This window comes from Poromitra crassiceps (genome assembly GCF_964638095.1).
Source record: "Poromitra crassiceps genome assembly, chromosome: 10".
Classification (NCBI taxonomy): domain Eukaryota; kingdom Metazoa; phylum Chordata; class Actinopteri; order Beryciformes; family Melamphaidae; genus Poromitra; species Poromitra crassiceps.
This window is the reverse complement of record NC_139631.1, coordinates 9,663,619-9,801,073: the sequence shown is the minus strand read 5'-3', so window position 1 is coordinate 9,801,073 and position 137,455 is coordinate 9,663,619. Positions and strand designations below refer to the sequence as shown.

The 137,455-nt window shown below is 45.1% G+C and overlaps 3 protein-coding genes across 6 annotated transcripts in view; all 3 read right to left on the bottom strand.

Annotated features, from left to right (window-relative positions):
- LOC310784242 (proprotein convertase subtilisin/kexin type 5-like) overlaps positions 1 to 1,228 on the bottom strand; it is a gene marked incomplete at both ends in the record, with an annotated part of 20,057 nt that extends 18,829 nt beyond the window's left edge. Inside the window, one exon of the mRNA XM_083645261.1 lies at positions 1,149 to 1,228. Within this exon, the coding sequence (XP_083501387.1) occupies positions 1,149 to 1,228 (80 nt within the window). The remainder of the gene's footprint in view (positions 1 to 1,148) is intronic.
- An 18,599-nt stretch (positions 1,229 to 19,827) lies between these two features.
- Positions 19,828 to 118,553, bottom strand: pcsk5b (proprotein convertase subtilisin/kexin type 5b). 2 transcript variants are annotated; one of them, XM_083644821.1, is made up of 21 exons: positions 118,111 to 118,553; positions 109,622 to 109,726; positions 89,273 to 89,425; positions 82,068 to 82,211; positions 80,253 to 80,329; positions 72,960 to 73,048; positions 71,990 to 72,162; positions 62,646 to 62,858; positions 60,703 to 60,803; positions 54,321 to 54,424; positions 50,223 to 50,340; positions 45,370 to 45,558; positions 44,579 to 44,715; positions 43,080 to 43,211; positions 42,745 to 42,847; positions 38,174 to 38,367; positions 33,856 to 33,940; positions 30,904 to 31,007; positions 30,156 to 30,294; positions 26,740 to 26,855; positions 19,828 to 22,553 (listed from the first exon to the last, which is right to left on the bottom strand). In XM_083644821.1, exons 1-21 carry the CDS (start codon positions 118,390 to 118,392, stop codon positions 22,438 to 22,440), a joined length of 2,874 nt encoding a protein of 957 aa, XP_083500947.1. In that variant the 5' UTR covers positions 118,393 to 118,553; the 3' UTR covers positions 19,828 to 22,437. The 2 variants fall into 2 exon arrangements, with proteins under 2 accessions (XP_083500947.1, XP_083500948.1); XM_083644822.1 differs by having other exon boundaries at positions 19,828 to 22,544.
- Positions 118,554 to 127,119: 8,566 nt separating this feature from the next.
- LOC310783496 (ubiquitin-associated protein 2-like) overlaps positions 127,120 to 137,455 on the bottom strand; it is a 34,825-nt gene continuing 24,489 nt past the window's right edge. For 2 of the 3 annotated variants that reach the window (XM_083644363.1, XM_083644364.1), the window contains exons 25-29: positions 134,813 to 134,983; positions 130,042 to 130,146; positions 129,479 to 129,552; positions 128,629 to 128,820; positions 127,120 to 128,021 (exon numbers count right to left, since the gene is read on the bottom strand). In XM_083644363.1, the coding sequence (XP_083500489.1) occupies positions 127,926 to 128,021; positions 128,629 to 128,820; positions 129,479 to 129,552; positions 130,042 to 130,146; positions 134,813 to 134,983 (638 nt within the window). In that variant the 3' untranslated portion in view covers positions 127,120 to 127,925. The remainder of the gene's footprint in view (positions 128,022 to 128,628; positions 128,821 to 129,478; positions 129,553 to 130,041; positions 130,147 to 134,812; positions 134,984 to 137,455) is intronic. The other variant, XM_083644365.1, reaches the window with a different exon arrangement.

Sequence of the window (137,455 nt, the reverse complement as noted above, 5' to 3'; positions counted from 1 at the left end):
GTCTCATTATCAGTTATCTGTTTATAGAGATGAGCTGAAATGTCACCTGGACCTAAAACACCTCCAAAAAGTATCCATTGATCAACTCCAACTCCATTCTTGTGTCAATCGGACTGTAAACGATGACCGCAGCACACGGAAGCGGAAGTCTTGGCGTGAGCGTCCGCTCTCCACCAGAAAACCCAAAATATCATCATCCGTCTGTCCCAGAGTCTTATTGGTCATCACTCATCAGACTGACAGACTGGGTTCCCACATTGCAACTAGAGAAGCTGAGGTGGCTGCAAGGATCAATTTCCACCTAACAGCAGTGAACTGCAATAACCTGTAGTGAGCTGGACCTCCCATCCTGCTGCAGCTGGAAGGTACCGGTCCAGACGACACCTGAGACGCAGCTGAACAGTGTGCTGCTGTCATGGGAAATGTGCTCAACCTTTGAGCGTTACGTTTGATTGGCTGTTGTTATTGTGTCACTCAAACTCAAGAGTAGTCAGCCAGTTGAGAAGCAGCCGGAATTGACCTGATGTAAGTCAACACGAATGTAAAATGCTGATGCCGGTCGTTTCAAGCTCCAGCTGGATGGGAGGGCCAGCTTGTTCTCTTGTTCACAGGAAAGCTTCCCCACCCCCCCACCGGCAGGACGTTCCCCCCAGTTCCCCTCCCCCCCCCGAAAATGCACCCGGACCGACCAGAGGGGGCACTAGTGCAGTGACCAGGACACATACCCTTAAATGGACACTCCACTGAAAAACAATGCTAATTTATTTTGCACATAATCTCACACACACAGGAAATCTGTAAACAGTTTTGCAGACATTCAGTTATCGAGAGATGATTTGAGTTAAGTTGTGGACCAGTGATGTGAGATGCATGCACAAATGACATCACTGGTCCACAACTTAACCCAAATCAACTCTCAATAACTGTCAAACTAAATGAATGTCTGCAAAACTGTTTACAGTTTTCGTATTTTGTGTGAGATTATGTGCAACATAAATCAGCATTGAAAATCGGCGGAGTGTCCCTTTAAGCTTCCCACCCGCAGCTGCAGCCATGGCCAATTGTGCCTGTATGGATGCAGGCGGTAACACGGGGGCTTGAACCCGCGACCCTCGTGTTGGTAGGCAGCGGATGTACCCCTGCAATACCCGGACTCCCATTTTGACACGTTGGCAGGAAAGCTGTCTTGTTCCGTGAGCTGATCGATGCCCCCACAGGACAGACGCATTCTGAGGGATCGGATGACTTCCTCCTCAATAGTGACACTATCGCCGTAGGCAACATCAAACAAATGAACAGACACAAAGAGCCTCTGTAGGACCAGGCAAAGCGCTGCAATGTGCTGTCAGGTGAAACCGCACAAAGTCATTGGCTGGGATCCGGCTTGGTGCTGACTTGACAAACTTTTTGCTAAAGTTCAGATCATTTTGACAGGTGTGAACATGCCATGTGGACTCGGGTGTGGCTGAGAAAATAGCAAAGCAAAACTTGGATTTGGTTTGGATTTGCGGACCATTTCTACCGCGAAAACAATTTCATTTAAGTCTTCCGACCCCAAAATACTTGTATGAGTGCACCCTCTTCACTTCCTCTCTCTCCCTGGATGACAGCTGCAGGACAGGAGGCCTCCGGTTCCTCTGCTCCACCGTCCAAAACACAACACGCTCATTGCTTTTGCTGATATTGAGGATCAGGTGATTGTCGTTGCACTGTGTGACGAAGCTCCCTATCAGTACTCCTCTGTACAAATAGTCTCTGAGTGAAGACAACACGTTTCCTACTGGAAATGATTCACTGGAATGATACATGCCAATATAGTGACAACTTCCATTTAGTCTGATCTGCTGGCCACTGATCAGCTCCACTGGAGCAGTTGCGGTTAAGGGCCTTGCTCAAGGGCACCTCAGTGGTGGTAATGAGGGAGGGGCAAGCGCTGCCTTGTCACTTTCCCCACCCAGATTTATCCTGCCGGTGCCGGGGATTGAACCGACGACCTTCCGGTCACAAGCTCGCTTCTCTAACCTTTAGGCCACCACTGCCCACCGCTTTGAGACGTTCTTCTGTGATGAAGGCATTTCTAAATAAACACGACTTGACTGGTCACACCTGCAGGTTGATCAGGAGCCGATGGGCGAGTGTTGGCTTGGCCAGCCCACAGAGGAGCATGTGCCGTCTTTGCTGCCTTGAACGGTGTTCTGGAGGACCGTCTGTCTGTCTTCAGTCATCAACATGAAGACTGACTCCCACGAGATTGAAAACATGGACGTCCATGAGGTCAGCACTCCTCATTACAATGTGGGAAATAAACCTCTGAATATAAACTGCGCCAAAAATGTCTCGCTTGGAGCCGTGAATGAAAGGAATGAAGGGCAGGCGCAGCTGCTGGTAAGAGAGGAGCTGATGTAATGAAGAGATGTGCCAGCAGCGGTGCCCACTAACATGCCGGGGACACGGAGGGTGGAGAGCATGCAGACTACATGATGTATGAAGCCCGCTGAGCTACACAGAGCGTGCAGCCCTCCTTAACCCTGGCAGAGGTGGTGCAATGCTCTGCCCAGTGAGCAGAGGGAAGGTGGTGCAATGCTCTGCCCAGTGAGCAGAGGTGGTGCAATGCTCTGCCCAGTGAGCAGAGGGAAGGTGGTGCAATGCTCTGCCCAGTGAGCAGAGGGAAGGTGGTGCAATGCTCTGCCCAGTGAGCAGAGGAAAGGTGGTGCAATGCTCTGCCCAGTGAGCAGAGGGAAGGTGGTGCAATGCTCTGCCCAGTGAGCAGAGGGAAGGTGGTGCAATGCTCTGCCCAGTGAGCAGAGGTGGTGCAATGCTCTGCCCAGTGAGCAGAGGGAAGGTGGTGCAATGCTCTGCCCAGTGAGCAGAGGGAAGGTGGTGCAATGCTCTGCCCAGTGAGCAGAGGGAAGGTGGTGCAATGCTCTGCCCAGTGAGCAGAGGGAAGGTGGTGCAATGCTCTGCCCAGTGAGCAGAGGTGGTGCAATGCTCTGCCCAGTGAGCAGAGGGAAGGTGGTGCAATGCTCTGCCCAGTGAGCAGAGGGAAGGTGGTGCAATGCTCTGCCCAGTGAGCAGAGGTGGTGCAATGCTCTGCCCAGTGAGCAGAGGGAAGGTGGTGCAATGCTCTGCCCAGTGAGCAGAGGGAAGGTGGTGCAATGCTCTGCCCAGTGAGCAGAGGAAAGGTGGTGCAATGCTCTGCCCAGTGAGCAGAGGGAAGGTGGTGCAATGCTCTGCCCAGTGAGCAGAGGAAAGGTGGTGCAATGCTCTGCCCAGTGAGCAGAGGAAAGGTGGTGCAATGCTCTGCCCAGTGAGCAGAGGTGGTGCAATGCTCTGCCCAGTGAGCAGAGGGAAGGTGGTGCAATGCTCTGCCCAGTGAGCAGAGGAAAGGTGGTGCAATGCTCTGCCCAGTGAGCAGAGGGAAGGTGGTGCAATGCTCTGTCCAGTGAGCAGAGGGAAGGTGGTGCAATGCTCTGCCCAGTGAGCAGAGGGAAGGTGGTGCAATGCTCTGCCCAGTGAGCAGAGGGAAGGTGGTGCAATGCTCTGCCCAGTGAGCAGAGGGAAGGTGGTGCAATGCTCTGCCCAGTGAGCAGAGGGAAGGTGGTGCAATGCTCTGCCCAGTGAGCAGAGGGAAGGTGGTGCAATGCTCTGCCCAGTGAGCAGAGGGAAGCAACAAAGTCACTTCGCAAAAGAGCTGCGACCACATTATGTGAATTATTGAAATGCAGGATGGCAGGGGCAGCCCACCCTACTCTGCCTCTCTCACTGCATTTTGAAATTTGCCTCCCCACTGGCCCATTTTCAGCCAATTGGCATGAAGACAAACACACACCTTCACACACACACACACACACACACACACACACACACACACACACACACACACACACACACACACACACACCACACACACACACACACACACACACACACACACACACACTTGACACCCCTGCCAAATTTCAGCCTCCTATGGAGAAAACTGTGGCCGCCAAAGGTTGGTGAACTATTTGTGGAACAACGAACTGACCAACCAACCGACAAACAGAGTGACTTATAGAGAGCTGCTGGTCACAGCTAAAAATACTTACTGTACTGTACTTACTGTACTGTTACTGTAAAATATTCAAGTATCGGCATTTCTCTCATTTCTCTACTGAACTCACCACATTTCAAAAGAACAATCTATACTTTCTTCTCACTACATTTACAGACCTCAAAACAGACTTGTTACCCCCCCACCCCCCCACCGCAACAGCTTCCATCAGCTTTGATCAGGTGCCAAGTATGATTGGCTACAAAGCAACACCAGCAAAAAGGAGGAAAGAGACAGAGAGAGAACCAACAGGAAGGAGAGATAAAACCTATTAGCTTATATATATAATGCTCCACAGAGAAGCAGTTTATCTCGCTCCATCTGCCCGTGTTACCCTTGGAGAAGCTTTGTCTAACCACATTGCACTTGGGAATGTGGGTGTGTATGTGTGGATAATATAGTGTGTGGTGACGAAGATCAATGATAAAAGTTATTCATTCAACGACATCTCTTTGTCTCTTACTGGACATCCTGCAGCGTGTTTGAATTCGGCAACCAGCTATAGTCATAATAACGCGTGAGGGCTACATCAGCCAACCGTTCAAACGGGTGAGAGCTTCCAAGAGCTAACCGTATTATTTTTCAATAAATGGTTTGAAATGGGACATGAACTTTTTCCCGAGTATTTTAGATGAGTGTATGCATTCCTATTAGTGCTATTCTCTACACACTGAGCTTTACAGGTGATGGACCCTCTTTTTTTCTGGCAGTAGCCTAGTAGCGCTACACTCTTAGCTACACAGGATATATGAGCATTAGCGGCGTGCCTTAAACTACACAGAAGATTTGAGATGTGATACTAGAACTAGTCCAGTTAAAGTATCCTATGTGTGTCTATAAGTCTGAAAGCAGAGAAGATGAGAGTAGTATCAAGTGATGATGATGAGGAGAGGAGGATAAAGAAGTGATTTGATGGGAGAGATATCATAGGATGGAACTGCTGCATCTTCTTATCACATACTGTCAGGCTGGGGAGCGCCACGATGGAGCACGCACACACACACACACACACACACACACACACACACACACACACACACACACACACACACCCTGCTTTTTTGTCACCACACTGATAGCTCACTTCATCTCCACTTTAGCCCTTGGCTCGGCGTCGCGTCACCGGGCAATAATCTCAAAGTTTCCATCTAATCTGCTGACTGACTGGTTTAGCTGGCAGAATTATGATTGCTAAAGAGAGAGTGGGCGACAGGGTGACTGTGGTGGGGGTGGTGAGAGTGAAGAAAGATATTCCACCCAGAATGCATAATAACATAATAACAGCCTCAAACCGGCTCAGCACAATAACAATGTTCTACGACGCGGTGGTGGTAATCAACTCTGGGAGAAGGAAGCGCTCTCCCAATGATGTGGCTTCTCCTCCTGGCAGGGTGAGGTGTACGAGCACAGAGTATGAGAACTCTTTTAGAAATATTCATATTCACTCATGGCTGTTGAGAAAAACAATTCTCATACAAAATACCACCCTGCATAAAAGGCTTTTTAGAATCTTATTTGGCTCGGTAGCGCTGTGATGATTTATGGCAAGTGCTTTAAGTAGCCTATGGAGGCAATCAGCAGTGGAAAAAGAAATACTTGCTTGCGGCATTTAGACAGGAGTGGAAAATCAATTTTTTTAACCCTATGTGGAAACAGATTAGATAATGCTGCCTAAATTAAGGCTAAATCAAGAAAAATGGCTAAATTAAGAAGAAATTGGTTTTTCGAGGTGGGGGATGCCGTGAGAGATAATCACATCTGTGCCGCAAAGAGTTAAAAAATCAGATATGCTGTGCCTGTGTCAATCTAAATACTACTATGGCATCCTCTGACAGGGTGAGGGTGTCTGAGATCAAGGAGGTCGACACTTCTCAGAGGTGGTCTAAGGTTTTCCACAACAGTTAGACTCCTTTAGTTCAAACTTCAGACTTCCCAAATGTCCCAGGCACATTGTAATGAACACAATTTGCAGTGATTGCCGTATAATTGAATAATTGTGCACAGTTGTTGGGTTTCATTTGCTGATAAACTGAAAGTCTTCCATTGTAAATTGAAATCAAAGGGGCGTATCTGCAGTAAAAGAGATTAAACGATGGAAATTTATGACAGAATCCTTACAGACAAAGTCTCCAATAAAGCTAAATGGGAAGGTGAATTGAAGCACTGAATCGAGTACATTCTTCATCATCATCATCATCATCATCATGTGCTAGACTCAGTCTTATCCAATTTGAGGTTGTTCACAGAATGCACTTTAGTAAAGGTAGGCTGGCTGAAATATATTGTGATCTTGACCCGAAATGTAACCGCTGCGCTGATGAACAACCAGACCTACACACGTGCTTTGGGCTTGGAGACTTTTGGCTTTCTATTTGTGATGTTTTATCTAAGGTTCTAAATGTTCAAGTGCAGCCATGTCCGCTTCTGGCTGTTTTTGGAATACCAGCAGAACCTCTTCAATGTGGCGCTCAGGGGGCCGACATTATTGCATTCACTACTCTTCTTCTGTCTGGCTGAAAGATGTCGTGTCAAATTTGCACTTTGAGGATCTAACAATCATTTTATTCGGCAATGGGAACCGTTCATTTCATATTTCAACAAGCTGTCTGAATTTCCACCTGACTAGTGCCTGTCTTATGTATGGTAAACGTAATGCTGTACCACATCAGATACTATAACAGCAGGGGTGGGTTGTTGTGTGTGTTTACTATTGATGTTCAAATAGTACTTTGTCACATCATCTCATTTTTGCTCATGCTATTTTTTATTCAGTTCTTTTTTCTATATTTCACTCATAAAAAAAATATAAGTGAAAATGGAAAACACTGTGAAACTCAATTGCTGTACGTATTGCATTATTTCCAACAATACAAATGTGATTAAAAAAGAGAGATTGCACAATGAAGAGCGCTGGACAAACAAAGGCCAATGGCTGGGTTCAAAGCCACAATGTCACTTTTCCTGTATTCAAACGTCAGATTTCCAAGCTTTCCAGTAAATCACACAGGCATGCTGTGCTGCCTTTCAAATGACACGAGTCCATACCCAGGGATGCACGCGCCACAACTCAGCAGACTTGCCAAAAAATGCTCATAAACAGCTTAAATCATAAACAGCTTAAATCATAAACGACTTCATTTTGTGAAAATGGAAAAAACAGCTTCGTCAGTCTCTGCCTATGCCGATGTTCAATGCCCATGTGCAGTTTCAGATTGATTGGCCAACTCGTTGAGGAGAAAAATGGATGCAGACAGACAGAATGACAGAGTTTTCCTCATTTTATAGTAGGATTTCATAGGAAGTAGGATATGTGTAAACAAGTGTCATGTTTTGAACATGAGCTTCACCAACATCTCGACGTACAGTATCTTAATTATCTTTCGTACATATTCAGTCACTGTGACTTGTACATGCTGGGAGGGGTGCATCCATGGGCAAATGTTTGCTTATATTATGGACTTTTTATGTACGTCGACTAGTACAGCATGAAGTAATTAAAAATATACTGTTTTCCACTAGATAAAAATCAATTTGATTTATATAGTGTGTGTGTGTGTGTGTGTGTGTGTGTGTGTGTGTGTGTGTGTGTGTGTGTGTGTGTGTGCGTGTGTGCGTGCGCGTGCGTGCGTGCGTGCATGTGTGGTTAAATAAAAATGGCACTTCCTGGTTAAAAGGACCTCCAATCCCGAGGTTTGGAATTGTGAAAACATCCATATTAAGTCATTTTGACCATGGGGTCAAAGGTCAAGGTCTGCCAGCTGCTGCAGCTATAGTGCTCTCGCTTGTATTTCCACAATTTGATGACAGAGATACACAGAGGAAAAGAGTGAAAGAGAGAGAGAGAGAGATAGAGAGAGAGGGATGATAGATACAGTCGGTCTGTGTGGGAACGCCCACAAAATGTTATATGGCTGGTGCACGAGTGGGGTAAAAAAAAACCATCTCAATGGGCTGACTCACCAAAGGGACGGTGCTGCGGCTCTACACTACAGGATTGGGGATTCCAGAGCAGGTACATAGACGTCTGTTCAGATGTGCGTTTACTGACGTGGTTGAATTCCTGATCATGTCTGCCTGGGCTGGGCTAGCAGCTAAATGCTAACTATGCTGAATGGGGAGAACGGGGGGGATTTACCCCACCCTAACCACGCCCCCAGCCAGCTACCCCAGCATCTATTGACGAGACATTGACTGTATCTATGGAGCCTTTTCTAAAGAGTTGAATGCAAGAATGCGAGAGAGAGGTGGTCTACTCACTGTGTTTGCAGGTCCTACAGCCTTCGTCACACGGCAGACAGTCTTCATACTCCGGATCTGCCACCTCACCTGATGGACACGCAGAATGAAATGATGGATGAGACAAGTAAATGTAATGAGATGAGATGAAGAGAGTGATGACAGACAAGACAGACAGACAGACAGACAGACAGACAGACACACAGACAGACAGACTCCAGTGTTATCAGCCCATATCTATGTATATTTAAAAAAACAAATCACGTTTATTGCCCAATTCTATTTTAAAATGAAGCCGAGTGGGGAAGAAAGCTAATAAGTAGCCTAATATCACATTTTGCAAGTGGCATATATTTCATAACAATCTATGTCTCAAATGTACCGTAATAATGTTATTTTTGGGCCATCAATCATTTTGTATGTATAGGTGTAATTTTTTTCAATGATGAGTATCAAATTTCAAAATTAAACTCAATTTGTTTTCATTGTCCTCCCTTCTCTACCAGTTTTTATTATTGTTATATATTATTGCACTGTTTATTTGTGTCACATCATCAATCAATGCCATGTTGTTGCTTTAGTTTCCTTGTCATATAATACCAATAAAGGATGTTTCAACTGAACTGCACTGAACCAAACTGAGAGAGAGAGAGAGAGAGAGAGAGAGAGAGAGAGAGAGAGAGAGAGAGAGAGAGAGAGAGAGAGAGAGAGAGAGAGAGAGAGTGAGAGAGAGCAGACCAGGCCAGTGAGGTGTGAATATCGGTTCTCCTCAGTTCAAGCTGCTTTGTCTGGAGAACCTGTTGAGACCCGCCTGCCACATACCATAAGAATTTCCTCCCATGCTCCCCCTCACACATCTTACACGCTGACATACCGTACACACTCATCCCCCCCTCACACATCTTACACACTCACATAGACACTCAACCCCCCCTCACACATCTTACACACTCACATACACACTCAACCCCCCCCCCACACATCTTACACACTCATCCTCCCCGTCACACATCTTACACACTCATCCCCCCCTCACACATCTTACACACTCACATACACACTCATCCCCCCCTCACACATCTTACACACTCACATACACACTAATCCTCCCACTCACACATCTTACACACTCACATACACACTAATCCTCCCACTCACACATCTTACACACTCACATACACACTCATCCCCCCCTCACACATCTTACACACTCACATACACACTCATCCCCCCCTCACACATCTTACACACTCACATACACACTCAACCCCCCCTCACACATCTTACACACTCACATAGACACTCATCCCCCCCTCACACATCTTACACACTCACATACACACACACTATCTCTCACAATCTCTTCAAGGATTAAATGAAATTCAGCAAAATGTTCTTTCATTTAGCAGATTAAGAACAAAAGCAGAAACATCAGCAACAGAGACGCCGAATTTAAAGAGATAGAGAAAAAGTCAAGGACTATATTGAATAGCTAGAACAATAGGTATTGTTGCCGTTTTGTAACGTTGTTTCCATCATTTTATAATGTACAGTACTTTATATCTAAGGCAATAGGCTCCATGTACCACCCACGCAACAAACTGCTGGTCGGGTGCACACTGCTCTTCAACTTCATGAGCAGGATAGTAAATGACCTGAATCACCTCAGCAAACGCACAGCACACTGAAGTCAACTGTGATTTATTTTATTTTTTTGTTCAAAGCCTAAAATCATTCACGAAGCGAATACTAATGAGATTGTCAAAGGGCTCACAAGCTTTTAACACCTGGTACAAAAAAATCGTGGGGCAGGAAAATGAATCGTGATCATGATAGTAGCTACATTATATTCTGCTGTTGTCATCACAAATGAGATGGCTCGCACAATGTCACAAGCTCTCCATTAAAATGATATTTTATTTACACTTTATAATGACATTTTCAAAAAAAGGCGTTTACATTGTAGCAAGCTTATGGCATCGTGAGAAAGATCTGTGGCTCAAAAATTAACATAATTCTGCACCGTCATACTTTGTTGTCATTCAACTTTCATTTGTTACATCACACTGTGGTTGTATCAAATGGTGAACCTCATCTCGTTATCGCCATCGTATTGTGACATAAGCGTGATGACTGATGTCAAAATACTTGAATAAAGATTCTGAAGATAGATCAAATTCACAACAATGAGCATTGAAAGCCACTGAACATGTGGACCTGTCTCAGAATCTATGTGGACCGGTCTCACCTGCACCGCACTCCAGTGGGATGCAGCGTGCGTCTCTGAGCTGGTGTCCCGGGCCGCAGTGCAGGCAGCGGTCAGCCACCGTGCACACGCTGCAGTCGGCGGGACAGGGCTCGCACCGCCTCCTCCAAGAATGGAAGAACCCCTCTGGACAGACGTCCCGGCACTGGCCCTCAAACTGGTACCGCTCCACCCCAAACTTATCTAGACAGCATAGGGAGAGAAAGATGGAACACTCTGTGTAGATAAAAAAACAAAACATATAACAGATGCAGACATGTTACCCACATGCACGCACGTCCAGACACACACACACACACACACACACACACACACACACACACACACACACACACACACACACACACACACACACACACACACACACACACACACACACACACACACACACACACACACACACACACACACACACACACACTAGCAGCACATATTTACTCCGGACTCTTTCATCACATCTGAGCAACACATCAGTGTGTTGTTTCATCACTGCAACATTTTAATAAGAGGCTGGTAACAGTTGAGTAGTGCAGTCCGGGTAGTGCAGCGGTAGATTCCCTGCACACCAACACGACGGTCGCAGGTTCGAGTCCCTGTGTTACCTCCGGCTTGATCGGGTGTCCCTACAGGCACAATTGGTAGTGTGTCTGTGGGTGGGAAGCCGGTATGTGCCTTGGTCGCTGCAGCAGTGAACCCCCCCCCCCCACACACACACACACACACAAACACAATATGATATAACATCACCTTGCTGTATCGTTGCAATAACTTTCTGGAAAACACAGAACACTTATCTGGAGTAACCTAATGTAAAAACAGCAAGAGAACAAACAAATACTTGTGTGTTATTTGTAACCAGATTGTACTGCAAAAAAAAGACCATGCCACCGTTAGAGGAAACTGGCCCAGGGTCAGTGATTATCAGTTCCTTTTGAGGATTTCATTTCTGAACATCTAAAAGGCATGTGTGAGTGTGTGTGTGTGTGTGTGTGTGTGTGTGTGTGTGTGTGTGTGTGTGTGTGTGTGTGTGTGTGTGTGTGTGTGTCACGATCAGTAAAACAGCCTGTTTTTTTTACCACTCATACTCTGGTTAACCCCGTATCTCCCCGCGTCTCTTCCTCTTTCTCATCTCTTCCCTTGTCCTCTGCTACACCCCTCTGCCTCTTTCATCCCCCCCCCTTCCCTTGGGAGAGCGGTCATAGAAAAATCCCACATTAATCTTAAAGTGTCAAATTCAAAGGTCACGGATCCTAAAATGGCCTTCTCAGTAAGTACAAGTATGCGTAGTAGATGTGTGCGACCCGAGTCTCTGTGACTGGGCCGAGACGAGAGAGGAATGACAGAGAGAGAGACAGACAGATGGAGGGTCTCTTCATGTTATTATTGTTATGTCTCACTGAGCCTCAGACAGACCCCGAGTTAAATGTAACCACATTTTGCAAACAGTCTGACAAACCTACTGGCTAATTGAGAGTGTATGTGCACACGTGTGTCTGTGTGTGTGAGAGAGAGAGTGTGAGAGAGAGAGAGAGAGAGAGAGAGAGCGAGGGGGGGGGGGTGAGAGAGAGAGAAATTGAGAGAGCGAGTGAGAGTGTGAAGGGGAAATCTGGTGTTAATCACCTACTTGGCTGTCTGGTGCTTTTATCTGTGTGTGTGTGTGTGTGTGTGTGTGTGTGTGTGTGTGTGTGTGTGTGTGTGTGCTTGTGTGCGTGCGTGCGTGCGTGCGTAATAGAATCTCCTTAGTGTAAATACATTCATCCTGGCAGCGATAATACCGCCTGTGTCACTGTGATAAACACAGTTATTATGACCAACATCAGGTTGATATTTCTTCAACTGTGAGGCTCTCATAATGTTGGGGTTCTATATTGATATTTTGAATGGATTTTGGCTTGTCTGTATGATGGGAACTTGCCCAGAACATAATGATTCACTACACATTTCTCTCTGCCGTTTTCTCCCCAATTGTACTTGGCCAATTCCCCCTGCTGTCCCGGTCATTGCTCCGCCCCCTCTGCTGATCTGGGGAGAGTTGTAGTTGCACATGCTTCCTCCAATACATGTGCAGTCGCCAGCCGCTTCTTTTCAACCTGACAGTGAGGACTTTGACTGGTAGGACGTAGCGCGTGGGAGGATCACGCTATTGCCCCCAGGTCCCCTCCCCCGCGAACAGGCGCCCCGACCGACCAGCGGAGGCACTAGTGCAGTGACCAGGACACATACCGTTAATACGGTTTACCACCCGCAGACACGGCCAATTATTGTGCCTGTATGGCTCAGGCCGGAGGTAACACGGGGGGCTCGAACCTGCGACCCTCGTGTTGGTAGGCAGGGAATCTACTGCTGCACTACACGGACACCCACAGTTCTACGTAATTGCAGATTTGAATGTCTCCAACAGAGTCCGAATTGAATTGCCTTCATGTAGCGCGGTACCTTATTCATAAAACACGATTTCAGACGGCAGCCCGTCTTTATTGTCACACGAACGCACTACAACACATGCATGCGGCCACTACACACACTCATGCTGACGGTGGCCGGTGAAATATGTCCTCTGCATTTGACCCATCCAGGCTTGTCCTTTCCTCCAGGGGGCAGGCCAGGAGCAGTGGTCGCTATTTCTTTCCAGCGCCCGGGGACCTTCATTGGACCATCATTGGGCCAACTTCAGATGTTGTCGTCACTGGTCGGATGACGATCTTCTGCATGTTTTTAGTGGGGGGTTATGTACGAAGGAACCCCCTGGGGGGTACGGGGAGAACATGCAAACTCCACACAGAAAGGCCCTTTCGACGAGATAGCCCACCTGGGCAGTAGGCACTGAAGATATGGGGGGGGTCACAACTCCAGCGCCCACAGCGTCCCAGGTGGGAATCGAACCCAGGACCTTCGAGCTGTGAGGCGACAGCGCTTACCACTGCACCAAGAAGAACCAAATAGACTTTTTTGTGTTCTTTGGAGGCTGATTTCTTGGAGCCGTGCTGTGACCTCTGTGTGAGGACACGGCGAGGGAATGACTGATTCCCCTTTGAACACATCTGTCAGCAGACCCTGGTTGAATTACTGCTTTAATTAGATTAATTTACTTTTACAGGATTGATGTTGGTGTCGTCTGGCACAAATGAGCCTTGGCTCGGTCTATGCAATGTTAAAACAGTATAATTTCACTGACATTCCAGTAACAGCAAGGTTGAAGATTCCAACTTTGCACACTTTGCACGTGGGGAAAAGAAAGAGCTAATCTCCATAACAATTTTTTTGAATCCATCTTGTAACCAAGGGTGTTATCATGACTCACGCAAAGGACGGATTCTGGCCATTCCAATTCAATGGTGATTAATCGCTCTGCTCATTTTGTACTCCACTCCCGAGGAAACTGTATTTCTTCAATGATAATTCATGTGATGATGATTCATATTCATATTTCTGCTTTAAACAGGATGTTGGAGGCAGGAGCAGGACGTCTGCAGGGAGGAACTGTTCACAAGTGGGCGGGTTTAACCTCAACTATATGGTACCGCAGGGATGACGTATTTTTGTAGTCGGAAGAAACGTTTTCTGAAAATCGCTTAAAAAAACGCATTTACGTTTCAAACGTCATAAAAGTGATTTCACGTTTGTGAAGAATATCCTGCTGAACACAAATGATTACTCCCATAAACTTTTGTTAACCACAGACCTTATTTTATGCATTTAAGTGAAATGCCCATTCTAAAACCCCATTCACTTTTCCCCTGAGGCTCCAACATGCTACTTCCGGACGACACAGATTACATCACGGATGACATCAGTGACATCATCACTGAACTATAGCCTTGTGTGTGAGTGAATTTATGACATCACTGATGATGGGACAGAGAAACAGAGAAACAGACAGAGCCCAAGCTTCCTTTTATATACCGATGATTGGTCTGAACGATATGGTATGGTATTAAAAAAATCATACCATACATGTATTTGACATTTATGCAAAAGGCATGTCAACATTTATGTATTTATTTTTTATACTGTCATATCAAAATATTGTTAGTTTTACTTCCTGGAAAACAGACAATCTTAACTAGTGACTTTATTGTGACCAGGAAGCATTATATAAAAATTCCAACCAATAAATGAGTCAAAGATTTTGTGAATAATTTCAAATGTTGACCCATGTTTTTCTACCTTTGTCACAGCTGGTGCAGTTGTCAGGTCCGTCGTCGTTGCACTCCTGGCAGGTGTGGTGGCACAGGTGGCACTGCCTGGCCATGGCATAGCGCCCCCTCTGGCAACGAATGTCACAGCGCCCATCATCAAACAACCTGTCGGCGGTGGTGTGGTTGACAATGAACATACACGATTAGCCTCAGCTGCTGTACTGTACACAGGCACAATGCAACATTATGTGCTCTTGCCCATTTTGAGTAAAACAATGAATAACAAAATCAAAACCAAAAATTCCCAATCGACCAAGACAAGTCTACAAGTCTCTGTCTATGAGTGTCAGGTCACGAGTACAAAAGTTACTGTACTGTATATGTCCAGTCCAAAGCGTAAGCATTGGGAGAGTGACTGTGTTAGACTTTATTCAGCAGAGACTCCTCAACGATGTAATATGGATTTCACATCAGAAAATGGTATCATGCCGCCATGTGAAAGCATGGGAACAATTCAATTCCCCCTTCTTTGGTGATATAAGGAAGATGGGATGCAGTACTGGCGCCTCCTCTCAACAGTATACATACTTCCTGAAGTACAACCGCAGTACTCTTCTCCATTCAGGACCAGGAGTGGAAAGAGTAGAAGCATTGTTACCATCTTTTCCATACAGGTCCAAAAGGGTTCAAACCAGGTTCTTGTCATTGAAAAATAAAGTGAGCAAACAAATTACTCTTCTCTTTGACTGTGAAGGGCTCCCCAATTTGTAAATTTACATTGGTCGTGTCTGCAGCTTATAGAATGGGAGGCCACACTCCCACTGGAATGGATGTGATTTAAAAGGCAGCTACAATACTCCATTAAAAATGCATTGAAATAAAAGTCAAATGACTGACTTGCTTGTTCAGCACGAACACTCTCTTCGTGTCACTGACTGACCAAACATTTGCACCTATGACTCATGGTGCCAGAGACGCGTGTGTGTGCGTGCGTGCGTGCGTGTGTGTGTGTGTGTGTGTGGGGCGAGCTTTTCACCGTGTGGCAGGGCAGCTGGTGCAGTCCTCTCTCTCCGGGCCCATGCACTGCTGACACGTGGCGTCACACAGGTGACACAGGTTCGCGTGCGCACTCATATACTCTCCTGCAGACGGAGAGGGAGAGTGAACAACGCTTTACACCACCTTACACCACCTGCTAGCATGACCTTACATGCTGCTTCTCTGAATGCCAATACAATCACTATTACTACGACCACTATTAATATTACTTTGAAAAATGTATATATTTTAAACTAATTATACGTCGTTTTCACTTGGGTGTTCATTTTATTTTTATATACCGTACTGTACTTCATTGTATCACGTGTTTGATCTTACAGACTTGCACACATACTTTGTTATACGATTATGGCTTTATGAGGAGTAGTTGAATTGCATCAATTATTACCAATAATCCCATTATTATTGTTTAATTTTCAGGGGACATGCTGCCTCTCTTGCACAATAACAACTATATCTATTGTTTTCTTCTTTCCTTTGTACCATTTGTTATATGTGCAAATAAATAAAACAAAATCAACAACCTTTAATTGGTTACTTCTATAGGTTCAAAACCTGCTTGAAGTCACAGTGTTGAGTCTCAGGAATATTCTCCTTAATTGTTTGAGTGTTTTTTTATTATTATTTAAATTAATTTAATTAAAGACCCCCTTTAAATGGATAGTTTGGTTTGTTTATAGTGGGGTCCTCTGAGGTACTTGCATACAGTCAGTGTACTACATGCAGTAGAATGCAGCCGGCACGGTCCCAGTTGGGAGAAATTGAGACCGGCGTCAGGCAAGTAGAGCTGTCTGCTGAGTGTGAAGGGGGCCATGAGCAAATACATAAAAAACAGGAAAAAATACATAAAATGCTTCCATACTGCTCAACAGGCATAATCTAAGTCTCCACAAGCCCTGAGATGCCAAGTGGAATTGAAAATATGTAATTTACACCCTGTTTTTAGCTGAAATCTTCAATGTAGCCAGGTGTGGCAGCAGGTGGGGGGGCTGATGAGGCTGCTGCACCAGCAGTATAGAATCATTTTCTGTATTTCTTCTGGGTTTTTTAACGTTCTTGCTCATGACCCCCTATACACTCCGCAGACATCTCTACTTGCGTGACGTGGCCGGTCTCCATTTCTCCTAACTGGGACCGCGCCGGCTGCATTCTACTGCATGTAGCACACTGACTGTATGTAAGTCCCTCATACAACCCCACATAAAGAAAACTGAACTATCCCTTTAAGACTTTTTCAAGACCTCAATGCCACTTACATCACATCAGCGACAGAGGTGTAAATCACAAGGTTCATCACGATACAACATCATCTATATTCTTTGGACAACAATACGATATCTGCTGATATCACAAAGTCTGACATCATACAACTTCGACTCAATTCGGGGGTCTGGGATCGACATGGGATAATATCATATGCCCATTTAACACCATCAGCACAATAGCTACAAAATGTAATACCTCTCAAATGGCGATTAAGACTTTTTAATACTTTTAAGGGCCCCAGTTTTCCCTAAACAGATTTATCAACTTTTAATACCTTTCAAGACCCAGCGGTTACCCTGTAATAGATCTAAGAGGGAGACAGTCACAGATAAAATAAAGAAAATACAACAAAAATAGACAAATAAACAATATACATTAAAATATATATTGCTGAGTGTTTTTGCATAATTGAACGGAGATGAAAGAACCATTTGTATCTGCCTTTTTCTTTTATTCCATGAGGACAATCAGTAAAGCTTGAAGAGACTACCCCTTCCTCACACACACACACACACACACACACACACACACACACACACACACACACACACACACACACACACACACACACACACACACACACAAACAACTTACAACATAATACAACCTCCACATATAAGTGATTTCCCTATAGCACTAAAATGAAGTGTATACTGACCAACACAACAGAGACATTTCAGAGAAATAAAATCACTAATAATTAAAAGCATTGGGGAAAAGTGTTTTTCACATTTTATGAAACTGCCTCTAATAAAGTTAAGCCTTCTGCTGCATCAATGGGCCCCCAGCATATTAGAAATTCTGCTCACATTCACAGAGCCGCACAAACGGTGCATCTCCTTTTGTATCCAAACTTGCAAAGTGCATTGAAATAAAAAAAGAAGTTAAGAGAAATCCATCAACCTTCAGCTTCCCACTTGGCAGCAAAGAAAATAGCCGTTACAAAAGAGGCATAAACATTGTGTCCTATCTATCCCACCTTTGTATTAGACAAAGGTGAAAGACATTGGCTCAGGCATAAGGATGGGGTGGTGTGTGTGTGTGTGTGTGAGTGTGTGTGTGTGTGCACGCGCGCGCACACGCAGTGGCGAGGTTGTCTGTGGTCTCTGGCTTTTCTGTGAAAAGCTTCAATTGTTTCTTTCAAAACAAAAGAACCTCTTTGTGTACAAACACAACAGGCGGTGGCTTCCCATTCAGCTCAGCTCTGCTGCAACCGTTCAAACAACCCATCACTCTCCCTCAGTCAGTCTCTCACTCACACACACACACACACACACACACACACACACACACACACACACACACACACACACACACACACACACACACACACACACACACACACACACACACACACACACACACACACACACACACTCTCTCTCCCCCACTTACTCACACACACACAGAAAGAGAGGGAGCCAAGATCTCGAGGGATGGAAAGTCACACCCCTCTGAAACAGACACTTTGGACTCTGCCAGTGAGAAGAATGGATCTGAGAAGAAAGACAGCGTGTCACTCAGGGGAGTCAAACTTTTCCTCTGTTATGGACTGGACTGACCTTGCGAGGATATTGACAGTCTCTACCGTCAGGAAAGATGGCTCTCTGCTGTCAGATATCACACTGTCATCTACCACCTGAATCCCAATTCTAAATTGTAATCATTTTCCTCTGAAAGTATTGTAACATGGGCCTTGATCCTCTTCTACCAAGGCTAAGAGCAAGTCTATTACAGTATCTGTTACCGAAGCTTTTAAATCAACTAATTCTGGAACATTGTGGCTGATCTCTGGGTGTCTAATCCGTGCACAAAGTTGAGTTACTTGGACAGTGACTAAACTATCTTTAACCTAGTATGAGTGGCTGCTTTGCTGTGGTACCCAAAGCTTTTTCCATCTCGTAAAACGCTTATAAAAATGGTTTTACTTGGTCAAACCAAGTGATTCAGCTTTATTTGGAATCACGAGAGACCAGACCATTTCACTTGGACCAAAACTTAAAAACGAAACGTCTAACCTTTTTTATCCGCATTTTTTTTTTAAGTAGATGTAGATGGAAAAAAGAATGGTGGACGAATGGTTCTGGTGCTGCCTAAACCAGAAGTGGGTGTAACTTTGGCTCTCTATTAGTTTCATTTCATACTTCGGCACATCACAGCCTCCACTTTCCCAAATATAGCTCACAGTTCCATAGCAATTTCTCCTTAGGGAAAATGAATGGGGTTTCACATAATCGTCTCTTTCACAGTCTGCGTTTAATCCAGGATTCTCAAAGTGGGCCTGTTTTTTTTTGTACCTTTTTACATTTGTTTATTTAATTTGGTTTTATGCTGAAATGAAGAAAGTGTGCAATAGAGTTTCTATATTCATAGTCCTAATGCCACTCATCTTGAATTGAAAATGGATGAGACTATCTGGTTAAGACACTGAAGTTTATATATAGTAAGCAGCACTGGAAGACTTTTGTTCCCATTTGCATGACCTTTTTAAGTTTAAATTCTCGCTTTGCGTGAACTGGTGATGCCTCAAAGTGCACTGGCTGGGGCATGTGAAACTTTCCTTAAATAAATCATTGGATGCTTTCAGTGTGGGAAAAAAGTTAAAGTTTATGAAAGAATAGTCTTAACATCACTGTTATTCCTTGCATGAACTTGTAAAAAGAACTAGATAAAATAAAATAGAGAGCCTAATATTTTTGGTAAACCGATGAGAACGGATGATAAATGAGGCCAATGGTTGAAATAATACTGAGCCATACAGTGTCAATGTAATGAATGAGAACTAAAAAGAAAACAAAAGCATGAACAGATTAAACATTTTAATAAGAACACTTAAGTAAAAAAAATATTTTCAAAACTAGGCCTTTGAGTAACATTAATAATGCATTGTCACAGATATGTCACAGGTACACAATAAAAACAGCTTTTATACGAGGGGTGTGTGGGCGTCTACTAGCACACAATCTAAAGGCGATTCAAGTCATCTTAAACAATGACCAAGAATAAGTTTTTGTTAACCAAAAAGGGGGATTCACCAATCTTTATTACAAATCATCAAGAACCATAAACAGTTGACAGTACAACAATTCATCTAATACTGTAATTGCTCAAGCTGCAGGTGTGAAAACCCACACAAATAGAATAAGAATCTTAAACATTATTTTTGCTGTTCTTTATTAGAATCCAGCACCACTGGAAATAACCTTTTGAGTTCCATCTGGTTTAAGGTTGGGATACAGAGAGAGCATGGAGAGAAACAGCACATCTGAAGTCTGTCAGCACATGGCGGCGCACAGAGGAGAGCGCTGCTGACTGTCGTTATGTACAGTATCGGCTCAATACGTTGGACGTCTCGGAGAGAAAACACTTGTTGGACGAGCAACCGCACTGAACACACTCCCTGGCTCTGCACTTCCCTGCTTCTGATGCAGAAAGCAAGTCCCACTGAAACCAGGACTGGCCTCAGTTCACTTTCACTTCTGTCAGTTGAAATGGAAATAGACGCAGGTCATGGCCTATTTTCAATTGTTTCTTAGTCTGTTGGATGTGGCAAACATCTGCCGCTAAATGTATATCACAATTTGAAGTCTGGACAAAACCCCCTTTCTGGATCAATTGAAAGTAAACTGAACCCAGCTCTGATTTGCACCTAAATTGTCTGGACCATGGCATTTTGCTGTCTATCGACCTGTCAAAGACCATCACCAGCAGATGAAATGTGTTTAGGGCAGAATCTTTTCTGTGCCGATCATCGACCTTCCACGTTAAAAGTGTACAGCAATACTTCAAGTTGATATGCATTGCCTTTATAGTGGAATGACAGAGTATATACTCCTAAAAGTGTTTTGTCTGAGAATAGTAACATTATAACAGTATACAGTAGGGATGCACCGATACTGGGCTGGATATGATATATTTGTACTGATGCCAGGCTAAAATAAGGTACAGTATCGTGATTGGACCAAAATCCTGGAATACAAAAATCCCTTTTGCGAGGTCTAAATGTGGAAGGAAAAAACAAACAAACATGATCTTGGGTCTTTTTTCCCACACATGCAAGGATCTCCGTTGCCTCTAATGGAGAAAAATGGATTATATCTCAAATGTTTAATCCAAATTAATGGTCGAGATTCATACTGTTCAGTCACAATAATGGATGGTATTGATACTCAGTTTCTGGCGAGATTTCAAAGTTTAGTGCTCAGAATCTGCATCATCAGTGGAAAAGGGTAGCTAGGAAAAAGAGGCATCGGTGCATCCCGAGTACAAGAAATGCATTATGAGCCACTGCAGTGTCTCTTTCCCTACTGGAAGCTTCGGAAGCAATGACTATTGACTCATCTTCTAGTACCTCTGGAATGAATCAATGCTGTCTGGGCTTACATCACAAATTAATGGCATTTTCCAACACACACACACACACACACACACACACACACACACACACACACACACACACACACACACACACACACAACAAAACAAAAACACACATACACACACATTGTTCAGAGGGCAAGTTTATGCTTTTAAATAAAGGCAAACACAAAATGAGGTGGTTTTGGTCAGTAACGTGCATCAGTCTTGGGATATGGTGTCATTGTAGCACCTGCAACTTCAAGTGTTGGCTGATCTCCGTGTGAGTTCATGTTTATAGGTGTGCGAGTGTGTGTCGTGTTGTGTTTATGTGCCTGTATGCTGTGTGTGTGTACAGTATATACCCGTGTGTGTGTGTGTGTGTGTGTGTGTGTGTGTGTGTGTGTGTGTGAATTTGTCTTCACTCCCCTAGATGGCCAAAGTCAGCCCAGACAGACATTATTTTCACATTACTGAGTGAGCTTTTTTCTTCTTTTTTTTCGTTTGATGTTTATTTACAGGCAGACAAACCGGGGCCTTTCCTACTGTACGTTCATGAGTTTCCATCTGTTCATGGTTACCGTTGGAAAGAGGAGGAAGAGGAGCCAAAAATGAAAATGCACACAGATGTAATGAGAGATTCTACACTGGCAACAACAACAAAAAGAAGGTTCAATTATTTTGGCATCGATGCTTTGGTCACAAAATACCGACACTTTTTATTCATTAATGTTTGTTTTGTTTTCACTTTTGTTTTCATTTGCTTGTTTGTTCTTGAAGTAAAAGTCCCACCATTTGACACCTCATCACACACACCTGTGTCCCAGTACAGAAAAAAAGGTAGGTTTGTTGTAGTCCTGTCATCGCACCTCCGATGCAGTCCCTTAAAGAGGCACAGATTCTCTTATAAATTATGTGACTGTGAATGAGTGCGCCAGAGGGGGGTTTGAGAAGGAGGGGTGGCCCCCTGCGCCCCCGCGTCCCCCCGCCGCACTCCCTTTACGCCCAGTGAGCGCGTCCCGTCACCCCTTTTGCGAGCACGTTCTGCAGCACAGTTGCTGCAGCACTTTCCTCTGGCAAAGATTGTTCTTTTTAACGAGCACGCAGAAACTGCCTTCAGCCCAAGATTCTTCATTTGCTTTCCACAGACCAGGAAGAAGAGACACAAGGGATGGAAGAAGGGGAGGGGAAACACACACACACACACACGCAGACACACGCACAAACACACACACACGCAAACACACAGCCCCACACGGCAGAACCATCACAGAAATGGTTAAATGGCAGGTTCAGGTGACAGGGAGAGTTTTGTGATCCAATCACAGGTGATGTTCATCGAGGTGGGAAATGATTGTAGTCCAGTGGAGTGATTGGATCCACGTCAGCAGAAAGGGAAAAACAGATTTTGGAGAAAAAGAGAGAGAGAGAGAGAAAACAAAACGTCACACAATTAGCAAATGGACGATTTAAAAAGAAAATCTCATTTTGCATCAGTGAAAACGCAAAGTGGACCCCCAGTCTGCCGTGTGAATAAATTATAAGCTTTTGAGCCGGCAATCAGAATCAGCCATTACTATGAAATCAATTACCCTTGGTTGGTTGGTTGGTTGGTTGGTTGGAAACAGACTGAGGGTGCACTTTTTGCAAAATCATCCTCCTCATCAGAAAGGTGAGACAGGAGAGATTTTTCCCCCTCCTCAGAACTTGATCACATCACTGGCTGCTGAGGCTTTTATACTTCAAAGGTCTGTACGTTGTTATCCGTTGCCACAAGATTACACCGCCACCTTCGCCGGTTAATGAGAAACACCTCAACAAGGCTCGAGCATAAAGCACAGCAAAAAGATAAAGGAGAGTGCAAAAACAATAGAGAAAGCATAATGCAAGAGAATGCAGAAAATGCCTATTGTTGACTATTGTTATTGGGGGAAAGGGAAGAATAGAAAGATAAGCAAAAGAATAAAGAATCCAAGGATTATTTATGCAGTGTTACGGAATAGAAATAACGAGAAAAGGTGCGTTTGTGTTGAAACAGACTGAAGTGAAGGACTAAGAGAGACTCTTAGTGTGTGCGTGTGCGTTAATACCCAAGACGTTACATGTTAGTAAGATGCACTCTTAGTGTGTGTGCGCGTGTGCGTTAATACCCAAGACGTTACATGTTAGTAAGATGCACTCTTAGTGTGTGTGCGCGTGTGCGTTAATACCCAAGACGTTACATGTTAGTAAGATGCACTCTTAGTGTGTGCGCGTGTGTGCGTTAATAATACCCAAGACGTTACATGATGTTAGTAAGATGCACTCTTAGTGTGTGTGTGTGCGTGTGTGTTAATACCAAGACGTTACATGTTAGTAAGATGCACTCTTAGTGTGTGTGTGTGCGTGTGTGTTAATACCCAAGATGTTACATGTTAGTAAGATGAGTGTGTGCGTGTGCGTTAATACCCAAGACGTTACATGTTAGTAAGAAGAGTGTGTGCGTTAATACCCAAGACGTTACATGTTAGTAAGATGCACTCTTAGTGTGTGTGCGCGTGTGCGTTAATACCAAGATGTTACATGATGTTAGTAAGATGCACTCTTAGTGTGTGCGCGCGTGTGCGTTAATACCCAAGACGTTACATGATGTTAGTAAGATGCACTCTTACTGTGTGTGTGTGTGTGTGTGCGTTAATACCCAAGACGTTACATGATGTTAGTAAGATGCACTCTTACTGTGTGTGTGTGTGTGTGCGTTAATACCCAAGACGTTACATGATGTTAGTAAGATGCACTCTTACTGTGTGTGTGTGCGTGTGCGTTAATACCCAAGACGTTACATGATGTTAGTAAGATGCACTCTTAGTGTGTGTGCGTGTGCGTTAATACCCAAGACGTTACATGATGTTAGTAAGATGCACTCTTAGTGTGTGTGTGTGCGCGTGTGCGTTAATACACAAGATGTTACATGTTAGTAAGATGCACTCTTACTGTGTGTGTGTGCGTGTGCGTTAATACCCAAGACGTTACATGTTAGTAAGATGCACTCTTACTGTGTGTGTGTGCGTGTGCGTTAATACCCAAGACGTTACATGATGTTAGTAAGATGCACTCTTACTGTGTGTGTGTGTGTGTGTGTGTGTGTGTGCGTTAATACCCAAGACGTTACATGATGTTAGTAAGATGCACTCTTAGTGTGTGTGCGTGTGCGTTAATACCCAAGACGTTACATGATGTTAGTAAGATGCACTCTTAGTGTGTGTGTGTGCGCGTGTGCGTTAATACACAAGATGTTACATGTTAGTAAGATGCACTCTTACTGTGTGTGTGTGCGTGTGCGTTAATACCCAAGACGTTACATGTTAGTAAGATGCACTCTTACTGTGTGTGTGTGCGTGTGCGTTAATACCCAAGACGTTACATGATGTTAGTAAGATGCACTCTAATGCCTACCCCACACTACAGGATTTTCAAATCCTTGAAGATTATAAAAATCTTGAGAGCCCACACACTACAGGACAGAGAGAGCCGATTTTTTAACATTTCAATCTTGGGACACACACACAATCGCGTCTGTTCAAACGCAACCCCACACACTAGAAGATTATGCCGAAGATTCACCTTGAAGCAGGGCTCGACGTTAACTTTTAAAATGCCTATTCAGTGTGCGCACCGGGTGTAGTAGTGTCATTTCGTTTTCGATTTTTTTTTATTTTTTTTTTTTTTTTATAATGCATTTGCACTGAAAGGATTTGTTTAACTAATATTTGCGCGGACAGCCGCGTCCATTCGGGGTGTAGGCCTACTGTGCACGGCCAGGCGAAAACCGTCTGCACAGGTGTCTTGTGGAGGGGCGCGTCTGCTGATTTGACTCACTTTTCCGTGCGGACACTCGCGATGCGGGAAGCTGAGACCTAAGCGCTTGTTGTAGGCTACATGCTTTGCAGTATAGCATTAGTTTTCCGTCCCGTTCAAAGACGCACGGGTATTTCACCTCGATGACAATTTCCTCGTTCTTTGTTTCTGTTCGGGGCTGCGGGTGGACGCGGACCAGTTTATTTTGCGAAAAACTAATGGAAACGCAGCTACTACTGGCTCTCTGCTCAAGATGCAATCGCCTGTCGGGTTGTAAATATCTAACATGTTAGATATGGCCGATTCACAATCGGGAAGAGGCAGTCTTCCCGATTGTGAATCTTTGAACCCCACACACTACAGGATAATTTGGGAAGATTATCTGCCCGACGCGCTTCAAATCGGGAGCACCCCCGAGAAAATCGGGAGGGGGGAATCTTGGCCATAATCTTGCAAATTATCCTGTAGTGTGGGGTAGGCATTACTGTGTGTGTGTGTGTGTGTGTGTGTGCGTTAATACCCAAGACGTTACATGATGTTAGTAAGATGCACTCTTAGTGTGTGTGTGTGTGTGTGTGTGTGTGTGTGTGTGTGTGTGTGCGTTAATACCCAAGACGTTACATGATGTTAGTAAGATGCACGACTTGAATGAGACCTTGAAATAAAGAGCAACAAAGGCAAAAACAAGGAGAGGCCAGCTAGCCATCTTGCCACCACAACAGCGAGCATTTTGATTGGTTTGTGTGAAGTTAGTAAAAAGCTCCAGAATAAAAGACAGAGGCCTGAAGCGAATCCTTGGCATTGCCTTTAACAACATAGATCCCCTTTGCATCAATGATGTATCTCCCTGGGACATCATTCCCTTTAATTCAACTGGAGATGAAACATTGTGGGTCCACTAACCAAGTTCCCTGAACTGTCAACACATAGTGTGCCTGAAAGCCACAGACTCTCCTCCTCTCAGGCGTTTGTGCTTTGATTTACCAACATAGCTTAACTCCTTTGATTGGCCGGGACATTGGATGAGACAGACCACATGTTTGATTGGCCGGGACATTGGATGAGACAGACCACATGTTTGATTGGCTGGGACATTGGGTGAGACAGACCACATGTTTGATTGGCCGGGACATTGGGTGAGACAGACCACATCTTTGATTGGCCGGGAGCCCGGGACATTGGGTGAGACAGACCACATCTTGTGTATTACTTGGCATTTCATAATTGCAAGCATCCGGTAGAAAACACACAAATCAAACCAACTGAACGCAAATATTCAGTAGTGTATATCAGTTTGTACACACACAGCATTTCAAAGGATGTCTTTTGTTCTCTTCCCATGCTGTGACCACGTCTGATCCAATGTCTCAGTTGGTCTAAGCCGGAGAACTTTCTATGAAGACTTACTAAACATTTCTATAGAAATTTCCCACAGCATACATGAAACAAACAAGCCTATCTCATGGAAAAGAAAGCTGAAAACTCACCATCTTTGCAGATGGTGCTGACGACGCAGGCTCCTGCCTCCAGGTTGTAACCACTGATGCAGGTACTGCAGTTTCTTTCACCAGGGCCCGAGCAGTCGTAGCAGCTATGGTCACACCTGTGGGTAGCGTCAGGAGTTAAACACTAGTTAGCATACCTACTGCTATGAAAATCATACACATAAGAAGAGCAGGTAAAGATTAGAACACAACAACACATTTACCCAGAGGTGGGAAGGGTACTGACAAATCCTACTCAAGTATTGTTAGGAAGAAAAAAGGTCCAGAGTGCTCGGAAGTCCAAAACTGGTGTGGTGAAGGTGCTCTTTGGTAAGGATCACAAAGGTTCAAAAAGGAAGAAAGGTCCAAGGCACTCTTCTGGCAGAAAGTAAAAAGCCTTTATTTACTATAGATGGCTATATCATTTAGAAAGGTTTAAAAACATAGCGAGTGCATGTTAAAAGAGCTGGGAGACGACCCACGTGTAGCAGCACAAACAGCCTTCTTCAGGGTACAAGTATTGTTACTTTAGTGAAAATTAACTCAAGTACAAGTAAAAGTACTAGTCCAGGAAATTACTTGAAGGGATACGCCAACACTTTGAGAGTTTACCCATATTGCCGATATTAAAACTAGAACGTACATGGCTTTATTTTCAATCTGCCTGCAGTACAACAAACTGCTGTAGAGCCCTCACTGTTACTTAGCTTAGCTTGACAATGTCAGCTATGGTACTTTTGCCTACTCCCATTCAGCTGCCCAAAATACACGTTCCAACAGCGCCAGAAACACTCACATGTATATGTTGTGACTCGTGTACTCACCACGAGATTAAATAATAATCCAAAATTACGTGAAACGGTCATTTTCGTAGTAAATCCACACACCGAGAACTAAACAAAGAGTAACCGAACTAACAGAGTATAATCGAAGCTACTTCCTCATTTGCCATGTGGCGCAAGTGCTGTGTGCAGTGCGCATGCGCTGTACTGATGACTGATGGGGATCATCGTTTACACCTGTCTATTTCAATTGGCCAGTCTTGAGCTTGATTTAATTTAATTGACAAATTTAATTAACAAGCAACCAGTTTGGAGGCCCTAAATGCAGGAGTGATTCTGGACCTGTTCGCGAGCAGTCCCAATCATGGGTCCCAATGCTACCATGCTGTTTCATAGTGCGGTGTGCAAAACAAAAATCTGAATTTATTCATTTACTCAAGTAAGAGTAAAAGTATAGCATTATAAAAATACTTTAATAAGAACAAAACCTCAAAAGATGTACTTGAAAACATTCCACCTCTGCATTTACCAGCATCCGAATATTCTGTTGAGGCAAAAATGTATCTGAAATGATCATGTATACACTTCAAACGCACATAAATTGCTCATCTGGTTTAAACTGGCAAGTGGGTTCATCATACAAAATGATTCCAATGAAACAATCTTCCTCTAACCATTGACTATTTATACTAGACTGAATCCAACTGCAGCCTATATAAATGTGTCCAGTATTATGTTGATAGCTACTTTCTTTAAGGCAATTCCAACTCTATTTTATGTCTGTTTCATTATTCCATTGCTGCAACGATTGCTCAAAACAAGACGGGGGTAATGTTGTCTCCAGACTTGCTGAAGCAGCTCAATGAAATGATAAGGTGAATTTACAGTGTGATGTAAGTGTGTGTGAACAGGAAGGAGCTGACAGAAAATGTAGGATTTGAGTAAAGTCAAGAGTGAGGTGTATTAGCAAATGTGGATCGAATTTCTTCTTCCACGTTGCCCCATTCCATAAGGCTACGAGCAGTATGTATTGTAAGGTAGGAGGGAGGAGATGGTGATAGGTACAAGGAGACAAGGACAGATATTCTCCTGATCCAGGCTAAGATTAGTGCAGGGTGGGGTAATTGATCCAGGTTCAGATGAGTGCAGGGTGGGGTTAGGGGTAATTGGAGAGCCGTTTGAGAGACAACTCCACCCTGGATTAGGGAGTAGGAGCATCTACACCTGTCAGGAACTCAAAACACAGGAGGAACTGAGGGTGCAGCAGAACTCACAGCGCCCATAGCACCTTATATAGAGGAAAGGCTTGATATGTGACTGAATGTGATGCAGAGGTGTTTCCAGTGTTTCCAGTGTCAGCCTGCATGTCGCCCACAAGTTGTATCTTTGAACGTTGGAAAAGCCCCTGTAACACAGTTTAGACCATGTGACCCAGAACGTTCCGCTCACGCAGAAACAAATTGGCCGATTCTCAAACCATCCTCCTCCTGACGATTCAGTTGTTTGGGAAAACGCACTCCGTACCAATTTGGAGTTCATTAAGAACAGTCCTGTTTGACTATTTAGTTGAACTAAAACATGACATCACAGGCGTGCTGTTGTGTTTAAACATGACATCTAGGGCTGTGCCGATTCACTTATCTCCCGATTCGATACTATCACGATACTTTGGTGCCGATTCGATATATATTGCGATTCACGATTATTGCGATTCTACGATTATTGCGATTCGATATTACGATTTATTGCGATTTTTGTTTATTTTTTTCTTTTCTTTTTTCAGTTTGTTTGCTTTTTTACACTAGATTAGAACATGGGAAAAGTTGAATCATACACTAGAGACTGTATATTATATATCATGAGTAGGGCTGGGCGATATAGTTAAAAACAGGGGCGGACTGGGATCATAATTCAGGCCGGGCATTAGATACCAAGCAGGCCAGGCCGATATGGGCCAACGCGCGTGAAATTTGGGCCGTTTGAAGCCAGATTTGGGCCGTTTGAAGTCCAATTTTACAATGAGATGCACCCACTTTAACCCTGAAGTGTAATTATTACTTCAGACTAACTAATAAAGTAATAAAACCACTAGTAAACCAGTAGGCGGCGCCTAGCCTGCTGTTCAGTGAGTGGCCTGACTGCAAGCACCAAAAAAACAAAAAATTTTTTTTTTTTTTTTTTTTTAAATTTGCGATTATCGATTCTGGAATAAAAGATCGATCCAAAAAATCGTGACATTAAAAATCGCGATACTTAGGTGAATCGATTTTTTCTCCCACCCCTAATGACATCACAGATGAACAGTCGTGTTTCTCCTTACATTGTTCTCACAATAGTCATGTTCAACCATAGTGCAACAAAACTGCTGTTCATCTATAGAGGGAATGCTGCTGTGCCAATTGGACGGGATCCTTTTCCCTGAATGTTCCACTGCCCACGGCCATTATTTCAAAAAATGTGAAATCATAGCAACTGGAACATTGGGACGATTGTGCAGTGCAGAGAGAAAAGTGTTGTTATCAGAGGCTAAACTGCCAACTTACAACACAGCACTGTGTACATTTACAGTCCACGTTTTAAGGCTCTGGACCCGTCCTCATTTTGTTCCTACAGATTGGAGATTTGAAATGGACTCACTTCTTGCAGGACCTCAGCACCTGCCCGTTGTCTGAGGTCTGCTCTGACAGGTAGTAGCCAGCGCTGCATGTTGACACACACCGCCATTCCTCCAGCATGTAGCCGTCTGCACACTTGGTGCACGCCTCTATACCTGTGCCTGAGAAAGACACAAACACACACACAGATCCCAAAAATGTCAGCAAGAACAGGAACTTTTCCATAGCAATGAATGTCCACTGAAGACGCACGCGTGCACGCACACAAGTCAAGTTTGGACACAGCTGACTGAATGTACCATACTATGTTTTTCATTATCATAAAGCCATTTTGATCTACAGTAAAGGAATATGCTTAAATGCAAATATAACGATCAAATATACGGTATAGTGAAGTTGATGCCTAAGGTATGAATTTCTTTCCAAAGCCTTTGCCTTTCCATTAAGGCAAAGGGCTACTACCCAAGTATAAGGTAGTTTTCATTTAACTTTTTCTTTTAAAAAGGAAAAATGTGTACTACTAATATATCTGGTACTGTATATATCTGGTACTGTATATATATCTGGTATACTGTATGTATCTGGTACTGTATATATCTGGTACTATCTGGTACTGTATATATCTGGTACTATCTGGTACTGTATATATCTGGTACTATCTGGTACTGTATATATCTGGTACTGTATACATCAGTCCACACTGAATATACACTGAGAATGGATTCTCAACTCTGTTTGCACCACATATATAATGACTTGGGACTTCCTACCTGCGCAGGTGGCACATGCCCGATGGCAGGGCTCGCAGGTCCTTCTGTGACCGTTGTAATAAGTTCCCAGGTCACAGGTCATCTGACACCTGTTTCCTTGAAGACTGGACCCAGAGAGAGGTGTGTACAAATTATTAACACTCAAAGTAAATGACAGAAAATAAAAATAAAATAAATAATTTGGGTGGGTAGCAGGAAAGCAGGAATTCCCATTACAGATGGGACATGACTGTCCAAAAAGACAAAAAAGGAGAATCCCTAAAAATAATTTATATCATCTAACCAGCTACATAAAACCCATACAAGCAGACAAGCACACACAAACACAAGCAATATTGAGGGGGGGGGGGGGGGGGGAGAGAGAGAGAGAGAGAGAGAGAGAGAGAGAGAGAGAGAGAGAGAGAGAGAGAGAGAGAGAGAGAGAGAGACAGAGATTGCGGAATTCTAGTACTTTGACGTTTCGGTTAATGGGTTTAGATTCAAGATTCAAGATTCAAGATTCAAGATTTTTATTGTCACTCCATGGTACAAGTATCACGTGTGAAATTCTTGTGCTGTGGACTCCGTTTACGACATAGTACAAATAGGCAACAAGCAATGAGCAATAGGCAATAAGAAATAGGCATCAATAAGCAATACTAAGCAGCAATAGGCAATGAGGCAGAATAGCGATAAGACAAGTCAGTGGCATATTCATTGCACATAGGTGCACATGTTATGTGCATACGTTAGACATGTTCGGACATTTTAATTCGACGTATTTGACATACAGTGCAAATAGCATGTACCTTATTAAACATACAATTAAACATTAGGCATTGTGCATACGTTAGACGTGTTCAGACATTTTAAATTCGACGTAATTGACATACAGGTGCAAATAGCATGTACCTTGTTAGACATACAATTAAACATTAGGCATACATAATGGTAGCAGCTGCAGTACGGTACGGTACGACTACTACACTATTTGTGTATGTTAAGGAGTCTCGTGGCCTGCGGGAAGAAACTGTTCCTCAAGCGATTTGTGCGTGCTTTTGGAACCCTGTATCTCCTCCCTGAGGGTAGCAGGGAGAACAGGCTGTTGTGGGGATGGTTTGTGTCTTTGATGATCTTCAGGGACCTCCTGAGGCACCGCTGGTTATACAGTTCGTGCAGTTCTGGCAACTCGTCTCCTGTTACGTGCTGGGCCGCGCGCCTCACCCTCCGTAGCGCCCTGCGGTCCATGGTGGTACAGTTCCCGTACCAGGCGGTGAAGCAGCCAGTCAGCAGGCTTTCAATGGTGCCTCTGTAGAAGTCCCTGAGGATTTCTTACAAACTAGGTTTACTACAAATCAGTAGTGGTTTGCCTGGTAGCAGGAGCCAATCACTGCTGTACAATATTCCGTATAATTGGCGTTCTGGCTACGGATTGAGGGGAGAAAACATCGACTCCAGCAATAATGATACGGTTTCTTGTGTGGGTGAGCAAGACACTGACTGGCCATTTGACACTGATCTACAGGAATGTGTCCCGTCTTGCGGTTTAATTTAGAGCGTATGGGAAAATACACTTGACTTTTGTTTGGACCCGGTATATGCAGCAATCCAGACTCCTGTTGGTGGTGCCAGATGTAGGGGTAGAGGTCAGATGTAAGGGTAGAGGTCAATTAGAAGGCAGGGTTGGAGTTTAGAAAAGCCAGTTGTGCAAAGTCACAGTGGGGACAGGTTGGTGAGCTTGCTGTGCTGAGCTGAAAAACAGCTGGTCCGTGTTAGCTAACGTTTCCCAGAAAGGATCTTGTTAAAGGATCTTGTTTGGTCCGACCGATCATGAATGGTGAACTGAATGGGAGTGGGGAGATATTGTGTGTGTGTGTGTGTGTGTGTGTGTGTGTTTGTGTGTGTGTGTGTGTGTGTGTGTGCGCGTGTGCGTGCGTGTGCATGCGTGCGTGTGTGTACGTGCGAGCGAGCTAGCGAGCAGGCATGTGTCTTGCTGCGGTCTCGCCGGCGTTCAGAGGAAATTATGGCTTACAAGTGTCCCCACCTCCACCTCTGGCTACACTGAACGCTTGAAGCCGGGTTCAAGACCGCAATATTTCTTAAATGTTTCACAAGTGCTTTCTTCATGACCTATCGGGAATTCCAACACTTTGGAACGCCCTATCGTCCGTCAGGTCAAGTGCAGTCAGTGCGGTTGTGAAGAGGCTGCTGTGGAAGTGGCCAGAAAATGAACTGAAACACGTCAATAGGGATAATGAAATGGTTGAGATCAGCATAAAAAGCTGAGGGTCCAAACCCAAAAGTGGGCAACGGCCCTACGTCTTGCGGGTCCCCGCATGACAAGAGTACAAGTAGGTTTTAATGAGCCTGGGTCACAGGGTGAAACTTAATTGACTCAGTCGGGGTCCCAAGTGGAAAACGGTTAAGGAGTCCCGGGTTTCACTGGGTCATATTGCAAACCCAAACCACAATGTGACACAATGTCCTGGCTTATTTTGGCAGCGCTCTACTCCTGCTGCTTCAGAGTGGAAGAACACTACAAGCTCTTATCCGAGAGGCACACAACGTGGCCGTCTGACCCACATTTTACAAGCAAACAAACACAAGCTGAACTATTTCAGCCATGATTTCAACCACATTTCAAGCCTGTGCTCGTGTGAGAGAGGTCTAGTAGATATCTGTTAATGAGCGCATTTATAGGCCCATTGTAATGGCAGACAAACATGTGTGAAGAAGCTGTGAGAAGGTTCAAAAGGAGGATGTTGATCTTAGATGAGCATGTTAGGCTTTGCCGAGCTCAGAGCCATTCAGAGTCAGAGTAATGTCAACATAACATCGCCATGATGACACTTTAGATATTCTCGTTATCAGGCGTTTAAAAGATTGTGGAGCAGCCAACATGGCTGACACTGAAAATGGCAATTTTCCTAACTGTTTATCAGTCGCTTACCCCAGCTCACCCCCCCAGCTTACCTCATTCCAGGTTTACATTCTGTGCAGATATTGGACGTGGTGCACTTCTTACAGTTCTCCGGACATCTCCTGCACATGTTGGAATCTGGAAGACACAAGGTCAGCCGGTCTTACACACAGTGACTAATAGGAACCAGAAGCATGGTCACATTCAAAATGAAGAGGATGACAATGACAAAAGAGGTAGAGGGGCAAGGCAGGATCAAAACAACAAAAAGAGGGAGGAGGAGGAGGAAGAGAGGACAAAAGACAATGTGAAAAGGCTAAAGCGGTGGGGATGAGAAAGAAGAGCGTAGTGGTGGTGAGGGGAGGAGAGGAATGTAGATGAATATTTCAAAAGGCAGACAAACGGCAATGACACGCTTTGAGGTAATGCACATGGACGGCTAGGCCCTCAGTGGGGATTGGAAAATACATAACCTAGATAAACCTATGTGGATAAAATAGTTGTATTATTCCCGGATTATTGCCAAGGCACACATGACTACTAATCACAACTGTTTGGTGTAACTGCCATTAGACTTTTCCTAAAAAAAGGTTGTTTATGCTTTTGCTCGGGAAGTTACACTGAGCTGCTCACAAATGAGAAGCAGAGGAGAGAGGAAGTGTGGGATGGTTGGTAAGAAGCAGAGGAGAGAGTCAGTGACTACGTTTACATGCACACAATATTCCGCTTTTTGCCCATATTCGGAAAATGACAATATTCCGACTAAATGAATAATCCACTAATATTCCCGTTTACATGCAGCCGTAGCTCGCCCTCCCCGACACGTGAGGGAGGGGGGGGAGAGAGAGAGATGCAGGTAGGCGGAGCTGCAGAGTTTTTCTGTTGAGAATAAACAGAGCAGCACTATTCTTACCAGCATCACTTGGTCCATTTCAGGAGCTTGCTGCTGAAAAGTTTGGTGTTGCGCATCCAAGTCTTGAAAAGTAGGCTAGTAGCCTACGTTATTACCTCGCAGGCTCGCAAGCATTGTGGACTTCCGTGGGCACTGGGCACTATAGGCTACTCTCTCTCTCTCTTTAAATCGATGTTTCTCATTTCCTCCCGATCAGAAATGTCGGCTTTTCTTTTTGCATGCCAGAGATGATGGATTATATGATTATATCGCCTGTTCTAGAGCTTTCTAGCACATCAGTTGACCACAAACAGGCAACATGTGTCGCAAAAGAAGCAGAGGAGAGAGTCAGTGTGGGATGGTTGGTAAGAAGCGGAGGAAAGAGTCAGTGTGGGACGGTTGGTAAGAAGCAGAGGAAAGAGTCAGTGTGGGACGGTTGGTAAGAAGCAGAGGAAAGAGTCAGTGTGGGACGGTTGGTAAGAAGCGGAGGAGAGAGTCAGTGTGGGACGGTTGGTAAGAAGCAGAGGAGAGAGTCAGTGTGGGACGGTTGGTAAGAAGCAGAGGAGAGAGTCAGTGTGGGACGGTTGGTAAGAAGCAGAGGAGAGAGTCAGTGTGGGACGGTTGGTAAGAAGCAGAGGAGAGAGTCAGTGTGGGACGGTTGGTAAGAAGCAGAGGAGAGAGTCAGTGTGGGACGGTTGGTAAGAAGCGGAGGAGAGAGTCAGTGTGGGACGGTTGGTAAGAAGCAGAGGAAAGAGTCAGTGTGGGACGGTTGGTAAGAAGCGGAGGAGAGAGTCAGTGTGGGACGGTTGGTAAGAAGCAGAGGAGAGAGTCAGTGTGGGACGGTTGGTAAGAAGCAGAGGAAAGAGTCAGTGTGGGACGGTTGGTAAGAAGCGGAGGAGAGAGTCAGTGTGGGACGGTTAAGAAGCAGAGGAGAGAGTCAGTGTGGGACGGTTGGTAAGAAGCAGAGGAGAGAGTCAGTGTGGGACGGTTGGTAAGAAGCAGAGGAGAGAGTCAGTGTGGGACGGTTAAGAAGCAGAGGAGAGAGTCAGTGTGGGACGGTTGGTAAGAAGCAGAGGAGAGAGTCAGTGTGGGACGGTTGGTAAGAAGCAGAGGAAAGAGTCAGTGTGGGACGGTTGGTAAGAAGCGGAGGAGAGAGTCAGTGTGGGACGGTTGGTAAGAAGCAGAGGAGAGAGTCAGTGTGGGACGGTTGGTAAGAAGCAGAGGAGAGAGTCAGTGTGGGACGGTTGGTAAGAAGCAGAGGAGAGAGTCAGTGTGGGATGGTTGGTAAGAAGCAGAGGAAAGAGTCAGTGTGGGACGGTTGGTAAGAAGCAGAGGAGTCAGTGTGGGATGGTTGGTAAGAAGCAGAGGAAAGAGTCAGTGTGGGACGGTTGGTAAGAAGCAGAGGAAAGAGTCAGTGTGGGACGGTTGGTAAGAAGCAGAGGAGAGAGTCAGTGTGGGACGGTTGGTAAGAAGCAGAGGAAAGAGTCAGTGTGGGACGGTTGGTAAGAAGCAGAGGAGAGAGTCAGTGTGGGACGGTTGGTAAGAAGCGGAGGAAAGAGTCAGTGTGGGACGGTTGGTAAGAAGCAGAGGAGAGAGTCAGTGTGGGACGGTTGGTAAGAAGCGGAGGAAAGAGTCAGTGTGGGACGGTTGGTAAGAAGCAGAGGAGAGAGTCAGTGTGGGACGGTTGGTAAGAAGCAGAGGAGAGAGTCAGTGTGGGACGGTTGGTAAGAAGCAGAGGAGAGAGTCAGTGTGGGACGGTTGGTAAGAAGCAGAGGAAAGAGTCAGTGTGGGACGGTTGGTAAGAAGCAGAGGAGAGAGTCAGTGTGGGATGGTTGGTAAGAAGCAGAGGAGAGAGTCAGTGTGGGACGGTTGGTAAGAAGCAGAGGAAAGAGTCAGTGTGGGACGGTTGGTAAGAAGCAGAGGAGAGAGTCAGTGTGGGATGGTTGGTAAGAAGCAGAGGAGAGAGTCAGTGTGGGATGGTTGGTAAGAAGCAGAGGAGAGAGTCAGTGTGGGATGGTTGGTAAGAAGCAGAGGAGAGAGTCAGTGTGGGATGGTTGGTAAGAAGCAGAGGAGAGAGTCAGTGTGGTATGGTTGGTAAGAAGCAGAGGAGAGAGTCAGTGTGGGATGGTTGGTAAGAAGCAGAGGAGAGAGTCAGTGTGGGATGGTTGGTAAGAAGCAGAGGAGAGAGTCAGTGTGGGACGGTTGGTAAGAAGCAGAGGAGAGAGTCAGTGTGGGATGGTTGGTAAGAAGCAGAGGAGAGAGTCAGTGTGGGATGGTTGGTAAGAAGCAGAGGAGAGAGTCAGTGTGGGACGGTTGGTAAGAAGCGGAGGAAAGAGTCAGTGTGGGATGGTTGGTAAGATTTTCAGGAAGCTGAAAGTCATTAAAGGGTGGACAGAGCATATGGACAGGTATCAGTCGTGAGGACTCAAGGTCAGAATGTCCTTTATGGGTCAATGTGTTTTCAGAAAGGCCTCTCTATTGGGCCTGCATGATAGAGGGTTTACTTTAAGTTGAACAATGATCCAAACAATAATGACGAACAACAAATGTAGATGTGTAGGAGCATCTTCTAAACTTATTATTGGAAGTATACAAGCAATATATTATTCTTTTCTGATTTTCACCAAAGTATAAACAAAATAATTTTCCTTACGAGAACCAGACCTGAAATTCAAACATCAGAACTGATGCAATAATGTGTACTATTCAGGAAAGCATATATCTTTTAAAGAAAAACACACATCCTTATACTGACATAATATCACTTTGTCTAAAAATAGTTAGGCAGCAATAAAAGCATTATTCAGACAAATCATTGTCAAACAGTAAATAAACTTGAGTTCACCTCAGCTGACTGCCAGCCTGACAGAGAGAAAATACACTCCAGATTGAGTGCTTAGTACAGCACAACGCTCAGCGGTGGCAACTCTGAAAGGAAAAAAATCTCCACTACATTTTGGCCAGTTGAAACATTATGACTGAACTCACATCAGCTCTGCTGCCAGAGACTTGGAGGGCTGCTGAGGACTTCAACCAGCTTAGCTGCCAATCCATCTATAAACAGAGTCTCAGTCTGTCTCAGTCTGCTTATTACTTTGTCTGGTGCTGGCAGCCATCTTTTCTACATTGATATCCACGGAACACAACACCAACCAGTGAGTGTATATATAGAAAACTATTTCACAATTTCACAAACTCTCCGTCCAAATGATATCATTTTACAATTTGTACTGACATTTTCAAGTCGTTTACATTGAAGCAGGCCAATGCCATTGGTAGAAAGATGTGTGTCATACTTATATTTATTACATACATCATAGCATGGTTGTATCAAATTGCGAACCCCATATTGCGTATGGACTCATATCCCCAGATAAGCATAATTGTCACCATCCCTATATGAGTTGGATGTAGAGTTTGTATAATGTAGAGTCAATATGGCCGACAGTGAGAGATGCATTGTGGCACCTCCAACATACCGTGTTCGAGGTAGAAGCTGTCGCCACAGCTGGCGGCGCAGGTGTTGGAGCCCTCGTTGAGGTGGTACCCGGCCCGGCACGTGGTGCACTGGTCGGCACGGCTGCCCACGCACGTCTCGCACAGGGACGAGCACTTCTTGCAGCGCTTCCTGTCGTCGCGGAAAAAGCCGGTGGGGCACTCGGACACGCACATCCTGCAACAGATACAGACAGACAGACAGGGAGAGAGAGAGTGATGGAGATGCTCATCCTGCAACAGATACAGACAGACAGACAGACAGGGAGAGAGAGAGTGATGGAGGGAGGGAGAGGAAATGAAGGTGAGTTGGGTACGAGAGCGTCTAAAGAAGGTGAGGGGAGACGAGAAGTGAAGCGAAGAAGAGAGGCCACGCCGGCTCTGTGATAATGAAGCCCAAATCGGCATAATTCTTGCACAATAATGACCTCTCACACACTCAGCTCAGTATAAAACCCAAAGCTTCCAAATATGAAGCATATGTCTGACACGTGCACTCATGTGAGTATGAGTATAATGAGAGAGAGAGAGAGAGAGAGAGAGAGAGAGAGAATGTGTGCCTGCCTGTGCTATATTCGTCATGCCAATACAACAACTCTGAATGAGAAAAGTAGAGGGGGGGGGGTGCTCCACCTCACACACATGAATAAAAACATATATATGTTTTCAAGTTTTTTCTCCCCAGTTGTTCCACCTGCTGCCCTGGTTGCAGCTCCACGCCCTCTGCCCATCTGGGGAGAGTTGTAGACTAGCACATGCTTCCTCTGACACATGTGCAGTCGCTCGCTGCTTCTTTTCACTTAACAGCGAGGAGTGTCACCGGCAGGACGATGTAGCACATGCGAGTATCACACTATTCCCCCCAGTTCCCCTTCCGACTGAACAGTCGGCACGACCGACCAGAGGAGGCACTAGTGCATCAACCAGGACACATACACCACTGGCTTCCCACCACATATGCAAATTTACGAAATGCAGGATGGCAGGGGCAGCCCACCCTACTCACACACACACAAACACACTTGACCTTCATGACACATTTCAGCCCACGGCGCATCCTGCATTTCAAACCCACGTCCCCCCTTCCCCTTTTAGCCAATTGGTATGAACACAACACCTTTGCGTGCGCGCGCACACACACACACACACACACACACACACACACACACACACACACACACACCTTGACCTCCGTGCCAAATTTCAGCCTTCTAGGGCGAACACTGTGCCCGCTGAAGGGGGATGGACTTCTTGTGGACCGACCAACCAACAGAGTGACTTATAGAGATGCTGGTCCCATCTAATAAAATATAGGAGGAGTGGGGATACTTTTAATGGATTAAACAAATAATATTTTTTGGGGAAAACTGCCCATTGTAAAGTCACACTTTGGCCAAATGTATGATATACCAATATAAACCATATTGTGTGTGTGTGTGTGTGTGCGCGCGCGCGCGTGTGAGAGAGAGAGAGAGAGCGAGAGCCAGAGAGAGTGTGTGTGTGTGTGTGTGCGAGAGAGAGCAAGAGCCAGAGTGTGGGTGTGTGTGTGTGTGTGCGTGCCTGTGCTATATGGTGAACAGGTGTAACATCTGTTGGATAACTTCGTAGCCCTCCATCACCCCTTCATCTCACGCTGAGGCTCCCTCCTTAAGGTGAAAAGGAACTCCAAAATCCTCCAGACCACAAAATACACACACATGTACACACACCTTAAGCCTATTCACACACTCGACTTTTCCTCCAAGAAACACATACGGCACGTGTGAAACACAGAAGCCACGTGTCCGCACACACAAGTGTGTGTTTCACCACCACAATATGTCTCTACTATACTGAAATGATGAGTTTGATTTAACCTGCATTTAACCAGGCAAGTCATTTAATAACATGGTCTACCAATGGGGGATGCGGGATGGGGGGGGGGGGGGGGGGGGGGTTTGACCAGGGCTGCACAATTAATCGAATCAATATCGAAATCGCAATATGGCAGAGTTCAATATCTAAATTGCAGGAGCAGCTGCAATACGATGAAGGTAAAATGTGTCACAACCTACTGTAGCATTAAGCATTGTGGTGCTGCAGCGATGCCCTGGCACACAAATCATTTTCCAGACATAAGGGAACATGCTTATTTGGTACATACCACAGCAAAAATCCCATCCTCATTTTTACTGTATATATTTTTTTCAGTGAAAATGAAATGCAAAAATTTGCATTCCCACTAAAATCATGACTCATATCGCAATATATGTAAATATATTTCAATATGATTTTCTTTGCACATCTTGCAACCCTAGTTTTGATGCTATCGCTTTCGCTAAGTCTGTCCACAGACATAAACCTCTGACAAAGTACTCAAAACCGCTTCTGTGGTAGTTCCTGCTACAATAGGTGTCTCCAGGAGGACCACCTTTTCCATGACACACACACACACACACACACACACACGCACACACACACACACACAAGGTGAAAACAATACCAGCCAACGCTGTTGTGGCTGGTAAAAATCCACACTGGAACACCAAGGACACCACTAACAGCGTGCAGCAAAAACATGGCAGCATTGTCATGTTGTCAGGAAACATCTCTCTATACCTGATTAATCGGACAGGAGGTTTGCGTGGCGCACAATTGCTCAACTGCGCCAGTTGAGCTGGCGAGGCCGCGCGGCCGAACTGCGTTTGTGAGCCCATGTAGCAGGTGAGGCCGTGTTCGGCCCAATTCATGGTCACTCTAGCGAGCCAGCTCAGCCAGTCTACTTCGATATCGATCGATACCCAGGAAAATATCTATAATCGATACCATTTCCGATACCCTGGGAAGGGGGGATGACGTCACATCAAGAGGCATAAAAATAAAGTTAGACAGATGGATGGACAGATGCACACTTTTCTATAATCTAGGGCGGCCTTATAAAACTTTGAACTTAGACAGCAGATGACCCCTGCTCTAGCCATCAGACCATGTTTAGCTTGTTGAAGCAACACCTACCCACCAATGATAGGGAGGGAAGATCAGTGATTTTTCCACTTAAAGAAAGCACTGCTGGTATTGAAACTGTATTTTTTAGTATTGCTACTTATCGATACTATCAATACCTGTTGCAAAAGAGTATTGTATCCGTTAAAATTTTTCAGTATTGATACTTTTCGATACTATCGATACTTTTGACAACCCTAACACACGCGTGCCCACACACATACTGTACACACACCCACACACAACTGTAGAACACCTACAAACTGTTACACTCCCACACCGTTGGGTTAGTCAAGAGAGCATCAAACACATATGGAGGGATGTAATTATGTGAACATTAAACAGCAGCCCCGCCCCTTCCCCTTCCTCCCAGCTTCATTCATCATGGCTCCTCCCCCGTGGCAGCAGCAAAGGCCAGCGCACCTCTAAAGCCAGCTAATGATAAGGCAGCGCCTAAGCTTCCACACTCTCCCAGCTCGCCTGCATGCACCTGCAGCGCTCGTCTTTTATTAGTGCAGAGACCCACCGACACAAAGGCAATTACAACAGACTTTGATCCTGACCGACACACACACACACACACACACACACACACACACACACACACACACACACAGAGAGAGAGACACACACAGACACACAGACACACACACACACACAGACACACACACACACACACACACACACACACACACACACAGACACACACACACACACAGACACACACACACAGAGAGAGAGAGAGACACACACAGACACACACACACAGACACACACACACACACACACACACACACACACACACACACAGACACACACACAGACACATTGACATACACGCACACACCCCCAGACACATCGACACACGCACGCACACGCACACAACACACACACACACACACAGATAAGACGTCTCTGTTAACAGGATGACTCAGTAAAAATAATCAGGGCGCCACCTGCATTGTGTCTCCCCGTCATTCACACCAGTTAAAAGGGAGGAGCAGTGGCCAGTGACCTTAACACGATGGAAAGGGGGAAATGTGTAGAATTCCACACCAACCACAACATTCCCAGGTGCAGCGCTGATCGACCGCACCAATGTGGCTCGCTGCAAAAGCACAATGTCTGAAATCCTTCACAAAAAGAGTCTCGATTCACGGTCAGAAAATGCTAACAGGTGCAGTGCAGCTGAGTTTGAAATCATCATAACCCTATCCTAACCCTAACCCTAGCCGCCCAATCAAATTCCTCACAGTCTCTGGTCCTGCCTACACTCAACATTTAACTCAGACATACGTCACAAGAGGGACGTCCCGGGGGCTCACCTGGTAGAGCGCGGACCACCCAGGATTAGTGCTTTGTGCGGACGACCCGGGTTCAAATCTGACCAGTGGGCCTTTGCAACATATCATCCCCTCTCCTCCCCCCCCCCCACCACCTTTCCTGTCTATCTACTGTCCTATCCAATAAAGGCAAAAAAGCAGAAGAAGAAAAAAAGAAATGCGTCACAAGAAAGACGTGAATACTCTGGAAATGCCAATTCAGCTCGACTTTACATTTAAGCCATTCTGACCTGGTGTTGTTCTTGAACTTGAGGAAGTAGTGGAGGCAGTTGATGCAGTGGTGGGGTCCGGGACCCTCGCAGCCATTCTCATTGCACTCAGAGTCGCAGGGTCCTAGAGGGACACACAGTTTAAGGGTCAGTAGAATAAATAACCTCACGCATATTAATTAACAGACGTAATGGAATTGATAGTTTGGTATGCTTACTGTAGATTTAACGTGGCTATACCCTTCATCACCATAGTGACAGGACCAACATTCTAAAGATCAGCATTCCTTAGCAAAGGATGGCGAACGTGGTTGCTACTATGGTTAAAATGTGTGGCTCGGGCCTCATCCACTCACCGTTGTACTCCTCAGTGAACTCCTCATCGGTAGGCGCCAGCGTGTCTGTGGAGCGCGGCTTATCACTGCGCAGAGACGAGTACGGGTGCACAGAGGTGCCATAAAGCACCAGTGACCACTCCTTCAGCTTGCCTTCACACAAAACAGCATCGGAAAGTCATAGTCAGACATACAATTTCATGCCAATTTAATGAGTTCAGGCAATCATGTTGCAGTACTCATTCGTTTTCTATAAATTATGAATAGGATCTGTTATGATTCAAGTTGGCTCTGTAATGTATCCATCTATACTTAGTATCATCTGTTTTGTCTTGTATGTTTATCAAAGAAAAGATAAGCGGACTAACGACTGCACTGTCTGAGGAATAAGGCAGTCAAAGTCTGCAAAATCCTGTCTGCCTTCTAAAAAATAAACCCTTCTAAATCAAAGTCGTAGGCTCGTCCCAGGGGGCCCAAGGAGCATTAAAGTCGAGCTGAAATGGGTTTCCCATGGTCTCTGATTCCTTACGGTGACGTATTCCGACTGGAACAGGGTAGAGAGGCGGGACATAGCATGTGGAGGAGTTTGATTTGACCTTTGGAAAGTGGGCCTGTCTGGGATTAGGGGACTGGAGTTGACGTTGGCGCTTGAATGCTGCGTCGGGCGTGCTCTGCCCCCAAATCCAGTGGGATCCATAATAATGGCGGTGATCTGTGCATCAGGAGCAGTCAGCACTCCGCACCACAAAATAATGCCTCCGGGCAGATAGCCATTTCCAAGCGGAGGCAGAGTGCTGGCTGCCCGCCTTGAAGTGTCCGACGAGCCACATTAAATAACGATATTCCTGGAGTGCGAGTTTAACAAGCCAGTTACATGTCCTTGCATTGTACATTAAATGAAGACATTAGCGTTTGTTTTATTTTATGTTACATACTTATTGGCCAAGTATATTAACATTTATGGGCCAGAAAAGTCTGCCCATGTAGGCAACCATGTTGCCTGCTCAGAATTTTCTCCTAGCCTGAACATTGATTGACAGCTGTCATGTGATGATATTATTGGTTGAAATTGGGTTGACTTTTGATGTGGAAAAAGTGTGAAAAACCAAAGAAATTGGATTGTTGTGCTTTCCCCCCTTTAACAATTAACAACTTTAACAATGGAAAAGGTATGATGGTGGTTAGACACACAGAAAAACAAAGAGACATGACCAACCTAATTAGATTAGACTAATTAGGTTTTCCCGCTGAGAAAATTGGGCAGCACCGTAGGCACCTACATGGCATGGATCTGTTATTCTCTATTTGGGATTTTATTGTTTTGTTAAATTAGTAGCTAAATTAGTAGCCTCCGGAGCAGCATGTGTGCCCCTGCTGGCCTAGGATATTTAGATCCAGCCATAAGTGTCTCTTGTGTCTCCCCTACTCTGCCTCCCTTTCTACTTTAAATAAAATGTCAAGTAATGTGTGAATGGACTGTGCAATCTTCTTGGAAAAAGAAAATAGTGCCACTTTCATACCAGGAACTTTCTGGCTGCGGAGTTGAGACGGTGAGTCGTGGATCTCCAGGATCCAGTCTCCTGCTGCCTTCTCTCCCCAGCAGTGGGTCGTCATGAACTCCCAGTTCTTAAAACCCTCCATAGAGTGGTCAAACAACCTGAACACACACACACACGCACACGCACACACACAAACACGCACGCACACACACACACACACGCACACACACACACACACACACACACGCACACACACACACACGCACACACACAAACGCACACACACACAAACGCACACGCACACACACACACACAAACGCACACACCCACAAAGTATAAATATATCAGACAAGGAAACAACCCAAGTACTGCAAATAGCAGTAAAAACAATCACAATCACTCAACGAAGTACAATCTACAGTCCCTAATTAAATGTAGACACATATTGCACAAGACTGCAATTAGCATAAGATGAGCCTACCTACATACAGTGCCTGTATTCAACCCCCTTGACTTTTTCTGTATTCGGTTGTGTTGCAGGCAGCCTGAATTTAAAATGTATTCAATTAAAGCTCTATGCGATTACTTTTTGTGGTAAAACATCCACTTTTAATAGCTATTAGATGCTCTGGAACAGCCAATTCTGAATACTGGCTATTCTATGTAAATCAGTGACCAAAAGTAGTGTGTAATTTAATGTATGGATGGCACATCTGAGGGAGAGAAAAAAATCTTCCCTGTTCACATGTAGCTATTACTTAGTGATAGCTTAGTAAACGCAAACTGCAAAAGCTTGCACAGCCCTTCTGTACCTGTTGGCGAGCAGCTGAGACTTGGTGCCTGAGGGTGAGGTCAGGTTGATGGACAGGTCCCCGCGGCGAGGGTGTGTGATTGTAATGCGCACGACTACATGCTCCAGGTAGATCACATGGTGGTTGGAGTTGTCAGTACATCCTGTCGCCTTGTACACCGATCGTACCACATGCTCTGGACGGATGGTTCTGGAGCGCAGGGCGGCAACACATCAAAAAGGCAGAAATGAGACTTTTTGTGTATTTTCTACCATCTTCTATGCAATGGAGAGTTTGTAATGTTGTGAAAAGAGCAGGAAAACCAACGTTATGGACATTGTGACAATACCCAATGAAATATTCTAGCGGTATAGGTACATTTTGTTGGCCCGTACCGTTTAAAATCATGTAAATGAATAAGAGGTCAGATATTGGAGATGACAGTAAATCAGATTTAATAATGTACTCATATCATGAAGCAGATGCAGATGGACTGACCCAACGAAGGGAGAATTATCCATGAAAAGTTGGAGTCATTTGGAGGCTATTCGGCTACTAAATCTATTGTACCTTCCAGTACAATAGATTTTTTTGAAAGCAGAAACTGACAACCATGAGTATGATAACAAATAGAAAGAGCCTTTATTTGTTCTGTCTGTGGTGCATCGATCTAATGCCCCATTGAGTTGAACAGCTGTGGCATGATCTAATATAATAGCTATACAATAACAAAAAGAAAGAAAAAACGAAACAAAGAGTGGTCCAATACACGAGACACTGAACAGCGTCTTGCCAGCACAAGGCCTTGGAGAAAAAGTCTCATGCTGTAAGTTATGGCTGCACAGCAGTAGCAAGTGTGGCTTTGTGCTGGCTGGGCCAATTTGACAGATCAACTGTAGCACTGGATCACAAGCAGAAGAGTTTCTGTGCTGGAAACTAAGACGTAGTTGGCAACTTAACTCAGCTGGCAAAAACATTATAAAAAAACAATTATATATATATATATATATATATATATATATATATATATATATATATATATATATAAAAGAATCACTGTACCGTAATACTTTTTTTGGGGGAGGGGGGGGGGGAGGTTTAGAGGCATAAATAATAGCAATGACTTGCATTGTTTAGCGCTGTATTGGAAACCGTGTTATTAAAATCCCCGTTGTCAGGGTTACAATCAGGGGGAGACATACAGTAATTTAGGGGCTAAGTGATACAACACAGATGTTGATCATTGAAAGGAAAATGACCGCGAGTTAGCCAATGTATCTATTTAAGCACGGTCTCTGGTTGTTGTGTGGAAGATGAAGCTGTACTTGGCATTAGGGATGTTCATTTTGAAAATTTTCCAAAATCGATAATCGGTGAAAATTAACGATCAATTATCGATTATCGATCATATTAATACTTAGAAAATTTTCAATATTTTCAATATTTTTTTTTTTTTACAAAATGAATGCCTATGGCAGAAAATACGAAAGACAACGTGTTCTCCTCAATGAACTCTTTATTTCAATGTGTCTCCTCTCCAACACTGCTGTCCCCGGCGCATGCCGGTGTGAATTCCCCATGTTTAAAACAGTTTTGTTGGCACAAAGGCCCGTGCCCAGCCAGAAAACTAGAGACTGTATGAAGCTCCACCTCACGTTAGTCGGCTGTGCAATGGAGTGGGGCGAGGAGGAACGAATTCCACCCAAACCTAGTCCAATTTTTTTTTTTTTTTTTTTTAATCATTAAAAAATCGATCCAAATGCCACAGGATCGATTCCAATCCTTAACGATCGATTATCGATTTTCGATAATTGATGAACATCCCTACTTGGCATGAATTCCTGACTTTGCTCAAGGATTAATAGAGACAAAGAGCAACACAGTGGCTCATTTGACAGCTACAACTTGTTTCCTGCCCTTCAGACCATCCATCTATATACTGTCTCTAAACCCACAGGGAATTCAATTACACACGAATGTACTGGGTTACATCATTCAACTATTTATTGCAACGTTTAGCGTGAATTTGACTATCTTACAATTTAAGAATAAACGATGGTGTTGAAATTTGTGTTGTGTTGAAAAATTTGATAATTTCATTGGTAAATGATCGCTAAAATATATGCCATTTTATTTCTGAAAGGCCAATATTGGCTGATATTCTGATAAGATAAAGCTATAACTGTTTCCCCGCAGGGAAATTGATAACATTGGCGCAATGTATAATTGTCACACACACATCAATTAATCTGATTAGTATTAAAGGAATGAAAGTGTATGCATGTGAAGCATTGTGGCGTATTTCATTCCTGTGACAAAAATGTGTCTTTTAAAAATATGAATAGTTTTTAAGCAGGTTTAATAGCAGGCTATGCGTCATCTCCCAGGGAAGAGCTGGTTGAGAAAGCCAGCAGCACATGAAGTAAGAGACAGACAATCCAAACCCATTTCTCTCCTTGTCCTTGCTCCAGTCATTTACTTATTGGAGGGCTGATCATGACAACTGCTGGGGGACTAAGAGCCAATATAAATAACATGAATTCAAATTGAACTGTGAAAGTAGAGATGGATAACAGACAAAACAGAGATGTACAAACTACATGCGTACGCCACAGACTGACAGGAAGAAAAACAACAGGGGGAGAAAAGAAACACTGGCTGTCTCTTTTGGAAGGCTGACAGCAGTAATGGTCGGGGGAGACCGGGGGCTGACGTCACGGCTCTGGCTGCTCGGCAACACAGCACAGATAAGTGAACCATACGCATGGGACTGAGCAGAGCAGATGCAGGGCTGATTACCACCAGCCTGATTGCACACAGATCAGGCAGTTCTCCCGCTGCGTGCTCCAAGTGGAGTGAAGCGAGCGATTGCAGACAGACATTACCGAACGCTCTCAGAGGGGCCAGCCAGAGGGTGTGTGGGAACGCGGCGGTGATGTGATGGCTGCAGTTATGTAGCAAGTTAGAGGCACACGAATGGAATGGGAGAACCGTGAAACACCTGCGCAGGGGCGCGCGCGCACACACAGTCACACACACACACACACACACACACACACACAGTCACACACATGCACACACACACGCACACACACACACACACACACACACACACACACACACATGCACACACATCTATGGCAGACCAAAAGACATACACAGACACAGTTGATCACTCCCTTCTCTATCACTGCCTTTTTTGCCCTTTCTCTTTCTGTCTCATGCAAGTTCATAGACTCACAAGACTGCAGCAGCGAGCCAGACAAATATCCATAACTAATTCATTCTTTGTCTGGGGAGAAAATGTTGGGGCATCTTTTAAAGTACTGCGCCGCACACAAACTCTTCATAACGTAATCGCCTTCCTCCAGGGGGAAGGAGGGGTGATGGACACGCCTTTTGTTGCCAGTGATTGTCCACTTCACACTTACAATTGCCCAATGATTGGCCAATTCACACGTCTTGTGCACTATGCATAAATACACACTGTGGAAAAAAGAAGAAGGGGCGGGGCTAAAGCGTACCAAGACAGTGAATCATGTTGTTTTTTTCTTCTTCTTCTTCCAACCGACATCACTGGGAATGTCTCCACGGCGGATGCCTATTGCATCACAACACAGCGGCCTGAATTAACGCGCCTGCTTCTGATCTGACACAAGCCTGACTTTACATAAGCCTCAATATGGAGTCAGTGACGTGTGCAGCTGAGCAGAACAGACAGAAAGACGGTGATAATGCTGCAGACAGTCGCTGGTCACCCAGTCTCAGAGAGTGGGAGAACACCGGTCCGGGGCCCATGCTCACCCAGCTTAACACAGAACACTGCTCAAGCTCGCAGCTGCATCAAGAATAACAAGCTGTGAAGCCCTGGCTCTGTATCTGTGTGTGTCTGTGTGTGTGTGTGTGTGTGTGTGTGTGTGTGTGTGTGTGTGTGTGTGTGTGTGTGTGTGTGTGTGTGTGTATGTGTGTGTGTGACGTGTCTGTCTGTGTGTGTAGTAAAGGTCTTATGTGAGAACTACCCTGCCAGAACTAATGCTTGGCCCCTATCAAGGTACAGCTTGCACAACCACACTCTCACACACATGCCGGTGCATAAAACACCAGGGAGAGGGCGAGAGAGAAAATAGGAGAGAAAGTGGTGAGAGTAGGAGCGAGCGAAACAGATTGAGAGAGAGGGAGGGAGGAGGGGAAGGGGTGAGTGTGAGGGACAGAGGCGATGATGACCAAATGTTCTCACACCATTCTGCATACTACAGTGGAATCCGCTTATAGTGATCACGCTTATATAGTGATCAACTGCTTATATTGATCAAAAAGCTTTGTCCCGAATCATTCCTATATGGAGAGATCGCGGCATCTCTGTCTGTCTGTCTGTCTGTCTGTCTGTCTGTGGCGGCATCTCTGTCTGTCTGTCTGTCTGTCTGTCTGTGGCAGCATCTCTGTCTGTCTGTGGAGAGATGGCGGCGTCTGTCTACGCAAGACCGCTGTTTGAAACAGCAGCTGGAGGCCTCACTTACTGTATGTATTTTTAAAGTCAAGTCAAAGTTTCATTACTTTATTATGTACTGTATTCATGTAATAAATATACAAATGCCAATTAGACGGTAATCTACATGAGAAATAAAGGGGGGGAAACGGTTCTTTTTCAGTTTGTGATTGGAAATAGATTAAACCTAGGGAGTGCGGAAGAGTTCTGCTTATCAGGTAGCAGAGAGGATTAAGCTTAAGGTATGTGTGTTATTGCAAGCTGTTAGGATATCTGTGTGTGTGTGTGTGTGTGGCTGTATGTGTGTTAGGATATCTGTGTGTGTGTGTGTGTGTGTGTGTGTGTGTGTGTGTGTGTGTGTGTGAGTGTGTGCGTGCGTGCGCTCTACCTGATTTGTCGGTCTGCGCTCTCCACACAGATGTGTTGGGACGGGACTTGCTTCCAGCGTTCCGCCTCCCTCACCATGGCCTCGGCGTCCATCAGGCCAAAGCCGTACAGGTGGCTGACTGTAGGACACACAGTGAAGCTAATCAGACTACTCCACTGTTAAAGGCCCGCTCCTTTAAAACTGAGAACGAAGGATTTCACGGTTGAGTTGTCGATGTTCCATGTAAACAGTCAGGAAACCAGCCAGGGTTAGCTCTAGCCTAGCTAGCCATTGTTAGCAATAACAGTTGATAACAAGGCATTTTGCGGTGTTTTGCGTATACAAACACTGCAGCCACACAGATAGAAGTTAGACAGTGCTTTGTGTACAGCTGATTTAATGAGACACAAACAAGACAGAAGTGCTCATAAACAGTATTTACTGATTTTAACTACTGTTCTTGCGAGGAGCATCCATCTTGGATTTTTGAGGTCGGGGCTGCTGAGGCTCCTACGAGTTTGGGAGAGAAAATACGAGCACTGGTGACATCACTGTTCGAGCTCATGACCTTTGAAACCCTCAGATTCCCATTTCCCAATTTTAAAGGAATGCCCCATAAGTCTCGGCTCCCAGACAATTAGAGATCTCCCCCTACCAATCGTCTGGCAACTTCTTGCCAAAGATAGTACTTAGGCGGCGAGAACAGATGCGAACAAACCTACGCCTCTTTGTCAAGTTACCGGAAATGAGCTCCCCCTATTATCCTCCGTCATGAAACAAACTGGAGATACAGCGAATCACTTTGTATATACACATCCGCCAAAACACATGCCAGATCTGAGATCCGAGGTTAGCTGAGGCAGGATGCTAGTAGCCTGGTGACGCAAGGTTAGCTGAAGCAGGATGCAAGTAGCCTGGTGACGCGAGGTTAGTTGAAGCAGGATGCTAGTAGCCTGGTGACGCGAGGTTAGCTGAAGCAGGTTGCTAGTAGCCTGGTGACACAAGGTTAGCTGAAGCAGGATGCTAGTAGCCTGGTGACGCAAGGTTAGCTGAAGCAGGATGCTAGTAGCCTGGTGACGCGAGGTTAGCTGAAGCAGGTTGCTAGTAGCATGGTGACACAAGGTTAGCTGAGGCAGGATGCTAGTAGCCTGGTGACGCAAGGTTAGCTGAAGCAGGATGCAAGTAGCCTGGTGACGCGAGGTTAGCTGAAGCAGGATGCAAGTAGCCTGGTGATGCAAGGTTAGCTGAAGCAGGATGCAAGTAGCCTGGTGACGCGAGGTTAGCTGAAGCAGGATGCTAGTAGCCTGGTGACGCGAGGTTAGCTGAAGCAGGATGCAAGTAGCCTGGTGACGCAAGGTTAGCTGAAGCAGGATGATAGTAGCCTGGTGATGCGAGGTTAGCTGAAGCAGGATGCTAGTAGCCTGGTGACACAAGGTTAGCTGAAGCAGGATGCTAGTAGCCTGGTGACACAAGGTTAGCTGAAGCAGGATGATAGTAGCCTGGTGATGCGAGGTTAGCTGAAGCAGGATGATAGTAGCCTGGTGACACAAGGTTAGCTGAAGCAGGATGCTAGTAGCCTGGTGACACAAGGTTAGCTGAAGCAGGATGCTAGTAGCCTGGTGACACAAGGTTAGCTGAAGCAGGATGCTAGTAGCCTGGTGACGTGAGGTTAGCTGAAGCAGGATGCTAGTAGCCTGGTGACACAAGGTTAGCTGAAGCAGGATGCTAGTAGCCTGGTGACACGAGGTTAGCTGAAGCAGGATGGAAGCCTGGTTCCAGACTCCTGAGTCGCATCCCGCCCACTTTTCAGATGTTGTCGAGTGGCAACGAAATGCCCATTTAGTCTGAATATTAGACTAGTGTAGTAATCTAACACTTAAATTAACCGTTTGGAAACCACTGAACTCATAGATAGAGCTAATCAAATAAGAATTCCTTCCATATTTCTGTCCATTCCCCCCCACACACTCCACCCTGCTGCTGCTGCCGCTCTCCATGTAACGTGGACACACACACCCCTCCCCTTCTGCTTCTCCTTAGTTCCTCTTTGAAACAACAGCCGCTTGGAAAATCTCCAGGCACACCGGGCATGCAGCCTGGCTGACCCTTAGTTCTCGCTCTCTCTTGCTTTCACATACCACACACACACACAGAGGTCAGGTATGCGTATACACTCAAGCATCCACACTTTATGAAACAAAGACGACCACCTGGAATCTGACAGGTAGATGGAAACTGGTAGTGGGTTAGTTTTTGAAGAGTGCATAGTCTAGGAGGAACAATGGAGTTATATATATGTGTGTGTGTGTGTGTGTGTGTGTGTGTGTGTGTGTGTGTGTGTGTGTGTGTGTGCGTGAGATGTGTGCGTGTGTGTGCGTGAGATGTGTGCGTGTGTGAGACGTGTGCGTGTGTGTGTGCGTGACAAGTGCTATCAGATGTCTTATGATTGGGGGAAAACAATCCCAGATTCAAAATCATGAATATTTATTTCTCTGAGTGTCCTGGCCTGCCATGACGACTTAAATTGCATTTGATTCTATCGTTGCAATCTGTCACAATTACAAGTTTAACTGTCAAGTTTAGTTAGCCCTATCTTTTTCTTATCATTTCTTTTTTGGTGCGGTGGAATGGAAGATTTCAAGATTTATAGCAGTGGATCAAATGTTCCCTTTGCTGAAAGAATATAAAATATTGGGGAAACTGAGAAGTGTATTTACTTTATCATGCTCCAGAGAAATAAAAAACAAACGCATATTATGTATCAGTAAAATGTGCAATTGGTCAGAAATGTCAATTAGCCGTATAATGTTGATTACCATCTGATTTTAGGATGACGAGTCCCAACCAAATTCAATATAAGGACACCTTAAGAAGTAAGATTAAACTACACTCCATTTCATGGCACTGAATCAAACTGAACTTACATTCAGAAAGAACTTCAGCCATTCAACACATTTTTCAACTTCAGCGTGAAATTCACCTGATAGAGAAAAGTAAAAGCCAATCAGTGTTAAGCGGTAATCTATCCAGGCAGCTGTATTTACAGTGGGGGAAATGTCCATCGGGTATTTGTGGCCAACACTGACCAATGACATCTGCACAAAAGACATTGGTCATGGCTTGCACAAAAGGGCCAAAATACAAGCATGATAGAATAAACTAGAAATAGCTGCCTCACGGTTGCATGCCTCCGCCAACAAGTCAAGTTGCAGTCTACATCCATGTCTGTCCAGACATACAAGCACAAATACCTTGAAGGCCACGACACCGTGATGTGGCCATTCAGACTTATGGCACTTTAGGCAATGTTTGGGGGTGGGAGCTTCTAAGCCAACGCATGTCACCACAATACCCAGAGTGCCTTGCTGCACCGAAGATAGCCGAGCAGTCAGGAGTCATGGGGGAGGGAGGGGGTCTCTCTACAGCTCTGAAGTCTGAGTTGTAAAGATAACGTTAGGTGTTTGACTGTGTTTACGATGGAAAGTGAAGGGAAATATTTTATAATAGATATTTTCTTTAATCAATCACCTAAATGCGATAAAACTTTCAAACATTTCTTTGCAGGATGATGTTTTCTTTGGTGTGTTTGATGCTGCTCTCTGTAGTGTCAAGTGGTGCCATCAAACACATTCACATTTAATCATTCCAATTTCACTGCATATTTATTAAGGGATAACACTGGTGGAATTTCAGTTTTCACGCAACGCCAGACACTGATGTATTTTTGCCACATAGTCAGAAACTTCTACTGTCTGATCTACGTTTTAGGGAAAGATGCAAAACACATGTTGCTCAACATAATGTATTACATTGGTCAAGGCGGGAGTTTGTCTTTGAGCTGATTTTAGTAGATTTATGAAAACAATATAAGCCTGTGACTTCCAGGAGGTAGACAGACAGTAGAAGCTTCTGACATGGTTGGGGATGAGGATTTCCATGCTGCGAGTGTTATGGTTCAGATTTGTATAGGTGTGTGTGTGTGTGTGTGTGTGTGTGTGTGTGTGTGTGTGTGTGTGTGTGTGTGTGTGTGTGTGTGTGTGTGTGTGTGTGTGTGCGTGTGTGTGTGTGTGTGTGCGCACACGTGTGTGTGTGTGTGTGTGTGTGTGTGTGTGTGTGTACCATTGTATCCAGCAGCATTGGTCTTCCAGTCGGGGGCGTTGAGATGTCCGGCTCTAGATGTCTTCACAATGATGTGCTGGACGTCTCTCCATGATAGAAGAGGACTGGTGGAAGAAAACACACACAGCCAAATAAAATATATTTTTTTGTACATACACCTTAAAGACGAACCAAATCTGCAGGAACTAAATATATAACACTAAGCGGCCGTGCACATAGGTGCTGCCAGCGCCTTTCTGCAATTCATTCTCTATGATAAGGAGCGCTCCTCTTTCAAGGACCACACCTGGCGTTTAAGCGCTCTTGGCGGCTAGTCTTTTTGCTGGAGCGCTCTGGGCGTCTCAAGCTGAAAAAAGTTCAACATTTGGAGGAAAAACGCGCTGCTCGTCATTGTCACTCCTTCTACCTCTTCTCCTGTCAGGATTATCTTCAACCTCCGCTGCTGCCAGAATTGCCAATAATCTGGCTTTCATGTTTACAATGTGAACAATCTACGGTACTACAACATCAAACAAGAGTCGGCGGGTGAAGAGAAATAGAAACGTGAGCATCAAAAGATTGGGATCAAAACACAGGAATATACTGTAGGTGGCAGATCAGTGAGAGAAAATTACAGACAGGCCTAGACGGGGAGCAGAGATGCCCGTTCCTCCATCCATCCATCCATCCCTACTTTCTCAGATCTCACGTGAGATCGTTACGAGATGGCAGCCATGTGTCCCGACTCCTTTCATGTCCAAACGCTACATTAAAAAGGGAAAAACTGGGAAGAAGTGGGTCACCAAGTTTCCTGGGAATCCCTTCCATCTCATATGCCGGCCAGATGCTCCGCTCCCTCCCGTCCTGCCTGCCTGTCTGTCTGTCTGTCTGTCTGTCTGTCAGATGCTCTGCTCCCTCCCCTCCTGCCTGTCTGTCTGTCTGTCTGTCTGTCTGTCAGATGCTCTGCTCCCTCCCCTCCCCTCATGCCTGTCTGTCTGTCTGTCTGTCAGATGCTCTGCTCCCTCCCCTCCTGCCGGTCTGTCTGTCAGATGCTCCACCCCCTCCCCTCCTGCCTGTCTGTGCCTGTCTGTCTGTCTACCTACCTGTCTGTCTGTCAGATACTCCGCTTCCTCCCCTCGTGCCACTCCCTCGGCCTCCGCGACCACCGCCTTGTGCACAGCCCCGAGGCAGCTGACCTGAACCCAGCATTTAAGGGTTGATATCACCACCGTTTGCAAAACTAAGATGCTGAAGATCATTTCCAAGTCATTATATAGTGAAGAATAACAGGAGTGATGTGAGAGGGAGACAGAGTGTGACACACAGGAAAGGAGGCTCATGAATTTAAAGGAACATGCCAACATCTTTTGGAGATTTGCCTATACATAGATACCCTTCTCTTCCCTGCGCGTGCAGTACAAAGTAGCGCCTCCTAACTACAATGGTAGTGAACGGTACAGCAGGCTACCCCTGTTCAGTCACCAAAAATACACAGCGCCAAAACACTCACATGTACATGTTGTGACGTTATGAGATATATATATATATATATATATATACGTATATACTTGAAGACTTTGCACTTCAGCTGGCTGCTTGTGTAAAAGCAGATTGTTCCCTGGCTTCCTGTGATCTCTCACACACATTATGAAAGGAAGCTATCTCTGACTGCAGCTAAGCTAATGGCTGCCCATCAATCTCTCACACAGCACTAAGAGCTTGGAGAAGAGCTGACCTTTTCACATTTGCACATTCTATCAATCGTTAGCTTTCAAATGAAAGCAATCAAATAGACTTAACGGACTGTCCAGTCACGCTTTTTTGCCATTATCAGGATTATATTCAAGACAAACTGCTTACTAGTGTACTACTACTACTCTGACTCCTACTACTGAACGCTCTTCAAAAACTAAACAGAGTCTAAACAGACGGAAATAAAATATCAAGTGGAAATGATTAAAAGATGGTTATCTCATAAGTAGACGCAGAAGAGTGCTATGAAAAGTCAGAATAATGAATGATCAGATCAATATTAATAGGCTTAGCTTCCACCGTGTCATTATGGTTCCATAAATGTTTCATGGCCATTAATTAAAAGTGACTTTGGCATGGTTATCTAGGCCACGCCCACGGCAGCCTTCCTATAAACAAGCCAATACTAATTAATGGAGCAGCTGGCATATTGGGGAAAAGCATAGGCGAAAGCATATCAGAATGCCTAATATAGGTTTGTTGGTACTCCTCCCTGGTGTAATTATGGATGAATACACACACACACACACACACACACACACACACACACACACACACACACAGGGCTAAACTGGAGGAAGAGAGCGAAGAGAGAAGTGAGCAGGATAGAGAAGCAGAAAGATGCCAAGTTAAAACTATTTACGGTAGACAGTCTACAGTTCCATCGCACCTTGCTTCAGCTTCTTAATGGAAGATTTACAAGCCCGCCGACCTGTGATGAGCATTTTTCAATCTGGGCTACGGCAAATTTGCCTTTCGAGTCTGAAAGCACACAAACGCAGAAGACATTTTGTTTTTTTGTTCCCTCCGCTCCTGCTTTGGTCTTCTAAAAACTCTGATGTTCTTAGGTTAGTTATCCTTCGTTATTTCCTGTTTATCCACATTAACTTCCTCTCTGAATTCTCCTGCCTACACCATCACTTGCCTTTCAACTTCTTCACTTCAAGGACACAAGGTAAAGAAGGGGAAAGAAATTAGGTTTCTGAAGCACGTGCTGTGCTATTAGCTCGACGCTTCAACAACAGTTTTTTGTTATCAAGTTTTTTCGCGAGGAGTTTCACCAGCAGAGCATAGCACGTAGGAGGATCACGCCCCAGTTCCCCTCCCCCCCCCCCCCCCCCCCGAACAGGCGCCCTGGCCGACCAGAGGAGGCGCTAGTGCAGCGACCAGGACGCACACCCTTAATCCGGCCTCCCACCCGCAGACACAGCAAATTGTGCCTGTATGGATTGGACACCCGACAAAGCCGAACGTAACGCAGGGGATCGAACTTGCGACCCTCGTGTTGGTAGGCAGGACTCGGCCTCACCCACAGAGTAAAGAGCATGGGATGGGTTTTCGTGTTGCACTGCCAAACCGAGGAAACTTCAGAGTGTTTAGTGAGGTCTGGCGTAGCCGCGTCTTGATGTGTTTATCACAGCAACTCGACTCGCTTCCATTCAGCAGATAAGAGACGATAGCATCGCCACAGCACAAAGAGTTTCTCCAAACAGTTTCCTCCTCGCCTCCGTCTCCCTCCCCTCTCTTTGCATGTGTGTGCCAGCATGCAAGCCTATCCATCTGAGGGACAGAAATAGAGAACATCTGCCTTGGAAGAAGAAGAAGAAGAAGAAGAAAGAACAGAAAAAATAAAGTTAAAAACTGGTGAAAGTTAGGGAGAGGCCGAGCAAGTGCCAGAGTGAGAAAGTGAGACGGCAGAAGAGAAGAGAAAGTGAGCGAGTGAGCGAGAAGCGGTGTGTGATAATCTCGTTGAGGAAAACGGGCTTATGTGCCCAGGACTGCCTGGAGACCAAGCATCTTTTCTACTGGGGGGATTTGGACTGGATTATCCAGGTTAAATAAAATGACCTGGGCTAACTGAGCCGCTCAACATGTGATGATGGGGTAAAGCCCAGTTCAGAGTCTCGCTGCACACATTCACATTCAACTGGTCACAAGGTATATGAGCACTGATGGGGTTCAAAGAGAGCTGCCTGGCATCTGCTAAACCACCTCCTACAAGCCACAAGCAGGACTTAAGGCCATGACAGTACAGCAATAAGCAATACGAGAGGTAACTTGCTTTTAAAATGGAGCTATTTGCCGTCCAGGTAGTGCGGAGGGAGATCGGTTGGGGCGCCTGTTCAGGAAAGGGGGGGAGGGGAACTGGGGGGAATAGCATGATCCTCCCACATGCTACGTCGTGGGGGGTGGGAACATGATATGTATATACAAAAAGACAAACATTTGTGGTTTGCAAGTCTATTCTTGCTTGAGCATCTGGCCCCCAAAATGACTGTGGCTAGTCCTGCAGTTTGAAATCAACTGACTCCACAATGCTCTGCCTCTGCCAAGAAACACATCTTCTGATGTCTTTAACTGTTAAACAAAGATGGCAGAACAGAAGTCGTGGGCTGTGGTAAAGTGCTGCACAGCGCACAGAGGCAGCTCGTGGCGACCATTCGTCTTGCACTGAGCGGTGAGTGTAGAAGCTGAGGCAGTAAGTCACAACGAGGGGGCAGAATATCTGTGCATAATGTGCTGACACTCTGAAGCCACCTCCGACAAAGATGCTTAAGTGAGATTTTCACACAATGTATTGTAGCGAGATGATTTGTTACAAGCAGCAGCAGCAGCGCTTCCCCCGAGCCTGTAGGCTGCGCTCTACCAACCAGCAATACCAGAAACTTCCTATGCTGGTTCAAGTGAGGGCAAGAGGCAGATCTGGATATGTTCAGCAGAAGCAGATATGTATGTACACTACCAGTCAAAGTTTGGACACACATTTTTCTTTCTTTTTTATGTTTCGCTATTTTTCACATTTTAGGATAATAGTAAAGACTGAGGAATTAGGAAGTGACCCGCCCCCTCAAAACTATAGTATGTTTAGTATACTATAGTATAGTACTATAGTATGAGATTCTTTGAAGTAGCCACCCTTTACCTTGATGGAAAAGCAAAGACTTTGGAATTAAATGCATAATACTGTCGGCATCAACTTGACTATTTATATTTGTCTAAGAAACACATTTCAAGCATTTAAGCATAAGCCTTTAGAACAAAAGAGCTTTTAAGATCATGAAAAACATGAAGTACATTGAATCTATCAGGTGTGTCCAAACATTTGTCTGCTAGAGTATGTATTTGAATCTAGTTGTAATAATTAGACCAGGGGTTCCCAAACTTAAGGATGGTGCGGCCCACTTTGAAATCTGAAAATCTTCCGGGCGCACCCAACCCTTTAATCACAACTCTGATCAACACACGAGACTAAGATGATGTATTTCCCTATGTTTTACATTATATATTTTTCATTTCATTAAGAGCATGTGGACTTGGGCATAAGGGAAATTAATAATCCATCCACATACGAAAACATTTCTGCAAAAAACCCAAAGGCAGATTGCCTACATTTTCTCCCCCCTTACTCATCAGGAGTATTTGCATGCATAACACATTTGTTGAGACAAAATGTGATGATCAACAACAGAAGAAATCAATCCACAAGCTATTAATGTTGGCTGTGAAAAATGCTACCTTATCTGTAAAGGGGAGACTTGTGGTACCCATTGAACCAATTTTCAGATAAATTGAGCTGAGAGGTCAAGGAACCCCTTTGAAAGAGTTTTCCCTCGCCAAACTTTAACCTACATTTGGAGCATTATTTAGCACCCTTCCCGACAAGCTAGCATATTATGCTATTATTATTATGCTGTGTCATATTATGGTGCTATTATGCACACCAATGGATGCCTCTTACGTCTTCTAGTTTCTTCTGATAACAGACCCTGCTACAGACATTTGATTGCCCGCGAAAATCGGGAGTGTTGGCGGACCACTTGCAGTACCTCCACAGCCCAATAGTGGGCCGCGGCCCAAAGTTTGGGAATCACTGAATTAGACAATCAAAGGAACAAGTTGCATCGTTGCAAACTTTTGACAGGTAGTGTATAGCTACTATCTTGTGGTGTCCCTTTACTTGGTCTTGTATGTGAGGTCCAGTAACTTTGCAATCTACCAGTGTATCGCTGCACCTACAGTATGTCAAATGGACAATCTGATTAAAAGCGACAGCTGCATGCGTCAGCTTCTAGCCTGGTAAAAACCACTCTGATAAGGTGATCTCACATTCCGTTTCCCTCTCGTATCACTCTGGACTCCTGGCTGTTCACATCGGTTCCAGTGGGTAGGACTACTTGCCTTCCAACTCCTTCAGTTAATCAGCGTCGCCAAATCTACTTAGAAAAACGGTGAAAAGGTATTTTCCTCCGAGAAACTCAGCTACTGCATACTCTTCTTGTTCTTGTTTAATTGTTGATATTGAGTCTATTTCTGCAATAACTGCACTTACAGCTGTGTTTACTCTACTAATGTTTACGTGCATTGCTTCGGGAGCCACCAAACTGTTTTTGCCAGTGGTGTCCCTGTACGTTGTCATCTACGAGGCAAGTCCCCGATTGGCCCGGGTACATTGTAATGTGTGGAAATGGTTGGGGGGGGTACTGATCCGTAGAAAGAAACAGAATGTGAGTTCAGGGTATCAGGATGACAATGATGGCACATCCGTGAGAAAACGCTGCACGTGTTCCCCTTAAAGATGGACGAGGCCAGAGTACAAGAGAGCATTAGAAGGTAAGCAGAAGCCAAAGGGATGAGGTTAAGTCGATCTTACTTTGCCTCCAGCGCCAGCGCAATGATGGCAGCAGCCATGGGAGCCGAGGCCGATGTCCCGGTGTGACTGTCTGTACACCGATGTCTCAGGTCTGTTGTGATCTGCAGATAGAGGGGGGAGGGGGGGGGGTGAAGAGAGAGAGAGAGAGGGAGAAGAAAGAGAGGGGGTAAAAGAGAGAGGAAAGAGGGCAATGGAAGGGAGGAAGGGGTGCAATGGGGGAGATGAAGTAAGATACATGAGAGGGAGAGAAAGAGTGACAACGGAGTGACAGTAAGGGCAGGGGGAGACAGAGCCGAACACGAGAGAGACAGCCAGAGAGGGAGAGAGACAGACAGAGAGAGGGAGAGACAGACAGAGAGGGAGAGAGACAGCCAGACAGACAGACAGAGAGAGAGAGAGAGAGAGGGAGAAACAGAGAGCGGGAGAGAAAGACAGAGAGGGAGAGAGACAGACAGACAGACAGAGAGAGAGAGAGAGAGAGAGAGAGAGGGAGAAACAGAGAGCGAGAGAGACAGACAGAGAGAGGGAGAGACAGACAGAGAGGGAGAGAGACAGACAGAGAGGGAGAGAGACAGAGAGAGAGGGAGAGAGAAAGATTCAAGGTCGTAAGGATCAGGAGGATTTAGACACACCTGAAACTCACATTCCAGCTTTGATACACTGCCCTGCTGCAGATAACACTAACACACACACACACACACACACACACACACACACACACACCAGTTCCCCCCCCCGGGAATTCAAGAAACCAATCCAATGCCCAAGGAGAACCAAAGGGCAGAGAGTAAGACGCAATAAGAGCTTGTGACTCGAGATGTGTTGTTAAAACAGTGTGTATTTGCTCTGAGTGTTTGTGAGATGTGTTGTTAAAACAGTGTGTATTTGCTCTGATTGTATGGACTTTAGTCAGCCAACTAGTCATTCAGACAGCTTGCCAGCCTGCAGCCAGTCAGCCAAGAAAAGCTTGGCCAACGTCCAGCCTGAGTCCCCATCAAAGGACCTTTGCTGGGCCAAGAAGTTTGAGGGATTATCCACACACACACACACACACACACACACACACACACACACACACACACACACACACACACACACACACACACACACACACACACACACACACACACACAGATATAGAGCATCACTGGGGAATGGATGTGGTTATTATACAGATCCAGTCTGAAATGGTTTAGTACAAAGTGAAAGTGGTCCAACAGCATTAGAGGTGGACAGGATAGTATGTGCTCAAGTAGATTTCGGTAGACTGACATTAGAATTAGGTTCTACTTTCAGTATACAAAGCCTTCGTAGTAGGCCAACTGTACGGAGCAAAAGTGTGTGTGTGTGTGTGTGTGTGTGTGTGCGCGCACACACACTGTCTGCAGCATCAAAATGGGGGAATGTAGCAAGGAATTGCCAGACAAGCTAGCACACAGTGGCCAACTGTCACTGTCCATCCCAGTGAATCATGGGAGAGGTTTGGTCGGCTCGGGTCAAACCAGGACACTCTACTGGGCAGGCAAGGCACGTGCACACACACACACACACACACACACACACACACACACACACACACGCACGCACACACACACACCACATTAAATAGGTTAAAAGACTAGAGTTATGGCCCTTGTTGCGAAATCAGAGCAGTTGTGAGTGATCACGTCTGACTCATTCCAAATGAAATGCATATGTACACACTCTGTATAATGAGCTCTTTTCTGCACAAATGTTTTAGTTTTGAGAGCAAAGTCCAATATTAGATTAGACTCTCTTCAGTGTAAACGGATGGTCATCAACATACAATATGGACTTCAATGAGGAAGCACAAGTATTTTGCAACTGCTGTAAAACACACACACACACACACACACACACACACACACACACACACACACACACACACACACACACACACACACACACATTCCCATCCTTACGATCTTCCGGTCGTAGTTCTCTCCGCTGCTGTAGGTGGTGGTGAGGGTGGAGGAGCACTCCTCCAGGTACCAGGGCTTGCGTCCGCTCTCGGCCGTGCTGGAGATGGAGATGGTGTAGATGGAGTTGGTGTAGCCGTCACAGGAGCAGTGGTCCCTGCTGCGCCCGCCGTTGCCCGACGCCCACACGAAGATGGAGCCGCGCCCCTTCCTCCCCTGGCAGGACATGAGGCAGAGAGGGCACAGGAAGAGGCTGAGGGCATGTCTTGGTACTCCGGGGTTAACAACAGTACATCAGGCTCTTTTCATATTTATACAGTACATCTGTGTTTGTCACCATGGGACCGTTGCTTCTTCAGGGAGCTGGCATATGACATGCCTGTGCTTGGTAGTAACCTGACTCCTTCTGCGGTGATTTAAGGAGAAGACACTGGAAATGAAACATGGATGTGAAATCGGATTGCCTTTGGCTAAAAAAAGTATGATTTTCTTGTAAACATAACCAAAGGTTATATCAACAAAGTTGAAGGGAAGTAATGTTGTCACCCGTCTGTTTGTCATTAGGAGAACTAATTATTTATCAAATTATTAACACATTTGGCTGATAGTCCTTGATGCAAGGATCAGTGATGACATTTTGGTGGTGATTCAGATTAGAGATCCCACTATTAAGACGATTTTCATTGTATGCATAACTCTTGTGCTGTGTTCATGTGCAGAATCGCAGATGGGGAAAAAGTAGGACATCCAGGACTTCCAAGTCGACTGCTAATCTGCCCCGCATTCATGTGTGATTTTGTCGCAAAATCAAATCCGGAACACAAACGATAAACACAAATTGTGATAGAGGCTGCAGCTTTGCAAGTTGGAGAATTGTTCAGTGTTGATGGAGATCTGCGCACTCTGCTGAGTGCCTTCTCGTTTGCCTCATGTTCTACAGATATGAAGTAGAAAAGTGCACTCATGTAGAGTGCAGATCTCAGCCACAAATGACTGCATCATTGATTTGGCTCTAGAGCTACATTCACAGTTTATACAGCTCACCCAGCCTTGTGCCGATCAGCACACTGCTCCCTCGCTCTCGCTCGCCCACTCACTCCACTAGCTTAGCGTTAGCCAATTAGCCTGCAGCTAACTGCAGTGACGACTGGTGCCTCAAACTGTGAAGACTGCTGTTCAACACAACTGACAACACCTTCGTATTTTCTTTGTTTTTACCTTTATTTATACAGGGGGAGTCTCACTTAGAGCAATGCTCTCTTTTTCAGGAGCGCCCTGTTCACATTCAGACACACACACACACACACACACACACACACACACACACACACACACACCTCAGTCTGATCTGCTGGCCATTGAGCAGCTCCACTGGAGTGGTTGCGCGTAAGGGCCTTGCTCAAGGGCACCTCAGTGGTAATGAGGGAGGGGCAAATACTGCTTTTTCACTTCCCCCACCCAGATTTATCCTGCCGGTCCAGGGATTGAACAAACAACCTTTCGATTAAAAGCTAGCTTCTCTAACCTTTAGGCCACCACGGCCCCACTTTCGTTGACTCAACCGAGCCACCCCACTGTAACTACTTGCGCCCCCTACTGGCCGAAGGGGTGAGGAGTCAGTTTTTCAAAAATTGTGAATCACCACAACCACGAAAGGTCGTTGAGCATACAGGCATAAATGTGCACAGAAAATATTAGGCTGACTGGTAGTATGTAGAATACAAGATTAGCTGCTAACAACAAAAGATGGATGCCAACGACAGACTCTAGCCCTGTTCGAAATCGTTCCCTATTACAGGAATAGTGGACTATTATAGTGTGTTCTTCGCCATTTTTAGCTAGTGTCCGAATTCACAACTGTTAATTTGATGAAGTGTTTCAAAAGCACTTCAAAAGTCATAAAAGTGGTCTGGATGACATATAATAAGTTACTTCCCAAGCCTGGCTAAGGCTGAGGTGAACTCATGTTTGACAAGTATTTTTCTGAATATTAATGTTTTCATTGCTGCCAAAATAATTTTAGACTAAGTAATATGAGTAGTAAGATGTGTTTTGTGTTTACGTAAAAAGATGTATGCTTCCTGAATAGTACATTTCATTGCATTAAGTCTGACGTTTGACTAACGTTTCATGTGTTTTCAATGTGTATGAGATGGAAGATCATTTTCTCTGTGTATTATTAAGAAATGACAGAATTCATAGGAGTTAATACTAGTTCTTTGCTGCCTTCCTTGACAACACACGCAAAAAAGATCTTTGCCTAAAGATCTTTCAAAATCAGAAGTAAAAAGTGGAATTATGGAAGGAAGCAAAATAAATTCTAAAGCAACAAATTATATGGAGACAAGCAACTCTTCTACAACTACACACTTTGGCCCTATATAGCAACAAGAGAAGCAAAGAAGCAGATACATTTGAAGAGAAAATCAGCCTTCACTGAGTCGTGAGAACTTTTTGATGTGCAAGTTTTGTGCTTTAAATAGATCCTGGTTGACCATTTCATCATCCCAACATTTCAAACATGGACATTTGTAATAAATGACAGCAGAAGGAAGTTACACAGTACATAAAAAAATGCATCCCAGATGTATGGGAGGGAATTGGCCAGCTCCAGAGCTACAGCTAGAGTCGCTTAAACTCTAATCGACTCACAATGTTAATATAGACCCCAATTCATTTACTAATGGAAGAGCGTTCATCCTCAATTACTCTCCATTGTTTAGATATGTCAACCCTCCGATGCCAAATGCTTTTCACTCTTTCAATTAGACGTTCCACTTCTTGAATTGGCCGAGCTGAAAATGGAGTATATTGCCGAGGCCGAAGCCGTGGTGATCGGCAGAGTTATGCAGCCAAAGTTCAGCCAGGAATCAGAGAAAAATGCATCTAACAGACTTGCAAACAACAAACATGCAAACAAACTCCAGGTACGGCCAAACACCCCCCCCCCCCCCCCCCCCCCCCCACACACACACACACACACACACACACACACACACACAAACACAGAGACACACACACACAAGGGAATAAAAAGTGGAAGGGAGTTCTTCAAAAAGGGGCTTCTGTCAGGCAGCGATAAGCGAGAGGAGGCCCTCTGAGCGAGGGGGGATCAGACAGGAGCAAACGCTGACAGATGAGAGCGATGGAGAGCACTCTGAACAGCAGCTGGGGGGGAGAGGAGGATGAAGGAGAGAGGTGAAACACAATGGAAAAGCGATAGACAGCCATCAGTGGGGGGGGAGACAAAAAAATGTTTAAAAAAAAGGGGGGGAGGCAGAGTGGAAAGTTAAGAAAAACTTGAAAATTCAGCAGAATTCAGACACATATACACATAGTATATACATATAGTATGAACAGACATCATGGACGCACGTGCACGGCTGGGACCACGGTCCTGTTCTGGGATCACGGCGTGCGGTGCACTCAGGAGCGGAACACGTGCACGGCTCGGACCACGTACTGCCGACAGATCGGACACTCGCTCATCCGCTTGCCACACTTGGTGCAGGTGATCATGTGACCACACTCCAGCAGAACACAGTCGATGGGAGAGTCCATACAGATCTTACACAGGTTCTCCTCTGCTGTTGTGCTGCCTCCAGCCTCTGGACTGTCTACAGCGCTGGAGACCAGGTTGTTCTGCTGGTCATGGTAGAGCCGCAGGCACGTGCACACATAGACATCAAAGGGGGCTTGAGCCCCTGCCTTTTTTTCAGTCTGTAAAAAGTGCCCTTTTCTGACCATGAATGCATTTCTAATGGTGCTTTGTATGGAAATTGCCCTTTCCATGCCGTCACTGAAGGCAGCATTCAAAGAGAAATGCCTTTTCCGAACTCTCTTGGCCTTGAATGCACCATTTATAATAGGCTTCTGCATGGAGCAGTGTTTTTTTAAACCGCCCCTGAAGGCAGCAGGCAGCAGCCCAAAAACACATGTGGCCCGTCCCCGCCCACTCCAGCAGCAGTGCGCACTGAACTCCGCGAGACGCACTGAACTCAGCCAGACAGAGCAGCAACCACGACATGCAGCAGCACTGGCGCACACAGTCTAACACAGATATATAATATCAGTCAGTCAGTCAACGTGAATCAGGTATGTATGTTTGTCAAAACAAAGAATTACACAGAGAGCCACCCATTTGTTTCATGTTGAAATTTCGGCGGTACAGACAGGCATGCAGCAGCGAGGCGAGCAGCCTGTACTGCCGTTTTACACCCCGCCAGAGAGCACCAAACACAGCCTTCATGTGCTAGGAATGAGCCCCCAAAACATGGAAGTCACCTCGATGCTTTTTTGTGCTTTTAAAGTGTGTGTCTAGGTGCCAGGGCACTGAGGGCAGGCCTCTGGTCTGGAGGGGATGCAAATCACATCTTATGGTGGTCTATGTAGCAAAAACGGAGTTAAATGACTGCAACTGTAATTCGGCTTTGTCTGATATCGATATGTATTCCGTAGCCACTAGCCAGTGACGACTGAGTGAGCCTCATTTATGGCTACTGGCCTGGGTAGTTGTGGCTCTTGTTCGACTTGAATGAATGAATGAATTAATTAATAAATAAACCACCCAATAAATAAATAACCAAAATATAGGGAACAAATGCAGAATTGTTGCTCTTGAAAATATTTGTTTGTCAATGTGTCTCCTGATAAGGGCAAGGCTGTGTAGAGTAACAATAATGCTGAATTGCTTCTAGAGCTTCATCAGTGACAGAATACTGCAGACCCCTTCCACACAAAGTAACCAGCTTTTCTTTTATTTATTTTAATATTATTTTTAATTCAAGCACCTTATTCCAGACGGGTTTTCTGATCTCCTCCTTCACTATTGGAAAGGGATGTTGTGTTGTTGAATCAGCAAAAAATAAACAATTTTCTAATACACCTTATCTAAATCTTCTGTCTTGCTTTTTAGAATTATGGTTAAAATGCATGGTATATTACAAGCCTCACTCAGTATCGTTCAATGTTTCTGCCTGTGTTGCTATCTCCTAAAGGGAGAAAAGGAGCAAATAAATATTGATGCTTAAATGATTTCACAACAGTATTGCAACAGCATGCAACTTTTATATACTAATATTATTCAGTTTGTGAGTTATTTTTCCGTGACAAGTCTCATCCTAAAATTAGATATTCCTCTAAATCTGGTTAAAATTGGAATATTTAAAATGAGTTATACCCCTAAATTGGCCTTCAAATTGCCTCAAATTTTCGTAGTAGTGCCCTTTTATGAATTTGAGCCCCTGCCCCTCTAATGTTCTGTGCACGCCCCTGTAGAGCCGGGTGACTCTGCATCAGCTCCCACTTCTCACAGCAGCCTTTGTAGTGGACAAAGTTCCTGGCGAGGATCTCCTTCAGCTGGCGCACGCTGAGCGCCTCGATGTCGTCCGGGCACGTCAGGTCTGTCAGGGAGGCGCGGCGCCTGGCGACATGCACCTCCTCGACGTCCGACGACTGCTCGTCCTCCTGAGTGTACGGTTCAGCGGGCGCATCTGGGGGGGTGGTAGGGGGGTGGGGCTGTGAGGAGGCAGGGCCGGTACTGGGAGGGGAGTCAGGGGTCAGGGTGGAGATGTCTGGGGTTAGGATGGAGGGCTCATGGTTCAGCATGGAGAGGTCGGGGGTCTGGGTGGAGAGGTCGAGTGTCTGGGTGGAGAGGTCGGGGGTCTGGGTGGAGAGGTCGAGTGTCTGGTTGGAGAGGTCGGGGGTCTGGGTGGAGAGGTCGGGGGTCTGGGTGGAGAGGTCGAGTGTCTGGGTGGAGAGGTCGGGGGTCTGGGTGGAGAGGTCGAGTGTCTGGGTGGAGAGGTCGGGGGTCTGGGTGGAGAGGTCGGGGGTCTGGGTGGAGAGGTCGAGTGTCTGGTTGGAGAGGTCGGGGGTCTGGGTGGAGAGGTCGGGGGTCTGGGTGGAGAGGTCGGGGGTCTGGGTGGAGAGGTCGAGTGTCTGGGTGGAGAGGTCGGGGGTCTGGGTGGAGAGGTCGGGGGTCTGGGTGGAGAGGTCGGGGGTCTGGGTGGAGAGGTCGAGTGTCTGGGTGGAGAGGTCGGGGGTCTGGGTGGAGAGGTCGCGGGTCTGGGTGGAGAGGTCAAGTGTCTGGGTGGAGAGGTCGGGGGTCTGGGTGGAGAGGTCGAGTGTCTGGGTGAAGAGGTCAGGGGTCTGGGTGTAGAGATCCGGGGTCAGGATGGGGGGCTGATGGTTCAGTGTGGAGGGGTTGGGGGTCTGGATGGAGAGGTCGGGGGTCTGGGTGGAGAGTTCGGCTCTCAGGGTGGAGGGGTCAGGGGTCGGGCTCTCAGGGGTAGTGGCGTCGCTGGATGGCGGCGTCTGCTGAGCGCGGACCATTTCCACCAGCTCCTCCTTCTCCCGGCACAGGTGCGTGGAGACCTGGTGGAGGTGCAGGTAGTCTCTGAGCTCCTTCACTTTCAGCTTCATAAGTTCCGCCTGCCCCAACAGATTGCCATAGAAACGCTGACAGGTGTGGCAGAGTCGGGGCCGGCGCTCCAGCTGGGCCGAGCAATGAGCGCAGTAACTCTTCTTACAGTCCACACACACATGCTTGTGTGTAGCTGTCTCAAAGCGCCCCCCACAGGCCTTGCAGGTGTGTGCAGCTGGAGACGGGTGGGTGCTGTAGGCAGAGTTAGCGTAGGCCTGGTGGCGCCGGGCGCTGTCGGAGTTCACCTCCACAATGGACGAGTCCATACACATCCAAAACCTCATGTTACAACACGACGCACACATGCTGCCACAGGCTGACACACAGGCTGCTCATGGAGTTGCTGGAGTTGCACTGGTCCTACTTATAGCCTCTGCAGGGAAAGAGTTATGACATCATGATGATGTCACAATGTCTATAAATCACTGATGATACCATATGTATAGAATTCAGTGTTTCCCCTAGAAAGATTTTCATTGCTCGTGACGCTAAACTTTTAGCTAACCTGTTCGCATCTATGTTCACAATGGCATCCCAACTATCATTATACTATTATGGGATGTGATGCGAATGTGCGTTTCCCAGGCAACGACACACGTTGACAGGTTTTGGAACAGCGCCGGACGCTGACACGATGCTCCTAAAAGCAAAATGCTTATTGTTTTGAATGATTTGGCATCTTCTATTACTGTCAACACCAGTATAGAGGGTATGCATGTGATGTCACAGAGGCAGAAGTCACTGTGGGGTCACGCCCACTGAGTCACAGCAAGACTGAGCTTGAATGTAGTAATCAGCCTAGATAAGTGACACCTGCTGCTCAGGGAGGAATTTGACACTCATTTTGACACTCGTTCCCGATTGAGGGGGCGTGTTCCAGTGGGTGTGCATACCCTCTATAGTTGTATTGTAATAATATGCTATAAAGGTTTATTGAAATTTTGGGGAGAGAATGGGGGCAGAAATATTTTTTTTTCTGGCCTGGCGGGGGGGGGGGGGGGGGGCGTCGTTGGCTTGTACAATGGTAGGGGAAACACTGGAATTGGTGATGTCACTCGAGCACTCGATGACATCATCAGTCATGTCACTCGAGCAATTGTGATGCCATCAGTGAGTGATGTCATCAGTGCTGATGACACACACAGACACAAACCGCTTGAGTCGACAACATTGTGACATCATCGCCACACAATTGCTCACCTGAGCATACTCAGCCCGAGTGATGTCATCAGTGAGTGACACAATTGCTCAAGTTGCGGACATCACTGATGATCTCACAGACAACTGATGTCAACTGAGCATGCTCCTCGGCCCGATGACAGACACACACACACACACACACACACACACACAATGGCTCGCCAGGTGGAGCGTGTACCACAGGGGCTTGGTCCTTTGCGGGTCCAGCCCGTGGTCCTTTGCCACATGTCACCCCCTCTCTCTCCCCACCTTTCCTATCTGCTAACTGTCCTTTCAAATAAAGGCAAAATGCCCCCCCCCCCCAAATCACACACAATGACACACACACACCGCCAAAGCTGCTCAAGTGATGTGACTCAAACAAAGTTTATTGAGCACATAAAGCACACAAAATAAATCAGAAATGAGCGTGCAGCGTGTGAAATTTATAGTATATATACAGTGTACGTCATAGCTACAGAAAGCATTGTAGTCCCCACAGCTGTCAGTTGTATCTTCCACACCTGTCTGCATCTGTCTTCCCAAAGGTCTCTACTACATCCGCTAAACCAACATGGCAGCAAGCCTGATACAGGGAATGTTGTGTGTGTAGTCTGACATGCCAGTAAATGTGTGTAGTCTGACATGCCAGTAAATGTGTGTAGTCTGACATGCCAGTAAATGTGTGTAGTCTGACATGCCAGTAAATGGCTTCACTCCACTTGACCTCTGTTATAGCTTTTCCACTCCACTCAGTCACACAACACAGTACCAGCTCTTCGTTATGCAAATGCAGCTATGAATATGTAAATATGCTAATATGCCAGGCTGCTTTCTAATCCTTTATGTCCAGAGGAACCCCAGAGGCAGAGATAATTGGAGATAAATTTGGGATATGAGCACATGTGCATGCTGGAGCGAGTGAGTGTGTGCGTGTGTGTAGCTGTTTCTAAACATGCAGAACTCCTGAACATATATCCAGACATCACTCAGATGGGCTCCATGTTTAGCACCAAATGTCCGTTGCGAGCGCTCGCCCGCAAACACGAACCTTACCCCCGCAGAGCGGGTCTAGTTTAGCAGGTACAGACAGGCTCATGTCCAGAGTGAGCGGGTCTAGTTTAGCAGGTACAGACAGGCTCATGTCCAGAGTGAGCGAGTGGGCGGGTCTAGTTTAGCAGGTACAGACAGGCTCATGTCCAAAGTGAGTGAGTGGGCGGGTCTAGTTTAGCAGGTACAGACAGGCTCATGTCCAAAGTGAGTGAGTGGGCGGGTCTAGTTTAGCAGGTACAGGCTCATGACCAGAGTGAGCGGGTCTAGTTTAGCAGGTACAGACAGGCTCATGTCCAAAGTGAGTGAGTGGGCGGGTCTAGTTTAGCAGGTACAGGCTCATGTCCAGAGTGAGCGAGTGGGCGGGTCTAGTTTAGCAGGTACAGGCTCATGTCCAGAGTGAGCGAGTGGGCGGGTCTAGTTTAGCAGGTACAGACAGGCTCATGTCCAGAGTGAGCGAGTGGGCGTGTGCTTACAAGCAAATGATCTGTTGCTGTTGCACTGTGACAAGTTACAACCATGGTGACAAGGAGCATTGTCATGCCCATCATTGTATTTGTTTGTCTGTCTGCTTCTGCTACTGCTTTCATGTCTCTCTCTCGCCATGGAAATACCAAAGTCAAAGTATTGGCTGTGCCACAGAAGCATGTGTGTCTTCACATGTTTCTGTTTGCAAGCTGTCTCTTACTGTACTCACCATGCGGATTCCGTTCTCGAAGGCCTGCCTGGCCAGAGAGGCCGGCCCGTCCACCGTCTTTCCGTCGTCGTCGGGTCCCCAGCTAGCGCTGTAGATGTCGATGTGCTGCGGCTGGAGGCTCAGAGACTTGGCCTCCACCATGTCCGTTACATCTCCGTCCAGCATGCGCACACCTGAGATACACACACAATTATTATTCAGACAGTCCGTTTCACTTATCTCTGCTGTAATATACAGTAGAAACGTCTGGAAAAGTTGAACGAGGCAATGTTTCGCCTTAATCACCATTAGATATTAAACATACGTTATGCCAGTGGTTCTCAAACTTTTTCAAATCAAGGACCCCTAAACTGACACAAATTAGACCACGGACCCAAGGTTTTGTTCCAGGGTCCCCCATCTGATAAGATTTGAGCTTAGTTTTATTAGAAAGAGTGTATGAAACCCAAGACCAAAATAGTCATACATTCTGTCATTGTGTTACTTATGGATGCAATTATAGTGAAAATAAATAATCCCGCTGCAGCCAGCCCCCCCGTTCAGAACACATTCGCTAATATCAGCCAGCCACCCCCCCTGCTCACTAATGTTATGATTTGACTGCCCACGAGCGCATTGCAACATTTTAAAGTATTTTAAATTTTAACAGCCATACCACACTGTCAAGACTGAGTAGACCTTCACTGCAAATGAAACGACGTCCATCGTTTTGTTCTAAAGAACAACGTGCAATGATGTGAGGGCCAAAGTCACTCCCTCTTCAGGCATAAGCATATTACGAACCAAGGGATTTAATCTGCCATTCAATGTTTCATCTACATTTCATAAAATGCTTATAAAAATAGTTACCGTACTTCAAATAAAAAAATAAAGAAAAATATTGGAAAAAAATAGTTTTACTTGGTCAAACCAAGCGATTCACATTTGTCTGACATTCAAACATGTCAGACAAATACAGCCAATCGCTCACCTCCTATTCTGGCATTGTAGGCAATTCCCACAATGCAATGGGAGTTGTTTGCCGCTGCAGCGACTTCGCCTGCACACCGTGTCCCGTGTCTAAGGAAAGAACAGGAATGGACAACATATTACACAAATCTAAAGCCACTAACATGCACGAGTGAGAGGATGTCAGGGGGACACACGCTTAACACAAGCAGAAGTATATACACACGCACACGCTAGACAAACATGCTGCTTTTGAAGTAGAAAGCAGGGATACTTGCAAGTAAACACACATTTGCACAGACAAATATATACATTCCTGCAGAGGTATTCCTAAACAAAATGGCTCAGCATAGTAAGTATTAAAATTGTCGTAAACGCTACATATATTTCTACAATTCCTGCCATCTGCCTCCGGGACCTGATACAGAATGTTGTGGTGGTTTTCTAGGTACATTTCTAATGCCGCTAAAACCCACAGTCTCCAAGAACCTTCATCACACATTGATGTTTAGCTGCGGCCAGCAGCTCTATAAGCATAGGCGAAGTTTGAACTTTAAGTTTGGGGGTTCAGAAAAAGATCTAGAGGAAAATTTATATTTAGGATACCAGCAGGTGCATTTAATTAGGCTATTATTATTATTATTACTATTAGGGAGAATTGGTGAAGGTACAGTATGAAGCGACACGCGCACACACACACACACACACACACACACACACACAGACATGTGGCATGGTTTTGCATAGGTTTCATTCGCGGGGAGCTTCTTTCTACAAAACACACACACACACACACACACACACACACACACACACACACACACACACACACACACACACACACACACACACAAAAGTTAAATTATGTTAAAATCCTCTTGCTCATTACAAATCCCAAAGCAACCAATCAGGGTTATCTATAACATAACTAGCCAATCACAGCATACAAACAAGGGCTTTAACTGCTGAATACTGGACAGGGATTGGCTCCAGTATTCGTGATGTCACCAATCATGATGCTAGTTGAAAACAGCCTTTTCAGTGAGCTGAGACTTTCCACTTTCCAGCAGAAGGTTGTTGAAACAGACTTCTAGCGTCAAACTCTGCACACACACACACACACACACCTCCACGGCACAGAGAGGTTATTATTACCCACACGTTTTATCTGCTGTTTACATCAAGGCTATGCCGCTCGGGTATTGGCTCATAATAAATGTCAGCAAATCCAGACAAGAGTGTGCAAGCGTACATTTTCCTTTTTGTATATATACAATAATCTACATATTGAGTGCGCATTCTGCTACTTCTGCCAATGATGCATAAATTGTATATCTTACAATCATCATACCTGTTTAAACCTGATTGCAATTATAATAGGGAGGGATGGAATTGAATGTCTACTCTTCATGTTATGATGTGTAGATAGATGTCACCTAGATCAAGGTCACCTAGGTCAATTCCATGGCGCAAATTTCACAGTGGGGTGGATGACATCACAATGGAGTGGATGACGTCACGTCACAATGGAGTGGATGACATCACAATGGAGTGGATGACGTCACGTCACAATGGAGTGGATGATGTCACATCAGAATTCGAAAATCTAGATTGGCCAAATTTACACCAGACATGGATCCCAATTGTGATCGCTGTCAAACAACCCCAGCCACTTTATCACATATGTTTTGGCTTTGCCCAAAATTAGTAGATTTTTGGCAGTCCATATTTAAATTCTTTTCTGATATACTGGAAATATCCATTGAACCTCTTGCCATAATTGCAATCTTTGGTGTGATACCGCATGATCTCTCCCTCAACCAATGCAGCAAAAAGATGATAGCGTTTGGTACACTTCTGGCCAGAAGACTTGTACTCCTTAAATGGAAGGACAAGTTTCCTCCAACTTTCAATCACTGGGTCAGAGATCTCATGTATCATCTAACCCTAGAAAAAATCAGATACGCTACAAGGGGTTGTGCCCTCGACTTTTATACCATCTGGCAGCCAGTCCTGGACCAGGTAGAGAAAATGGACGCTAAAAGCATTTCAAATATATAGATTTACCCCCCCCCCTTTCTCATATTTATTTTCATTAATCTGTTTTTGTTGTTGTATGTTTTTTCTTTTCTTTCTTTTTCTTTTGTGTGTATTTGTGTATTGATATACTGTGATGTATGTATGTGGTGTAATAGGCCAGGGGTTCTTGTGGGATGGGTTTTTGTTTAAAAGTGTCAAGTGTATTTGAATTTGTATTTTGTATTTTGTATAATATACAGAAAACAAACAAAAAAAAACTTTGAACAAAAAAGAATTCGAAAATCTGGTCGCAGCTATTATATTCACGCTTGTTACTACAGTATATGCAGGGTTCATACAGTGAAATGCAAGCACTTTCAGAGTGCTGAGAGCAGATGGCTCTCACGGAGATGTGGAGCAGAGCGGAGCTGAATGGAAAAAATACCCTTTTCATTTTGGAGTCCACGTCAGTCAATCTAGCTCGGGTCCACTCCTCCACATCTTGTGCGGCTGTAGCTCAGGAGGTAGAGTGGGTCGTCCACTAATCGCTTTGGATAAAAGAGGTCGGTAGTTCCATTCCCCGGCTCTTCAATTCTGCATGTCGAAGTGTCCTTGGTCAAGATACTGACCCCCAAATTTGCGTATATAATAATTTGGGTGTATGAATGTCTGTGTGAATGGATCTGTCGATTGTAAAGCACTTTGGATAAAAGCGCTATATAAAAATACAGGCCATTTACCATTTACGCCAAGAGACAATAAATATGATGAAAGGATCGTTTCATTTGAGGTATTAAAAGATTTTTGGTTGACATGAGTGATTCATGTGTAGATGAAACCACCAAATTCATATTCCTAGTAAAAACATTGTGTTGAGGAATATACAGGGTTCGTACAAAGCCTTGAAAGTTTGGAAAACGCTTGATTTTAACAGTCCCTCAATGCTATACTAAAGCGGTTTGCCTGCCCACACACACACACACACACACACACACACACACACACACACACAAACGCGCGCACACACACACACACACACACGGGTAACATTCCACCAGTAACTGCAGTGGTGACAATCGGCTGGGGTCAGTGACCAGCGTAAACAAACATGAATATGTTTATGTCCACCGCCTCCTGGAAAACACCACTATCTGGCTTGGCACCACACAGACACACACACGCATGTGCACACCCACACCCTGCAGAGAACATCTGCATCGCCCCCCCCGGAAACAGCTCTGACCGCTGCTATGGAAACCCACATCTAGCTATGGGAACCCCCAGGGAAGACAGAGGAAAGCACAAAGTGCGGAGAAAAACTAGTTTTCTGATGAAGATCTTTAGATTTTTTTTCTTTAAAAAATTACTCAAAACGATTAATCGTTTATCAAAATAGTTGTCGATTAATTTTCTGTCGATCGACTAATGGATTAATTGTTGCAGCTCTAGACGACTTTACAGCATGAACAAACATGTTTAGAGCCTTGTGTAGCAGGCTCCCCCCCCCCCCATTTTCTCCCCAATTTCTGCCTGCTGCCACGGTCGCTGCTCCACCCCCTCTGCCGATGTGGGGAGAGCCGTAGACTAGCACCATGCTTCCTCCGACACATGTGCAGTTGAGAGTTCAAATGGAAAATTAACAAATATCCCAAGAATATTATAGAATAAATAAAGAATAGTCTACTACTGCTCATAAACTGTAGGCACGGATATTTCCTCCTGCTTGTGCTTGTTTTTTTTTATTGTTTCCTACTGTTTTTATCCGGCAATCAACACCTTGCCCAGGGACTACAGTTGAAGATTACCTACCCAGCTAAAACTGGCATATATGCAGCAATGTTGATTGATGTGCATTGTCCCTGTACAACTAAACTAATAAACTAAACTAAACTAAACTAAACTGTTGCAGTCATGGATCAGATCGCTTTTTGCTTTAATTTCAGCCTTCACCTTTTATTGCTGTGACAAATCTATTATAATATTCATAGGGAGTTATGGATTTTTTTTTAAATATAGGCAATTTAGTAGGCTATATATAAATGCACAAGAAGTTGTTTCTTGTAAGGGAACGCACACCAGGCAAGACCCCTCAGTCCTCCCGTCATTTTTTTAACGAATGAGCTGAGCTTCCTGGCTCGCCGGGGGTTACCCTTTTAAACATGCGTTGATTCGGGGGTGATACTACCTTCACTGGCGGAACAAGATGACACGACATTCCGTCCTTGCGACTTCTACACAGGAGGCGAGACATAATGACGCGGCAACGAACACACAGCTTTCACAGGCTGTGTAAAAGGGGGCGGGGCTAGAGTTGATAAGACAAACTGCTGGCTCTCTCTTCTAGGCCGCCTCAACTGTCTTCTCTCAGTCCATTTCACTCCACTATTGCATAGAATCCTCTGTCTGGCCTCATCTTTGCCATTTCCACCATTTGTTTATGCCTGTACTTTCCATTCTCTACACATCTGTGTCATAGCTACTGAGGGATCTCTCTGTGTTTCAACCAGAACCATACAACATCTGTGGAAACGATAATGGTCAATGGGAACAACACACACACGCACGCACGCACGCACACGCACACACACACACACAAACGCGCATGCGCGCACACACACACACACACACACACACACACACACACACACACACACACACACACACACACACAGATGATTGATTCACATGCAAACACAGAAACATTATTACATCTGCAAGTTACATGCTGCACTTCTCATATTTAGCTCTCTGTGGCACCAGATCTGATACTTTACTTGGATGTAGTCTAATAAATGTACTGTCAATAAAGGAGAAATGGATCCCATGTGTTCCCGCATGAAAACCAGAAAGTTAGAAATTATAATTTTTTTAGTTTTACCTGGCTTGCACATAAACAAAAATTTAAAATAAAAGTAGTTTGCATATAATTCAATTCCATTTAGTTTTACAAGTAGGCAACATGGTTTTAGTTCACTTTTAGATTTTTCTCATGTGTCATCTTCTCATTTCTGTCTCAGTTTACAAATCCAACCGTAGACCAGCCAGCCCCCATGCAAAGAAAATCACAACTAGTATGTTTTCTCCGAGTTCAATCAGGCTCTAACATATGGAAATCTACAAAATCGCTGGCACAAAAGGACATGACCTCAGACAAAAGAACAGCTTGCGCTTCTCAGGGGACAGACACACGCGCACGCACGCGCACACGCACACACACACACACACACACACACACACACACACACACACACACACACACACACACACTCTCTCAGGTGAATACAAGCATCCATTTACACATCATATCTCTGAAATGTGGTTTATTAAAAGAGACAGATAGTGCTTGAGAGGGCTGAAACCAAACTCGGAACATACACACAGAACCTAAAACCTACAGATTATAGATGTACAATTAGGAACTAGTGGATCAAAACAGTATCGGTTACTAACTAACTAACTAAACTAACAGGGGCACGGTGGCTCAGTGGTAGAGCTGTCGCCTCACAGTCAGAAGGTCCTGAGTTCGATTCTCGCCTGGGACACTGTGGGCGCTGTGGTTGTGTTCCCCCCCATATCCTCAGTGCCTACTGCCCAGGTGGGGTATCTCGTCGTAAGGGCCTTTCTCTCTGTGTGGAGTTCGCATGTTCTCCCCGTGCTCCCCCAGGGGGTTCCTCCGTATATAACCCCCCCCCCCCCACTAAAAACATGCAGAAGATCAGATCGTCATCCGACCAGTGACGACAACATCCGAAGTTGGTCCCCGGGCGCTGTACGAGAAAGCGACCACTGCTCCTGGCCTGCCCCCCGGAGGAAAGGACATGCCTGGATGGGTTAAATGCAGAGGACACTTTTCACCGGCCACCGTCAGCATGAGTGTGTTGTGGCCGCATGCATGTGTTGTGGTGTTCGTGTGACAATAAAAGACGGGCTTGTCCCGTTACGAGAGAGTTTTTTTTTTACTTCTCAGAATTCAAAGTAGCTTACAATGACTGCCTGACAAAAAAACATATTTTTCACAATCATTTGTATGACATAATTTCAAACAGTCTATGCTGTAAATAACAGATAGGACAGGACGGATTCTCTGTAATCGACAATATTTAAAAGTTAGCGCTTGCAAGCAATATCAGCACTAAAGAAATGGGTGTTGGTGTGTGTTATTTTACAGAACTGAGGGAGATTCGGACCGTGATCAGATAGGACTTTTCTTTGTGTCTGCTTAAAAGCCATCGTCATTAAATCATTCTTTTTGCTATACAACAACAACACAAAGTTTGACAACAAACTGCTCAAACAGCTCATGCGGTTTTAGATCGCTTGTAAGCACACGCGATCTAAAACAGCATGAGCCAGCTAACCTGAAGTTAAGGCGATAACGTTGTCGAAAATGAAAATAGACAAGAGAGAGTTAGCTTGCTCTGCTTGCATTCTGAAAAAGGGTGTGTTGCAGCTAAAGTTATTGTTACTCATCAGGAAACGGTAAGACACTGCGTACTTCCCTCCAGGTGCTCTCCTTTTCCCCCACCTCACTCTGCTTCCATTTGGCGAGGAGGGACGTGAGCGTTGTGTCCAACACTTTCTGAGCCACACCCATTTTTCTCCTGTGCTCTGCAGTTCCTGAATGCTGTGTGAGTCATCTTGAATTTGTGACGCTCAAAGAAGAGTCGCACGAAAAGGCCGAGGAGCTGAGACCACAGTTCTCCTCAGACAAATAATAACTGCCTCAGAAGGAGAGGCACTCATGAAGCTGTATGTGCAGGCCTCATGTCTCTTTAAGACAATACATTAGCAGCAGGGACTGAGCCGCGGCCAAGGCATTTGGGCTGCGGCAGCCAAACACACACACAAACCAAAAATCACTCACTAGGCCAAACTGGCACAAGACAAGTGCCTGGACAGGAGAGAGGCTCTCTCTCTCTCTCTCTCTCTCTCTCTCTCTCTCTCTCTCTCCTACACACACACGCGCACGCAGACACCAATTCTCCCACATACAAAAACCACAATCCAGAATCCACAGACGTCATATTCAAATACACTAATACAACTCATCATCACACCCACAACAACAGGATCAGGGGCAGGAAAACATTGAAATCCAGAACTTCTGGGAGATATCAATCAGGAAAACCGTGACACACACACACACACACACACAGGCAGGTGTTTGTATTACATTTTGGTCTCTGCAAAGACAGAATTCCTCTCTCTCTCTCTCACACACACACACACACACACACACACACACACACACACACACACACACACACACACACACACAGAAATGCTAGTATCTTACTTGTTCTCGTTGCTTGCGTCGTAACGAGGCATGGGATCCATATCGTTGCCATTGACATCAAAGCTGGCCTGAGGGTCCTGCAGGTGACACAGATGTGGCAAAGCTTAAAACATCAAAAATCACACTTGTCAATATGATCAGGGAATAAAATAAAACAAAAATCACACTTCTCAATATGATCAGGGAATAAAACAAAACAAAAATCACACTTGTCAATATGATCAGGGAATAAAACAAAACAAAAATCACACTTGTCAATATGATCGGGGAATAAAACAACAAAAATAACACTTGTCAATATGATCGGGGAATCAAACAAAACAAAATAGGAAAATTCATGAGTAACTTTTAGCTGCAGTGTGTGCACTGCATTTGTGATCTGAATACATGCTAGAAGCTTCTCTAACCCTAAATCGAATGCAATCAGTGCTAACCAAATCTGCCGCACCGCTCGCCCTGGGCATAAACAAATGCAGGCATTAAGAGTAGCTAATAACAGCAATGCAGGGTCTATCGAAAGGGGTGTGAAGCATTTTATCTGCTCGTTTGACTGATCGCTTTACTTGATGCCTCGGGCCGACAAGACGCTTCAACTATCTGGCCTTCTTCTGACAAACGCATACCTCAGCATGCACATACACAGCCACACACACACATAAGTATGTGCACATGTGCACGCATACTGGCACAGACACGGGTTTGAGGAAGATGACATACCAAGTGTAACACATCACAGTCTGATTGAAAGTACTGCAATGGATTACTTCAATTTAACATGAAAACGGAAACTGACAATTTGCTCATACAGTACTTGCAAACTGTCATTTGAATGTTATTAGCATCATCATTATCCCCGTTAGTTCGAATGTGCACACTTGATGTGTCCATAATCTCACGCACGCGCGCGCGAGCACACACGCACGCACGCAGACAGACAGACAGACAGACAGACAGACAGACAGACAGACACACACACACACACACACACACAAACACACACACAGCCAATTCCCAGCCACTCTTCCTGTCCTCAGGTGCCTCCTGCCCGCATTGTATTTGTTATTAAGAGTGGCTAATTAAGTAGTAGGCACCAGCTGATCCAATTCAAAGTCGCTCATCGTCTTCACTATTCTATGTCTCACCACTGTGTGACAGGTGTCGGACGTCAGAGGGCACTCTGTCTCATGCCTTCTGGTTCTGCTGCCCTTCACTGTCGGGAATCTGGGGGAAAATATTTGACTGCTACTCTAAGGCCTACAAAATAACCCTTCAACCCGGAGGCAGAACTCGCCATCTTCGACTGCTCGGAGACCTCTCTGGACTTCCCTAGAGCTGTGCAAGTCTCCGACACTGGGGATAACTGTGGACAAAAAACTCATTCTGAAGGAATGGAAATCCCCCTCTTCACCCTATTTCCAATTGTAGTTGACAGACATGATCTATGTTACAAGGACGGAGAGACTCATGTCCCTAAGGACCAACTCAATTAAAAAATGTCTAACTATTTGGGACCCGTTTCTTGCAAGTCTACAACTCTCCCCAAATCGGCAGAGGGGGTGGAGCAACGACGGGTACAGCTAGCAGGGAATTGACCAAGTTCAATTGGGGAGAAGGGGGGCTGGGGGGAACCTGATCAAAACAACAACCACAAACCCTTCCTCCCAAACACTCACACACACACACACACACACACACACACACACACAAATGCATTCAGTTCACTCGCCAAATCCCACTCCCTTCTCCCTACCCCACCACACACACACACACACACACACCACAGCACGCCATACTCGCGCATACATACATACTCACGTAGTTCTGAAGGAGGTCTGGGTGGTTCCTCTCGATGCCGTCATCCAGGATGGTGACCACCACGTCTTTCCCCGTGTAGCCTCTTTTCCACGCTCCCATGATGTTCATGTCCGACTGGCAGTTATGGACGTCGTCATTACAGTGCTGGAGAGGTGGGGAGAGAGAGGGGAGGAGAACATGAGGAGAACAAGCAAGGAAGCAGAAGAGTTGGAGGTAAGAGGTGAAGGGAGCGAGAAGGTAAGAGAGAAAGAGCAAGTAGAAAACAAGAGGAGGGAGAGAGAGAGGGAGGGAGAGAGAGAGAGAGAGCGATGAGAGGTCGTCAGTGTGTATACAGAACCATCCTTTCCTATCTAACTTTCAGTGTGCATCAGTATTGTGTTTTCGTATACACAGACAGAGGCACAGATTCAGAGATGAAGTCCAAGTCAAGTCTCGGGTCTCGAGTCAAGTGTCAGACAGTCTGCTTAACCCATTGATACCTGATGCAGCATTTGTGTGTATATCCCTCATTTGTGTGTGTATCCCTTTAAGACCGCGAACCGCGTTTTCGCGGTCTTAAAGGGATACACACACAAATGCTGCATCAGGTATCAATGGGTTAAACCCTTACAGTTATTTACTGTATAAGGAATGTACAGCCAGCTGAATACATTATGTCAATGTGATTGTATATTAGCCGTCATCTTTGCCTGACACAGCACAACGCTGAGGAAGGCCTTTTGCTGCTGCCCGGTTTGAGGAACTATTAAAACCTGTGAAAGGACATTTGGAGTGCTGGCTTTTTCTCTCACTACTGAACTCTTTGCTTGCCCTGCACCCGAGTGAGTTTTTAATCCATTTTGAGTGTGCTCGCTCGCTACCGCTGACTTTCTATTGCTTTAGAGATTTCGCCACCCAAGTTCAGCCCATCTCCGTTGCGCACGCGGTGCGCTTTGAAGATGTACGCTTTGATGCGGGGGATTCCCATGAAATGAATGTGTTGCTTAGACAGTATTCTGCTGCTGTGTGTATGACACAAACCTTATTCTTATACCTGCAAGCCCAGCGGAGCCAAGAGAACACGGGAGCAAATAAAAAATAAATATAAAAACATCCTTAAAAGCCCGCTTTTACGGCCAACGTGGGCAAGTGTCCAGGGAAAACTACAAAGGCGTGCAGTAGCTGCGCTATGGCACGGGCGACTTTATGTATTGTCCTGCAGATAGTATTTTTGCCGAGGTCTTCAGCATCCCCGACACTATACATAAAAGTCCCCGCAGCGTAAAAGCGCAGGGCGATGCATAGGGGTGGGACAAAATATCGATACCCACGTTATCGCGATATTTCCACCCGCGATACGTTATCGATACACTGGCGCCAAGTATCGATATGTTTATTATTATTATTTTTTTTTTTTTTTTTTTATTATTATTATTATTATTTTTTTTTTTTTTAATAAACAGGCTAAAATATTATGCTGTGTGTGGTAGTTGAAACATAGTTTCAAGTTGACTTTATTTATGTTTGTAGTTGAAACAAAAACATAACTACTGTAGGCTACATGAATGGAAATGTTTGATCATTAATATCTACTTTTAGAAATTATATAGGTAGGTAGGTAGGTTATATAGGTTTTCTTGTTTTAATAGTAATAATAAAAAGACTTAATGTGTAACTTTTCCTCCGTGGTATCGAAAATGGTATGAGTGAGTGAGTGAACTCAGAGAGTTCATGTCAATTCTGCTAATAAATGCATAATACATGATTTTTTGCCTTCAGAGGTATTTTTTTCACTTGTTACACAGGTATCGTGATGTATCGTCTTCCAATATATCGCAGTATCGCAGTATCGTGATATATCGTTATCGAGGGCCAAGTATCGTGACGATATCGTATCGTGAGCTACTCAGCGATTCCCACCCCTAGCGATGCAGACCATAATGTGGCACAGTTAGGGCATGGCTACGGCGGCTCACATTTGCAAGGTACGGCTGCAGCAAATCACACAGATATGTTAATCCCTCACTGGAGAAGCCACACCTCTCGTATAAATAGTCTTCTGTATGATTAAATGGATCTTGGCGGTCGCAAAAGACTCTTTCTCTCCTCAGAGCCCCCCTCACTATCCGTGCACCGTCCTCGATGGGCATCTCTTCCAGAAAGGGGTTGGCCATTTCCAAACTGCTGATTTTCCAGGAAGCTCATCGGTTCGTGGGCGGTGCCTTTTAAGGTTTCATCTTATCCTTGCAACTTAACCTGCTCCGGACCAGGTTAGCCGTGAAGCATAAGTTGCCATGGAAATCTATCTCGGTAAGAAGTGAACTAGCGTCGTAGCACGGCAAAACTCAGGGTTAAACCTGAAGTTACCGAAGCCACTAATCTTGCTTTGTGGTATAGGCCTCGCCTCAGTCAGGTGTCTGATAAAAGCCTGATGTTGTCGATGCAGCAGCCTTTACTGTGATACTGCAGGCTTTGCAAATGGCAGTCCTTTTATTGAGGCCAGCGGACTTAGGCACATTTCACAACAAAAGTGACAATTAAATGCATCATCGTCATGCGCAACCTAAAAATAAACACTTCAATCATGTTATGCAATGCATCAATAGCGTGATTTTGCAGACGATCATTGTTTGCGAGTTATTAATCTAAAGTCTGATGTCAAATTGTACAGTAAGTGCAACTTCAGTGTCACTCACAATCTCTAGGCCCCATCCCCGATACTAGTGCAGTTATGTTTTTTAATCGTCATCTAATAATGTACTCAAAATATCAACTGTTGTAGTAAAGATATTGGAAAAGCACGTATTATTTAGGACAAAAATATGAGTTTAAACTGCAGAACTGTAGACTTTCAGCTGTCCTCAACATTCACCACTGTCCTATATCACATCTAGGTTCGGCTTTGAATACATACATTTTGGAAACACTCGTCTCAGCAGATATAGGAATAGAACTGCCCATGTATCTATTTATGTACACTTCAGTGATCGATAGAAATATAGAGATGTTTTCTATTAGATAGTGTGACTTTTTCTGTATACAGCTTTAGGCTAACGCTAACTAAATGTGGAGATGTCTGAATAGAGCAAATAAATGTCAATAGCAGGCAGAGGCTGAAAACACACATGCATATACACACACACACACACATGCATATACACACACACACACACACACTCTCACACACCTACACATACGCGCACGTGTGTACTATGCACGCACGCACGCACCAAGTTCAGAGAGTTCTGAGTTCTATTCAAAAGCTCGAAAAATATGTTTAGAACCTCAGGTCAAAGTTTTAGGAGTTATCGATACTAAGTTAACAATTGACAGAGCTGAGGACACTCACATGCACACACAAATACACACACGCACGCATGCACACATTACACACACACACACACACACACACACACACACACACACACACACACACACACACACACAAATACATAACTAAAGGAGCAATGATCTGAGGGTGTATGCAATCACTCATGATAAGCCAGCCAATCTCAGCAGCAGTGTGGATTTGAAACCAAGTTGTTAAACCTGTGTGTGTGTGTGTGTGTGTGTGTGTGTGTGTGTGCGTGCGTGCGCGCACACTAGTGTTCACGCACAACACTCGCAATCTGCGAGAAATGGTTGGCCAATGCAGGAACACACACTCTTTCACTGTATTCCACTGACTAATATAATTTATTTATTCACTGAACACGTCTTACCGTAAGCCTACATTTCATCACTATGAAGTATTTCTCCTCATTCTTCCATCCAGTAAAACACACACCCACAAATCCCTAAGCTCCATTGACCCTGCAGTAATCAGGCCCAGGTCAAGACCTCTCCTGACCTTTCTGACCCACAACCTGGACAAATGGAATCGCACAGAATCGCAAACAATAGCCTGGAATAGAATAGACGACCATTGCACAGAAGATAATAAATTGCATTGGGCTCTATTCTGCCTTGGAACCTGACATATTCGGATTTCGTCACAGTAAATAACAAACGAGAGAGAGAGGGGAGAGAGAGATAAAGGGTGGGGAGAGAGATTTAACCTTGACCTCTACTAAGGAGCCCTTTATTGGCACAAACCAAATCACACATATAGATACACCCCTCCCCCCACCCCTGTACACCCAAGTTTCTTTCAATGACATTGCACCATTAAATATGGAAACAGCAGAAAATACTTAAATAAATACATAAATAGCAGCATTACTTGGCTTAACTTTGTCACCTTTTGCCTTCCCTCGAAAAGCCAAGAGTAGTGAATCTCAGACTACACTGCATAGAACATTTCCCCAGTTTTCCACCAACTCATCCAAGTTGGAGGCTCAGGCCATTTTATAATACGCATAGACTCTATTTTTAAACGAGCTGCTACAACTCCTCTGACCATGACTTTAGGATCCAGAGACCCCGCCCCCTTTATTTTATTCCTTCTTGGAAGCCAGATACTCATTTCAGCTTGACCTAAGAAAAAGTTAAAAAGGCTAACCCGTCTGCACTTTGGAGCACTAATAGTTCAGACCAAATTTCACTTAGCACTTCTCTAAAACCGGTGAGCCATCGCTGTACTAAAGAAAAAAGCTGGCTGAGTCTGAAGGCATCTCAGCCAAAGATCTCAAGTCTCCTCCTGATAGAAAGGACAGCCGCTCCCTTCCCTCAGATCGATATGTGCCGCATGTCTGTTAGTAGCCACGGCCCCACGCACAATTCTCCACTGGAGATCTGCGGTGCATTATGGGAGGCTTGTACAGAGACCTCCAGAGGCGTCTAGGAGATGAGTCTGGTGCAAACACCCCGACCTGGGCCGACCACTTTGACCCACTCTGACACTGACGGTATAAAGAGCCTTCTTAGAAACATCACGGACGTTGTGTAACTCTGGTGTTCGAAGAACTTCTCCTCCTGTTGCACCTCCACTGCAGCAGAGAGTCAGTCAGCTGTGGAACGTCAGACAGCCCTCCGTCTGGCTGTCTGAAAGCAGACTCTCTCCCAGCCCCTATGGCCTCCCTGAGGCTACCCGGGAGTGAACACATCACCTCATCCAGCAATCCCTACAGAAGGCCGATTGACTTCAAACCAGTCTCTTCTCTTCACTGGTTGTGGCAGTCTTCCACTGACCCTCTGCTCTTAAGTTTGCCCGTTTAGTGAGTCCAGCTCCGGCAGAGCTCAGGGTCCTGGACTGCATGCAGGGGTTATAGAACAGAGGTTCTTCCCCGATGTGACCATACAGAGCTGAGCAGTGTCGCTTCGCCTTTAAAACTGCACTCCACGCCCGTAGAACAGACTGCGAGTAGTTTCCCATCGGTCTATTCCAGGGGTGTATAAACTGTTTTGAAGGGGGGCCAGATTAGACAATGTCAAAATACCTAAAGTCCAGCTGCTTCTCACATAACAGAGGCTCCTGAGTAAAACAGCTTAATCCATAGACAGAAATTTTGCCAACACCAAAAGCTTTGAGAGTTCTAATAGATCAATAGACTTGATCAATAGATAAAAGACCCAGTTCCTAAAGGTTTGACAAATCAATGACATCAGGGATTAAAAACAAATTGTCCGTTATCGTACGTCCAGGTACAGAATATTGTTAGGTTATGTAAGGTTATACTTTATTGTCCCCATGGGGAAATTCATCCTCTGCATTTGACCCATCCTCTACTAGGAACCTTCTGAGAACTAGGAGCAGTGGGCAGCCGCAGTGCAGCGCTCCAGTTCGATTGCTAGTACCTTGGTCAGGGGCACTGACAGGAGTATTAACCCTAACAAACATGTTTGACCACAGTACACAGACTACGTTTACATGCACACAATATTCCACTATTATTCGGAAAATGACAATATTCTGAATTTGATAAGGGTCACGTAAACAGCATATTCCAGTTGCATTTTCCGAATTTGCCTTTTTTCCGAATTTAGCATTTTCCAATTATTCCAGTATTATTCGGGTTTTAGGAGGATTCTTTGATCATGTATACAGCACATTCGGAATATGCGTCTCAATCAGGGTTTTTACCAGAGTTTGCGACGCATGTTTAGCCTGTTTGTGGTCAACTGATGTGTGCTAGAAAGTGCTAGAAGAGGTGATATAATCATATAATCCATCATCTCTGGCATGCAAAAAGAAAAGCAGACATTTCTGATCCGGAGGAGATGAGAAACATCGCTTTAAAGAGAGAGATATTTAAAGAGAGAGTGGTGCCCACGGAAGTCCACAATGCTTGCGAGCCTGCGAGGTAATAACGTAGGCTACTAGCCTACTTTTTATGGAAGACTTGGATGCGCAACACCAAACTTTTCATCAGCAAGCTCCTGAAATGGACCAAGTGATGCTGGTAAGAATAGTGCTGCTCTTTTTATTCTCAACAGAAAAACTCTGCCTACCTGCATCTCTCTTTCTCCCCGCCTCCCTCAAGTGTCGGGGAGGGCGAGCTACGGCTGCATGTAAACGGGAATATTAGTGGATTATTAATTTAGTCGGAATATTGTCATTTTCCGAATATGGGCAAAAAGCGGAATATTGTGTGCATGTAAACGTAGTCAATGATATCCAGACACTCATTAAGTCTGTTTGAGAGACATTTGGCTATGATAGTCTGTGCAAACTAGTAAGACAGGCCTTCAGTTCTTCAGCAAACCAAGGTCCCCTTTTTTAGGCAGCCTCATCAGCACTGCTCGTGTGCAGCTTAATGGCAACAAGGTTCAAAAGTTAAAACAGTCTTTAAAAACCTCATGCACGTCCCATCCCAGCAGTCCCCAGAAGCACTGAGAACATTTGGCAGTCTGTCAATTCCAGAAGAGCGACGACCACAAGTCACCTGCTGGACCGCAGCACACATTTCATCCAAGGAGAGGTAGTCCACTGAAGCTGCCTCTGCTTCACTCATCTTGGAAGACCTTCCAAAATCTCCTCAACACAATTTCAGAGTCACAGCTTTCTGCATGAAAAACGTCTGCGTCAAAAATACATCAGTTCTTATGGCTCCACTAGGAAGCTTCAGATGGATCATTCATTACTACACTGGGAGACATACTGATCAGGAAACATCTACTATGACTAGATGATGGTCTGAGAAACCAATATGGAGCCGCTTAACCAGTTGCTATCTTATTTATGTAAATCCTGTCCAATCTGGTTGCACTAACACTGCCTTCAGAAACGTTCGGGGGGGGGGGGGGGGGGGTGCAGTTTTTGCATTTTGTGTAAATAGCATACTCACGATGTACCACATACTGCTCCACTTGGCGTCGTTATAGAAAATGTTGTTCTGGGCTGGGCTGCTGTGGGCGGAGCTTGACATGGAAAGGGGTGGGACTGGCTTGTAATCCCTCTTGATCCTCCTCCTCACCACCTGTTGCTGTATCCACTCCACCTGAGACAGACAAAAGAGCGATGGGAGATGACTAGTAAAACCCCCAAGGTGTATCTATTCCATCGGAAACGCACTCATTGGAGATTATGGGTATATAGGCCAACTGCCAACATATAGATTCACTCCACTCAGACAGAGGCAATAGACAGTACAAACAGCTAGCGGGGGTACAGTCAAACACAAACAGCCAAACCATGTGTTCAAACATCAGGAAATAATGGGGGTGGAAGGAAAACCTGAGGGACACACATGCACGCACACACACACGCACGCACACACACACACACACACACACACGCGCACACACACACACACAGAAACCATCAGTGGAGAATGGATGTGCTTATTATACAGTTCCACGCTACCTAAACACAGACAAAAGAGTAGGCAGCAGGCAGCAGGCAGCAGCGGAAGATCCTTTCAGTGGTTTTGCTTCATGTACAGTATGGAGGAAACGCTGCTCAAAGGGAGGTATGAATTTCTGCTTCAAAGGTCAAACAAAAGTAAGAACTTCAATGTGTTTCACCTAAATCATTTCTGCCATATGGACAATTTGGAAATAACTGTAGCACTTTCTGCACATGGTTTCCCCAAATATAAAAGGGTGTCAAAAGTATTTGAACAAATTGAGATACTGAATAAAGGAAGTCACTTTAAGTGAGGTGTGGAACCAAACATAGGACACAAAGTGTGGAAGCCTGCAGTCCAGAGACATCACCAGAATCTTCAGCTCTTATAGAGTTCAACAGTCACGTGGCATCATGACTGTTGAACTCTTATAGAGCTCAACATTGGCATATTCATATTCATATTCATATCCCTCCATTAATTTTTCTCAATCCCTTTTCGAAAAATCCTTATCTAAAGAGTTTTACAACTGGAACCAAGCCAACCGGCCAGCTAGAGAGAGAGAATCATGACCATGAAATATTTGATTCAGAGTTTAAAAAACATCGAAAGACAAAAAAAAGTGGTGGGTACAAGAGCATATACATAATTATTTTATTTTAACAGTAAAGGAAACCGTGAATCCCATAATCCATTCCGGCATTTCCGGCCAATCAGATTAGCGGATGATTGAGCAACAGAGCATGATAGCCAATGGGAAAGCACTCTGAGCGGCAGTGCGCGGCCGACTATTAGCTCAATGGCTAACGTTATCGTAGATAGACGCATTTCCGTGCATTAATGTGAACGAACCGGGTAACGGATTTCAGAACGGATGCCAGCATTGAAAGCAGCGTGACTCGTAATAGCTTCAATATACTTTCAGTCACTCAGTGGCGCTTTTAGCCCTTTACTTTGCAAGCTGTAGCCTAAAGGCCGTTTCTCACTGGTGCGGTGCGGAATGCGTTGCGATATGCGATGCGAAATTTTGTGCGGATTTTCCGCATTGCAAACTATACACACAGGTCCGGGTGCGAATTATTCGCATTCCCACGTTCATTTTCTGTCGGCGGAAAAACAGTGAGCAGAGACCACAATGCAGTCAAGCAGTAGTAGTAGCAGTGATGACGACCTGCTCCTCATATTGCTGAGAAAACAAACGAGAAAGAGGAAAAGAAGGTTCTGGGTTCACCCAATTTTAGAGAGGCGCACAGAACATGGCGAGTTTCATCAGCTGGTCGAGGAGCGCCTGTATCACAGTCGCTTCAGGCAGTCTATTTGAGAATGGGAGTTGAGCAATTTGAGGCTCTGTTGGGGATGATAGCCCCTCACATAATGAGGAAACACACAAACTACCGCAAACCTATCGACCCTGAACAACGACTGGCAGTGTGTTTGAGGTGAGCATTTTCATGTAATTTATTTTGTTTACCGTCTTTTGCTTTAAAAAAAATCACGATATACGAGGGATCAGTGTTTGTAAACAAACGGCGAAACTGGGGGGGGACGTTCACGCTAGGAAGGCAGGCTATAGATATCCTGTAACGTTACAGTAGGCTATGAACACAAATTGAATCATCACCATGCCAAACAGCAGCGCAGCTCCATACTACAATGTGACGTCAGTTGTAAATAAAGGATTTCATTGGTCAAACGTATCTTGCCGCATCCGAAAATCCGCGGAAGTCAAAGTCCGTGCGGAAAAATAAACCCCCGCACGAATGTTCCGCCTCGGTGTGCAAGGTTCAATTGCAACTCATTAAAACATTTTGTTGCGAATCTCCGTGCCGAATATTCGCGCGAAAATCCGCACCGGTGTGAAACGGCCTAAGTCTGTAGTAGCCTAGCCAGAGAGAGAACAGACAGAGAGGCTACCAATCAAATCAAAGATGTTGATATTACATTGTAGAATTGTGGGTAGTGTAGTACTTCTCCATGAAATCGAATGAAAAATGTTTAAGAATAAACAAGGATGATATCATACAGATTTGTGGCTTCTACAGGAACATATACCATCGTTTCACAACTAGCTTGCCCGTGGTAAGTCTATGTTGGGTGGTTACGACATTATGGCTAATAATGAAAATCTCATTAGAGATTATGAATGGGGAAATACTCTTCCATGTGATGTCACAGAACAGAACCATCACGTGACTGTTGAGCTCTATTTTTTAGGTAGCCTTTTCTCCCTCTAGCAAGCGTTATAATAATCCTTATGCATTTCACTGTAACCTCATCAGAATTCTGCTGTGGATGATATTTTCTTCTCTCCGTCTGCCGGTCTGTGTCTCTCTCTGTCTGTCTGGCCCATTTCTCTGACATGCATGGACAGACAGCAAACACACATGCATCGAAGACATAAACGTCTCTCAGGTAACATCAATCTCTCAAACGTTATGGACTCGCTTCAAGGCGCGAGGCATTCCTTGGCAGGAATCTCACCCCACTTTCAGACGGAATTTTCCGATTTCAAAATCGACATAGTTGGATGTGAGCGAGGAGGAGGCTGGACCCGCTCGCTCGGCCCCGGTCACCTCTTTGTTCAAACTCTGAGATATTGTGTTTAGTCTAGTAGCTAAAGTCCCAAAGCCTTCATCGGTCTAAGAAGAGAACATGAACAGTTCACATGTAACAGCAATGACGGCAGCACAAAACTGCAATGTGTGCATGTGCAGAAGGGAAGTGTGTGTAATGCTGTATAAGGGTGAGCCTGAGATATATAAAGTCTGAAGTACATCTCTCTTGGGTCTTCTTCAAACTTTATATGCATCGATGTGGGGTCACGACACACAGCCTACATTAGGATCGTATGTTGTCTAACGTATCCTGGAATCATTTAGGTGGGATGTACAAATGGGAACAATCAATAGAATAATTCTCATCTCACATCAGCAGATTTTTATATTTGGTTCTTTTCCCCATTCAGACCACTTCAGAACTGAACAATGTTGAATTAGAATGATTAAGACGGGGCGTCCAGGTAGTGTAGCGGTAGATTCCCTGCCTTCCAACACGAGGGTCGCAGGTTCGCGCCCCCCGCGTTACCTCCGGCTTGGTCGGGCGTCCGTACAGGCACGATTAGCTGTGTCTGTGCGGATGGGAAGCCGGAATGAGGGTATGTGTCCTGGTCGCTGCACTAGCACCTGTCTGATCGGTCGGGGCGCCTCTTCGAGGCAGAAGGGAACTGGTGGGAATAACATGATCCTCCCACGTGCTACAGTACGTCCTGCCAGTGACGCTCCCCGCCGTCAGGTGAAAAGAAGCAGCTGGCAACTGCACATGTATCAGAGGAAGCATGCGTGTGTCTACGGCTCTTCCCAAATCGGCAGAGGAGGTGGGGCAGCGACCGGCGCAGCAGGGGGAATAGATACGCCAAAATCAAAGAAAGTTGTCAAGGGATATAAAGGTAAGACTCCTTCAATTTAAAATCCTCAATCGCTTCTATTGGACACCTTCACTAGACTACATTGATTAGGCTTTAAAAACAGTGGACTGCTGAACTGACAGTTCAGAAGGTACATTACTTCATGCTCTTTAGCAATGCACCAAGATACAGGACTTCTGGGAACAAGTTCATAAATGTATAAAAGAGATGAATAGTAATGGCGCCTTTGAGTTTTCTCCCAGGTTATATGTGCTGGGTGACCCATTAGTTGTGAAAGATTGTGGAAATGCAGAACAGATCCAAACGGCCATAATGGTGGGTGGACAGGCTTTACTGAGAGGATGGAAAAACACAGAAGCTCCCACCCTGGTTCATAGAACTTGAAAAGGTGGCCTCATATGAACAACTCTTCTACAGAAAGACTGACAGATTGGAAGATTACACCTTAAAATGAGGAAAACACGATTTATATCTCTATAAGGACAGATAATGTTGTAGGGTATCCAACGTATGTCACAATCACGTTTATTGCCACAATATGCAAGATTACATACAAGTTATTTGTCTTAAGCCTAGGATACACTACTAGACAACTTTGAAAATCCTCACAGATGATGAAAAGACTGGGGAGTGAGGATGCACTACCCGGCTGGTTCCTGAAGATTTATTATGACGACTGAAAACCTGGGGGTCATACAACACTACACGACTGCCTCAGAGGAGAGACCACACAGACACTACTGAAAACCTGGGGGTCATACAACACTACACGACTGCCTCAGAGGAGAGACCACACAGACACTACATGACTTGTCACAGCAGCTGAGCCCAACTGAACCCAGCAAACTCACGTGAAAACAACGAGCTCTCACCACGGCTACTAACCATACGGAAGCTTGACGATTTTACTTTCAAAATAAAAGCGCTAATTTATTACTGCATGACTCACATTACATTGTGTTTTTTATCTGTTAACAAATGAAAAATGACAACAATAAACTTTAAATCATGAAAAAAGAGCTGAACAATGTTCGCCTGCAAAGATGAGGTATTTGTCCACATCAATACAGCTCCAACAGACAGACAGAGAGGAGAGGAGAGGAGAGGGGGGGGGGGGGAAGGGGAGGGGGCGACTGAGAAGAGAATAGCTGACATAATGAAAGCAGAGTGATTATCTGGTCTCATGCACTAAAACAATCTGCCAGCCCCTCCAGAGAGTTGGAGAGCGCGAGGAAAACGAGACAAGATAAGACGAGAGAAGGAGAGGCGATAAAGAGCTGAAGAGGACGAGTCCCAGGAGAGTCAATAAAAAAAGAGCGAGTAGGGAACGGAGGGGAGTGAGAACAAAGAGCAAGAGGCAGCAAGTGGGGGGGGGGGGGGGAGAGCATAATTGATTTTATAAATTACACTGATTTAATAACTCAAGTATGTAGGCCTTTATAGAGAGACTGAGAAGAGAAAAGGAAGGAGAGAAAAGATTTTATAGATTGCGTCAACGTAATGAATCAAGTGTGCAGACCTCCCCTTTTAAAAGAGACAAAGAGAGAGGGAAGAGCAGGAGCTGATGGAGGAAAGAGAGGAAGACAAGTGGCAAACGACAAAGAAGGGCAGAGAGAGAGAGAGAGAGAGAGAGAGAGAGATACTGTACACCCAGCGAGATATTTAGTTTTAGCCTGATGTTCCGCCGTCTGCCGAGATCTCGGCTCATTTCACTGCGAGTTCTGTCAGGACCATCGGCTTCAAAGCAACCGTTTACACACGCCATTAGCCTCAAAACAACAGTGTCATCAGGATTTGTGGTTGTTGCATGTCTGTGCGAATCCACGAGTGTATCATTACTATTTGCATGCATTAGCATAGCGTCAAGCGCAATCTCTGATCGGCGGCGTAAACTCCTAACTGCTGTTGTTCACAACTTTGTAATTCCAGGAGGTCTAGTGATGAATGCGTCACAGCCTCTCGTCTCCATCGCTGGGATTTCCCAGCCTCTCTGAACACCCTTAATTCCTCTACAGATTGACTAGCCTGAGCACAGCACAGCTTTACAGATGGCACAAAACCAAATGATTTTGTACAAAAATGTGGTTCCAATTAGTCCTTAGTTTTCCTCAGATGTCTCTCTCGCAGAAGCAGAATCTAACTCCATTTGAGAAGGTTTTGCTTGGCTGGCAGGGTGGCATGAGCAGAGAGAGACCTGGGTTCAAACATCCACGTGTTGGCACTTGGCAAGCGTCTATCCGCCTTGTGGAAGAAGTGTCCTCGAGCAAGACGCCAAATCCCTACGATCTCCACTTGGTGCTGCTCTGTAGATGACCCTGACCTCTGACCTGTCTTTGCATTTCCATACTTCTCATTCTCACAACGGCACTTCCTGATTACGGGTATTTAGAAAAAAAAGGGAGGGAGGCACTAATCCCAGCTCTACTAATCCAAGCTCTAATCCAAACTATTTGCTCAAAGAATCTGCAGGAGATGATGGAGTGTTGGTCCACCTTATGCAGTTTTAGCCCAGATGACTCTGGCTGCCTGTGCCTGAGTTCAACTTTGCTCAGCTTTCTTGGACCAGCAGTTCTCAACATTTTTTGGCTTGTGTTGTGACCCTTAAAGACCCGATGAAATTGCATGGTTACTTCCTTGATTTGATATTGAAGCAGGATGTTGGGGCGGGACATACAGCAGTGAGGGATCATTCAAAAGTGTAAAGCAATGGAATATGAATCAGGGCTTTATTTGATTAGGCTGTGCCACTAGACATACATTAATATTTACACCTGGTGCAGCATGAGGTCATCATTAAACATACTCTGTTTTCCAGGAAGTCTCCTATAGGCAAATTCCAGGAGGTGTTGCAGTTGAAGAAAGGCTATTATTTTCATATTTGGATCATGATATATAGACAATTGTGCCATATATTGAAATTTGAATAGTTTTTTTTTTTTGCAGGCTGAGCAATAAGGCCAGATAATTAATTTCTATTTATTGCCACCATAATACCACGGCAGCTCAATATAAACTGGTTTTGTATTGGGATATTTACTGATATGCTTTGTTCAATCTTTGCGACTGTTGGTTTGAATAAATACTTATCTTTTTGCATTACAAGTACTTCAAACACACTCACTGATTGCGGCCTGCTCTGTTGCTGCTCTGCACTGATTTTGTCACATTTGCCATTCTCTATCCAAACAAGACACATTGAGGCCATTTACACCTGGCATTAACATGCGTTTTCTGCCATCGGATTGCAATCCGATTGTATTTTATCACTTGAAAGTACAGGTGTAAACACCCCCAAAACGCATTGAAGAAGGATTGCAATCTGATCGGCCAAACCACCTCCGGAGGTGGTCAGGGACGCATTATGACAACATTTAACACAAGTGTAAATGCAATGCGTCCTCTCAAAACGCATTCAGCAACTACCATACGGAAATACATAATCTTCGGAAGTCGGTGACGGCGCGCACACGTGAACGCAATTCCCCGGCAGCACCGCACCGGTGTGTGCCCTCATCTCGCCGCTGTGCCAGATGCGCACACACACAGGCAGCCTGTCACCATGGACCGGCTAAAAATGATCTATCTCTCCCCCGCTCCGCTTTTGCACAACAATCGTAGCGTTGCTTCCATGGACAGCTTCAAAGTTTTGCTGCGGAGGTTTTGCCACGGCTGTAACCACCTGTGTTGCTTTCAGGTAACATCCTAAATTACAATGTTATACAATTGAGAGCATAATTTCTCTTTTATATCAACACTTCTCCTTTGGAAAAGGAGCGGAAAATGAGGGGGAAAGGGTTCGAACCCTTTCCCCCTCATTTTCCTTTCATATAAAAGAGCTGCAGAGTGGATGAGATGTACTTGTGTCTTGTGGATGTACTGCAGCGTACGGAGGTAATGATCCGAGAGAACGTTTATTGTTATTGTTTATTAAAATCGTCACAGGTGTTATTGCTAGATTTGCGGGTTTTTATGTGCGCGTGCCAGATGCTTCACAAAAACCAGTCTAGATGCAGCTATGTGTGGGAGAAAATAAAAAAACAAAAGAGAATCCTAATTGCTACATAAAAGTCCCACATATGAATGCAAAGTGGTGTCTAACCCGCACCATGCTCTTTAAGAGTCTCTTTGGTCTGCACACATTCCAGACCAGCAAGGTGTTTGTTTTTTTTAAGTTTTGGCTTTATATCTCACTACTCTAATAAAAGGTGGAGGGGCTCCGTGGACAGTCGCTCAGCTGCTCATGCTCAGGCACAGGCGAGCATGTAAGGCACGCTAGAAATGAGCATGCGAAGCGCGCTATATTTCTAGTTCTTATTATCTATCTGGCATGTTAAACGATACTATGAGCCTTAGTGGATAAATATTCAGCAGAGCTAGAACACCTTCATTGATTTAATGGTGCAAAAGGAATTCATACAGATTAAGATTATATTCAAAACTTGACTTGCACAAGCCTGCAGCCCATGTATAATCATGAAACACTGATAGTGTTTTCTCTTCACAGCCATTTTGCATTTGGCGTATCCTTCTGAGAATTCAGCTGTGCGCTACACCTAGCCTGGGTAAACCCATCCCCCACGTGACCTGCTCTCAGACCTGTGACTGGGAACTGAGAGAGCAGGTCACGTGGTGGCTGGGTTTACCTAGGCTACGCTACACCTGCCTCTCAATTATCCTGGTGCAGCATGGAGCACATGGCTGGCCACACGGCTACACACAAACAAGGGTTTCGCTGAGTAAAACCAGAAACACAACTTAAGAAAAGCATAGAGAGGTTTAGCAGTCATTCCTCCCTACTAATCTCTGCATGGACTTCAAAAGGACATGTACAAAAACAGGAACAACTGCTGAGTACTGTCATTATCGTTTATTACAGCTAAACTGTTGATCTGGAATTGCATAAAATACATTTGAATTAAAGCAAACCGACTACACTTCAACTCATTTCAGGCCAAAAAGTAATGATAGTGCAGAGCCACAACAAAACACAAAGAAGTCTGTTCTCTGTTGCTGTCCAAAGTGCCTCTGCTGGAGCTCCCTGTCTTCATGACTCATGGGCAAAACATCAGCATATCTTATGCTCAAAACTTCACGATGATTAAATTATTCAGGTAAAACCACAATCTGGAGGTTAGTGCTGCCAATGGTACTAAGATTGCCTCACTGTAATGGGTTTATTTATGTTGACTTCATTGGCATTGACCCTTTTCACGGGGGCCATTTTGTGTCGAAAAGACAGGGTAAACACAGGTGCAAGAAAAACACTAATGAGGGTTTTCCAACTTCCATGGTTGGAATTTGGAAACCCTCATTAGTGTTTTGCTTGCACCTGTGTTTACCCTGCCTTTTCGATACAAAATGACCCCCGTGAAAAGGGTCTATTGTATTTCACTTTGTCACTCTATAATTGACTGACTGAGCTCATGATATAAGGAATGGCCAGTGCATATGAGTTTCAAATATACATCAAAGATATAAATGTCTTGTTTGTAAGAAAAGTTAGTTTGTAGTGTTTGTAATGTTTAAAGTCATTTTCTTCTTGTTCCTTCAGTTGGATGATTGAGCTTCACTGTGTAGAATGATGTCTGTGCAGTTTGACGCTAGAAGTCTGTTTCAACAACCTTCTGCTGGAAAGTGGAAAGTCACTGAAAAGGCCGTTTTCAACTAGCATGATTGGTGACATGACGAATACTGGAGCCAATCCCTGTCCAGTATTCAGCAGTTAAAGCCCTTGTTTGTATGCTGTGATTGGCTAGTTATGTTATAGATAACCCTAATTGGTTGCTTTGGGATTTGTAATGAGCAGAGGATTTTAACATAATTTAACTTTTGTGTGTGTGTGTGTGTGTGTGTGTGTGTGTGTGTGTGTGTGTGTGTGTGTGTGTGTGTGTGTGTGTGTGTGTGTGTGTGTGTGTGTGTGTAAAACCATCAGGCACAAATTATTATTCAAAGTACAGTATTTTAAATGATATACATCTTAAAACATAACTTTAGGGGGTCTTTAACTTCCACTCAAGCTTCAAGAAAAAGGTAACAGAAGTGCAGCTATCAAGATAAGGTCACAAACTGTACTCAGGCCAATGGCCCTTAGGTGAGTCGTTCACCAGCACCAGCCAGGAAAATGAGCGGTCTTTGACCTGGGTGGCAAGTGACACAGCAGTTAGACGGGTGCCATAAAGTGGTAATCAGTACTGTATCACCATGGAAACGTGCGTGCCAGTGGATGGCAGGGTGCGCCTTTCATGGTACCGCTACACCCATCTGACTCACTCGCACACAAACACACACAGCTGTAATTATTACAAAAGCAGATTGCAAAACATCATTAGCTGCATGCCAGACTGCGCCGGTGCCAAGCTAGCATCACGTTGATCCCAAAGCCACAAGGAGAAAAGACGGGTCTGCAGATTACACCGCATGGCTCATTTCCACCGCTGGTATCGGAGCGGCAAGGCTCTACTCGCTTGTTTTTTTGGCATTCCACTGATCAAAAACCGGGTTAGTGTTTTTAGTAGCACCTCTATCGAGGTCCCAGGGCTGGTGGAGCCAGTAGCCTACCAGGCGGTGACGTGAAAACACGGCAGACTACTGATTGGTCAGAGAGAAGTGTTTACTGTCTCTCTGGCTACCAGTTTAGTGGAGCTTACCCTGTGTGTAACATTATTTTCCAAACTCTTTTCAGCAGTCTTTTGTCGTGCTGCCTTCAGCCTCTTTCTTGCTTTGAACAGACCCTTTTCATGGGGGCCATTTTGTGTCGAAAAGGCAGGGTAAACACAGGTGCAAGCAAAACACCAATGAGGGTTACCAAATTCCGATCATGGAAGTTTGAAACCCTCATTAGTGTTTTGCTTGCACCTGTGTTTACCCTGCCTTTTCGACACAAAATGGCCCCGTGAGAAGGGTCTATAGACCCTTTTCACGGTGGCCATTTTGTGCCCCAAAGGCAGGATAAACACAGGTGTACCAAAACATTAATTAGGGTTTCCAAATTCCAGTCCATTTTGGTGTTCCTGTGCTGGGGCTCTAATTAGTGAGTTGGTTGCACCTGTGTTTATCCTGCCTTTTAGACACAAAATGGCAGTTGAGAAAAGGATCTATTGTTTTGAGAGAGAAAAAAGACCGCTAGGCCGGGCAGCCGAGCTGCGGCTTTTCCTTGTGGCAACTGGCCGGGCAGGGCTTCACTGCCGACGAGGCCGCGCAGCAGCCAAGCTAGTGAGCCCCCGCAGCGGGCAAGCCTAGGTATCGAGCACGCATAGCGCGCGAGATGCAGTTTTGTTGTTTTTGTAGTCTTGTTTCGTTATTTAAAAAAATCTACTTGGTCAAGCGATTCAACTATATAGAATCAGGAGAGACAATATAACATTTCCCTTGGACCAAAACAAAAATAAATATTGTTTTATTTTTTAGTTTTCTATACAAAAAAAAAGAAAGAAAAATGGGTGAGATGCATAGGTAGGAACTCGGAATTCACTGCCATCTGCCTCTAGCTGTCAATCCTGGCCTCTATGACATCACTGATGATTGAATCAGTGGGGTGATGTCACTTAGCTTCATGTCACTGCTGATGATGTCAGTCGCAGTGTGACATCATCTCTCCATTGTGATGTCATACATCCCTGATGATGTCACTATTATTCGCGGTAGCTCCAGGGAACCCGGCCGGCCTGATTGGCCCTGGATTGGGCCCCCTGGCAGCCCATCCCGCCGTGAATAGGTTACCTGACAGGGAACCTTTCTAACAGAGAGAATAGTGTTGACAGGTAAGGACAGCAGATGGACAGAATAAGCTGTGCGAAACGCAAAAAGGTACTGAAGGGAAGGGTAGAAAAGACAAGGACAAAGAGACAAAGTGGACAGTGAGAAACACTAGAGGAGGGTTGACGACAGGCAGACAGACAGACAGGCAGACAGACAGAGGACAGTGAGAAACACTAGATAGAGGATGGTTGACAACAGGCAGAGGAGTGTTGGTATCTGTTCTTTCTCCTTTCGCTTCCTCTCAGTCTCTTCCTGTTCTTTCTCTCCTTCCTCTCACAGTCAGCATTAATTCATGTGCATGCACAAATACACACTTGAATCAACTCTACAACACACAGATTCCTTAGCAGGCAAAGACACACAGCTGTAGGCTCATTTGGATTCCACTGCGTGTACACACACATACACGGGCCGCTGCTATTGGATGAAAACGTTACATCTCCAATAAGACGATTTTTCAAGACCGACAAAAAGCTAGGTAGCAAAAAGCTAGGTAATAGTTTTTGGGGGTTTCAATTGATTCTCAGAGGCACAAACAAGGCTGTGGCTACACTCATCCATCATGTCTGTCCATCTCTGTTCATTTCTCACTTAATTTAAATTCATATTCAATTGACAGCTGTCCGTTGTCCGGGCAGCGCTGATGATGCATCTGTCTCTGGCAGATTTCCATCCGTTTTGATGGACAGAAAGATCAAACCATTTGAACTTGTTCTGTATGGGCGGATTGCATTCCTCACCATCCGTTTAGCCAATCAAAGTCGAGGTTACTCAACACACTGGGTAGGGTTGTCCCCAAGAATCTATTGATGTAAGAATCGCAACTCGTATGGTTTTTGTGATCTTTCTTTTTTAATGAAAAAAAAAGGTGGGTTTACAGGTACAGGAAGAACAATTCACATTCATTGGAATGGAAAACAAAAAGATAATCATTGGAGTTTTAAAACAAAAATAAATAAATAAATGAATGAAAGAATAGATTATTTTTATTTGATTTTCTGAGAACGGGTAGTTTGCTGCTTATCTCCAGATTGAACCGAAGATCTGAGTATTCTGTTGGTACAGACGAGGGAAGCGAGTGCCATCTCTTCTTCCCTGCAGTAATGTGCCTATTTCATTTCTGTTTCTGTGATGTCAGTCAGTCTGTGCATTTTGATCAGCGTCTCGCCATGGCCCGTGCATCAGCCTGGCCCCCGCATGCATCAGCCTGGCCCCCACATGCATCAGCCTGGCCCCCACATGCATCAGCCTGGCCCCCGCATACATCAGCCTGGCCCCCACATACATCAGCCTGGCCCCCACATACATCAGCCTGGCCCCCACATGCATCAACCTGGCCCCCGCATGCATCAGCCTGGCCCCCACATGCATCAACCTGGCCCCCGTATACATCAGCCTGGCCCCCACATACATCAGCCTGGCCCCCGCATGCATCAGCCTGGCCCCCACATGCATCAGCCTGGCCCCCACATGCATCAACCTGGCCCCCGCATGCATCAGCCTGGCCCCCACATGCATCAACCTGGCCCCCGTATACATCAGCCTGGCCCCCGCATACATCAGCCTGGCCCCCGCATGCATCAGCCTGGCCCCCACATGCATCAGCCTGGCCCCCACATGCATCAGCCTGGCCCCCGCATACATCAGCCTGGCCCCCACATACATCAGCCTGACCCCCACATGCATCAGCCTGGCCCCCGCATACATCAGCCTGGCCCCCACATGCATCAACCTGGCCCCCGCATACATCAGCCTGGCCCCCGCATACATCAGCCTGGCCCCCACATACATCAACCTGGCCCCCGCATACATCAGCCTGGCCCCCACATGCATCAGCCTGGCCCCCGCATACATCAACCTGGCCCCCGCATACATCAGCCTGGCCCCCACATGCATCAGCCTGGCCCCCACATACATCAGCCTGGCCCCCGTATACATCAGCCTGGCCCCCACATACATCAGCCTGGCCCCCACATACATCAGCCTGGCCCCCGTATACATCAGCCTGGCCCCCGTATACATCAGCCTGGCCCCCACATACATCAGCCTGGCCCCCGCATGCATCAGCCTGGCCCCCACATACATCAGCCTGGCCCCCACATACATCAGCCTGGCCCCCGCATACATCAGCCTGGCCCCCACATACATCAGCCTGGCCCCCACCTGGCCCCCTCGTGCATCAGCCTGGCACCCGCGTACATCAGCCTGGCCCCCACATACATCAGCCTGGCCCCCACCTGGCCCCCGCGTGCATCAGCCTGGCCCCCGCGTGCATCAGCATGGCCCCCACATGCATCAGTCTGGCCCCCGTATACATCAGCCTGGCCCCCACATGCATCAGCCTGGCCCCCGTATTAGGGCTGGGTGATATGGCCTCTAAAGAATATCGCGATGTTTTTCGGCTATATCGCGATACACGATATACAGTATATCTCGATATTTTTGAAATCTCTCATAAATGCTCAATTTAACCCTTCAGGGTTCATACACATTTTGACCAATGGATTTCCATGACTTTTCCATAAGTTCTTAACCGGTATTTTATGCACACCTGGGGTAAAAAAGAAGAAGAAAGAAAGGGCAGATAGTGAGCAAAGATGGATGATTTAATATTCCATAGCTCTGACCTAAGCAAATCTGACATCACTGTGAACACAAACAACACTTCTGATATAATATGATTGTTTTAGTAAAGTGTATCACTCAATAGTCAATACAAAAAATAATGGCTTTTATAGAACCGAAAGCCTAGCTGCTTAGTCTGCAGATAAAACATAAAAAATTACATTTAGACTCTTATTGGCATGACGGCAACATATAAGCGGTCTGAATTTTGCATGGGGCCAGTTCTATAGTGAGGCATGGAAAGCCTCACTGTATACGCCATCATATCTGTGTCGTTTCACTTTTGACTGAAAAATGATGCCTCTAGTCTAGATTAAAGAAAATACACGTATGTGATGTTGACAATTATGTAGGCTATGTGCGCATTCGTTTTCCTTATAGATCATGACTGCTCCGCAGCTAGCTACGTTAGCTTGCATGTAACGTTAGCGTTAGTTGATTTTGGAGACACAAACCCTGGAAGTTTCATTTTGAGTAGGCTAATGCATGAGGTTCTCTATGGTTTATGCCAGCTCTGGGAGTATGAAATGCTTTAAATGCGGGGGTTTTGGTCACAACAAGCTTGTGGAGCGCTGCCCTGCAACTAGATAGCCTAAACAGCTAGCTAACGTTAGCCCCGTTAGCCATCATCACAACAGCTAACGTTAACGCCAAAACAAATCCGCTGCCTCCTCCCCACGTTTGGTTTAATGTAACGCCAGCTCAGACTTTCCCCTAATCTCAGAAACCTTGCGGGACATGTATTGCAAATCGCAATAGTGGTTGTTTTGTTATAATTTGAAACTGTCAACAGCCACACTGGGGGCAGCCATGTTTCGCCAGTCTATGGTGCGGACGCGTGATTTCGAATAGCACATAGGTTAAGACATAGGTTAAGGACGGGTGTGTCTGACGCGGTTTGACGTATCCATGTGATCCCCCCTCCCTTCCTGAGTGTGACAGAGCTCTCCCTTGAGAGAGAGAGCTGACAAGAGGAAACGTGAAGCGAGTCATGCCGGCGGCTTAAGTTATAAACAATGCGTGACAATTATACTTGAATGTTCGCGATATAGTCATTTCTACATCTCACGTGGCACAAGCCGCGATACATCAAGTATATTCGATATATCGCCCAGCCCTACCCCGTATACATCAGCCTGGCCCCCACATACATCAGCCTGGCCCCCGCATGCATCAGCCTGGCCCCCACATGCATCAGCCTGGCCCCCACATACATCAGCCTGGCCCCCGCGTGCATCAGCCTGGCCCCCACCTGGCCCCCGCGTGCATCAGCCTGGCCCCCGTGTGCATCGTCAAAACTAACCCGGTCACCAGGCAGTGTGCTGTGAGATTCTGCCTTCATCGATAATGCAGCCGGGGTTTGATGACCTGGTGTGGCGATGTGAGGTGTGTCGATTGAGCAGAGAGGAGCGGTTTACTTCAAACTAAAGCTGGGCAAAAATTTATCGTGATACATTTTTGTCATTATCAGGCGTCAACAGCAATAATTATCACAATATACATCATTATTACCAATATCTCAGATATTTTCCTCAATGATAGCACTGTGGTGGAAGACTGCTTTGTGACTGCAGGGAGCGTGCACAACCAGGTGTCTTATAGAACAAAGCATTATCAGTGAGGTAGACCGCAGATATTGGAGGTAAATATTGGACTTTTGGAAAGCATAGTGCAATCGTTTGGCTACAAAACACGTGGATTTGTGCTTCATGCAGAGGGTCAGCTTGTGAACAGGCAAGGCAGGCAACTGCTTGGGGCCCCAGTCCGTTAGGGCCCCCTGCGGCCTGACAAACTACTCCACAGCAGTGACCACAAACCCCTATCCATTAAAGAACCAATGGAAAATTTGCAGTGGCATTGAAACCTCCATGTCACCCCCTGGCCTGGACAATTTTGAATGACGTGAATTCAAGTCAAGTCAAGTATGTGACTCACTCATTCCCGTCAAACTTGTATGATTCACGTATTCTCTTGAATTGAAAGTGAATGAAGTAAATTAATTTATCTGGAAGTCAAAACGGAAGAGGAAAAAAGAGGATGTGGGGAAAAAACAAGTGGAGCAGATACTGATTAGGCAGATAACTGAATGCTGTTATTTTAGTATAGCAACCTATGGGGAGATAGGCTACTTGAATAAATTCAGCTAGCAATGGTGTCACTTTTTTTGTTTTTTGTTCGTTAACCTGGCTAAGCTAATAGTTAAGCTATTAATTGCTATGAAAGCAGGGCACACAATTAGCACCAGTCACGACTCACCAGCCAAATGCTGGTAATAAAATATAAATGTGCAATTGGCTGGTAGTAGGTAGATTTGATTCACTCACCACCAGCTAAAAACAAACAATGCTAATCCATTGAGTGGCTGGTAACAATTGAACATTCACGAGACATTTGGCCGGTGGACAAAAAAGTTAACTTTACACCATGTATGAAAGTTATGAATAGGCTAATAAAATATGTCCTAGGAACTTAAGGAATTCCAATGATAATATTGATGTATTTTTCATTGGTGTCAGGTTATTAATAAAATGGTGATGAGGATGGAGGGGCCCCCATGGAATTTTTGCCTAGGGCCCCTACAGACTCTAGAATCGGCACTGGCTTCACGAGCTGGTTGGAGAAAGTTTTATGGCCATTTTACTTTGGGGGGTGCGGCTGTAAAGAGTTGGCCCCGGAGGCTGAGATGCAACTTTGCCGCTAACGTGCGTCTACGAATGTCACTGGGGTGACGGGTAGATATTGACGGAAGTTTCAATTACAGGGTGAACTGTTCCTTTAAGCATTGTGGCTGCGGTTATGTTTCTTTCTTTGCTGTCACTTGAACTTCAATTGTCCATCTTTGTCACTAGCAGCTAAAGTGGCGGGTGTGTACCTCTTTTAAAAGTGCAACCAACCTTGCGTGATAATCAGAATCAGCTTTATTGGCCAAGTATGTACACATTTGAGGAATTTGACTCCGGTTTGCATTGCTCTGCAAGTACTGACACACAGAAAAAGTTAAAGTTAAAACAAACAAGGCAAGGGTAAATTTAAACATTTACAAAATGTTGCATTAACTACTACTGCATAAGTGTGGTGTAAAGCAGCGGTCCCCAACCACCGGGCCGCGGACCAGTACCGGGCCGCGAGCCGGTACGAGCCGGTCAAAAATATTTTCTTTTTTTTATAAACATAGGCTATAATATTATAGGCTGTGTGTGGTAGTTGAAACATAGTTTCAAGTTGACGTTTATTTATGTTTGTAGTTAAAACAAAAACATAAATACTGTATAGGCTACATACAGTACAACACAAAAGGCTGTTATTTACCCTTTGTCGCCACCTGTAGCCTGTACTACGAATGTTGGATAAGAAGATCCAGGATCTGTCCCTTGATCTGGTTTGTCTAAACCAGATCAGCTCGATTGTAGTTAACTTGTACTACGAACCTCGTTTGCCAGTCGTTAACTCGAACCAGGTTTTTCTAATCAAGTTGACTGCGCGTGCACATGAAAATGCCCGTGCACACGAGCTCGTGCCCGCAAAAGAGGCGTGGTTTTTAACAACTAGCCAATCACAATGCAATATGGACCGCTCAGCTCAGAACCGTAGCTTTTACAGCGCCAGACACGCCTATTTCCTCATTCATCAAAGCCATCGACTACTATGTCAGAATCAAAATCCGCATTGGATATTTTTAGTCTGTTCCCGAATGACTGTCTAAAGTTACCACTTTTATTCACATCAGTCATTTATTTGAAGAGCGGTTTCTGCCTCCACGTATCCTACAGCAGCTGAATTCACCCTCTCAATAAACTGCGAGTGGAAGCAATGTGTAGCCTAATGTCTCAGTCCAAAATCCGTAGACCATTTAGGCTCAACGAATAATAATGATGTCATGTTTAGTCGCACTGATTGAATAATTCCTATAGGCTATCAATAAAAAAAAGAATGATAATAAAATTAAAAGAGGCTTCTGAACGACACGGTATGTGCGGGCATAGATTTCATTTATAAAAAATAGCCTATTTTGTGGTCACATATATTGTCAGCAGAGTCGCATATCTCCATATTTCATATAATGATGCTGGAAATATGAAGTTCAATCACATCATACAGGCCAAAAGCAACACTTGCAGCTGCAAAATGCAGGAGTAGGCTAGATATGAATCATCTTAATATGGGATCGCCTGTGTGCAGGTGATCCCATATTAAATTGCTTAGATGTAGTAGGCCAGCATGTAAGCTATGACTATTTCAATTCCAACCCAACGTCAGTCTCAGCTCCATTGCGCACACGGCACCGTGCGCTTTGGAGACGTTTATGTAACCTTTTTATGCCGGTTTAGTGATATTTCTCCACTCACTATTCAGCTGCAATCGATCAGCGGGATCAAACAACGTATCTAGGCTACTTGAGAGCACAAAAATGAATATATAAAAACATATTCCAAAGTGGTATAGGGCTTAATTAAAATAGCCAACAAGTGCAAGGCTTTAGTCCTTGATTAACATTAACATTGATTACCATTACTCATTCAACATTACAATTCGTGCTCCTTCGGGAAACTCATCCAGAAAGGGGTTGGCCATTTTTCCAAACTGCTGATTCGATTGGTTCGTGGGCGGTGGATTTAAGGTCTAATCTTATCCTTGCAACTTAACCTGCTACGGACCAGGTTAAGTGTGAAGCATAAGTTGCTATGGAAATATATGTCGGTAAGAAGTTAACTTGCTTTGTAGTACGGCCAAACCAGGTTTAAACCTGAAGTTACCTCGCTAAACCACTAAACTGGCTTTGTAGTACAGGCCTCAGGTGAGTAAATATATATGTAACTAAGCCATACCATTCAAATTGACAACCGGTCCTTGGCACAAAAAAGGTTGGGAACCCCTGGTGTAAAGTGTCCATTTTAAATACGTATACCGTATATGAAAGAATGTATAATGTACACTAGTATATGTAATCTAACCTCACAATGGACTGCTCAAACCTTTAGCACACTTTTTCTATTTATATCAGACAAGGACAATTATATTTAGATAAATAATGTTTTAGAACCTACCACTTTAATAAATACTGTAAAAGCTAATGTTGTAGGGTTTGAGAAGACTGGGAGAATAGGCAATTTATCACTATTTATCCATGAGAGCTGTGTTCAAGACTATGTTAAATGGCAGCCAGGGAAACAGGGCTCTGACCACACCAGCTTGCTGAGAGTTGGCATTTTGGATAGATGTGATGCAAAATGCAATACAATGCTGTCCTCATAAAGCTGTGTCCCTGCAGCCCGTGTGTGTGTATGTGTGTGTGTGTGTGTGTGTGTGTGTGTGTGTTGTCCCTGCAACAGCCCGTGTGTGCAGGAAATGCCCACACGAAACATGTGTGTTAGAGAACAGGCCCGAAGAGTCAACGAGTTTGAGCATAAACGTGTATTTCCATGCATCATCCAGTCAGTCCCCCATGCTGTATGTATACAGCAAAAATGTAATGTAATTTAATTTATTGATTCAATTTGGTGACTAATATCTAATAAGTCATCATATTAACCAAATCATAATGTGATTACTTTTATTAGATGTCTGTCACCAAATTAAATTCATTACTTGTTGACCGAAATCTAAGTCATCCCATTGACCAAATAATAATGTCTTATCAGTCATTAGTAATTGTGGCACAACAGATAAGCTGGTTTGAAAGTTTTGGGACTTTGAGATAGCTTAGGGTTTAGTGAATTGACTCCCCTTATTGAATTATTGTCGCCATTATAAACAAATAATGAATTTACTTATGGAATAAATCTACAATTTATCAAATGACCATATATAGTAAATATGCGGTTGCTATCAAAAAACGGGTCTAAGGAAAGTACTTGTAAAACACCAGTCTGCGAAACAGAAAAATAGACCAATTGGAGAAATACAACAAGTTGCCTTGGTAACCACCTGGGATCTCGTTTCAGCTGCATAGCATTCATATGTCTTAATGCACAAAAAACCTGCCTGCAGTGGCCCAATTTGGGTCCCATCCTATAATTGAAGAAACAGTAGAATAGGCGTACCTTGGGCTCCATGGAGATGAAACTATGGCGACCACGGCTGGACAAAGTGGACCTCTTGATGGTCTTACTGTGGTAGAAGTGGTAGTGGTCTTTCAGATCCCCGATCTGCAACACACACACACACACACACACACACACACATTGTTATACATGTGAGAACACTCCATTTAGTTACAGTCGCTAACCCATTATACTGTCAGTATAACCTTACTCAGGGATGCAAACTCATGGAGAGTGAAAAAGGTGACAGATACCAGGGCAAACTCAGAACCTAATTGTGATCAAAAGGTGACTGTCAGTGTCACCTAAAGATGAACAACAGTTTGCATGCCTGCTTACTATAACTTCAAGTCTAACCATAAAAGCAATGACTTTTTCCAAACAAGATACCAAACTAGAAAAATGTACTCAGTAGAGTGCAGATCTCCGCCAAGCACCGCTAAGCTCAACCATGGCCAAATCGAAACCCAACTGCAAAGGGGACGGCTACGGGAAACACCAGAGGATGACACGCGCACGCACGCACGCACGCACGCGCACACACACACACACACACACACACACACACACACACACACACACACACACACACACACACACACACACGAAAGAGTATAATAAATATACACATTATTACAGTTCATTACAGATTCGTTACTGGAGTGGACAGCTATTGGAAGATGCTCTCCAGAAAGACATGAGTAAAGGCTGTTACACACCAAGAGTGATGCGAATATACGTACAGGCAGCACGAAATTGCGATGCGAATTTTGACACACCTGTCAATCACAGCAACAGACGTGTACACGTCGGAAGCGAATTTCTGAAAAATCAACCTTGGTCCCGAAAAAATAAACGCCGCAATAACGCTCAGCGAAACTTCGCCGTTGGTATGCACGGTTGCATTGACTGATATAGGTTCGGAAAATATCATTGACGTGCGAATTAATCGCACACACAAAAACGCTCCCGATGTGTAAGGACCATAAGGAGTGGACAGGACTGTCTTCAAAAAGAATAAAGAAAAAAAAGTGAATAAGGAGGCTGAAGGTAGTAAAGTGACATGGTTTTCTAATTTCATTTTATTTTTTGGGAGATTTGTTGTAGGTATGTTGATACGCAAGTTTAATTGGGCTTTTACGCCAGGTGAAAAGACAAAAGAGATGGACTGAAGCAGGCAGACAGACAGACAGAGACAGAAAAGACAGACAGACAGACAGAAAAGACTACTGTAAACAGACAATGACACAAAACGATAGAAAGGGCAGGCAGAGTGAAAAATCTGACAAACGTACAGACGCACGCACGCGCACACGCACGCACGCACGCGCGCACACACACACACACACACACACACACACACACACAAAGACTTTGAGTGGCAGGGCGATGAAGAGGAGAGAGAGAGGATATGCAGGCAGGCAGACAGTGACAGACAGCCAGCGAGCTGCTGGTCGGTGATTACTTTAAATAATTGATAAAGACCATTCAATCCCTCAGACGATCAAAGTGTCATGGCTGCCAAGGCTCCTGTGGCGCGTCACTGATCCATGGCTGAGCTCCACCACCACAGGCCCCGTTAGATCAGCTTTCAACTCAACATTCACACACACACACACGCACGCACGCACACTCACACAAGACACAAACACACGCAAACACAAACACACATTCTCTAACTTACTAATAAAAGGAGAGGCAACCAGTGCCAGTCTGCCGAGCTGGATCACATTTCAGCACATGCAAATCATGGGTTTAACACACAGCCCACACCAGACCAGGCAGGTTTAACACACAGCCCACACCAGACCAGGCAGGTTTAACACACAGCCCACACCAGACCAGGCAGGTTTAACACACAGCCCACACCAGACCAGGCGGGTTTAACACACAGCCCACACCAGACCAGGCAGGTTTAACATGCAGCCCACACCAGACCAGGCAGGTTTAACACAGCCCACACCAGACCAGGCAGGTTTAACACACAGCCCACACCAGACCAGGCAGGTTTAACACACAGCCCACACCAGACCAGGCAGGTTTAACACACAGCCCACACCAGACCAGGCAGGTTTAACACACAGCCCACACCAGACCAGGCAGGTTTAACACACAGCCCACACCAGACCAGGCAGGTTTAACACACAGCCCACACCAGACCAGGCAGGACAATGTGCTTCTAAGGCGCTCTGCATATTAACAGAGTGTGCTTCCATGAAAAGGTGGCTGCAACTCTGGATGTTTGTCATGGCGTTAAACAAGTAGTCGGTCGCAGGCGCCCGAGAAGCGCAACAGTAGATTCCCTGCCTACCAACACGAGGGTCGCAGGTTCCTTGCCCCGTGTTACCTCCGGCTTGGTCGGGACGTCCATACAGGCACAATTGGGCGTGTCTGCAGGCGGGGAGGCAGATTAAGGGTAGATGGGAGGTCGCTGCACTAGTGTCTCCTCTGCTCAGTCGGAAGGCCTGTTCTGGGGGAGGGGAACTGGGGGGTCTGGAAATACATGGCGGCTGGCAAAGCTTTAGAAAGTACAGTATTTAAAAAAAAATCCAGTTTGCAGTTTGTCTCTGTTGAAGAAACATGGAGAAGTGGCGCAACAGTCCCCAGAATTCATTACAGTGTGTGTGACATTTTCATGTTCACAACCTTTGTCAAACCGTCTACTCGAGGTACAAAGAGCAGAAACACTTGTTTTATTACCTCTTCAAGATGCGTCTCCCATTCAATGTGCATGTTAGACACGCCAATGTAACAACATCCCCTAAACGTAATAAACCACAAACATAATACAACTCTGCAGCTTTTAATGTAATAATCTCACGAACGTAATACGTTTTCAAATGTAATGGCAGTCCTCAAAATGCCCGGCCCCGACACTGCAGTGCAGCAGCTTACACTTGGCTTTGTAATAGAATTAATATGATGGCAGTTAATAAGGACCAGAATATGTGCGAAGAAAATGTCATAAGAGTTGAGTTTCCATCCACCTGTTTTTATGCAAATTTTCAATTTGGGCATAAACAACCTGAGTGGAAACGCTGCAAAATTCTAATAAACCTCCAAATATGGCAAAATAAAAAGTTTTGGGGGAGGTGGAAAAGTTGGCGTTATTAATAAAAGGTAAATGCAATAAATGCAGTGGAAACATTAAGTGAATCTTCCATCGTCTCGTCTCGCCATTAAAAAAACACACAGTTTCATGTTGACATGTCGGCGCAGCCTACACTAAATAGGGCTACACTTCAAGTTGTACGGTAAATAATGGTAAAATAAGCAGTAAAATGTTTAGACCGCCGTAGTGTGTTTAAACAGAAGAAGACTGGGATAATGTTAATGCGACTCACTTCTAGAACTGCTCCGTGGATTATAACGTTATGTTTGCCAAATTGAAGCGTGGCACCTGGTAATCCCGGAATTGCACCGTATGGTCTATGTACCTTTGTAGATCATCAAGAAACTTTAAATTAATAACGCAGATTATGTTAGTGCCGTAATTATCCCACTGTGGGATGACATTAAGAACTACAGTACTACGAAGAACACACTGGCACAAAAAGCGCTGTTGTTCACACTACCCTTTAGCAACTTTATGCACTTTTTTTAAGTGCCCCGAACATTTTGTAAATTCCCCCTTTTTTAGACAGTGGGGGCAAACGTTGCCCCCAAAATATGTTTTAAATTTCCTACACTGGTGCAGCTAAACCCACTTTGATGTAAACTCATCCTAAACTCTAGCCGACTGACAACATTAGGTCAGAGGGACATGCAGGGGTCACTGAATTACAGTCCACTGCACTTCCCTCCCACCAATCACACAATCTTTGGTTGTGTTATAGGGTTACCTGGGGTTAGTATGCTCATGCTGCAACCAATTTGTGTGGTGCAGCCGCTTGCACTTCAGTGACATACTGTATGAATGACGTGATGCATCATCACTAACACTTTTTCACTGCCAGCAACAAGTACTAAACTTCAACTTCACCTGCTACAAACCACAGATCCAACCTGACTCAGGAATGCCATCGGGAAAAACAGAAGCAACCCGCGCCCCCCCCCTATGGAAATTCTGAGGGAATAAATGGCACCAGCATTGATTACTTTTACCAATCATTATAGACTTTGATGATTAGTTTGGATAGAAAATACTTAAGTAAAGTTGTGTTTTCTTCATATGAGAGATATTTGTGAAATGTAAACATATTCTCTTATTATCAATTTTAGTATTGGGGAAATTCTCCAATACTCTGTCCTGAGCTGAGATCCTCCCCCTGCATTTCTACAGCACAGTCTTCTCCCATCTCTAAAAAAAAAAAAAAAAACACCGGTCTGAAGAGATATCCGCGTCAGCTGATTTAGACTTAATTTTGGCCAGTGTCTTAGTCTGGGAAGGGGACTCCATGGTTAAGAGGATTACCCAGAATTCCCGAATGCGGTGCTCTCTCACTCCATGCCAACTCTTTTCATCCATCCCTCCATCTCTCCTCCTTACTCCGTCCATCTCCCCATCATGTGTGCTGCTTATCTTTGTCTCTTCTCCTCTTTTCCACCCCTGTCAACTAGACTATATTGTCCAATGTCCCTATAGCCCTTTTCCCACATGCGCTTTGTACCGCAAAATGACCGGAACGTGGTCTAATGCCTGCATGTCGGAAAGGTGTCGTGCCGGTATAAGCGCGACCCCGTCGTCGCGGAGATTTCACCACTTTCGAGCCAGTCAGAAGAGCGGTATGCGCTTTAGCGGATACTAGTGAGAAACGGGTGCAGTCATTTTCCGCGACACTCTCATGGGCGAGGTGTACACACGTTGCTTAATGTTCCAGCGGGCATAATCTAATCATTCGCGCACATTAAAGCAAACTGCCGAAATGATCTTGTGATAATAAGAGCAGTAGCCTATGTCAGCTTCATGTGTGGGTGTGCTGATTTTCCCCTCTCCTTTCTGCTCGCTCTCTGGCCACAGTCCGTCCTCCTCCTTCAGTCACAGACCGACAGGGACTAAGCAAATGCACGAAGCGAAATGTGGAAGTATTTTGCTTACGTTGCCGACAGCGAAGGCAAGCCCGGACACATCAAACAAAGCCAGTCTGTAAAAAGTGCTTCAACGCGACGCAGGTGAACGGATAAACAAGCAAACTTATTTCACCATTCGGAGTTTTGCCGACACGTCACTCCCCACCCGCTCTGCAGTGCCGCCCCGCCCCCCAACATACAGGCAATTTCGCTGATAGATTCCGACATGCGAGAGGAGAGGTGTGAAGGGAAATGTCTGATATTGACTTACAGGTAATTTTCCGGTACGCATGTGGGAAAACGGCTTATGTCACACATCCTCCCGACCCATCCCCCTCTTCCCCTGCTGGCCGCTTTGCATCCCTTCACACTTTAAAACCTCTTATTTATAGTGACGCGGGGACGGATGCACCCCAAATTCTTGAAGGGGCACAAATTCACACATTCCTACAGATTTTTTTTATATTCTACATCCCTCAGCATTTGCCCTTTCTAGATCTAGTTACATTCAGTAATTACTACTGATAGAAACACAAAGACAGAGATAGTGTGACAGAGTGAGAGAGACATGTACTGAATGAACTGATTACTTTTACACTAAATATTTATATTATTGTGAAAACAATTGACATGTACTATTTAAATTGTACATGTCGCATGTCAATTTTGTTTTCATTTTGATGGCATTATCACTTTGTAGATATGATGAGTCAATGACAGCCCTTTTACACCGTCTGTTCAAGCCGGGAATGTTGTGCCGCTATTACATTGTTACATTGTACACAACAACATTACAATGTTCTTACAATGTTGTTGTTGTTGTGTGTGTAAAAAGCTACAAATAAGGAATAGGGGGGGTAATTTTCTTTCACCTTTCATTCCAGCAGCAGAGGTAGTAATAGCGCCGAATTGACATCTGTGTAAAAGGGTTCTTTATGGCAATATCGCGGGATCTGTGTGTAATTAGGGCAAATAAATGCCAAATAACTGCATTTTAGAATAACTTTAACAGCATAACCCAAGTGTGAGAAAAGTGACAAGTGTTGAATATTTTCACGGCACTAAACATGAAAAGAGTCTACCTTAAAAATTAACACAATCATGAAGCTTCCTTGCATCGCGGGTAATTTCTACAATCTTCGCTTTTTCACAAACATAAAACTCACATTTCCATTTGTTCGGTTGCCACTAAATATTTGGCAACTAACATTCTACTTGCTTCCTAAAAGAAAACGTTATAACGATATAATCTCTCCGATCTTTGCCTCTTGCCTCACAGCGATGAGTCATTGCAGTAGCATCATGCTATCTACCGGTAGTCAAATAGTCAAATGGCTTCAAGCGGGTATACTGTAGTATACCGGTACTTTGTATTTTTATTTAAAAAAAACTTGTTAGGAGTTAGGACTGTTCATGAGTACAGACGAGTAGCTTTTCAGAAACAGACTTGTAGCTGCTTGTGATACTTTGATTCGAAAACGCAGCCAAAAGCATTTGATCTACCTGTTATTTCACTCATGTATCAATGTATTTGTGTTTTTAATTTACGAGCATCTGTGTAGTAGGTACAACAGCATGTCATTTCCCCCCACTTAGCATTCTCAGTGCCTCTGCAAAATATGGCAAATGAAGGCCATTATAATCAATTTCAGAGGGGTGGTGGTGGTGGGGGGAAAGATGGTGGGGAGGGCAAAGTTCACATTATGAGACCAGAGAGCGCTATTATCGCTCCCACGGGAGCGTCTTTCAGCTGACCCCAAAAACCAGGAAGTGAAGTAAACCTCCTTGTCTATATGAGGTGTCAAAGTCCAATGAACGCTCCATATTGAGATGGAAATTAGGGCGAAGGGCGGGGGTTGGGGGCAATGCTGCGCTCCACAGGGGAATTCCTATGGGGGTTGGTATGGGGGGGAGGAGGAAACTGGGGTAAACTGCACTACACATTCGTTCCCGTAAAAGAGAGAGAGGGGATAAACGGGGCCATTAAGGCCTACTCTCTGGGGAGTATAGTGGGTGGGCGGGCTGGATGAGGCGCGAGGGGGAGGGCGAGAGAGAGGGGGGGGGGGTTCAATAGCTGTTGACTAGGCTACCCCACAACAACCTGTCAGAATGCCCCCCTCCGCTCCACGCTGCCTTCATGTTGAGTGCTGGCAAGTGCGGGCTTGAACTAGCCACCTATCTCGGTCAGCAGACTCCGCGGTGTGTGTGGGCTCTTTCTTTTGTCCACAAAGGGCAGAAGGATTTCTCTTTAAACTTTTTCCAACAACACTGCTCACTGGCTACTAGCCTGCAGCCTTGCTCCTGCACAGGCCTCTGTTGATAAATAAAAATGACATGATTTCAAGAGAGCCATAACAAGTCTCACGCAGTGTTTTCCATGTATATAATATTGATATATTTGACAGCAGCGGTGGTTGGGATTAAGTTTAGGCTTGGCTAAGGGATCGGTTCCTGCTCTTGGCCTCAGTGACAGAATCCAGCTCTTCAACTGTTCTTTGTAGATTATGCCTTTAGGCCTGATGATTTAATTGGCCCAATTACATTTGTTGGTGAAATACAATGTGCTTTGTTTTATTTAACGTCTTCTCTATCAGTGGTAGCTGCAAAAATGAAAAGAGGAGAAACAAAGCCTATCTCTCTGAAAATGAGCATCAACCAAACAGCAGAACGAAATCCTATGCATGTAGACTCCAGTGTTGTTTTGCAGCAGCTGACACAGAGGAGAGATTCAAATGGAGAATACTGTGGCAGCTTGGCACAGGGACTCTCAGTGTGAAATATCTAGTCTCTCTCTCCCTCCCTGTAATGTCATAAGCATATTGCCAGATTATTCACTTTAAAAGTCAATGATGCCAAGCAAAGCAGTCAGGAGGTGCAGGATAGAGCCACCCCCCCCCCCCCCCCAACAACATCAACAACAACACATCAATAACAAACTGTTTCATTATGGCAAAAACACACTGGAGTGTTAAAAAGTGGGCTTCATAAGAGACTGCTTGACAGACTGCAGACCGTTTGTTGTCAATTCCCCTAAACAAAACACTGCTTTGAGACTTTGATAATAGTGAACTCTCTCTGGATCTCCAAACTGCACATGAGCTGTGCAAAACACAGAGCAGGCACCTGTTGTGCCGCTGTCTTTGTTCACTGCAACCTCTTCTGTGTGTGTGTGTGTGTGTGTGTGTGTGTGTGTGTGTGTGTGTGTGTGTGTGTGTGTGTGTGTGTGTGTGTGTGTGTGTGTGTGTGTGTGTGTGTGTGTGTGTGTGTGTCATTCATAGAAGAGGTATATGCATCAGGTTTGGAGGGCTATAGGCTCCGACCTTGAACCCCATACCGCCAGCCTGTCTTTTTGGTAACCAAAAACAGACAGATAAAAAAAGAGAGAGAAAAACGCCTCCCATTGGTTCGTTTTGTATTATGTGGTGCACAAATACGAAAACAAAAACTTGTGATGGAGCCAGAGGAGAGAGACAACCTACCTGTCCCATGTTCGTATAGCCATATTTTTGCGCTATCCGTTCAGCCAATACGGGTCCCCCGGCTATCCTGAGCGCCCAGTGGTTCGTGTAAGTCCGGGCTTCGCATGGTGGCGGGCACGCAGAGCCGAGCCAGAGCACCAGGACACAGCAGAGCGAGCTGGAGCCTCTTCTCCAGGCGGCGGTGCTGCGGACCATCTTCCCCAACACTTTTCTCCTCCTCCGCCTCCTCGGCACGGCCAGGCAAACAACCAAACTTCTCTCCTCGCCGAGCAAGACTCTCATAGAAACCTCAGCTGTCCAGGAAGAGCAGAGAGAGAGAGAGAGAGAGGGAGAGAGAGAAGGAGCGGAACAAATATACCTTATCCTTCAGTCAAGCTCTGCTTTCCACATGGGAGAGAGTTGGAAGTTTGAGTTGCGTTGTGTGCTCGCTCTCTCTCTCTCTCTCTCTCTCTCTCTCTCTCTCTCTCTCTCTCTCTCTCTCTCTCTCTCTCTCTCTCTCTCTCTCTCTCTCTTTCCACGGAGCACGAGGAAGCGTGTGTTGTGTGTGTGTGTGTGCGTGCGTGCGTGCGCGCGCGTGTGTTTGTGTGTGTGTCAAAGCTGATTCGAACAACTCGGATGTTGGTCGTTCAGCTCATCGGGCTTTCATGTGGCGAAATGGCTACAGCGCCTCCCCCCCAAATAACTAGCTGACACTCCGGAGAGTAGAAACAACTCAAGCCGCGGGGTTTCCCTGCCGGGCTCCGCTGGGTCTTAAAGATCAGTGGGTTCAAACTTTTTCACGTGAAGGACCCCAAACCCCAAACTGACCCCATTTGATCATTGTCAGAGGGTCCCCCATCTGAGAAGATGTTCTTTTAGATGTTTTATTACAGAAAGTGCGTGAAACCATTACCAAAATAGTACATTCGGTCATGGTGTTACTTAGCTTATGGTGGAAATAAATTATTCCCCTTGTTCCTGGCCTGGGGAGCCCCTGGAACCCCCTCAAGGACTCCTGGGGGTCCCCAGACCCCACTTTGAGAACCATTGGATTAGATGTCAGATCACCATGGCAGGTAGGAGGCTGCGGGCCTGCGTCAAGTGTGAGGAGGCTCAAAACCGAGGGTCCCGGAACCAGCTGGGGTCCCGTCAGGGGATGCAGAATGAACCAAGGAATACAGAGAAAAGTGGAATTTTGATTGTGGTTCACAGTTCAGAAGTTACAGGCCAAAAGGTAAAGTTGCTATAGCGCCACCATCTGGTCAACATGGGGGCCTGGCCTTTCCTGAGTAGTGGGGGCCATAGGAACCCACCTGCCAAATATGGTTGCTCTGGGACTTTACATTGGGACATTACTATGTCGCCGATGAACAGTTTAACTTAATGTTTGATTTATAATGTTTAGCAGGTCAAGACAAATTCTCATGTAGCCCTCCCTAACCCTGACTGGGCTTAGCCTAACCCTAACCTCTGACCCTATTTTCTTCTCTGATTTCTCCCTGTTTTCTTCCCCGATGAAGCTGTCATTGCTCCACCCCCTCTACTGATCTGGGGAGGGAGAGTTGTAGACTACTAGCACATGCTTCCTCCGATACATGTGCAGTCGCCAGCCGCTTCTTTTCACCTGACAGCGAGGCGTTTCTCCAGCAGGACGTAACACGTGGGAGGATCAGGAGGGAGGATTCCCCCCAGTTCCCCTCCCCGCGAACAGGCGGCCCGACCTACCAGAGGAGGCACTACTAGTGCAGCAACCAGGACACATAACCTTAATTCGTCTTCCCACCCACAGACACGGCCAATTGTGCCTGTATGGAGGCTCGACCAAGCCGGAGGCAATATGGGCCACGAACTTGCGACCCTTGTGTTGGGAGGCAGGGAATGTGCACTGCCCTGCCTGGGCGCCCCCTGACCTTACCCATTTAACCCCAAACTAGACATTGAATAGACAGACTGCCTTTCACACTATTGTGAGCATCAGCTGAAACTCAGTAGGACTTTTCAGTGACACATTATAGCCACATAGCCTCAGTGGTTCTCAAAGTGGGGCCCGGGGACCCCCAGGGGTCCTTGACGCGGGACCAGGGGGTCCCCAGCAAAAGGGGGGGTCATTATTTTCATTATAATTCATTCCATAAGTAACATGACAGAATGTATGACTGTTTTGGTCATGGGTTTCATACACTTTCTGTAAGCAAATATCGTAGAAAATGGGCGTCCGTGGTCAGATTTCTGTCAGTTTAGGGGTCCTTGACGTGAAAAAAGTTTGAGAACCACTGGCCTAAGTGTAGAGCAGTGGTATAGGCACACTGGTGTGCCTTGAGGCAAGTCCAGGTGTGCCTTGGGATTTTGTGACAACCATCATTATGCAAATAGCCTAAAACTACACAAAAAGTTGAGTGAATCTTTTACTTAATATATCAGTACTTTGTACACACTCATTTTCCAAAAGAGGAACATTGTATACCCTAAACAAATCTTTCAATGATAACCTTAAAAAATATATAAATATGTGAGGGGGGGGACACACAAACACACACGCGCGCGCGCGCACGCACGCACACACACACACACACACACACACACACACACACACACACACACACACACACACACACACACACACACACACACACACACACACACACACACACACACACTTTTCAGTGTCTCCCTCTTCAATTCCATTAGCCTACACATCATAAAAAAAAGACCTGTCTGGTTTAAATTGGTGTATTGCTGCTTTGATTGACAAAGTTTCAAATAAATTCCTGAATTATTTTGTTAATACAGATTTCATGGGTAATATTTTTTGTCAAATTGTATTTGGCATTAGTAAATAAAAACGTTTAGAGGTGATAACACGTGTTATAGAGGCTATTTTGCATGGATATAGGCTATTAGGTGTGCCTTGAGATTTTCTCTTGCCTTTTGGTGGTGCCTCGGGCACAACAAGTTTGAAAACACTGGTGTAGAGTATCGGCATCAGACTATCCAAATAAAGTGTGACCGACTCTTACAATCACACGTTTCGCTCTCATCATTATCTCCCCATATAAGGAATAGCCGTAGACACTAAAATTCTAAAATCAACAGCAAGTTCAAAAAGATGGGGTTTCCTGGGACAAAATCTTATGAATTGGTGGTCTGGTCTAACGTTTGTCTACTTTTGGGTCCATGAAAACGACTGCATCCATTTGGGGGGGGGGGATCGGGGGGACAAACCTAGTTAGATTATAGGATCATCTACATTTCTGGGGACAAAGTTGAGCAATGACTGCAAGATATTATTTGGTGAATATGATCACTGGTCTATTCTCTCTCTCTCTCTCATGACTGCTCATGAAAACCAAAGCAGTATACATATTGGCAACACAGTATAAAAAGTGTAAGTTTAAAAGATAAGCAAAATAAATAAGATAAACAAAAAAAACATGCCCTGTAATTTCCACCAAGGCCTTCAGCTGACAAGGGGATGTCAGCTGACCCCCCCCCCCCCCACACACACACACACACCTTCATTGACTTTGACATCAGCCCTTGAATGAAAGCCTTGTCAGTCTCTGAGACTATATTTATATAGGCATGGCAATGTTAAAACTTGGGTAAACTATGACCTCCAACAACCACAGAAATATAGGAAATCGAAGCATGAATACATGCGTTTTTCCCCTTTAGACTCACTCAATCCTCATCCAACCTCCAGCAGTTGGGTGCTACTTACACTTTGAAATTATGATTTATGGATAACAATATGGGTTGACTCTAGCAAAAATTTTGGTTAACGTGTGTTTAGGTGAGCTAAGCCTAGGCCTGCAAGTTTGTTTCCTGAGGGTAAGCTGTCAGTGGGGTGACAGATTTGACAGCTAGTCTAGTGGGAGAGCGGTTGGAGTAGACATTACCTGCCTGCCAGAGGTGTGTGAAAAACCTCAAGAACTTTGAGGTTGATTTTCTCTGATTATGTTATGACAAAAAAAAAATGTTTACTCCAATTAGATGACTACATAATAGCCTACTGACATGCAACTAACTTCTATTGGCTACTTTAATGTGTAAACTTTAAACAAAAACTTATGGTAGCCTACATATTTATTTGTTTGTAGTAATGAAACTAGCATTAGATATGTACTGTATATTTTGAGCATGTTTTTACTATTTGTTGCATGTGTGTATGCATGCCATATGAAAATGTATATTGGCAAAGGAGATATCCTGTGTGACTGACATATTACAAAATATGTAAAAAAAAATATATATATATTAATGGGTAATATATATCCTGGCAAGATATTTGAAAATGTTAAGTAAATATGTTTATCTAGGATATCAAGTAACCAGGGATGATTACATTTAAAATATCAGCAAATGCAATCCTGAATAATGTAACTTGGGATAATAATGTTGCTTTTAGGTCTTCCAACATTCAAGTAGCCTATGACACATCACCATCAAACCTTACAATCTGAAATTTCGTAATGTAAAAAAAAAACAAAAAAACATCTGTCCCATGTTTCTTTTTTTAATGATGACAACGAACCATCCTCATTGCTAACCTTACTGTACTATTGGACTGCAGCCCACCTCTTCAAACTTGCTCACCACCACTAGGCTACATCCCATTTAAGTTTACCAATAGGCTAAAGCGCCTCGTGGCTTGCCCCGGCTCCTCGTGGCTTGCCCCGCCTCCTTGTGGCTTGTCCCGCCTCCCAGCACCGGTCACACCAGACTAAACGCTGTCATTATGGAATGCACCCGGTATTATTGGCAGTTGAGCCTTTCATTCGTGGCTTTTGTTGATTGATGGGTTTTTGTTTTCTGGCAGTTCCCTGGAGTGACACGGTGCATGTGGATGTGTATGCCGCACAGCGAAGACCCTGTTCTGCATGGGACACAAGCGCCAATCAGCATAATTGCACTAATTGCGGCCAATTTCTCGGTGAATGGACCCCGCTGTCAAATCTCACAACAAGCGGGGGGACAAGAACATCTCACGGTCCCCCAGGAGGAGATGAAAGGGGGTTAAAAAAAAGTGTCCATCCTGCATTCAGTGGGATGGACGGGCTTGTAGGCCTAATTTAAAGACTTTGGGGGAAGGGGAGGGGGGGGGGGTGTAGCGAACTACTATGAGACAACACAGGATAAATTGATTTGAGTGCCCAAATCAAGCACCCAGGTCACGAGCCTGCGCAGAGCACCCTCCCCCCCCCCCCCCCCCCCCGCCTGCTGAGGGCCCCCCGCTCCATTCAGCGTGAAATGTCGCGATATCCCGCGTGACCGCCTGTGCCCCCCCCCCCCCCCCCCCGAGTTTCTCCAGTGAACCGAGTGAACCCCAACAAAACGTCTTTGTCAACATCTGAGAGCGGAGCGGGTGCGAGTGTGTCAACAAACACTCGGGCATTCCTGCGTACATTCCTGCCCCTCTTCAGTGAAATAATAGGGTGCATCATGTGTTTAGGCCAAACACAAGTTGGTGAAAACTCAACACAAATGATACAGGACAATGGAAAGTCCCCCATCATCATTCACCAAGGAGGAGGCAGCTGATTTGTTCAGGAAACACCAAGGAACAAACATAGGAGAGTCCTTGTGAAAAGAAAAGTGTTTTATTTTCGGTGCGTCTCGGCGTCTGCTAACGCGGACAATCTTGAAAATGAAGATAGTTCGCACATAATATATGGTTTCTTCTTATTTTATTTTTCTTTCTCTTTGGGCACGGATGATTTGGTCGTCAAGTTTCAATGACATGCTATTACTACAACAAATATGATCTGTGTCACAATGTCAATGCCTTATTTAGAAAAAAAATTAAATAGAGAACAAGTCAACTCAAAATCCTCATCCCCCCACTCCCCCAAAGAAATTCCCACGAGTTTCTTGTAGCATAAAGTCGGGAGAATAATCAGTTTGTGCTCCTCTGGTGTTTTTCTAAGCATTTTTCTAAGTCTGCTGCTTGCTTGCTGTCTTTGCCCTTTCCTCCTCTCAATCGATTCATCCATCCACCGCCTGGCATCTTTAACGTCTCCTTATTGCTTTCTCAATCCATCTCTAATCATCCCAGCCATTCCCTCTCTTCCCTTACCCTTTTATGTCTGTCTCCTTTCTCCCCCACCCTCCATCACTCTCTCTGGGTGGGCTTCCAGGTTTGACCTTTCAACTTCACTTTGACCCTTGACCTTGTTGCTGTAGGCTCCTGCACTTTGGCCACAATAGCACCTGCCACTCACCGGCTCTCCCTCCACGCTGCCACCCCCGGCATCCCATTCTCTCGACTTCTCTTCCCCTCCTTTCTCAGCCACATACCTTTCATTCAGAGTAAAGAGAGATGCGTGTGGTAGAGACGAGAGAGACAGACACAGAGAGAGAGAGAGAGAGAGGGGGGGGGGGGGATGTCTAAGTTATAGAATAATATGGGTAATAATTTGTATCCAAAGTATTCATAGGAGTCAATTTAGAGGCACTTACTTTACTTTCTCGTGACCCGAAAATGACTCACACCTGTCAATGTGCAGGTTCATTTAGCAAAATCTGTTTTATAAGGTAGGCTAATTAACTAGTAAAGCGGACAGGGTTTTATTTTCGCGGACCTTATGTTGCATTGTACATTTACAAAGGCTTTGGCAACATTACAGACTTTATAGCCAGTACCTTGGGATAAGCCAACTCATTCTTCAACACAAATGTATTTATTTCCTTGTTTGGAAAACCAATCAGCTGTTAATGGCTTCATAATAAATGGCTATATATCTCCACCTGGTGGTGATTGATGAATTGACAGTTGGGAAGTTGCAATTGAATTGCATAAACTTTTTTTTTTAAAGTAGATTAGTGGTAGTTTTCTTCAGTAACATTTAAATAAATAAATAAATTCACATTTTGGCGATTATCACAATTTTGACATTCCTGTCTTCTTATCTGTTGACCACCCCAAATCTTCTCTACTTAACTTCACTTACTTTACTCCTAAGCACACACCCAGACATCCATGCTGCCACCTTGCAGAGTCATGTCTAGTTGTCATCTAATTGTCAGCATTGTTCCACCCATTGCAACAGAGATGAGATAAAACTGCCTTTTTAAAGCAGCAGCGCATCAAATGAATGGTTTCACTTCTAAACGTATCACATTTTCCCAACACTGTTTGCAGTGTATTTCTTATAGCCATTTAGACAATAAAAATACACAGCCATCACTCCTAGTCCTTACTCTGTGGACCTTCACAAAGGTCCTTAACATAAGTAAAATATTGTTATTTGCACATAAAAAAATCATACATTTTACCCTGATGTTAAAGGGATTGCATAGCCTGCTTTTTTAACAAAAAACTTTGAGGCCTTTCAATTAAATGTAATGCTAGAAAATACACCTTTTAACATCTGATAATCAGATCTGCTGATGAACATTAATCCTCACATGCCATAAACAATATACTTTGCAGAATGCATTGTCAAAAGAAAAGAATAAAGAACGAGGGGGAAAATGCACAAATACATTTGAGAGAGATATATATATATTACTAGTTACTTTCATTTGAAAGTAATAAGTTACTTTACAATATTACTGTCTGTGTAGAGTAACTTGTTACCTATTACACTACTTTTGCATTACTTTCACTCTAATAACAGCAGTAGCAGCCGTTTAATATTTTAAGCAGATAATTACCAACTTAATTGCTTACATTGATGCCCCTCAGACCAGTCTATGAATTATGTAGGTCAAGAAGGTGACCTCAATACTATCAGGCTTCCATGAGAATGATGTAGATGTTCACTGGAACCAGAATTATGCTTTTGGAAGCAGGCAAGATGTTCCTGTAGAACAGGTGTCCAAACCTATTTTAATAGGGGTCAGATTAGATAATCTGAAAATACCTGGGAGCCAACTGCTTCTCGCATCATATTTATTAAAATATAAATAAATATATAAATATAAAAAAAAAAAATCAGATACAATACAATTGTACTCTTTTTTTCAGTGCCATATATTAGTCCTTTAATCAATAGTTCAAAGGCTGTTTCACTTTATCCACCTGTTAACTGACGGGCAATCGCTGGTATGAATTCTGCTGTCTTGTCATGTCTCACATTGAACTCTTTCATAAGACGGTCTCTTGGCAAATGAGACAAACAACCGTTTCAGCTTTCAGTGAAAAAGTATTCAACTTTCCAGCGCTGCTGAAAGTGGCAGCACTTGCTATCAACTTTACGGTTCTTTGCTGTGGCCATGTCTGCAGTGCCACCCAGTGGGAAATGTCTGTTGCTTGCTAGGTAACCGTTCCTTTGCTGTAAACCGTCTGAAAACATTAGTTCCACCTACGTTGTTCCTACTTGGTGCTTGTCTACAAACTGCATGATAGTGCGGTTATCGTTAGGTGAATGGACGAAATGCAAAGTGAACTCTCTTGATTAACCAATACTGCGTGGCAGCCTGGCGGGACACATATAGTATACAGTATTTTGAGAGACAAGTCAGTGTCACAATTGGCCCCCGGGCGAGACTTTGGACATGCCTGCTGTAGAAAGCTGTTCCCATGCCAACCCATTTGAAATAGTAGCCTGAGAACTCACCAGTAGAGCCATGTATATGTATCCCCAACCACCGGTGTGTAGTCTCCTCTCTGGCCATGCATCCCACGCAAGGATTGATGCACATCCAATCATAACCGTTTTCCTGTAACCTCACACATGAAAATGGATACGAGGACTTCAAAGAATTGCAAAGCATTCAGATACCATTAAATTTACATGTTCCTGGCTTGCTGGTGCTGCATTTTGGTTTTAAACAGTTGTACATGGGTATGTACTGTAAATGTAAAATCTGAGAGAAAAGTGTGTCAAAAAAGTAGTTGGATAAAAGGCTGAATTTTCTTTCTGTGCGATTCATTCGTAAACTTCTTCACATTCCACAATTGAATCAGATTCTCTGACTTCCCATCTAAAAATCGCCACGACACTCGAGAAATGATCACCACCAGCAGCATCTCTGGCGCACGATCGCACACAAATATAACAAAAAAAGGCTCAGACCAGTCACGGCTCCAACTGCTCAGAACTTTTATTTAAGGGAAATGAGGGTTAAAATTAAATTAAAATATAAAACTTGAATGGGCGGGTCTGTCTTTAAAGGGGGGAGCCGACACGGGGGGAGAGAGGGGTCGGCTCTCCGCAAAACCAGAAACAGAAAAGGGAGGGAGGGGGGAAGATGACTACGGCTACAAAATGCAGTCTGAAGATGATAAGACAATGTATGGGGATGAGCCCGGTCACTCATGTATAAAAAAAAGAAGAGACAAATGCAGTTAGTTCATATTATAAACCCCCCTCCCCCTATCTGAAATGTCCTCATATGCAATCAGTGCTATAGCTCTCTCATTGTCCTGTCTTTTCTGGTTTCTTCCAGGGCGTTGCGATCATTTATCTTTGTCTCTCTCACACACACCATCATCATCATATCATCATCTCATTCTATCTTTATGTAACGTCTTTTCCTGCAGTTTTGAAAAAGTAAACAAAAAAGTCCTTCAAAAATAAAATGCAGCAACCACATTTCATGAGCTACTATTACATATACAGTATATATATATAAATACATACATAAATATCTTACATGTACAACCAATTTCAAAGGGGGGGGGGGGGGGGGGGAGAGAGAACCAAAAAGACTTATGAGGACTTGTGGAGGGGGGGGGCCGGGGTTGCTCATTGTAAGGGTAGTGTGTCGTTTTTTTGTTTGTTTTAGCTTTACACGCACGCACGCACACACACACGCACACACACACACACACACACAGTGCGCGCACGCACACGCAGAGCCTTTGGATGGGGAGGGGCGAGGATCATTCCTCAGTTGGCCCAGTAGGGGGAGCTGCCATAGCTGGACTTGCTGCCTTGGGTCTTCTGCTGCATGCTGTTGGACTGGCTGCGCTGACCAGGACCGCCCTGCGGAGAACAGGCAGAACAGTCAGAGGATGGGAGCGATGAGGTCAGTCAGTGCCCAAACATTTGGTATTGACAGAAAAACAGCATCCATTGTTTGCTTCATCAAACTCAACAGAGAGCAAAAATGTGACATTTAGTATAAGTATCGTGGGGCAGAAACATTAATTTAGCTAGCATTCTATTCTGCTGTAGTAACCGTAACGTAGTAACCGCTCGACCATGACACTTTCACAAGCTCTCAATTTAAATTATATTACTTGCATTTTGAAATGAGCTCTCCATTTAAATTATATTACTTGCATTTTGAAATGAAATTTTAAATTCTTTATATTCTAGCAACTGCAGCAAGCCAATGCCATTTGTAGAAAGATTTGTGGCTCGGAAATATTCATATTCCTGCAATTCTGTCATACTCAAGTGTGGTCATTGAACATTTATTTATTACCTCCTATCATGCTTGTAGAACCTGGATTACTTGGCCAAATTCATTGATATGGCTGTTTTTCTCTGATCCAGCTTTTTCCAAAAACTTGGGGTGAGTTAAAACTTATTTTGCAGAACATTGTGCAGGCAAAATGCACCATGTCTTTTAGAAACTCAGCTTTACCTGTCCATCCTGTGTGAGATGATGGTGCATCAGCTGGGAGTGGGGCTGTTGGTGGGGTGGCAGGATGTGCAAGAAGGGGGCGGGGGCATAGCCAGGGGCGCCCCCGGGGTTCAGGGGCCCCGTTCCTCCAAGGGCCGAAGGCAGGCTGAAGGGAGGTGGCGTCCCCGTGTGGAAGCCCTGCTTGTCGAATGACTGAGGCAGACCGACATGGGACAGGGGAAATAAAGAGGAGGAATGATTCATGTCAACGTGTGCCTTTAGGTACACGCATGTACAAAGGATTTTGAAATTACAAAATGCTGAACTTCAGTCCCTTAAAAACTGTTGAGCATGCACAATTCAATTCGTTTTGCTTAAAATTCTCTACTGTCGCCTGTATCTGGTTTCTCCTACATCCAAATGTGTTTTGTCACACAAATGTACAGCTCCACTGAGAAGGAACTGGAAAAGTTGACGGAAAGTATCTAGGGTGATCTAAGAGATACATAATTAGTTCATCTTCTGGTTCTGATTGATATTACTGGTTTAAAATTGAGTTCATCCCCCTCATTGTAAATATATATAAGCCAGCCCAAGCTATACATGAGTGGCTCTTGACAGACACGTGGCTCTAAGTTCTATATTGATAAGTATTCCTTGCTCCGCCTCAGGCTAATGCTTAATTTGGGTTAATCCTTAAATTCAATGCTAATCTTCTCCAAAAGGGGGACGTGGTCTTAATAGAAAACAAAACAAAAAAAACAATCTATATTTCCAACCATTCCACCGTTGAGTGGGGTGTCTTAAAATGTCAGTCTCTGGACATCAAGTTGGACATAGAACAAGACCGCAGAGGAGGTACAAGACTCACCTGTGCCTTGCCGTAGATTGAGCCTCCCATGTCAGGTACTCCTCCACTGTTACCAGAGCCTGAAAGTCCTGGTGCTGAGCGAGGGAAGAGAAGGAGGGGAAAGAGAGACCGAAGAAAAAGATGGGGAATGTGAGGAGAGGAAAGAACAGAGGAAAGGAAGATGAAAGTGACAAAGAGAGGAAAATCAAGGGGGAAAAGAACAAATGCGTCACTTCAACACCAATGTCTCTCCAATATTTGAGTCAATATTCAGCACCGAATGATCATTTCGATTGTTAGTAAGGGGGAGGGGGCAGCCAATAGGAAGAAGCATAAGTGAGGAGGCGCACATCACATTCTCGACCCCCCCCCCCCCCCCACCCACCGCTTGTGTGTATTTATGCGCACATGCAAGTGCATCCACACGCGTGCATGTACACACACACACACACACACACCTTTCTCCGGAACACTGCAGAAGCATCTATAAATTATAAGTGCGACTGTTTTTTCCCCCCAATAGGCAACTGCTCACTGACTTGGGGGAGTCGAGTGTGTGTGTCGTTTGTGTGCGTTGCGTGTACCTTTCCCTGGGCCGCTGCCCGCTGACTTGGCCTGTGACTGGACAGAGCCTCCGTACCCTCCCTTACTGTACTCCCCACCGTGGGCTTGAGACAGGTCGTCAAAGGCTGAGAGGAGGAGGAGTATAGAAGGAGAGAGGAGGCAGGGCCAGCAGAGAGAGAGAGAGAGAGGAGGAAGAGGAAGGAGATCAGGAAAGGATGAGGTGAAAAGAAGCGAGAAGTGAAGAGAGGAGGAAGGAGGGTGAGGAGGATGAGGAGCAGAGAGACAGAGAGAGAGCAGGAGGGGCAGGGGAGAGAGAAGCAGTAAGGTAACCCGACTAAAATGGCAGCCTGTGTCTATATTGAGCCGTGGCCAACTTCAGCGGGGGGGTTTTGAGCTATGCATGCAGCACAAGCAAAACACACACAGGCCCCAATACACACACACATGCAGCATTTGCTGTATACCTGAATAAGAAGGTGTGAAAGTGTTTTGTTTTTGTCTCGCCTCCGCCCTCATTTATTCACTCATGCCAGGGTCTCTGTACGTTCTGCTGCCATCTCCATACAGTCCATAGACTCTGTCTCTCACAAACATCTCCATACAGTCCATACACTCTGTCTCTCACAAACATCTCCATACAGTCCATACACTCTGTCTCTCACAAACATCTCCATACACTCTGTCTCTCACAAACATCTTCATAAGGTCCATACACTCTGTCTCTCAGATACTCTCATAAACATCTCCATACAGTACATACACTCTGTCTCTCAGATACTCTCATAAACATCTCCATACAGTACATACACTCTGTCTCTCAGATACTCTCATAAACATCTCCATACAGTACATACACTCTGTATCTCAGATACTCTCATAAACATCTCCATACAGTACATACACTCTGTCTCTCAGATACTCTCACAAACATCTCCATACAGTCCATACACTCTGTCTCTCACAAACATCTCCATACACTCTGTCTCTCACAAACATCTTCATAAGGTCCATACACTCTGTCTCTCAGATACTCTCATAAACATCTCCATACAGTACATACACTCTGTCTCTCAGATACTCTCATAAACATCTCCATACAGTCCATACACTCTGTCTCTCAGATACTCTCATAAACATCTCCATACAGTACATACACTCTGTCTCTCAGATACTCTCACAAACATCTTCATACAGTACATACACTCTGTCTCTCAGATACTCACACAAACATCTTCATACAGTCCATACACTCTGTCTCTCAGATACTCACACAAACATCTCCATACAGTACATACACTCTGTCTCTCAGATACTCTCATAAACATCTCCATACAGTCCATACACTCTGTCTCTCAGATACTCACACAAACATCTCCATACAGTACATACACTCTGTCTCTCAGATACTCTCACAAACATCTCCATACAGTCCATACACTCTGTCTCTCAGATACTCACACAAACATCTCCATACAGTACATACACTCTGTCTCTCAGATACTCTCACAAACATCTTCATACAGTACATACACTCTGTCTCTCAGATACTCACACAAACATCTCCATACAGTCCATACACTCTGTCTCTCAGATACTCTCACAAACATCTTCATACAGTACATACACTCTGTCTCTCAGATACTCTCACAAACATCTTCATACAGTACATACACTCTGTCTCTCAGATACTCACACAAACATCTCCATACAGTCCATACACTCTGTCTCTCAGATACTCTCATAAACATCTCCATACAGTACATACTGTACATACTGTCTCTCAGATACTCACACAAACATCTCCATACATACACTCTGTCTCTCAGATACTCACACAAACACACGTTGCACAATACTTCTCCACTAACAAAATGTCATGGGACCAAAACTTTACAATCTTTGAGATACCAAAGACCGTCTCAGTCTAGTATTATAATATTAAGAGTAGCTTGTGTTCTTGTCCGCACCAAAACATCTTACAGTCTTGACTTTGTTTGTCTTGCATTTTCACCTTTATTGCATAGTTCAAAAGTAGAGAGAGACAGAAAAGTTTGGGAGAGAGAGGGGAACGACATGCGAGAAAGGTCTTGGGCCCAATTCAAACCGACGACTTCACATTTTTAGGCGATATGTGCCTTAACCTTAATTTATACTCGGCACTTGAAAGCCCTCGCCACGGGTAGCGCCGCGGCCGGTGAACCTAACGGCGAGGCTCTCGTGCAGCTCCCCAAAAATGTGACGGAGTGTCTGGTCGATGTGGCTAGTGTACCGCAGCCAACACGTAGCTAATGTACTGAAGCAAACACGTAGCCGGTGTACTGAAGCAAACACTTGGCTAGTGTACTGCAGCCAACGCGCCGAGCTGACGTTTCCAGTATGACTGCCACAGACAATGTCCCAACCAGGGTTTCCGTTGTCCCGTAATTGCAGGACATTGGCCTTTAAAATTCATCAAAAACTTGAAAATTAAAATCTGCACGACACCGTGTCCTGTAAATTATCTCCCGAGTCCCGATGCTATTAATTATTGTAACCCCGGGTTAAACCAGAGTCAAGAATATTGACCTGTCACTTTATAGTTTGGTAACACTATAGTTGCTAGTACTGCTCATCTTTAACTGCTTCTGATTGATCAGTTTAGAGAGGTACATCACGTTTCTCTAAAATGCTATTGACTAATGGGGCAGCTGGGCAGGACTGAGTGTTGGGATTTTGACAGTGCAGTGAGGTTTGTGTTGCGCTCGCTGTTGTGCACTGGGCCACTGATATAGACGGATACTGTGGCTAATGCTGCTAGCGGCTAATGTTAGTTACTTTACATGGCAGTAAAGTAATGAACCACTGAATGACCAAATTGATTTAACTTTTAACCATTTCGAGTAACACTGTTTCCATACGGACCGCCAGCGTTGGTTAGTTGTTTATAACGTGACTATATTTATAACGTTTATAACTCCGGTACTAACCGGTACTCCGGTTTCCAGTTTATAATTTGGGTCAGAATACAGCCGTGCTGAGGAGTTGTGGCTATTGCGCAACACACAGGTGAAAACCGTCTATAGCGTGTGTGTTTTCCTCTTAACTTAGTGGGTAGCTACCCAAAGCAAGCCAAGTCTACTATTTTCTAGTACTCTTATTAGCCTGACTCATTTGTAATAGGTGTGTTTGTACGGCTAAAGTTTTGCATGCTATCCTATCGTCTGAGAACTGTAGCCTGATGTTAATGTAGAGGCTAGTGTTTTCTGCCTGCTTGTTAACGTAGCTAGAGGCTAGTGTTTTCTGCCTGCTTGTTAACGTAGCTAGAGGCTAGTGTTTTCTGCCTGCTTGTTAACGTAGCTAGAGGCTAGTGTTTTCTGCCTGCTTGTTAACGTAGCTAGAGGCTAGTGTTTTCCGCCTGCTTGTTAATGTAGCTAGAGGCTAGTGTTTTCCGCCTGCTTGTTAATGTAGCTAGAGGCTAGTGTTTTCCGCCTGCTTGTTAATGTAGCTAGAGGCTAGTGTTTTCCGCCTGCTTGTTAATGTAGCTAGAGGCTAGTGTTTTCCGCCTGCTTGTTAACGTAGCTAGAGGCTAGTGTTTTCTGCCTGCTTGTTAACGTAGCTAGAGGCTAGTGTTTTCTGCCTGCTTGTTAATGTAGCTAGAGGCTAGTGTTTTCCGCCTGCTTGTTAATGTAGCTAGAGGCTAGTGTTTTCCGCCTGCTTGTTAATTTAGCTAGAGGCTAGTGTTTTCCGCCTGCTTGTTAATGTAGCTAGAGGCTAGTGTTTTCCGCCTGCTTGTTAATGTAGCTAGAGGCTAGTGTTTTCCGCCTGCTTGTTAACGTAGCTAGAGGCTAGTGTTTTCCGCCTGCTTGTTAATGTAGCTAGAGGCTAGTGTTTTCCGCCTGCTTGTTAACGTAGCTAGAGGCTAGTGTTTTCCACCTGCTTGTTAACGTAGCTAGAGGCTAGTGTTTTCCGCCTGCTTGTTAACGTAGCTAGAGGCTAGTGTTTTCCGCCTGCTTGTTAGAGGCTAGTGTTTTCCGCCTGCTTGTTAATGTAGCTAGAGGCTAGTGTTTTCCGCCTGCTTGTTAATGTAGCTAGAGGCTAGTGTTTTCTGCCTGCTTGCCAACGTGGACGCATGGATCTATTATATTATCGGGACGCTAGTGTTTTCCACCTGGACGAGACGACCAGCTGGACCATCGCCACACCACATAGCGCAGCGTAGGTTTTTAAGCTCAATAAACACCGATTTAATGTGTCCTGAATTTATACCATTTGTCCTTCTTTATTTGAAATGTTAAAGGACACGATGTCCTGCAGCTGTGAGTGCTAGCGGAAACGCTGGTCCCAACTCGAGGCTAGCGTAATCTGATCCGCCAGGATGCCCTCACTGGATATTTTAACAAATATGACGCGTGAAGAAGTAAAAGTTGGCCAGTTTGTGTCATCCACCTGCCAGTGTTGCCGCCTGGGATTGGGCCAACCTTTGAATTAAAGAAGGGAGTTCACTGGGCTACTTTATCTGGCATGTTGTCGTGAAACGTCCCGGTGCTGCGTTACTTGGTTTGGTATAGTGTTAAGTGTTGTATCCAGTGTCATAACCTTAATACACACACACACAAACAAACACACACACAAACACACACACACGCAGAATCCAAATCAACCAATCCGTAACTGTTGGATATGACAACTTTTTCTCTTTTGAAAATCCTATATGATTTTCTTTTTTTCACAAAATCTCCTTCTTGAATCGAGTGGAAGTAAATGAACCCCATCCCAGGCAAACAGAGTGCTGCTCTCCTGTCCTGGTAATACCTGTGCCATATGCGTGTTGTCCATAGTTGGGCTGATGCTGTTGGTGGTACTGGTTGGAAGGGTTGGCCATGCCCATGGCAGGTTGCTTGGCCGAAGCCGGAGGCACAAAGACGGTGGGGCCGTACTGGAAGGCCGAGGGAACACCAGGTACACCGGTGTAGTATGGCAGACCTGTAGGACAGTGGGTTTCATTATAGAAATACGTGGTGATGCGCTTAAAACGTTCAACTTTTAGTGATGAAGAGGCCATTTGTTACTGTGCAATGTTATATGCCGTTATGCGGCTGAGTTCTCCTGTTACTAGGGATGTTCATCAATTATCGAAAATCGATAATCGATCGTTAAGGATTGGAATCGATCCTGTGGCATTTGGATCGATTTAAAAAAAAAAAAATTGGTCAAATCAAAAAAAATTGGTCAAATCAAACTGCTATAACTATCAAATTTGATGTTCACTAGTGTTTGCAACCAGGAGAGGGCGCAATTGGACAGACAGAGAACAATGAACAGAACACCTCTGTGGGTGGGGGTATGGGTGTGGTCTAATTGAGCGAGAAGAACTGAAGTGAAACGAACACAGCAGACAGAGGAAATGAAGCGTGCAAAGCGAAGTTTTGTGTGGGACCATTTCGAGTTAAAAGACGACCTCGTATATTGCAAGAACTGTGATGTAGTTTATAAGTACAACACGGCTACGACGCCAATGATTCACCACTTGAACAGCGTACATCCGAGGCTGGTTAACCAAGAAGATGATGCCGCCGCCTCGTTGTCGTCTCAGCCCACCATCGCTGCGGCGTTAGCGGGGAGGAGATGTGATGGCCGGCGTACAGAAAAAATCACCCAGGCCGTATGCAACCTCATCGAGACAGATTTGCTGCCCATAAATATCGTTGAGGGCAACGGTTTTCAACACCTGATGAACGTGATTGAGCCAGCGTATGAGCTTCCCTCGCGAAGCACCATTACCAGGCGGATTGAAAAGCGCTTTCTAAAGCGAAAGCAAGAGCTGTTTGTCCAGCTAGCCACAGCCCAGTGTGTTGCGCTAACCACTGACTGCTGGACGGCCTTGACCACGCAAAGCTACATCACCATCACATGTCACTACTTTGATGACGGCTGGAAAATGAAGTCAGCGGTCCTGCTCACTGAAAGCCTGCCAGGCCGCCATACAGCCGACCACATTGCTGAAAAGCTGAACCAAGCTGTGGAGGAGTGGGGAATTGAAGGCAAGGTTCAAGCATGCGTCCACGACAACGCCGCCAATATCACCGCTGCCAACGACCCCACCAGAGTCAACTGGCTATCTGTTCCGTGCTTTGCGCATACGCTGCAGTTGGCCATTAACGATGGATTTGCGATATACCTGCACCGTGTCATCTCTGCTGCTGGCAAACTCGTTAGCCACTTCAATCACAGCGCTGTGGCAAGCAACGCGCTGCTGACCAAACAGCAACAGATGAACCCGAATAAAAAGGAGCATCACAAGCTTGTTCAATCATGTAAAACCAGGTGGAACTCCGTCTGCGCCATGTTCAACCGGCTGGTGATCGAGCGGTGGGCGGTTGTCGCTGTCTTGTCGGATCGGACGGTGACCAAGCTGCAAGATGCCAGGGTGCTGGAGCTGAAAGAAGAGTACTGGCAGCTGATGGAAGACACACAGCCTGTGTTAGCAGCACTGAAGTGTGCCACAACTCTCATGTCTTCAGAGAAGGAAGTATCGGTTTCAAACACATATCCAGTGACCTTCGGGCTCATCAACAATCATCTCGGGGAGGAAGAAGGAGACGTGCCCAGAGTCGTCGAATTCAAGACAAAAGTGCGGAACTCCCTCATCAAGCGCATGAAGGTAAGAGTCTGAGAGAAACCATTTAGGTGACGTGATGTTGTCCATCCATAATTAAGAATAAGAAGTAATTATATTTACATTATATAATATATATATATATATGCAGCATTTCTTCTGATTATTGATTTTTCTTTTTCACTTTATTTTTTGTACAGCTTCAGACTGATGATGTGGTGTCATCTGCCCCCGTGATTGCATCGATGCTAGATGCCCGGCACAAACACCTGAGCTTTCTGACACCAAAACAGAGAGTGGCTGCAAATGCGAGGCTGGTTCAACTTGGAGAGGCACTGGATGCGGGCGAGGCGGCTCTCCCACAGGCTGGGGGAGATGATGCGGTGGCGTTGTCTGATGACTCCGAGTCCGACACAGAGGAGGCGGTCGGCCCAGCCACGCCAGCCTCTGCTATGGCCATGCTGCTTGGGAAGGAATACTCCACTTGTCGCAACGACGCTGGGATGCAAGACGAAGTTACCCACTTCATGAGGGAGACTCCCCTGTCCCTGGAGTGCAGCGCTGCAGAGTGGTGGAAAGTGAATGAAGGCAGGTTCCCCAGGCTGGCGAAGTTAGCGGGACGATACCTGTGCATTCCTGCAACTTCGGTCCCTTCAGAGCGCGTCTTCTCTGCTGCTGGACTGACCGTCAATAAGCTGCGTTCGCGTCTCACCCCACAGCATGTTAACATGCTTATCTTCCTAAACAAGAATCAGTAGGCCGATGGACGCTGCTGGAGTTAAACTTCACTTTGTTGTTTCATGGGACACTAGTCACCACGCCTTCATGAGTCACTCATT

What these genes read in the sequence shown, in the direction of transcription:
- pcsk5b (XM_083644821.1), bottom strand. Translation starts at nt 118,392, where the DNA reads ATGAGAGTCTTGCTCGGCGAGGAGAGAAGTTTGGTTGTTTGCCTGGCC. An exon ending in CTACAATGCCAGAATAGGAG is followed by an intron (nt 72,163 to 72,959) that starts GTGAGCGATTGG and finishes TGTGTATCTCAG; the next exon opens with GTGTGCGCATGCTGGACGGA. An exon ending in CAATGCTGCTGGATACAATG is followed by an intron (nt 50,341 to 54,320) that starts GTACACACACAC and finishes TGTGTCCTACAG; the next exon opens with TCAGCCACCTGTACGGCTTT.